This window comes from Aotus nancymaae, unplaced genomic scaffold (assembly GCF_030222135.1).
Source record: "Aotus nancymaae isolate 86718 unplaced genomic scaffold, 86718_ANA_hifiasm-v0.15.2.pri h1tg000011l, whole genome shotgun sequence".
Taxonomy (NCBI): Eukaryota; Metazoa; Chordata; class Mammalia; order Primates; family Aotidae; genus Aotus; species Aotus nancymaae.
Window position 1 is genome coordinate 85,308,073 of NW_026988422.1, and position 116,601 is coordinate 85,424,673.

The following is a 116,601-nucleotide window of genomic DNA, read 5'->3' on the forward strand; positions in this document are numbered from 1 at the left end:
TCACTAACATCTTCCCCGTGGGCAGTGGGGTGTGGACTGGCATTTTCCTTCTGGTCATTGTCATTACTTGTTCTGTGACCTTGGACAAGCAATCCAGGTGACCTTGGGAAGGTGAGCCTGCTGGCGTCACCAGGATGGATGGGCAGCAGGATGGGGAGGGGGCCCCCTGTAAGCAGAAAAAAATTCCATGTGATGTGTCCTCCTCTGCCACTAGACGGCGACAAGAGACCGTTCTGTTCTCACCATGCGCTTCAAACGCTAACCTGCTGGGGTCAAAGCCTCCAGGAACCGGATCTGGCTGCAGCCTCACCCTGAGGCTCACCTGACAAAGCATCAAGACAGAAAGGGGGTGGGTCCTGGAACGAGCTGCATCAGAAAGCGTCCTGTAGCCTTTCCAACCCTGTGAAGTCCAGCCCTGCCCTCCAGCAGCACCCTGACAGCTCCAGAGATGGGGCCAAGAAGGTCCTGGTCCACGGCGCACCCCAAGTCCCCACAGCCACCGCAGCGCCCCTTCCTTGGGGTAAGGCACTGGTTTCACTCCCTCCAACCAAGCCCGTGCTTTGGTCCAGGCCCTGCTGGTACCGAGAATCCCGACAAGCTTTGACCTCCGTGCTCTCATAAGTGGGGATGAATGAATGAATGAATGAATGAACCCAAGATGGAAGTTCTTTTATTGTTACTATTATTATTAGAGACGGGGTCTCTCTCTGTCGCCCAGGTGAGAGCGCAGTAGCAAGACCACAGCTCGCTGCAGCCTCGACGTCCACCTCAGCCGTTTGAGTAGCTGGGACCAAGGGTGTGCACCACCACACCTGGCCCAGTGTGGAATTTCCAGGGAGCGGGCAGTGGGGGGGGTCCTGGGCACAGAGCCCGAAAGGGCTGGGCCAGCAGGGGTGCCTCTGAGGGGCTGGTGCTGCCTGGGGGCTGGGAGACGGAGGGGAAGGATGGTATGAGACTGGGCATCCAGCTTGGGACGTGGACTTGAGGAGACCCTGTGTATGGTATTTTTAAGGGAAGCGTGGGAATGGACAGGATCTCATCCATGAGACAGTACGTCACGGATTTCCCATAGGATTCGAGTGCCCTACCAGCCACTATCATCCCACATCAACCCAGAACGAATTCTCTCTCCAGCTTGCCCTGCGCCCTGCCCTGCCCAGAGTCTGTCCAAGCAGATTCTACCACAAACAGGAAAAAGCTGAGGCACCAGAACAAGAGGTGGGAGAGACCAGGTTTGGGTGAGCGGCCCTACCCCCACCAGGGTAGGCTGGGAGTGTGAAAGGGCACCTCGAAAGAAGCTCCCCTCACCCTTCAGCCCCGGTGCAGCCCAGCCAGCCACCCAGGTAATGCACTTAAAGCACTCCGCACCCAGTCAGTGGTGACCGCTCTTCTCATTATATATTAAATACAACAAACATCTTTCCAGAACAAAAAGCTAGCACATTTGGTCCATTTACAAATCCTTATGCACTGATCGTTCAGGTTCCTTCAGTTCCCATCCACTAAGAAATAACGAACTTGTTTCATTTTGAGCCTATCCTACAGGGCCACATATCCGGAGCCTGCAGTTTGTTCTCTTGGCCTGGGGCCAGGTTGCAGATGTTTGAGTCCCTTGGATCCCCGAGTGGCTGCGACTCCCAGCCTGGTGCTGACTCACGGTGCAGTCGGCATGCATCCTGCCCATCAGCCAGATCCCTGCAGGTTTCTGAGTCTCAGCTGGTACATGACCTATTCAGAGTTCTGACCTGCACCTAACAGAATTTCCTCTTTGTCCCTCTTTCTATCCTTAAAGGACATGTGAGGGAAACCCTCTACATGGTACCTTGCACGCCATGAGCACTCAGCGTTCGCTGTCAGTGGTGTGTTACTATTTTTCATTACTATTAGGATCATTGCACAAACTCATCGCAGTTGCTTTATTCTTTTTCTGGGAAGATTATTCAGAACTGCTTGGGCACATCATACCAGGGTGGACTGATGGAGGGCAGGAAGATGGGGTATTAATCTGTCCCCTCTTCCACATGCTCCTTAAAGACAAGAATCATCTGATTAGTCTCCATGTCCCAGCAACCCCCTGGGACTCAGCAACCGGTAATTAGGCAAGGAATAAGCTTATTGCATGTTCACAGTTTTTCAAAGATGATTTGGGAGAATCAAATCATACCATCACCATTCCACCAATCAGGACTCAGCACTCTGACAGTGCACTTTGATGTTAAAAAAAAGAAAAGCCATTGGCTTCCCTCTCTTCACCCAATTTAAGAAAGAAGTTATGAATGTGAACTTTCAAAGGCTAATTACTACCCCTTAGAAGAACCTACCACCTCTAAACTACAAATATGAGCAGCCTGAATTCTATTTCTTTTATTATTTTACAAAATTTAAAATTTTTAAATATACACAGAGATGGAGTCTCTCTTATTGCTGACCAGACTGGTCTTGAACTTCTGGCCTCAAGCAATCCTTCTATCTCAGCCTCCCAAAATGCTAGGATTACAGGCGTGAGCCACTGCACCCAGCTGGGCAGCCTGGATTCTGGCCCTTATGCAGTCCTGGTGTAGGGGAGGAGGTTGTGGTGGGTCAGATCTAGGGGGAAACTTGGTGGGCAGGACACTCAGCCCCTGCCTTGTACGGACCCAGATACTGAGGCTCACAGAATGACAGTGCCAGCTCTGGGAGGCTGGAGGAGCACCACTGCTGCCCTCAGTAGGTCTCCCTCTTGGTACCCTCAGCGTCCTTGGAGACAGTGATTTTTGTCATTAGGAACCAGATCTCATCACAGCTTGACTTTACCTACAGTGAAGGTGTCTGTCATTCCTGGCTTAACCTTCTACTGCCCTGAAGGTCCCCTCCCCACCTGTCCCTTTCCAGCCTGGCAAGGGACCCACTGAGCACGCCCGTCATCTCCTCCCCCTCTGGAAAGCATCCTCAATTCCCCTGTCTATATCTAATAACACATCTGTCGTGCCTGTATTTTGGTACCTGATATGTATCATTCATTCATTCAACGAGAACATTCAATGAGAGGTTAAGAGCTTAGAACGACGCCGGGCGCAGGCTAAGCGCTCACTAAACCTTAGCTCTCGCCCAAAACATCACTTATTCACTATAAAGTTTCTCGGGCTGTGTGCTATTCGCTGTCTCCACAGCAGTGAAGAAGACAGACGCGGCCCCGGACCACCCGCGCCGAGCCCGGGAGCAGAGCAAGGACGCCGCCCACCCAAGTCCGCATCTTGAGCACTAGCAGGGCGGAGGCTGCGGGCCCCGCCCAGCGCCGAGACTACAAGTCCCAGAAGGCCGCGCGACGGCGTTGCCGAGGCCGCTCACACGCACGCGCGCCTCCGTGACGTCGAGGCCGCGAGCGGGCGCGGGTGGCTGCGGCTGCAGCTGCGGATTCGGCCGCGGGCAGGGCGGGGCGGGGCGGGCCGGGAGGGGGCGGGGCCGGCGGGCGGTGACTGACTTTAGGGCGGAGTCCGCTCCCGCTCTCAGTCGGCGGTGGGCTAGCGGACCGTCCAGCTTCCGGCGTCCGTTTCTGTCGCTGGCTCGCTTCTCGCGGAGTCGCGGTCGCCTTCTCATCGCTCCTGGAGGGTCCCGAGCGCGGCGCCATGTCGGAGCCCGGGGGCGGCGGCGGCGAGGACGGCTCGGCCGGCCTGGAGGTGTCGGCGGTGCAGAACGTGGCGGACGTGTCGGTGCTGCAGAAGCACCTGCGCAAGCTGGTGCCGCTGCTGCTGGAGGATGGCGGCGAGGCGCCGGCCGCGCTGGAGGCAGCGCTGGAGGAGAAGAGCGCCCTGGAGCAGATGCGCAAGTTCCTCTCCGACCCGCAGGTCCACACGGTGCTGGTGGAGCGCTCCACCCTCAAAGGTGCGGGGCCGCGAGGGCGGGGTCGGAGGGTCCTCCGGGGCCGCAGATGTCCCCGGGATGGGAGGAGCCCGGCGGCTGCAGATGACCACGGGGTAGGCAGAGCCCGGCGGCCGCAGACGTCCCGCCGGCCAGGTCCCCTGGGCCGCAGACGCCCCGCGGAGGCCGGCGCGGCGCCCGGGGCTCGCCCTCGCCACACCCACTGGCCGGCCCGGAGCCCCCATGGCGCCCCCCTCCTAGTCTCGGGGAGAGCAGAGGGGGCCCCGTCTGCCGTCACCCAAAACAATGGGGTCGCTTTGTCTGCTCGGGCCTCTCAAGATGGCCGAGTTGGGTGGAGACAGCGTCTCCCTGGGCTGAGCGCGGGCGAGGCCGCATCCCGGCCTCCAGTGTCACATGAGCTTTTCGGTTTCGATTTGTGTCCAGGCCAAGCGGACTTCGGGAGGGATGTGTCGGGGGCAGACCCGCGGAGCCGGGGGCAGCCTGGGTTCTGGCTCGGGAGGGGGTCTGGCGTGTCGGAGGGGGCCCGAGCGGACCGGCGTCCCCGTCCTGCCTTGTGAGGACCCGGAGACCGAGGCCCACAGAGCGACGGTGCCAGTCCTGGGCCTACGAGCATCACTGTTGTAGGTAGATGCTTGCTGAACGGGTGTATCCCGATTTTACACGTGAGGAACCTGAGGCTCAGGTTAAGTGATTCACCCAAGGTCACTAGCTAATCCTAGTCCTGAGACTACACTGTATGTATCTCAGTTCCCCGTCCACTGCATGTTTTCACTGATCATACCTTATATTTGTTTAATGCTTCGATAATCCTGATGATAACCCTATTTGAGTCTAATTTTACAGATTAAAAAAAAAAGAAGGATACGGGTTAGACACCTGGTTGTGAGGGGAAGAGGCAAGAGTTAGCATATTCCAACTGTCTCTTCAAATAATAACCGCCCAGCAGCAAGGCTACATTCAACTAAGTCTGGGGCTTCCCTGCAGGCAGGCTTTCTCACTGATTGATTGATTACAACCAAGTTGTAGCCCATTACAATCACTTTGGGTGTGGCATGTCCATCTAAGAACCCAAGGATGATGTCCAAGTAAATGTTAAGGTTAGCCTCTAGGGTTTGGAGATTGTCTGAAAAATTTGCCAGCAAGCTTCTTATAATTTCAAAAAACTGTCTGGTTCTGTCAGTAAGAGAACCGCTACTGTCTGCCCCATCCTTAACAAACTGTGTTTCTGATAGTTTGTTTCTCTCAAAGGCTATTCTTATCAGAAGATGCTTCTCTGTAGCCTTGGTGTCTGCCAGAGATTAGCAGAGTGTAAAAGAATTTTTTTTCTCTTACATCCACATGGAATGTTGAAGGCAAATAAACCATCTGAGCCTATTTAGAGTACTAATGTTGTTGAAGGCTGTTTACTGTGATGTTTGGGGTTATTTATTCCTGAATGGAAGCCACAAGAGTTAAAAAAAAATTAACTCATCTACTCTTTTTTTCCCCAAAAAACAGATGTAGTCATTGTAGAAAATGCAGTATACAGCTGAAGTAAAAGTCACTGGGAATTCTTTGACCCAGATATAATCACTGTCAGCATTTTGGTCTATGTCTTTCTGGTCATTTTTCAATGCATATTCATTTTATTAAAATACATTTTGATCTGCATTTTTAAAGTTACTGTATTTTGGGTAGCTTGACCATGGCTAATCCTTGACATTTTTATTGTATAGTTTATATATTGGGGTCAGGTGTTTTTTTTTTTTAACCTTGGGTCACCGTTTCTTTTTATGGAAAAAAAAAATTAAGTTTTATATTTTGCTTCTAGAGTGATCACCAGTAATTCGCTTTGTCCAGGCATCTTATAATTGAATATTGCTAAAATTATTAGGGTGGGGGGACTGTATTTATGTGGCACACTGTCTAGTATAAATTATCTCTGTATTTTTTTATGGGAACCTTTTTTCCTTTCAGCAAAACAAATATGCAGGTATCCAAATCTTGGCTCCATAATGACTTGCACTTTTGAAACTTGACTGAGGAATGAGACCATGTAAAATTCAGATCCTACCTCATTCCTGTATTTATAAAAATCCTTGAAGTAGTTCTACCAATTCAACCTGTCTGTAATTTATTTTTCACTTACAGAAATCTAAGGAAGGATTTTTAAATTAATGCAATCCTATGATATATGGCCTGTTTGTCTTATTAGCAGCCTGGCTGCCCGGGGACACCTTGGGTGTAAGTGCAGACCCAGGACTTTTGGTAGGAGGGCCTTCTAATCAGTGGCTTTTATGAGTTAGCATTGGCATTTGTACGTTTAATCAAATGTGTGTCTCCAGTAGTTAATTACAGTGAAAGGTAGGCTTGCATTAATATAGAAAACATTTATTTAATAGACAGTAGTGCTTTTATTTATTTTATTTCTTCCCACTCCCCCCCCCCTTTTTTTTAATGGAAGGAGGTATCCAAACACTTGTAATTGAATATAGAAACTTTTTTCTTTTTTTTTTTGAGACAAGATTTGTCGCCCAGGCTAGAATATAGTGGCGCGATCTCGGCTCATTGCCACCTCGACTTTCTGGGCTCCAAGTTCATTTTCTAATTTTTTTAATTTTTAATTTTTTTTTTTTAAGAATGAAAAAGGGTCCCCCCTGCTTTTTTTTTGAGATGGACTCTTGTTCTGTTTCCCAGGCTAGAGTGCAGTGGCACCATCTCAGCTCACTGCAACCTCCGCCCCCCAGATTCTGAGTTCAAGCAATTCTGCTCCTGCCTCCCAAGTAGCTGGGATTACAGGCTCCTGCCACCACGCCTGGCTAGTTTTTGTATTTTTAGTAGACACAAGGTTTCACCATGTTAGCCAGGCTGGTCTCAAACTCCTGACATCAGATGATCTGTCCCCCTCATCCTCCCAAAGTGCTGGGATTACAGGCCTGAGCCACCATGCCTGGACTTTTAGTGTTTTTTTTTTTTGAGACTGAGTTTCGCTCTTGTTGCCCAGACTGGAGTTTGTGATCTCAGCTCACCACAACCTCTGCCTCCCGGGTTCAAGCGATTCTCCTGCCTCAGCCTCCTGGGTAGCTAGAATTACAGGCGCGTGTCACCACACCCGGCTAATTTTTTGTACTTTTAGTAGAGACAGGGTTTCGCCATGTTGGTCAGGCTGGTGATCTGCCCACCTCGGCCTCCCAAAGTGCTGGCATTACAGATGTGAGGCACCATGTCCAGCCAAATATAGAAACATTTTTATGTGAAGCTATCTATATTTTTTGTTTGCTTTAGCTACCCCAGCTAGCTGTAAGCTTTTGTTGTTAAAGTGTAGCATTGAGCTAGGTGCAGTGGCTCACACCTGTAATCCCAGCACTTCGGGAGGCCAAGGCAGGAGGATCACTTGAGGCTAGGAGTTTAAGACCAGCCTGGGCAACATAGCAAGACCCTATCCACAGAAAATTTAAAAATAAGCCAGGCATAGTGTTACATGCCTGTAGTGCCAGCTCCTTGAGAAGATTGCATGAGCCCAGGAGTTTGACACTATGGTGAACTAGGATCACACCACTTTGCCCCAGCCTGGGCAACAGAGGGAGACCTATCTCTAAAATAAATAAAGTACAGCATTACTCAAATTATAGAATAAATATTGTGAATTTAACAACTTACCTTGATAGGAATTGGAGAGTCTGTGGGAAAGAGAATGTTAACTTATAGCTTCTCATTTTAAAAAGAGAAATCTTTCTGAAGTTCCTGGCCTGTAGGAAATTATCTTCCTCATAGTATACTTAGAGTATGGTGACAAAACAGGTGCTCGTTACTTAACTAGCCATTTTATGTTAGCGACGTTTTTGTAGAATCTTTTACTTCAGGTACCATTTGTTGGTTGTATGTTACCCCTGTTGGGTGGGGTATGCTTCAGTTCGCAGCTGATGGAACTGCTGGCTCCGTGACTTGTCTGTGCTGTCCAGCTTGTTAATGACCTGCCTGGAATCAGGTGCTAGGTTGGTTGGTCTGTATGAGCGTGTGTGGTTTTGGTGGGTTTTTTTTTTTTTTTTTGGTCGGGAGAGGGTTTGGTTTTGTTTTTTTGAGACACGGTCTCACTCTGTCGCCCAGGCAGGGGTGCAGTGGTGCAATCAGGGCTCATTGCCACCTCGACCTCCTGGGCTCCCAGTTCATATTCTAAATTTTTTTTTATTGAGATGGAATATCTCTCTGTCACCAGGCTGGAGTGCAGTGGCATGATCTCAGCTCACTGTAACCTCCGACCCTGGGTTCAAGCAATTCTTCTGCCTCAGCTTCTTAAGTAGCTAGGACTACAGGTGCTCGCCACCATGTCCAGCTAATTTTGTATTTTTAGTAGAGACAGGGTTTCACCATGTTGGCCAGAATGGTCTTGATCTCTGACTTTGCAATCTGTCTGCCTTGGCCTCCCAAAGTGCTGGGATTACAGGTGTGAGCCACCATGCCCTGCCGTATGTGTGTGTGTGTGTGTGTGTGTGTATGTGTGTGTGTGTGTGTGTGTGTGTTTAACAGTCCAGTGTTTGAGACTTGGAATTTTTTTTTTCCTGAGACAGGGTCTCACTGTTGCCCAGGTTGGAGTGCAGTGGCATGATCTTGGCTCACCGCATCCTCAACTTCCTGGACTCAAGTGATACACCCATCTCAGCCTCCCAAGTATCTGGGACTACAGGCATATACCACCATGCCTGGCTCAGTTTTGTATTTTTTGTAGAGGCAGGGTTTCCACATGGTGCCCAGGCTGGTCTTGAACTCTTAGACTCAGTGATCCTGCTACCTCAGCCTCCCAGAGTGCTGGGATTGCAGGCATGAGCCATCACATTCAGCCTGAGGATTTAATTCTAAAGGATGAAGAAATGTAGTTTCATCAATGTGATCTCTAACACAACATATCAACATGATTTCATGCATTTCGAGGAGAAGTATTTCCTAGTTAAGTGGAAAATTGTGCTAATGGTTTCTGGAAGACCTTCTTTCTAAAGCAGCTTTATAGTGAAACATTTTATTTAGAAATCTGGACCTTCTTTCTTCAGTTTACTGTAATCCACATTCACTGAATAGAACTTGTATTGATCCCTGTGACCTAGTTTGTTCTAGGGCTCTCAGTTACTCTTTCTGTCCCAAGTAAGATCTGGATTGAACAATGCCGGATGCAGGCCATACAGTACCTCCAGCTCCAGCAGACACAAAGCAGGGGATCAGTTCAGCTGCTTCTTGGCCTGACCGAAGATCTGGCAGCGCTTGTTTGCAGCAGGGGCCTCCAGTTCTAAAGGAGAGGACAAACCTAGCTACCAGGCTCTGGACTCGGTGGTATTCGCACATCAGCGAGGTTCTTACTGCGCATGCTGTCACACTGTGGGTGGGGCCTACACCCTTGATAGGATATACCGTCTGCAGCAAGATAAATTTGAATGTGCAGTGTAGCGTAGTAAACGAAGTTTATGTACAGCACAGGGAAAACAGTTACCACTTCTTTTTAAAAAGTAAACATGAATGGAAATTGCGTGTCAGCATCAGAGAATGTCAGGTTGGGAGCAGCGGGAGGGGTTTAGTCCAGCCCTCACATTTCATGAATGAGGAAACCAGAACCCTAGGATTTTAAGACGCAGTTGGGAAAAGGATGTTCTAAGGAGGATTCTGAAACCTAAAAATTCATCTATGCATTGCCTTGGTGTCCATTAAAACGGGAGTGTTTGTTTTTGTCTATTTCATATCAGTTATTTCTTTTGAATTAGTAGTAACTTAAAAAGTACCAAGTCTTAAGCTCCTTAGGTGTTAATAACTTACCAGGTTTTTTTTTTTTAAATTCTTTTTCTTTTCTTTTCTGGAAATACCAAAATGATCCAGTTACATTAAATACGTATAATATGGGGTCTCGTGCTCCCTGCATGCTCCTAATGATGTTACAATGGAAGGCTTCAGGTAGAGAATGCCCAGACTTTCTCATCTTCTGAGCCTTGTTTCAGAGCAGGGAGTGGTTATGGCAAAGAAGTCATGGCTCCTCAGAAGAGGGATGAAAAGGGTGGATGTCAAGGTGACAAGGAAAGCACCAGAGACAAGAAAGGGGGAAAACTAAAGCAGGAAAATAATGGGAGGACGTGTATGATAGTGATTGACCAAAATAATGTGGTATTAGTATGTTTCGGATTTTTTTTTTTTTTTTTTTTTCCTTGAGACGGAGTCTTGCTCTGTCACCCAAGCTGGACACCATCTTGGCTCACTGCAACCTCTGCCTCCTGGGTTCAAGCGATTCTCCTGTCTCAGCCTCCCGAGTAGCTGGGATTACAGGCGCCCGCCACCATGCCTGGCTATAATTTTTGTATTTTTAGTAGAGATGGGGTTTCACCATGTTGGCCAAGCTGGTTTCAAACTCCTGACCTCAGGTGATCCACCCACCTCAGCCTCTCAAAGTGCTGGGATTACAGGCATGAGCCACCGTGCCTGGCCCATGTTTGGGATTTTAAAAGGGAAAGAAGACAAAAGATAAAGAGAACCCCAGGAACATTTAACCTGTAATTTGGTAGTATGTGTGGGCCAAAGGAAATGAATGGCTTCGAGACCAAGGAGAGACTTGCTCTGTGGCTGGGAGAAAGTTGGGAGGGAAGAGTACACGAGGGAATGAGCAAGGGTGCAGGAGTCGGGCAGCCTTGCCTGGCACTTTACCAGTGTGCTTTGTCCCTTTTCCAACTGCCCATTCACCAGCTTTGAGAGAGCATGCCCTATTTACTCAGGAGAGGGCCATATCCTTTTTTTTTTTTTTTGAGACAGGATCTTGCTCTGTCACCCAGGTTGGAGTGCAGTGGTGTGATCTTGGCTCACTGTAGCCTCAATCTCCTGTGCTCACATGCCCTAATTTTTGTATTTTTTGTAGAGATTGGATTTCACCATCTTGCCCAGAGTGATCTCAAAACTCCTGAGCTCAAGTGATCCACCCACCTTGGCCCCTCAAAGTACTGGGATTACAGGCTTGAGCCCCTGCGCCCAGCTGAGGGTGGTATAATTCTTAAGGTAATTGAAATTGCATAGTTTTTATATTTCATTAAAGAAGACATAATGCTGGCCAAGTGCAGTGGCTCATGCCTGTAATCCCAGCACTTTGGGAGGCTGAGGCAGGTGGATCACTTGAGCTCAGGAGTTCAAGACCAGCCTGGGCAACATGGAGAAACCCTGTCTCTACAAAAAATGCAAAAGTTAGCCAGGTGTGGTAACACACATTTGTAGTCCCATCTCCTCAGGAGGCTGAGGTAGTATTATCACTTGAGCCCAGAGGGGTCAAGGCTGCAATGAGCTGTGATTGCACCACTGCACTCCAGCCTGGGGGACAGAGAGAGACCCTGTCTCAAAAAAAAAAAGACGTAATGTAATGCTTACCTAATACACAGTTTAATGATACAAGTTACTAGTAGTTTGAAATACATTAAACTAGTTTTTCAATGAAGGTATACGCAGGTTAGTGCTCAATGCCATTTTGAACATCTCTAGAAATTCAGTAAACTCTCAGAAGTTAACCAAAGAAGTGTTGACAAATTGTTGTAATGTGTATCAGTGTAGCTTGCAGGGAAGGGACTCATGCAGCAGGCCCAGTACTTTGATTCTTTGACTATATGGACGGATAGTACAGTATTGGTCTGTTACATATTAACAGTAACTTTGTATAACTAGTAACTTTATCAAGCATCAGGAAATGGATTCAAATTTTACTGTAAGTGATATTACCTAATAAGCATTCAGATTATGTTTGTATGTAAACTTCTAAATATAACGGTTAATAGCCTCTGTTATTAAAAATTAATAATCAAGTGTCTTTCCTCCTCTGGACAATTTTTTTTAAGTTTCTACAGAAGTAGAATGTCAGATTATTATTTGACGGCAGTTTTTGAAACAGTGTCCTAAATTGTGTGTCTGTAAATGGGAGTCAGACATACTCACGGGTTTGATCTGTCTTTATGGGGAATATGCGCAAAAATACTAGTCCAGGATGTTTTCTATGACTGATTCGTAGTGACTTCCATAAGTTATTATCAAGAGAAGTTGGAACTTAACAAAGCAGCAGGGAATGTCTGTTTGCATTATCGCTGTCTGAGGATTATGTCACTGGGTGTGCCTTCCTGAGCCGAAGCAGCCTTCTACTGCATTGCAGTATTCCCAGTGCAGAGCTGGAGCGCTGGCCACACAGCGGTGACTCATCTCTTGGAATGGTGCCTAGTTCCCTTAACCCGGTTTGCTTTAGGAAGTACAGGCCATGTGCTTAGATGCTGTGTCCGGACTGTGCAATTTCTGCATAATTTTATTTGTATTAATGACGAGTCTTTATCGGGGGGGAAGAAATGATTCAGAGTTAAGAAGCCATATTTTTAGTTGCATCAATGATTTCCTTTGATCATGATAGAATGTTAATTTTATTTTCTATATATTGTTTTGGTGTTATTTTGATGGCATATTTAATGGAGGGAGAAAATCATCCCACTACTTTGACAGCTGCTTCAGTTTGGAGATATTTCTTTATTCTCTGTCTGTATGCTTGCATTTTACAGGTTGTAATCATGTGTGGCTGATTTCAGGCAGTATGATTTCTCTTGTGATCTAGCTACATTTGAGTAGTTAGAAAAATGTTGATTTCGCCGGGCGCGGTGGCTCACGCCTGTAATCCCAACACTTTGGAAGGCCGAGGCGGGTGGATCGCGAGGTCAAGAGATCGAGACCATCCTGGTCAACACGGTGAAACCCTGTCTCTACTAAAAATACAAAAAATTAGCTGGGCATGGTGGCAGGTGCCTGTAATCCCAGCTACTCAGGAGGCTGAGGCAGGAGAACTGCCTGAACCCAGGAGGCGGAGGTTGTGGTGAGCCGAGATCGTGCCATTGCACTCCAGCCTGGGTAACAAGAGCGAAACTCCATCTCAAAAAAAAAAGAAAAATGTTGATTTCTTTAGTCTTCTAAATAGTCATTTTTTAAAATAGCTTAGGAAGTATCTGGCATACTAGAATGTTCTGCCACCTACTCCTTCCTCTTCCTAAAATTATACCCAAAACAGTAATTTGGAAGAATAAATGTTCTCTTGATAGATACTCTATTTATTTATTTATTTATTATTTATTTATAATTATTATTTTTGAGACAGAGTCTCGCTTTGTCACCAGGTGCCAGGCTGGAGTGCAGTGGCACAATCTCAGCTCACTGCAATTTCCACCTCCCAGGTTCAAGCAATTCTGCTGCCTCAGCCTCCCAAGTAGCTGGGACTACAGGTGCGCACCACCACCCCTAGCTAGTTTTTGTATTTTTTAGTAGAGACGGGGTTTCACCATGTTGGCCAAGATGGTCTCGATCTCCTGACCTTGTGATCTGCCCGCCTCAGCCTCCCAAAGTGCTGGGATTACAGGCATGAGCCACCGCGCCCAACCTATTTTTATTATTTTTTGTTTTTATTTTTTTGAGACGAATCTCAGCTCACTGCAACCTGCACTTCCAGGTTCTCTCTCCCCAGCCTCCCAAATAGCTGGGATTACAGGCACCCACCACCACGCCCGGCTAATTTTTGAATTTTTAGTAGATACAGCGTTTCACCATGTTGGCCAGGCTGGTACTGAACTCCTGACTTCAAGTGATCTGCCTGCCTTGACTTCCCAAAGTGCTGGGATTACAGACATGAGCCACCACTCCCAGCCAGTTAGACTAATGTTTTATACTCCTTGGTGTGAATTTTGTATTTGTCTTATCTTAAAACTAAGGAAGCAAGGGCTGAGCACAATGACTTATGCCTGTAATGCCAGGCCGAGGCAGGAGGATTTCTTGAGCCCCAGGAGTTTGACACCAGCCTGAGCAACATAGAGACACCCTGTCTCTAAAAAATGTTTTAAAAATTCATTGGAGGTGGTGGCGTGAGGCCGTGGTCCCAGCTATTTGGGAGGTTAAGGGAGGAGGATCTCTTGAACCCAGAAGATCAAGGCTGCAAGTGAGCTGTGATCAAGCCACTGCATTCCAGCCTGAGCAACAGAACAAGACATTGTCTCTAAATTAATGAAGTTAAATAAATAAAATGCTTACAGAAGTAGCAAGATTTAAAATAACAACAACTAAGGAAGCAAATAGCTTTTGGTCAGACCTTATACAACCAGGCTTCATGTTTTTAGAGCTGAATGAACCCTTACAGACCACCTAACTCAGTATTCTACTGCCTGCTCCGCCGACCATTTTACACCTGACAAATTCGAAGCCCAGAGAAAGAAAAATGACTTTCTCAAGTTCACATATCTTCTAAGCAATAGAACTTGATCTGTTAAAGCTGCTGCTCTAGTAAATCATGACTTTTTTTTTTTTTTTTTTTTTTTGAGACAGAGCCTTGCTCTGTCGCCAGGCTGGAGTGCAGTGGCGTGATCTGAGCTCACTGCAACCTCCGCCTCCCAGGTTCAAGCGATTTTCCTGCCTCAGCCTCCCAAGTGGCTGGGGCTACAGGTGCATGCCACCACAGATGGTTAATTTTTTTGTATTTTTAGTAGAGATGGGGTTTCACTGTGTTAGTGAGGATGGTCTTGATTTCCTGACCTCGTGATCCGCCCACCTTGGCCTCCCAAAAGGCTGGGATTACAGGCATGAGGGATGGTGCCTGGCCAATTATTTTCTATTGTTATACTTTTTTTAGTTTTTCAATCTTGATTTTTAATTATTTAGAAATTTGGTTCACATGCTTCTTGAGGCTGTCTTACTGTTAATTTCCAGTAAGCTTTTTTAAATTTAAATTTTATTATTAAAAAATTGAGACATGACCTCACCGTGTTGGCCAGACCTAGACTTGTACTCCTGAGTTCAAGTGATCCACCGACCTCGGCCTCCCAAAGTGCTGGGATTACAGACAGAAGTAAGCCACCACGCCCAGCTCCAGTAAGCTTTTGAAAATTACTACTGTGTGTGTGTTCTACTGTGTGGAATCTAGCGTGGTCTCTGCCTTCCAAGAGCTCACAGTTGGGAAGGAAGATGCATTCATAAGTCAAACCCTGAGCAGACTCAGATAAGTGCTGTGGTGCAGCAAAGGGAAAGGCTGGACGAATGCTTCTCGGTGACTCTGGGGACGTTTCTTGATAGTTTTCTTGATTGGGGTTTGCCCTGGGCCTGGCCTTGATGAAAACCGGCCATGCTACATCCTGGTGAGGAGCCTAGACTTTGGAATCACAAACTTCTGAATCCTCACATTGTTGCTTCCCAGCCAAGTGCCTGTGGGCAAGTTACTGATACTCTTTACCAAGAAAACAAGGATAATAATAGTCACACCAACCCCATAGGGTTAAATGTATGATAGCTGTAAGGTGCTTAGTAAAATGCCCATCACCCAGTGGTGCTGAGTTAACAGCTGAGCAGAATATACTTGAGAGCAGGGGTGGAAAGTGACTTCTGTGTTTGAAGCACAATGGATGAGCTACTGGGGTGGGATGCTGAGAACTTGGCCACAGCCAGCACCGGCTAGCACTGCCCACGGCCAGGCCCAGTTCCAGTGCTTTCTTGCGTCAACTCAGTTATCCTTGCAGAAGCCCTGGGATGCCCACACTACTGCGCTTTACAGACAAGAAAGTCAGGAATTTAACCACCTTGCCCAAAGTCACATAGCAAAGTCAGGAATCAGGAAAAACATGGGTAGGAAGAGAAAAATAGTGCCAAGTCATATAGGTGTTTATATGTCAGGTTGGGAGTGGGGAGAGGATAGTCATTGTCTAAGCAGTTGATTAATAAGAAATTGGAAATGTTCATATTAATTTGATACATTTGTTATGATTTGTAGAGGACGTTGGTGATGAAGGAGAAGAAGAAAAAGAATTCATTTCCTATAACATCAATATAGACATTCATTATGGGGTTAAATCCAATAGGTGAGTAGTATGACTATACCATTATCTCAGATTATAAATTTGTGAGAATTAATATGAATCTTTTTTCTTTTCAAACTCAGAAATTCTTACTAAGAGAATTAATATACATCTTAACACATTAAGAAAACACTCAAAGTTTTCTGGTCTTTAAATTCAGTGTCTTTGATTTCATGTCTTCAAATTAAGAGGATTTCCAAAACAGTATAAATTCTAAAATATTGTCCTTTTAATTGACATATGGCCTCTATCTTTTGTTTGAGCTATAATATATCTAACAAGCCTGATAATACTCAGAATACAGTTGGCCCTCCACATCTGTGGTTCCGCATCTGCAGAGTCAACCAACCACAGATAGAAAACATTTGAGGGGAAAAGCAATACATACAATATAAAAATAAAAAAGCAAGTAAAAAACAGTATAACAACTATTGATGTAGTGTTTACACTGTGTTAGGGATTATAAGTAATCTAGAGATGATTTAAAGCATACAGGAAGATGTGCATAGGTTATATGCAAATACTGTGCATCTTATATAACCGACTTAACATTTGCAGGTTTTGGTGTCCCGGGGAGTCCCATGTATACCAAGGGACAGCTTGATACCTGATTTTTCATTATTACAAATAACTAGTATACATTCTATGTACAGGTTTGATTCTTTTTTTTTTTTTTTTTTTTTTTTTTTTTTGAGACGGAGTTTCGCTCTTGATACCCAGGCTGGAGCGCAATGGCGCGATCTCGGCTCACCGCAATCTCCGCCTCCTGGGTTCAGGCAATTCTCCTGCCTCAGCCTCCTGGTTTGATTCTTTTTAGGATAAATCCTAAAGGCAGCATTACTAGTTCACATATAAAACATCGTTAAAATTTTTAATGCATGTTACCAGATTTTCCACCCTTCAGAAAGATTGTGCTAATTTATACTCTAGTAGACATATCCACATTTAAATATGTAAATGTCATAATGGATTCTGATTAGTTTTTTTAAACTTGTTTTGAGTATCTCAGGGTACAGAAGAGTTGTGTGAATACTATATAGAACTCCCAGATATCAGTTGTTAATGTTTGCCACTCTTGGATTATCACTTTTCTCCTGAATCATTTGACAGTTGCTTATAGACAGTATGCGCCTTTATCCCTAAATACTTGTGTGTATTTTCTGAGAACAAGGACATTCTCATTCATAGCCTCAGTACAATGACCAAATGCAAGAAGTGTAAGATTGCTGCAGTATTCTCTAATTATGGTACATGTTCAGATTGTCTCAATAATATCCCTTATAGTAAATTTCCCCTGTTTCCGAGTCCAGTCCAGGATCACACTTCAGTTTCTTGTCGCTCTAATTTCCTTTAATCTGGAGTAGTACTTCAGCCTTTGTGTACCTTTTATGACACTGACGTGTTTGACATTTGCAAACCAATACCTCATGGAACATTCCTCAGTTGGGTTTGCCTGATGTTTAGATTCAGGTTATACGATTTTGTCAGAAATGCTATTGTGACTTTGTTCTTTCTCAGTATGTTACGTCAGAAAGTTCCATTGACTTTACAGTTATATAAAGTTATTTTGGGTTGTTTGTTTGTTTGTATTTTGAGAGGGAGTCTCACTCTGTCACCAGGCTGGAGTGTAATGGCACAATCTTGGCTCTCTGCAACCTCCACCTCCCTGGTTCATACAATTCTCCTGCCTCTGCCTCCCGAGTAGCTGGGACTGTAGGCACCTGCCACCACACCTGCCTAATCTTTGTATTGTTTTAATAGAGGCAGGATTTCACCATGTTGGCCAGGATGCTCTTGATCTCCTGACCTTGTGATCCACCCGCCTCGGCCTGCCAAAGTGCAGGATTACAGGCATGAGCCACCAGTGCCTGGCCTGTTTGTTTGATTTGAGACAGTCTCACTCTGTCGCCCAGGCTGGAGTGCAGTTGGGCAATCTTGGCTCACTGCAGCCTCTTCCTCCCAGGCTCAAGCAGTCCTCCTGCTTCAGCTCCTGAATACCTGGGATTATAGGCACCCACCACCACACCCAGCTAACTTTTTAAAAATTTGTTATTTTTTTTGAGACGAAGTCTCGCTTTGTCGTCCAGCCTGGAGTGCAATGGTGCGATCTCAGCTCACTGCAACCTCTGCCTCCCAGGTTCAAGTGATTCTCCTGCATCAGCCTCCTGAGTAATTGGGATTACAGGCATGCACCACCATGCCCAACTAATTCTTGTATTTTTAGTAGAGTCAGTGTTTCAAAGTTTTCGAATAACTTCTTAAAGTTATCCGCCTGCCTCAGCCTCCCAGAGTGCTGGGATTACAGGTGTGAGCCACTGCGCCTGGCCTGATTTTTGTATTTTTGGTAGAGCTAGGGTTTCGCCATGTCGGCCAGGCTGGTCTCAAACTCCTGACCTCAGGGAATCTGCCTGCCTTAGCCTCCCAAAGTGCGAGGATTACAGGCGTGAATCACCAAGCCAAATCTATGAAGTATTGTATATAAAGTATTCACAAGGGAATTAGAAAATTCAAATTTTATTAATGATCTTCAAGGCATTAATTTGACCAACATTGAGTGCCTGTTGTGTGCAAGGTATGGCAGTAGGTACAGAGTAACATACAAAGAAATAAAACCTGCTTTCTGTTCCCAAGAAGCTTGTCTTTGGGAGAAAGATTGCCAGATACATAACTAATTGTAATACTTGTCAGAATACAATGGAAACACGAAGACTGGAGAAACTGCTTCTGATTAGCGAAGCCCACAGGAGGTCACACTGGAATCGAATTTGAGAGTTAGAATTTCAGCAGATGAATATAGATTTCTTAAGCAAAGACACAAAGCACATCATATGTTTTCTGGTCTAAGTGGTGTCTCAGGGTGGAGAAGAGGATGCATAGCAGGAGGTGAAACAGGAAGAGTTGAGTAGGACCAGACTAAGGGGAGCCTGGAATGGCCTCTTGTCACCTTAACCAGTGAGCAACTTTTGTTTACTTAGTACAGTAAATAAATGTTACAAATTAGTATAAGATCAAATTTAAGTATTTCTTGGCTTATAACTTGTATTTCTAGGGCAAGTTAGTTTTAGGCCAATATTGTGAATTCAACCCATAAATGAGACAAGTTAACTTTGCCTGGTTTCCTGTTTGTTCACATTCTATAACCATAACCTTGATTCAGTAGCTCTCATGTACTAAAGAAAGACAAGCAGTACATTTCACTATTAGAAAAGCAACACTTCGGTGTGTTCTTACTATGATTTTTAAAGTAAGACACCTAATTAGGAAAGTAACTTTTCTAATTTCTTCTTTTGCTTTTCTTTTCAGCTTGGCATTCATTAAACGTACTCCTGTGATTGATGCGGATAAACCTGTATCTTCTCAGCTCCGAGTCCTTACACTCAGTGAAGACTCGCCCTACGAAACCTTGCATTCTTTCATTAGCAATGCAGTGGCTCCTTTTTTTAAGTCCTATATTAGAGAGTCTGGCAAGGCAGACAGGTAAAAACCATTTTCCTTCTGTGGTTTGAATGTTATATTTCACTTAATATTCACGAGATAGTATAGAACATGGTGTAAAACTTGGGCATTTGGAGGGAAAACCAGTGAACCAAGGGGGTATAAACTCTGTGCATTTATAAATGTGTGTGTCATTACTGTTCGACAGACCTGAAATGATAGAATCTCTTTGGAGACCAATAGCACACTAAATTTTGAGGTATTTCATCTCTTTTTAGGGATGGTGATAAAATGGCTCCTTCAGTTGAAAAGAAGATTGCAGAACTTGAAATGGGACTCCTTCACTTGCAGCAAAATATTGAAATTCCTGAGATCAGCCTGCCAATTCATCCCATTATCACAAATGTGGCAAAACAGTGTTATGAGCGTGGAGAAAAGCCAAAGGTTACAGACTTTGGAGATAAGGTCGAAGACCCAACATTTCTTAATCAGTTACAATCTGGGGTTAACCGCTGGATCCGAGAAATTCAAAAAGTAAGAGCCCAGGATTGAAAGTTATGTAAGCTATGTTACTCTTTAGTATCTTTGGGAAAATGGATCTGGATTTTGCCAGTGAGGTAAATTCTGTGATAACTTGTTAGTGGTGCCTCCTCCTGGTCCTGGGGCTGTTCAGTAGAGGACTGGCCTTGGTCTGGGTGGAATGGTCAGGGGACAGTGTGAGATTGCTTAAATAGTCACCCTAATAGAGCATTAATCTCAGCAGTCTCATACCTTTGATTTCAAATCAGACCACTTTTGATTTACAGGGAAGGAAATCTACTTGAAATTTCAAAACTAATTTGTAATGCATGTGTTTAGTTAATGATACTTTTTCTACCTTTGTTTAAATAGTGAATACCCTCGGATGTTATTTTATCTTCAAAGGTGACCAAACTGGATCGAGATCCTGCATCAGGAACTGCCTTACAGGAAATTAGTTTTTGGCTGAACTTGGAGCGTGCGTTATACCGCATCCAGGAGAAACGGGAGAGCCCGGAAGTTCTCTTGACTCTGGATATCTTGAAGCATGGCAAACGCTTCCATGCCACTGTTAGCTTTGACACTGACACAGGTAACAACTAGAACTAATAATCTGATTAGTAAGTTATTGATCTGGCTTTTGTGAGATCTTATTTGATAATTTAGAAAACTATAGTTTACTTTTTTTTTTTTTTTTTTTTTTTTTGAGACGAAGTCTGGCTCTGTTGCCCAGACTGGAGTGCAGTGGCACAATCTCGGCTCACCACAACCTCCCCCTCCTGGGTTCAAGCAATTCTCCTGCCTCGGCCTCCCAAATAGCTGGGACTACAGGCACGTGCCACCACACCTGGCTAATTTTTTTGTATTTTTAGTAGAGATGGGGTTTCACCATGTTAGCCAGGATGGTCCCCGTCTCCTGACCTCGTGATCTGCCCACCTTGGCCTCCTAGAGTGCTGGGATTGCAGGCGTGAGCCACCACACCTGGCCGAAAACTATAGTTTTCACTGATGTACTGTTGTTTTTTACAATTTCCTCTCTTTCATCACATCTCATCTTTCCCTCAGTTCCAAGTAATGAAAATCATTCTCCTACATACCTACCTTTCCCCTTTTCCTTCAGGGGTTTTAAGAACACGAAACAGTCTCTAGATATAGCACGGATTCCCTCCTCCAGATTCCCTCCTGTTTCCCCACTACCAGGCTCCATGAGTCATCTCATGGAACTAATAGTTGGCTGTACTATTAGCACAAAGTCAAGTGTGCTTTTCACAGGCCAGGCAAGAAGGTGGTTTAAGTAAAGCAGAAGTTGCTTGCCCGGAGGATTGTGGCAGAAGAGCTGGTCAGTACCACTTTCTCTTCTTCTTTTTACTTGCCTCTTTCTCTTCTTTGTCTTCCTCCCTATTCTGATAAGTAGCCAAAATGAACTTCGTTTTCTGAGTGGAGAACAGTGCCAGTGATGTTGTTTTTTTTTTTTTTCCTTTTAAAAATTTTTTTTTTTAAGAGATGGGGGGGTCTCACTTTTTATTGCCCAGGCTGGTGCACAGTGGCATGATCATGGCTCACTGCTGCCTGGAGTTCCCAGGCTCAAGCAATCCTCCCACCTCAGCCTCCCAAGTAACTGGGACTACAGGGATGCACCACCATGTCCAACTAATTTTTAAATTTTTGTAGAAATGTGGCCTTGCCATGTTGCCCATGCTGGTATCAAACTCCTAGTCTCAAGCAATCTTCCCACCTTGGCCTCCCAAAGTGCTAGGATTACAGATGTGAGCCACCGCTCGCAGTCATTATTATAATTATTTTTAAGTTATTTTAAAAACTTTAAAACTTTACTGAACTGCGTTAGCATGTACTAAGTACACAGTGTTTGAATACGAGGCATTATTAGGCATCTCTGTTCAACTCTATGCTCACAAAAAACATGTTAGAACAAGTAATTAAGACACCAGTAGTTGTCATATTCTTACTTCCCCCCAAAAAGATGTGATATCCACAATTTAAATGTTAGAGGAAATTGCAAGTAGAAACCTTCTAGTTACTTAGATCACATTGCACACGTTACCTGGGCACTCACTATGCCAAAATGTATAATTTTTTTTTTTTTTAATACCTCTGCAACCTTTGTTTTTTTTCCTGATGCTTTTTTTGATCTTATGTCAAAGGAAGTCAATAAATAGATTAGGACTGAAGTGCTTTCGTGATTCTGTGTCCATAGTTAGTAATACATTCACCTAACTTAAGCCATAAATGTAAAACTTAAATTTTAATGTTCTCAAGGATAAAATTTTAGTTTTTCTAAACTTGTTACTGATAGGACATTAAAATAATATAGAACGGGGTTCCCCAACCCCCAGGCCTACAGACTGGTACTGGTCTGGTCCGTGGCCTGTTAGGACCCAGGCCGCACAGCAGGAGGTGAGCGGTGGTGAGTGAGCATTACCGCCTGAGCTCCGCCTTCTGTCAGATCAGTGGCAGCATTAGATTCTCATAGGAGCGCAAACCCTGTTGTGAACTGCGCACGCGCAGCATATAGATGGTGCACTTCTTATGAGAATCTAATGCTTGATGATGTCACTATCTCCCATCATGTCACCTCCAGATAGGGCCGTCTAGTTGCAGGAAAACCAGCTCAGGGCTTCCACTGATTCTACGTTATGATGAGTATGTAATGATAATAATAGAAATAAGTGCACAAAGGCCGGGCGCGGTGGCTCAAGCCTGTAATCCCAGCACTTTGGGAGGCCGAGGCGGGTGGATCATGAGGTCAACAGATTGAGACCATCCTGGTCAACATGGTGAAACCCCGTCTCTATTAATACAAAAAAATTAGCTGGGCACCGTGGCGCGTGCCTGTAATCCCAGCTACTCAGGAGGCTGAGGCAGGAGAATTGCCTGAACCCAGGAGGCGGAGGTTGCGGTGAGCCGAGATCGCGCCATTGCACTCCAGCCTGGGTAACAAGAGCGAGACTCCGTCTCAAAAAAAAAAAAAAAAAAAGGAATAAGTGCACAATAAATGTAATGTGCTTGAATCACCCGGAAACCACCCCCCCACACCATCTATGGAAAAATCGTCTTCCACGAAACTGGTCCCTGTTACCAAAAAGGGTGGGGACCACTGATACAGGAAACAAAGCAAAAAAGGCAAATTCTCTGAGACTGCCACCTTCTGCCTTTAGAGTACGTATGAGATGACTCTTAAGTAAGCAAAAATGGAACAACACTGGGGTTATCCTGTTAATAACATGTTTTTTCAAATCTGAACAGTTGTCTCGCTAGATCTTTTGCAACATCAAAATGTTCTGTCATAATGGCATATTTTAGTTTACTTAGTTTTGTTACTTTATATGAAAACCATTAACTCTTTCTCTGCTAATATAGGCTTAAAACAGGCTTTGGAAACCGTGAATGACTATAATCCTCTGATGAAAGACTTCCCTCTGAATGATTTGCTGTCTGCCACGGAGCTGGACAAAATAAGACAGGCACTTGTTGCCATTTTCACCCATTTGCGAAAGATCCGAAACACAAAATATCCTATTCAGAGGGCACTGCGTTTGGTGGAGGCAATTTCAAGAGACTTGAGTTCTCAATTACTCAAAGTATTGGGCACTAGAAAATTGATGCATGTTGCTTATGAAGAATTTGAAAAAGTAAGTTTTAATATATAAGAAAACCAACCTCAAGACATAGAGATGAAAATATGTCTTACTAATAAGCTTCACTTTTGACATTATATCCTAGGTTATGGTAGCATGCTTTGAAGTTTTTCAGACTTGGGATGATGAGTATGAGAAACTTCAGGTATTGTTGAGAGACATCGTCAAAAGAAAAAGGGAAGAGAATCTGAAGATGGTGTGGCGTATCAACCCTGCCCACAGGAAGCTGCAGGCTCGCCTTGACCAGATGAGAAAATTTAGACGCCAGCATGAACAGCTGAGAGCTGTTATCGTCAGGGTCCTGAGGCCACAGGTATGATTTGCATTCTAAAAGTTAGTGTTTTGTTTTTGTTTCTGTTTTTTGAGACAGTCTCATTTTGTTGGCTAGGCTAGAGTACAGTGGAGTGATCTTGGCTCACTGCAGCCTCGGCTCCTGGGCTCAAGCGATCGTCCCATCTCAGCTTCCTGAGTAGCTGGGACTACAGGTGCACCACCATGCACAACTGATTTTTTTTGTGGGGGGTGGGGTTTTTTTGTAGAGACGGGGTCTCACCATGTTGCCCAGGCTAGTCTCAAACTCCTGAGCTCAAGTGATCCACCCACCTCAGCCTCCCAAAGTGCTGGTGTTACAGGTATGAGCCATCACGCCCTTCCCATATGAATTGTTTTAATGTGTTTTTTGAAAAATTAACACTTCCTGTTTTGCACCGTTAAGTACTTTTGTTCCATTTGTTTTGTCACTGCTGTCTTTAAGATCTAGTGAGAGAGAGAGAGAGAGATAGAGAGAGAGAGAGAGAGAGAGAGTGTGTGTGTGTGTGTGTGTGTGTGTGTGTGTGTGAGAGACTGGGTCTCACTCTGTCACCCAGGCTAGAGTGCAGTGGCGCAATCTTGGCATAACCTCTGCCTCTGGGGTTCAAGCAATTCTGCCTCAGCCTCCTGAGTAGCTAGGATTACAGGTGCCCACCACCACGCCCGGCTAACTTTTGCATTTTTAGTAAAGACGGGGTTTCACTGTGTTGGCCAGGCTGGTCTCAAACTCCTCATCTCAAGTGATCCACCCACCTCGGCCTCCCAAAGTGCTGGGATTACAGGCGTGAGCCACCATGCCTGGCCCATCCAAATCTTCAGTGTTCTCCATCTATTTATCTCTTCCCCCATCTTGCAAGGACCCTACAGTCAGACTTCCCAGGTTTTAAATCCTTATTCCACCATTTTTTAGTTCTGTAATGGGAACACTTTATTTAATCTCTTTTTCTGAGAATACTCTTCTGTAAAACATGGAGAGTAATTACATATGCCTGAGATTTATCAAAGTAATTATTAATTTTTTATACATTTTTTCTCTTCAGAATTTATCTTTCATTCTTCTTTAAAAAAATCTAGTCCAACAAAACCACATTGTCTGAAAAACCTTTGTAGTACAGAGCGAAAATATACTCTATAGTATTTTACATGGCTTTGCTAAGTTGTGATTATAAAATGTTTGGCTCAAAGTTTAAAAATCTGTATTCCCAATTGGTAGGCTTTTGTGTGGTGTGTACAATAAAATTTAAAAAGTCTTCCAGGTACAGTGGCTCACACTTGTAATTCTAGCACTGTGGGAGACTGAGGTGGGAGGATTGCTTGAGCTTAGCAGTTAGAGGCTGCACAGAGCGAGCCTCTTAAAAAATAAAGTTTATTTTATTTACTTATTTTGAGACAGAGTCTCACTCTGTTGCCTAGGCTGGAGTGTAGTGGTGCATCTCTGCTCTCTGCAACTTCCACCTCCTGGGTTCAAGTAATTCTCCTGCTCAACCACCTTAGTAGCTGGGATTACAGGCGTGCACCACCACGCCCAGCTAATTTTTGTATTTTTAGTAGAGATGGGGTTTCGCCATGTTGGCCAGGCTGGTCTCGAACTCCTGACCTCAGGTGTTCCGCCTGCCTCAGCCTCCCAAAGTGCTGGAATTACAGGTATGAGTCCCTGCACCTGGCTTAAAATAAATTTTAAAACCTTCATTTGGTCAACATTTCTTGATTGCTTATCTTTTTTCTTTAGGTCACAGCAGTTGCCCAACAGAATCAAGGAGAAGTCCCCGAACCCCAAGATATGAAAGTGGCTGAGGTTCTCTTTGATGCTGCAGATGCGAATGCTATTGAGGAAGTAAACCTTGCTTACGAGAACGTCAAGGAAGTGGATGGACTGGATGTTTCCAAAGAGGGCACAGAAGCCTGGGAGGCTGCGATGAAGAGGTACGACGAGAGGATCGACAGAGTGGAGACCCGGATCACGGCTCGCCTTCGGGATCAGCTTGGCACAGCCAAGAATGCCAATGAGATGTTCAGGATTTTCTCCAGGTTCAATGCGCTGTTTGTCCGGCCTCACATCCGTGGGGCCATTCGCGAGTACCAGACCCAGCTGATCCAGCGTGTGAAAGATGACATTGAGTCTCTTCACGACAAGTTCAAGGTCCAGTACCCACAGAGTCAGGCTTGTAAGATGAGTCATGTTCGTGACTTGCCGCCCGTGTCGGGGTCTATCATCTGGGCTAAACAGATCGACAGGCAGCTGACAGCCTACATGAAGCGGGTGGAAGATGTCCTCGGCAAGGGCTGGGAAAACCACGTGGAGGGGCAGAAGCTGAAGCAGGACGGAGACAGCTTCCGCATGAAGCTCAACACACAGGAGATCTTTGATGACTGGGCGAGGAAGGTGCAGCAGCGCAACCTCGGTGTCTCGGGGCGCATTTTCACCATCGAAAGTACTCGGGTTCGGGGCCGAACTGGAAATGTGCTTAAGCTGAAAGTTAACTTTCTTCCTGAGATTATCACGCTTTCCAAAGAAGTCCGGAACCTCAAATGGCTTGGTTTCCGAGTCCCACTGGCGATTGTGAACAAAGCCCATCAAGCAAACCAGCTTTACCCGTTTGCCATCTCGCTGATCGAGAGCGTTCGTACTTATGAACGGACCTGCGAGAAGGTGGAGGAGCGGAACACCATTTCGCTTTTAGTGGCTGGCTTGAAAAAGGAAGTGCAGGCCCTGATCGCAGAAGGCATTGCATTGGTGTGGGAGTCCTACAAACTTGACCCTTATGTACAGCGCTTGGCAGAGACGGTCTTCAACTTCCAGGAAAAGGTATGCTGTAATGTAATCCTCAGGTGTCCTGGTAATGAATGAAACACTAATAGTGAACTTAGTTAAAACACTGGTTCTCCCATAGAAGGCATGCATGATTGATGCAGCATAAGGCCATGTGAGCTGCAAAGGAGGGGGAGCCTTTGTACTCACCAGGCTGTTTAATGGTGAGGGGGCCTTAGGGAGGCCATTAAGTAACAAGCTGAGTTTAGAAACAGGTGGAGAGCTAAAGGACACAGGAGTCTGAGAGTAGAATGCAGCTTTATTGCTGTTACAGCTGAATGTGGAGCAGGCTCTAGGTCTGCAGCCACAAAGGCTGCTAATGATCCACCCAGAGACTGCAGCTGCCAGCAAACCAGATGCATACAGCAGCGAGGCTGGCTCCCGTGGTGCAGGAGGAGCTGAGCAGAGCACATTCATTTCCTTCTCCCAGATTTGCCAATCAGTGGCCACCCCTCCTGTGAACTGGAGTAAGGGAAGAGAAGAGAAGCTAGTGAGGTTCCATGCATTTCCTGGGGATTAGTGTTCTCACCCCAGCAGCTAGGATTAGCTACTTATGGAAGAACTGCACCTGGAGCATTTGTTAATTTATTGTACTTGAGAAGAACGTATGTGAGAATGAAGGAACAGAGTGAGTGGGTGTTTTAAATATTAAGTATTTCTTCCTTCCAGGTGGATGATCTGCTGATCATAGAAGAAAAAATAGACCTAGAAGTCCGTTCCTTGGAAACTTGTATGTATGACCATAAGACCTTCTCCGAGATCCTGAACAGAGTCCAGAAAGCAGTGGATGACTTAAATCTTCACTCCTATTCCAATTTACCCATCTGGGTCAACAAGCTTGACATGGAGGTAAGGGATAGAATTTGCTAGTGTGTTCCTCATTTTTCTTCTGCTGACCCTCCAGTGAGCTTATTAGTTTGTCATTAAAAAGCATTTTTCCTTGGGAATTAACTGTGATAGTTCAGTTCCCCTCCAAAATCTTATTTAATTAATGATAGAACTGAATTGTGGCCAGGCACAGTGGCTCATGCCTGTAATCCTAGCAGTTTGAGAGGCCGAGGCAGGCAGATCGCTTGAGCCCAGGAGTTCAAGACCAGCCAGGGCAATATAGCAAGACCCTGTCTCTACTAAAAATACAAAAACTAGCTAGGTGTGGTGACAAGCATCTGTAGTCCCAGCTACTCAGGAGGCTGAGGCAGGAAGATCACTTGAGCCCAGGAGGCAGAGGTTGCAATGAGCCGGGATGGCACTACTGCACTCCAGCCTGTGTGACAGAGTGAGACCCTGTCACAAAAAAAAAAGGAAAAGGAACCGAATGCTACATGTCAATACTCACATCAAGTCTAAGTTGGAAGCAGGAAGATAAGAGGCAGAAGAAAGTGTTCTCTTTATTTGCTGGATATTTGATAACTTCCTATTTGCCCTTCCTTGCTTTTCTTATGATTCAGGTTACCTTTCCTAGCCCTCCAGGCATCCTCTTCTGATGACCCTGCCCCTCCCCAACACCCAGTTTAGAAATCCCAGTCACATTCTGCCCCGGTCAATACCCCAGTAGGCGAGTGGGGACGGGGTAGAAGGTATGGTAGTGTGCGTAAAGCAAGCTTACCAATCCATGCCTTTTCTCATCGGGGGACTTCGGAGAGCACGTCATTGGAGATGTGGAGAGGAGGATATTTTATAGCAGAGGTTACACATTGTGAAGGATTGGTGATTCAGTATCAAAGATGGAGAACACAGCCTAACAAGTCATCTGTGGCTGGGAGAAAGTGACAAAGTGAGATTCTGAGAAGAGAGATACGAAGGCATGTAGTTAGGAACTGTGTCTTTGATTTGAAACACCTACCACTTTGTAATTAACTTGCTTTGTGAGCTGACTTTTAAAAGAAACACTGTTCTCTGATATAACATTGTCTGTAGATTGAAAGAATATTGGGCGTCCGTCTGCAAGCTGGCCTAAGAGCGTGGACCCAGGTTCTTCTTGGACAAGCTGAAGATAAAGCAGAAGTTGACATGGACACGGATGCTCCACAAGTTAGTCACAAGCCTGGTGGAGAGCCGAAGATCAAAGTGAGTGCTTCTGTGGCATTCTATGTGCCAATAAGTAAAATAACACGTACTCCCATTAAAAGTACCTATGAAAAGGTCAGTGTGGACACCTGGCAGATGCCACCTTAACCACGTGATGAAGGTCAGCGTCACCAGTGGCGAGTGCAGGTGCCATGTGCCCTCTGACATGATGTGACAGGAAGGGCAGTTCACCTCTGCACTCTTTCTCCAAAGTCTCTCACCCTCATGCAAGATGTTAACATTAAAGAAAGCTGGTAGAGGCTATGTGGAAACTCTTTGTGCTTCCTTTGCAACTCTCCTATGAGTCTAAAATAATTATTTTAACTCTTAAAAAATGAAAAATGAAATTTTAGGGAAAAAAACTACACTGTGGGAAAAAACTTGTTACCAAACATTCATGCAATAAATTGTTTCAAGAACTGCATGTAATCTGCCAGAGGTAAATGTTCAGACCATGACACTAAAACATATTTCACTGTTTTAACAAAAGTCTTAAGTCCACATCCTCTGGAGGAAGGTGGCAGCACAGTGGTCACCACACAGAGTGGTAGTCTTTGTCGCCCAAGCCATCTGTTTCCCATTTGTGTGGAGCTTAGTAAGCTTTCTAGATAGTTCAGTAATTCTTTTTTTTTCTTTTTTTTTTTTTCTCCCGAGACGGAGTTTCGCTCTTGTTACCCAGGCTGGAGTGCAATGGCGCGATCTTGGCTCACTGCAACCTCCGCCTCCTGGGTTCAGGCAATTCTCCCGCCTCAGCCTCCTGAGTAGCTGGGATTACAGGCACGCGCCACCGTGCCCAGCTAATTTTTTTTTTTTTTTTTTTTTTTGAGACGGAGTCTCGCTCTTGTTACCCAGCTGGACTGCAATGGCGCGATCTCGGCTCACCGCAACCTCCACCTCCTGGGTTCAGGCAATTCTCCTGCCTCAGCCTCCTCCTGAGTAGCTGGGACTACAGGCACGCGCCACCGTGCCCAGCTAATTTTTTTGTATTAGTAGAGACGGGGTTTCACAATGTTGACCAGGATGGTCTCGATCTCTCGACCTCGTGATCCACCCGCCTCGGCCTCCCAAAGTGCTGGAATTACAGGCTTGAGCCACCGCGCCCGGCCTAATTTTTTGTATTTTTAGTAGAGACGGGGTTTCACCATGTTGACCAGGATGGTCTCGATCTCTCGACCTCGTGATCCACCCGCCTCGGCCTCCCAAAGTGCTGGGATTACAGGCATGAGCCACCGCGCCAGGCCACGATAGTTCAGTAATTCTGTCAGCCCGGTGCAGTGGCTCACACCTGTAGTCCCAGCACTTTGGGAGGCTGAGGTGGGCGGATCACGAGGTCAAGAATTTGAAACCAGCCTGGCCAATATGGTGAAACCCCGTCTCTACTAAAAATACAAAGATTAACCGGGCGTGGTGGCGGGAACCTGTAGTCCCAGATACTTGGGAGAATTGCTTGAACCCGGGAGGCAGAGGTTTCAGTGAGCTGCGATTGCGCCACTGCACTCCAGCCTGGCAACACAGCAAGACTCTGTCTCAAAAAATAATAATAATTCTGTCAACTACAACTGTGTAAGTAGGCCCTATCTGCTGCTGTTGGTGGTGATATCAAAGGTATCTACCTTACTGTAAGTGTTTGTAGTATTTGTGTTATGTTTACCGATAAAAAGGCCTCACAAAACAGTAAAAACTTTGATCTGGGAGAAATAATTGGCTTTTTTTCCCTGTGTAGACTTTACCTTTTATTTTTTTTCTCACACTTGAAAAATGTTTTCACTTCTGAGTATTTTTATTTTCACTTTTGAATATTACTGTTATTGGATTTTCTTCCCCAGAGCATACTTTTAAAAATACCAAGTCCCGGGTCAGGCGAGGTGACTCATGCCTGTGATCCCAGCACTTTGGGAGGCCTAGGCAGGTGGATCACAATGTCAGGAGTTCAAGACCAGCCTGGCCAAGTTGGTGAAACACCGTCTCTACTAAAAGAAAATATAAAAATTAGCTAGGTGTGGTGGTGGGTGCCTATAATCCCAGCTACTCGGAGGCTGAGGCAGAGAACTGCTTGAACCCTGGAGGAGGAGGTTGCAGTGAGCTGAGATCACTTCACTGCACTCCAGCCTGGGTGACAGAGAGAGACTCCGTCCCAAAAAAAAAAAAATTAAATTAAATTTAAAAAAAAACACAAGTCCCAGAGAAACAAATGAGTTTTTCTAAATTGATACAGTTACAGTCATGCACTGCATAATGACGTTTAGGTCAATGATAGACCACATATACAGTGATGGTCCTGACGATTACTGTATTTTTTTTTTTTAAGACGGAGTTTTGCTCTTGTTGCCCAGGCTGTAGTGCAATGGTGCGGTCTCAGCTCACCACAACCTCCACCTCCCAGGTTCAAGCGATTCTCCTGCCTCAGCCTCCTGATTAGTGGGCATTACAGGCATGCCCCACCACGCCCAGCTAATTTTTTGTATTTTTAGTAGAGACAGGTTTCTCCACGTTGGTCAGGCTGGTCTCGAAATCCTGACCTTATGACCTGCCTGCCTCAGCCTCCCAAAGTGCTGGGATTACAGGCGTGAGCTACTACGCCCGGCTTGATTACTGTATTTTTACTGTACCTTTTATATGTTTAGATAAACAAATACTTACCATTGTATTACAATTGCCTACAGTATTCAGTACAGTAACATGGTATACAGGTTTGTAGCCTAGGAACAATTGGCCATGCCATATAGCCTGGGTGTGTAGTGGGCTCTGCCATCTAGGCTTGTGTAGATACATGCTGTGGAGTTTGCACAATGACAGAATCGCCTAACCGTGCATTTCTCAGAACGTATCCCTGTTGTGAAGCAACACATGACTATCTAGTGGAGACTGAGTTGGAATTCTTGTTTAGCTTAAAGCACTGGCAGGTGGCACAGACTTACCTGACCTTGGTCAACCTAAATCATTGCCTGACAATTGATACCTGATTTGTATCACTGCATCAGTGGTGCTAGTTTCTTGGGTCTCAATTTCGTTATATTGAGAGATCATCCTATACTATGTCAAATCAGATGAAGCTTCATTGAGTACCTGTTGTGTATTCAGTGCCTGTGGACCAGGGACCCAGGAGGAGGAGAAGCAGCACCTGCTGTCTGACTTACATTCTTTTGGAGAAGGCACAGATGACAAACATGGCATATAAGACCACATCTGACAATCTAGTGACAGACTTTGTGGTTCAAACTGAAGTAGTTTAGTAATTTAGAGAGAGAAGATGTTGAGTATCAAAACTATTTTATTGAGGCCAGGCACGGTGGTTCACACCTATAATCGTAGCATTTTGGGAGGTCGAGGTGGGTGGATCACTTGAGCGCTCTGAAGTTCAAGGCTAGCCTGGGCAACATGACGAAACCCCATCTCTATAAAAAAATATACAAAAATTGGCTGGGCATGGTGGTTCACGCCTGTGGTCCCAGCTACCTGGGGGGCTAGAGTCAGGAGGATTGCTTGAGCCCAGGAGGTCAAGTAAGCCATGTCACCACTGCACTCCAACCTGGGTGACAGAGTGAGACCCTGTCTCAAAAAACAAAAACAAACCAAAGGACTGAGCACGATGGCCTGTGCCTGTAATCCCAGCACTTTGGGAGGCTGAGGCAGGTGGATCATCTGAGGTCAGGGGATAAGAGACCAGCCTGCCCAACGTGGTGAAACCCCATCTCTACTAAAAATATAAAATTAGCTGGGCGTGGTGCCACATGCCTATAATCCCGGGTACTTGGGAGGCTTAGACAGGAGAATCTCTTGAACCCAGGAGGCAGAAGTTGTTGCAGTGAGCTGAGATTGTGCCATTGTACTCCAGCCTGGGCAATAAGAACATAACTGTCTCAAAAAACAACAACAACAACAACAACAACTTTTATTGAAATAGATTGCTGAGGAAATAATGAAACCTTTCTTTCACAGAATGTCGTTCATGAGCTAAGAATAACCAATCAGGTAATCTACTTGAATCCACCAATTGAAGAGTGCAGATATAAGCTGTATCAGGAAATGTTTGCCTGGAAGATGGTTGTACTGTCTCTCCCAAGGATTCAGAGTCAGAGGTACCAGGTAAGCCTTCGGCGACTTGGAGCACCTGACCAGGCCTCTCATGGGGCTCTGTGATACCACTTCTCCATGGTGCCTCTTTAAATAAGCTCTTGGTGTGTCTTTACAAACTCCAGACACCCAGGGGAAAGCTAGGGAGGCTTTGTGTGCCCTGACCATTTTTTCCGACTCATTACTTGGCATTTGTAGCGTGTTCACAGTAATCTCTTAGAACTCCTGTCCATGAGCTTCTTTGGGAATCCCAATTCCTGCTTCTCCCTCTCCCTCCCACCCCCCACTTTTCATTAGGGGAATTTTAAAACATACACAAAAGTTGAAGGAATCAAGAGCCCCCACGACACACCTTTACCAATATGTGGCCATTGATATTTATATTTTCTTCCCTACCTCTCCACCCTCACCAGATTATCTTAAAGCAGATCTCAGATATAATATACTCTTAGTATACTTTTAGAGCAAGAGGAAAGCTCAAAAGCCCAGTTAGTCCCCAGCCTCAACCCAGTGTTACTTCTAAATAAGACCAGTGGCTTTCAAACAAAAAGATGGCACAGCTTCTGCTATTGCAGACTCTTTCAGAATTTAGTGATCTTGTCAAGACATTATCCCTTGTCTTACCTTTGAACATAAACTCAGTTATCTTTTAGGGTTTTTTTGAGGTAGTTAATTGTCTATGACTAAAATCATGGTAATGTTTCACCTAATGCTGGGCACTGTCCAGCTAATCAGAACCAAGCTGTGAATATTGGTTTCTGCCCTTCAAGGAGTCTATATACAGTCCTCAGCATCTTTTTTATCATGTGTCTTCTGTTGTTAACCAGCCGTGTTTTTGTTTACATTGTTCTCTTGCTTATCTCCAAATTTAACAAACTAAAGCCAGCCCTCTCCTTGTGCCCTAGAACCCATCTCCTCGCTCTTGCTCAGCTGTTCTTGGGTCTTCTTTCAGTACCTAAACGGGACCCGATGTCCCCTGCAGTCTTCGTAAGGAAGCTCCTTTCTCAGGTGTTCATCCAGCCTCCTCCATCACTGCTCTGTGTGATCACCAGCGGTCCCACCCTGCTGACTAGTGGGCTTCTCTGTCCTTGTCTCACCTCTTAACTGCAGGATTTGATGGAGGCTTCCTCCTGCATGATGCACTGGACTCTTCAGAACACCATGCCTCCTGGTTTTCCTCCCACCTCAGTGGCTAGTCTCCTTTATTGGTTCCTCTTTTGCCTTCCCCTTAAATGCCCTCCAAATGTTCCGTTCCCTCTCCACTCCCAAGCACTCTCTTGTGATCTCATCTAGTCTTGTTGACTTTAAATGCCACCCACACGCTGACAGCTCTGTTCTCGTGTCTCCAGCTGACCCTTCTCCCGACTCCAGGCTTGTCTGCCCAGCTACCAGCATGGCATCTCCACTTGGCTGTCTGGGAGGCATGCCACACTGAGCATCTCTCCAGCCCTGCCTTCCCTGATCTTCCCTCAGTCTTTCACTTCCCATCCTTCAGTTATTCAGGCCCAAAATGGTGGTATCGTCCCATTGTGTGTCTCTTGAAAATGAATGCTGAGCTGTTTCACTGGCACCACCCTGTGCAAGGTACCATCACCTCTCATTTGGATTATTAATGTTCCCTCCTATCTGTTCTCTCTGCCTTTACCTCCCTAAAATCTGTTTTCAACACAGCAACCAAAGCAAGTCTTAGATTCTAAGTCAATCCTGAAACTCTTTTGGAGCCCTTTAATGACTTCCTATCTCACTCATCACGAAGCCAGAGCCCCACAGTGGCTTACTGGGCCAAGGCAATGCTTATTGTTTCTCTGACTTCGGCTCCTGCTGCTTCTCCCTTCACTGGCTGTGCCCCATCACAGTGGAGTCTTGCTGGTCCTCAAACATGCTGGTAGACTCTTGCCCCTGGGCCTTCTCAACTCAGAGGCCTTGGTGGCAAATATTCACAACTTACCCCTCCCCTCCTAGTTTCTCACAGCTGTTCCCTTCTCAGTGAGGCCTTTCCTGACCTTGCTGTTTGAAATGCAGCCTTCCCCATGTTGCGCCCACACTCCCTCTCTTCTCGCTCTTGCTCCGTAGTTACCTCTCACCACCTGACATTCTGTGTGTTTGATTTATTCCCTAATCACGTCTCTCCTCCCATAGAGTGTAAGTCCCTGTGAGTAGGGGTTTTTATCTGCTTGTTGTACCTAGAATAGTGCCTGGTACATAACAGGCACTCAAATAGTTAAAATGAGCAACTGGCTTTGTGCTCTCTCTAGCTGTTTTTGCATTGTGCCATTAGTGATGCCACATTTCTCTCTGTTGTGATTAATCTAATGTTTCTTTTATTGGTTGGATGAGTTAAATATAAGTAGGCTTTCTGGTTACTTGTGGCCAGGGTAAGTGGGTATTATCCCATAAATGCCATTTTGGTCATGAGCTTTTCTTGCAGTTCATTTTAATTAAGTAAGAGGTGACACTGAGATTAGCATTTTCATTTATACTACTTGCATTGATTTTGGCTTTGGTTGGCTAGGTGGGTGTACATTACGAATTGACTGAGGAAGAGAAGTTCTATCGAAATGCTTTAACACGGATGCCTGATGGCCCTGTGGCCCTGGAAGAGTCGTATTCTGCTGTCATGGGCATTGTAACTGAAGTTGAACAATATGTCAAGGTAAGACATTCCTCATTTCATTCAAATATGCATATAATCTATTCTAGATGCTTAAGAGTACAAGATATAGGCCCGGTGCAGTGGCTCACACCTGTAATCCCAGCACTTTGGGAGGCCAAGGTGGGCAGATCACCTGAGGTCGAGAGTTCAATACCAGCCTGACTAACATGGAGAAACCCTGTCTCTACTAAAAATACAAAAAATTAGCTGGGCGTGGTGGTGCATGCCTGTAATCCCAGCTATTTGGGAGGCTGAGGCAGGAGAATCAGTTGAACCTGGGAGGTGGAGATCTCAGTGAGCCAAGACCACACCATTGCATTCTAGCCTTGGCAACAAGATCGAAATTCTGTCTCAAAAAAAAAAAAGTACGAGATATAACGAACATGGAGCTAAAAGGTCTTGACTATGTGTATGGTTCACTAGATACTATTTGCTAATTTAAAGCCAAGAGTAAATGATAGGTTACATCTTTTGGAGTTTTAACCATGACATTTGAGAATAGTAAATTTTATTCTTTTTTGATAGGAAAATTCTGAGAATCTGAAGTGAGAATTTCTCTAATAGTGGTGAAAGACATGAACTTTCTTAATGGAATGTGAACGTAAGAGGGCTAGTATTCTACAAAATGAAAAATCAAAGTATTATTTAACTATTTAACTGTTTTTCATTTGCAGGTTTGGCTTCAGTATCAGTGTTTATGGGATATGCAAGCTGAAAACATCTATAACAGACTTGGAGAAGATCTCAACAAATGGCAGGCTCTCCTGGTCCAAATAAGGAAGGCCAGAGGAACCTTTGACAATGCAGAAACCAAGAAAGAGTTTGGACCAGTAGTTATAGATTATGGCAAGGTGAACTCTGCTGTCTAATTGAAAGGTGTCAGGGTAGCTGTAAAAGCAACATTTCTGTTAGACTAAAATTCATTTGAAGGATAAACACACCAGCAGGAAAGAGCTGATGATGTGTTGTGTGCTATTTCACCCTCAGGTACAATCTAAGGTGAACTTGAAGTATGACTCTTGGCATAAGGAGGTTCTTAGCAAATTTGGGCAGATGCTAGGATCAAACATGACAGAATTCCATTCCCAGATCTCAAAGGTGAGGACATAGGATTCTGCCTCTGTAAGCAGTCTATTGGTAAACCCTGGCTTTGTGATGAAATACTCCCCTCTTTCTCAACAGTCTCGCCAAGAGTTGGAGCAGCACTCAGTAGACACGGCCAGCACCTCCGATGCAGTGACTTTCATCACCTATGTGCAGTCTTTGAAACGGAAGATCAAGCAATTTGAGAAACAAGTTGAGGTGAGCTCTGTGAACATTTAAAAATTTGGCTTCTATAGTGTTTTGAATTCTGAGAGAATGTCCTCACTCAACCCTTAAGGCACTCTTTTCTTAGTATGGCCCACAGATCACCTCTATTATAACAGCCTGATTGTTAAGTCTGATTGTGATTGTAAAAACTCAGTGTAGGCCGGGTGCAGTTGCTCGCACCTGTAATCCCAACACTTTGGGAGTCCAAGGTGAGAGGACCACCTGAAGTCAGGAGTTTGAGACCAGCCTGGCCAACACAGTGAAACCCCATCTCTACTAAAAATATGCAAAAAATTAGCTGGGTGTGGTGGCACGTGCCTGTAGTCCCTCAACCTGGGCAACAGAGCAAGACTTCATCTCAAAAAACTAAATAAATAATTAAAACTCAATGCAGATGCTGGACATCTACTTGTGTTTTTTTTTTTTTTTTTTTTTTTTGAGACGGAGTCTTGCTCTGTCGACTGGGATGGGGTGCAGTGGCACAGTCTCGGCCCACTGCAACCTCTGCCTCTCAGGTTCAAACGATTCTTTTGCCTCAGCCTCCCCAGTAGCTGGGATTGCAGGCGCCCACCACAACACCAAGCTAATTTTTGTATTTTTAGTAGAGACAGATAGGGTTTCTCCATGTTGGCAAGGGTGGTCTTGAACTCCTGACCTCAGGTGATCTGCTTGCCTTGTCCTTCCAAAGTGCTGGGATTACAGGCGTGAGCCACCGTGCCTGGCCAGCATCTATGCTTCTTAAAGCTCTGCAGGTGATTCTTAGGCACAGCAAGGTTTGAGAACCACTGTTTTTGTCTTTTTAAAATCTTTTACTTTAATTGTTCTGAAGTCATCAAATTTGAGTATCCTTTTTTTTTTTTTTTTTGAGATGGAGTGTCTTGCTTTGTCACCCAGGCTGGGCTGGAGTGCAGTGGTGCATTCTCAGCTCACTGCAACCTCCGCCTCTCAGGTTCAAGTGATTTTCCTGCCTCAGCCTCCCGAGTAGGTGGGATTACAGGTGCATGCCACCACACCTGGCTAATTTTTTTTGTATTTTTAGTAGAGACAGGGTTTCACCATGTTGGCCAGGCTGGTCTTGATCTCCTGAGTTCCTGAACCACCACGCCTGGGGCCCAGCAAACCACTGTGGGGCTCTGGCTTCATGATGTTTTATAACTATAAAGTGCCTTCTCTTTCATGGGGCTCTGACAATAATTTCTATCATTGTCATAGAAGAAAAATTTGGCTTATTTTTTAACTCTCAAAGCTCTACCGCAATGGCCAACGCTTACTGGAAAAGCAAAGGTTCCAGTTCCCACCGTCGTGGCTTTATATTGACAACATCGAGGGAGAGTGGGGAGCCTTCAATGACATCATGCGGCGGAAGGACTCTGCCATTCAGCAGCAGGTGGCAAACCTGCAAATGAAGATTGTCCAGGAGGATCGGGCTGTGGAAAGCCGCACCACTGACCTGCTGACCGACTGGGAGAAGACCAAGCCTGTCACGGTGAGTCCCACCAGGTGGTGACCCAGGAGACTCCTAATCTATTGAGCACCAACTGTGTTCCAGGCGTTGTGCTAGGTAGTGGAGATAGAGCAGTGAGTGGAAAGGACAAGAGCCCCTACCCTCATGGAATCACTGAGCTCAGTGAGGGAGAGAGATAAAAATGGGCAAGAAGAGACAGGCGAGTCAGGTGGTGATGCTGCTGCAGACAGGCAGATGAGAGCGCTGGCTCGGTGGCCGCTGCTGTGCCTGAGGGTGGCGTGGAAGGTGTGGAAGGGGGCTGGCAGCTTGTGCTGATAGCAGAAGCGATAGTAGATAACAGTGTATTTGGTTTACTGGGAGTGGAATTCAAAATTCTATTTATCTTATTTTTTGCTCCCTTTGTTAATTTTGTTATTTCCTAAGGGTATGTGGAATTATCTGGAGAGCATATAAATACAAATGCCTGGACCTTTATTCCCTCTATAAATGCTGATCCACTTGGATTATGGTGGGTCCCAGGCAATTGGTTTGTTTTCTTTTTAATTTTCAAGTTTTTATTTATTTAGGAAATATAAGCATAGAAAAGACAAATGGAAAAGATGTGAACATATTTTGAATATTAATCTGGTTTTTTGGTTTGGGGATGTAAGTTTCCCACAATAGGCCTAATGACAGATTTAGCCTTCCACAAAGATCTGCTGGGTAATTGGCCCATTAATGGTTACGTAATGGTAACGGTTACGGTCCTGCCTGTAACCATTTCCGTGCCTCTGGGCCCCTGCAGGTTCTGCTCTGTGCTTACTTTTGGTTTGATGGTCTCTGCTTTTGCCAGTGCTACTGGTACTGCTAGGTTATGAGTGCTTGCTCCATCAGAGGAGTTGAGTATTAATCAATAGCAAGATTCTGGTCACCAAAATTTCAATATTTCTTATCACCTCACCTTGGTGCCAGTATTGTGTTAGAGTTAAACAAAAAAATATTTTTGAGGCGGAGTCTCACTGTGTCACTTAGGTTGGAGTGCAGTGATGTGGTCAAAGCTCACTGAAGCCTCAGTTTCCTGGGATCAAGCATTGTAGCTGGGACTATAGGCATGCCCTATAATCTCAGCTAATTGTTTATTTTTAGTAGAGATGAAGTCCCAGGCTGGTCTCAAACTCCTGAACTCAAGCAGTCTCCCCACCTTAGCCTCCCAAAGTGCTAGGATTACAGGCATGAGCCACCAAGTCCACCCTAATTAAAATATTTTTTTGATATTTTGCCTTAGTAGAAAACAGGAATATTTAAGCACCTCTCAAAAGTTATTAAAATGAAAAGTAAATATGCAAATAGTAGTGTTGATGCAAAATAGAATCTGTTTCCGGTGATTTCCCATCATTCTTCTCTTGGCTGAGTAGCTGATGTAACAGCTGTGTTCTCTGGGGAAGATGTGGCTGGCAGGCCCTGGAGGTTTGTCCTCTTTTATCACTGGGGATGTGCACTTGAGGCCGAGTCTGCTGCCTCTTCTCCCACCTCCCAGGGTACTGGATAAGAGAATGGCTAAATCAAGAGATGCTCCACCATACTATTTTTTTATTTATGTAAAATATTGATGTAAAAATAAAATTCACTACTGTACACACATCCAAAATGGACATCTTGTTGAATGTTTCCATATGAAGATGTGTGCAAAGAATCAGAAATGTCCAGAAGCCCTGCAGGCCCCGTGCATCATTTTAAAGCCTAAATGCTCATCTCCCCTGAGACTGTGCTCTGATTCTCTGTGCTCTGACTGCTTTCAGGGCAACCTTCGCCCAGAAGAGGCGCTTCAGGCTCTCACCATATATGAAGGGAAGTTTGGCAGGCTGAAGGACGACAGAGAAAAGTGTGCAAAGGCCAAGGAGGCACTGGAATTGACAGATACTGGGCTTCTCAGTGGCAGTGAAGAGCGTGTGCAGGTATAAACCGCCGGGAAGGGGTGGAGAATCCTGCTCCCCACCATTGACGTTGTTCATCTCCAGGGCCCTGCCAGATTCTGGGGTGATTTCTATTTCCAAAGTCAACTGCTTTGCTATTCTCAATCACAGGTGGCCTTAGAAGAATTACAGGACCTAAAAGGCGTTTGGTCAGAACTTTCTAAGGTTTGGGAGCAAATTGATCAGATGAAGGAGCAACCATGGGTTTCAGTACAGCCTCGAAAGGTATACCTCATGAAAATCGGTGTTTGTGTACGTCTGTTTTAACAGTTACAGACCTCATTCAGGAACTTGACAAACCAAGTTTATGTATTTGTATTGTGAGTTCATCAGATGTCACTTCATGTCCTGTATGTCATTTACATTATTCATCCAGAATATTGTAAAATTTATTTTGAAACCATTTTTTAAGGAAATATTTCACCATTTAAAGAAATGTTGGCAAGCTAAATACCATCTTGTGTTTCTCTCAACAGCTTCGACAAAATTTGGATGCCCTCTTGAACCAGCTGAAAAACTTCCCTGCCCGATTGCGACAGTATGCGTCCTATGAGTTTGTTCAAAGGCTTCTGAAAGGCTACATGAAGGTGGGTGGCCAGTGTCGCACGGTGATGAGTGTACGTTAGAAATGCACCTGCACAGATGACTTTGTGTACTTTCTCCGCAGATAAACATGCTGGTGATTGAACTGAAATCCGAAGCACTTAAAGACCGCCATTGGAAGCAGCTCATGAAAAGGCTTCATGTTAATTGGGTTGTTTCTGAGCTAACCCTTGGCCAAATCTGGGATGTCGACTTGCAGAAAAATGAAGCTATTGTCAAGGATGTACTGCTTGTGGCACAAGGGGAGATGGCTTTGGAAGAATTTTTGAAGCAGGCAAGTAATAGGACTGAACAGCTGCTTTTACATCGTGTTTCAGGCTGTTGTATAGATCTGAGCTATGTAAAAATAGAGCCTTGTCATCTGTAGTCTTTCTGTTTTCATAATACTTGGTCCCTTGTGCAACTGGTAAATGCCCACATAGTAATAACGCGCATCTTTCTGGTTTGAATTCAGATAAGAGAAGTGTGGAATACTTATGAACTAGACTTGGTTAACTATCAGAACAAGTGCCGCTTGATCCGCGGCTGGGATGACCTCTTCAACAAGGTCAAAGAGCACATCAACAGCGTCTCGGCCATGAAGCTTTCTCCGTATTACAAGGTGCTGTTGCTGGGAAAGCTTTCCCTCCCCACCAGTGGTCTTCCACACTTTCACTATGATATGTTTTCACTGACAGTTTCTAGTTACCTGTTTTTTATTTTATTTTACTTTTTGAGACAGAGTCTTACTCTGTCACCCATGCTGGAGTGCAGTGGTGTGATCACAGCTTGGTGCAGCTGTGACTTTCTGGGCTTAAGCGATCCTCCCACCTAGCCTCCAAGTAGCTGGGACCACAGGCACGTGCCACCTTGCTGGGCTAACTTTTTATGTTTTGTAGAGACGAAATCTCACTGTATTGCCCAGGTTGGTCTTCTGGTCTTGAACTCCTGGACTTAAGCAGTCCTTCTGCATTGGCCTCCCAAAGTTCTGGGATCACAGGCATGAGTCACCACAGCCAGCCAATTCTTGTGTTTTTCTTGTTTGTGGGTTTTTTTTTTTTTTTTTTTTTTTTTTAAGACAGAGTCCTGCTCTGTCACCCAGGTTGGAGTACAATGGAATGATCTTGGCTCACTGCAACCTCTGCCTCCCAGGTTCAAGCGATTCTCCTGCCTCAGCCTCCTGAGTAACTGGGAGTACAGGCATGTGCCACCATGCCCAGCTAATTTTTGTAATTTTAGTAGAGATGGAGTTTCACCATGTTGACCAGGCTGGTCTCGAACTCTTGACCTCAAGTGATCTACCTGCCTTGGCCTTCCAAAGTGCTGGGATTACAGGTGTGAGCCATTGCGCCTGGCCTACTTGTTTCTTAAAATGTGAATCATATTACTTCTTGATATCCTAATCTGGATTTTTTTCAATGAGTTTTGGCATATCTGTGAGTAAAAAGGTTAGCAGTTCACCTCTGCCCCCTTGTCTATCCACCAGGTTTTTGAAGAGGATGCACTCAGCTGGGAAGACAAGCTAAACAGGATCATGGCTCTGTTTGATGTGTGGATTGATGTGCAGAGGCGGTGGGTCTACCTGGAAGGCATCTTCACAGGCAGTGCAGATATCAAGCACCTGCTGCCAGTGGAAACCCAGAGGTTCCAGAGGTATGGGCTCCAGCCAGAGAGCCAGATATTGCCAGTGACTGGTAACTACTCAACAAAGGCTGACGTATGTTTTAATTTCATTTGTAGCATCAGCACTGAGTTTTTGGCTCTAATGAAAAAAGTGTCCAAGTCTCCCCTTGTTATGGATGTTCTGAACATCCAGGGGGTACAGAGGTCTCTGGAAAGATTGGCAGACCTGCTAGGAAAGATCCAAAAAGCATTGGGAGAATACCTGGAAAGAGAGCGGTCGTCTTTCCCCAGGTAAGATCCTCGCTTTGACTTGGCCTGGAGTCAAATTGAGTTTCAGTTGTGCATTTTTCCAGCCACCTTCTTTCCCTTCTGGGCCTGTGTTTGTTAGTTTTGACATCAAGGATTTTGTTAGCCAATAATACATATAATGATTACCATTCCCTTCCCTTTCATGCAGTGATTACTAATTGTACCTACCTTGAATTTATTAAATTGTCCTACTTTGGATTTCTTAAATCCTCAATTTAACTATCATCCACCCTCCAGGGCAGCTTGCATTGCATCTCTTCAGTGTTTACCTCTGACAGTTTTCTTTTTTTTTGAGATGGAATCTTGCTCTGTAGCCCAGGCTGGAATGTAGTGATATGATCTCAGCTCACTGCAACCTCCACCTCCCAGGTTCCAGTGATTCTCCTCCCTCAGCCTCCTGAGTAGCTGGGATTACAGGCACGCGCCACCACACATCCAGCTAATTTTTGTCTTTTTAGTAGAGGTGGGGTTTCACCATGTTGGCCAGGCTGATCTTGAACTCCTGACCTCAGGCAATTTGCTCGCCTTGGCCTCCCAAAGTGCTGGGATTGCAGACATGAGCCACTGCACCCAGCCTCTGACAGTCTTCTAAGTGGCATCTTTTCTTTTCTAAATAATTTGCTTAGGATGAATTGGACAGGTTTTTTAAAAAAAAAAAATAATAGGCCGGGTGTCGTGGCTCACACCTGTAATCCCAGCACTTTGGGAGGCCAAGGTGAGCAAATCGCCTGAGGTCAGGAGTTCAAGATCAGCCTGGCCAACATGGTGAAATCCTGTCTCTACAAAAATTAGCCAGGCATGATGGCGGTTGCCTGTAATCCCAGCTATTCGGGAGGCTAAGGCAGGAAAATTGCTTGAACCCAGGAGGTGGAGGTTGTAGTGAGCTGAGATCACGCCACTGCACTCCAGCCTGGGCGACAGAGCAAGACTCCATCTCAAAAACAAAAAGAGTTAGTAAAGTAACTCACTAAAGCAAATGACATGAAATTCTTTTTTCTTTCTTTCTTTTATTTTTTTTTATTTATTTATTTTTTTGAGATGGAGTTTCACTCTTGATACCCAGGCTGGAGTGCAATGGCGCAATCTCGGCTCACCACAACCTCTGCCTCCTGGGTTCAGGCAATTCTCCTGCCTCAGCCTCCTGAGTAGCTGGGATTACAGGCACACGCCACCATGCCCAGCTAATTTTTTGTATTTTTAGTAGAGATGGGGTTTCACCATGTTGACCAGGATGGTCTCGATCTCTTGACCTCGTGATCCACCCGCCTCAGCCTCCCAAAGTGCTGGGATTACAGGCGTGAGTCACTGCACCTGGTCGTCTTTCTTTTTTTTTTTTTTTTTTTTTTGAGATGGAGTTTCACTCTTGTTGCCCAGGCTGGAGTGCAATGGTGCAAACTCGGCTCACCGCAACCTCTGCCTCCTGGGTTCAAACGATTCTCCTACCTCAGCCTCCCGAATAGCTGGGATTACAGGCATTCAGCAACACGCCCAGCTAATTTTGTGTATTTAGTAGAGACAGGGGTTTCCTGCATGTTGGTCAGGCTGGTCTTGAACTCCTGGCCTCGGGTGATCCATCTGCCTTAGCCTCCCAAAGTGCCAGATTACAGGTGTGAGCCACTGCACCCTGCCTGAAATTCTTTGCATTCATTGAATTCCTCTTACTTCAAGATTTTATTAGGTAAGTGTGTATCTTTTGCCAAGGGCTGGAAGAAATTTGGATGTGATCTGAATTTGGGCTGGAGATTGCCACTACCCGCCACATCTTCTTTCCTTTCCTGCAGTTTGAAATTTTGCCTTGATTCACCTTACACGTGTATATAATATTTTAGCAACTTGAGTGCTGTTTTAATTTTAGGTTCTATTTTGTGGGTGATGAAGATTTGCTTGAAATCATTGGAAACAGCAAGAATGTTGCTAAATTGCAGAAACACTTCAAGAAGATGTTTGCTGGAGTTTCAAGCATCATCCTGAACGAGGATAACTCTGTTGTTTTGGGTATTTCATCTCGGGAAGGAGAAGAGGTAAATTTATATTGTAACTTCTAAAACTTCTCTTGTATTTTTGCACACCTCATTTCTTAAAATTGTATTTATTTCAGGTTATGTTTAAAACTCCTGTGTCAATTACTGAACATCCCAAAATCAACGAGTGGCTGACACTGGTAGAAAAGGAGATGAGAGTCACCCTGGCCAAACTCCTCGCTGAGTCTGTCACGGAAGTCGAGATTTTTGGTAAAGCAACTTCAATTGACCCAAATACCTACATCACTTGGATTGATAAATACCAGGTAATCTATAGTAGGAGTGAGTGGGCTCACAACGAAAACACTGAGCAATCTTTAAAATCATCGTTTGGGATCTTGTTTCTGTGTCTTTCAGGCCCAGCTTGTGGTTTTGTCAGCCCAGATAGCCTGGTCTGAGAACGTGGAGACTGCACTGAGCAGCATGGGCGGAGGTGGCGATGCCGCGCCCTTGCACTCCGTGCTAAGCAATGTGGAGGTCACCCTCAATGTGTTAGCGGACTCTGTCCTCATGGAGCAGCCCCCACTCCGAAGGCGGAAGCTGGAACACTTGGTTAGTCTCACACCTGACTCCTTCCTTACCAGTTAGACTCTTACACCCTCAACCATGCAATTAAATGGAAATCATGCTTGAAAAAGGTTTTAGTATCAAGAACAGTGGATGGTGTATGGATATCCTCTGAGGGTGGGCATTTGGCTCTCTGTCCTTATTGAAAGGTAATCTCAGGGGTATGCAGGGGTTACACGACATCACAGTAGAGAGGAAGGGATCGACCTCGGTCAGGGTCTCCCGCTCTTTCCGTCTTCTCCCCAGAGAGGGGCCACAGCAGTGCTAAGCTGCACAGTGTGGGCCGTGCCTGCTCCAAGCCCCATGGTGGCGCATGGCAAGACTCTTGGGACAGACATCAGAAAGCTAACCTTCCATCGTGTTTTAGGATAGTTGCAGAATTTGAAAATACTTAAAGCCAGGTGCTTCTGTTTCTTTGTTTTTGCTGCAGCTCTGGGTTCTGTGTAATACCATTGCATGAGTAACATTTCTCTCATCTCTGAAAGTGAATTTGCCTTTTGGAACATTTACTGAAAGCCACTGTAACTGGACCTAGAACCTCAATTTAAGTTTACCAGTTCACAAACCCAGAGAATGCACTGTATTGCTTTAGTGCAGACGAACTTTTAAAGTGACTCTCTTTCTTCAGATTACAGAGTTGGTTCACCAGAGAGACGTTACAAGGTCCTTGATCAAAAGCAAGATTGACAACGCCAAATCTTTTGAATGGCTCAGCCAGATGCGATTTTACTTTGACCCTAAGCAAACTGATGTGTTACAGCAATTGTCAATTCAAATGGCAAATGCCAAATTTAACTATGGCTTTGAGTACCTCGGTGTTCAGGACAAACTGGTCCAGACCCCCCTCACTGACCGCTGCTATTTGACAATGACACAAGCCTTGGAGGCCAGGCTGGGGGGTTCCCCATTTGGTAAGTTCTTCCACAGATCTGGACAGATGGAATCATATAATGAAGTGTTTAAAGATTAATGATTTGAATGTTGAATGTACCTCTTAATTACGTTGTGTATACATTCTAAAATCTTAAATTTGTTTGCATTTATTACTACTTTGATTTTTTTTTTTATTTTTTTTGGATACGGAGTCTTGCTCTGTTGCCCAGGCTGGAGTGCACTGGTGCAATCTTGGCTCACTGCAACCTCTGCTTCCCGGGTTCAAGTGATATCCTGCCTCAGCCTCCCAAGAAGCTGGGACTACAGGCGCATGCCTGTATTTTTGTATTTTTAATAGAGACACAGTTTCACCATGTTAGCCAGGCTGGTCTCAAACTCCTGAGCTCAGGCAATCTGCCCACCTCAGCCTCCCAAAGTGCTGGGATTACGGGTGTAAGCCACCACACCTGGACACTACTTTGATTTTTTTAATGAGTTGCTTTTTATAGTTCTTTTAAAGCTAAGATATGTTTTCTGTTAGGTAATGGACTCAAGCACTCTATTGCTTTTCTTTAAACAGGACCTGCTGGAACTGGGAAAACAGAGTCTGTCAAAGCTCTTGGCCATCAGCTTGGACGGTTTGTTTTAGTTTTCAACTGTGATGAAACCTTTGATTTCCAGGTGAGCTTTATGGGATCCACCTAAAACCTAATGTCCTGCGGGGATCATTTGGGGAATATCAAGCTCATACCTCTCAAAGCCACTGGCCATACCATACAGCTCAGCATGGTTTATATGGCCTCCTGAGCCCTGTGGCAGGGTTGGTGTTATTTTGAAGTGTTTAAGGTGTCCGGCATACATGCTTTGAAGTTGACTTTAGTTTCATGTTTTCAAAGCTAGATCTTTAGTGTAATATATTATTTTTCTAAAATGTCAGTTTTTCGAAGACATTTTTAGGCCTGTATCTTGGAATAAGCACATGTTATGGAAGAGGTTTTTCTTTAATCATATAAAGTGATAGAATAAAAACAATAGCTTTGTCATTGAGATTTTATTAGCACAGGAGGAAGGAAGGTATTATATTTCACGTCTGTCGTGATAATGGCTGTTGTTCCTGAAGTGACTGCTGTATGTAGGCACTGGGTCCCTCACCTGAGGTGTGACTCTGATGTATCCTTCATAACCAGCGTGGGAGGTAGGTAGTAGTATTCCCATTTCAAAGATGAGGAGATGTGCATTTCAAAAAGATGTGACTTGCCCAAGGCCAAACAGATTGTCAGAGTCATCGTTTGAAGCCAGCACTGAGGCAGGTGGTATGGTGGTCTGCTCAAGCCGCCGTATCCAAGCAGCAAGGGCTGTGTGGCTTAATGATAGACATGTGTTTCCTCCCAGTTCCAGAGGCTGGGGAGTCCAAGATCAAGATGCCAGCAGGGTTCGGTTCCCAGTGAGGGTCCTCTTGCTAGCTTGCAGATGGTTATTTTGTCTTTACAAGGCCTTTCCTCAGAAATGCATGGAGAGCACTCTGGTTCCTCTTCCTCTTCTTGTAAGGGGACCAGTCTTATGGATCGGGGGTCCCAGCCCTTCGGACCTAATTTAACCTTAATTACATCCTTATATGCCCTTTCTCTAAAGACAAACCCACCATGGTTAGGGCATCCACATACTAATTTGTGACAAGGGGGAGGGGAACACAGTTTGGGCCACAGCAGGTGGTGTTAGCTTTTCTTTCTCTCCTTTCCAGGCAATGGGCCGGATATTTGTGGGCCTTTGCCAGGTGGGTGCCTGGGGCTGCTTTGACGAGTTCAACCGCCTGGAGGAGCGAATGCTGTCAGCTGTGTCCCAGCAGGTGCAGTGCATACAGGAAGCACTGCGTGAACATTCCAACCCCAACTATGACAAGAGTAAGACCTCTTCAAAAAATTACTTAGAGAATGTAGAGGGAAATTTCATTGTGAACTAATTTTCTACCTCTTGGATTAGAAATAAGCAAGAATTTAGCTCACAGGAACTATTTCAGGCAGTATAGTGAGTTGTGGTTAAAGATGGATGGTAAGAAACCCAGGCCAGGCATGGTGGCTCAAGCGTGTAACCCAGCACTTTGGGAGGCAAAGGCGGGCGGATCACTTGAGGTCAGGAGTTTGAGACCAGCCTGGCCAACATGGTGAAACCCTGTCTCTACTAGAAATATAAAAATTAGCCTGGCGTGGTGATGCATGCCTGTAATCCTAGCTATTCAGCAGGCTGAGGCAGGGAGAATCCCTTGAACCCAGAAGGCAGAGGTTGCAGTGAGCTGAGATTGCCTCACTGCACTCCAGCCTGAGCCACAGAGCAAAACTCTGACTCAAAAAATAAAAAATAAACCCACAACTGTACTGCATCTGTAGTCCTCATTCTAGGGCAGCAGCATAGAGGTTGCTATGCCCTAGGACAGCCAAAAACCTGAGCAGTCCTTCCTCAGCCAGACAGATGCCCCCGTGCTCCCTTAGAGCTTGTATGTTCCCTCCGTGGCCTTTGCCACGGAATGACTGTGTCCACTGATGCGGGCCCTCAGTGCCCCCTCTTCCCTCCCACATCATCAGAGAGCCAGCCTCCCCAGCCACCTGTCTGGCCATCATTCTGCCATCTGTCTTTGGAAACGAGCCCTTTATCACGATTGGAGCAGCTGTCAGAGAGGCCCCAGGGACTGCTTCCCTTCCCTGTTCAACACGAAGTATCAGCATGCGGGGTCAGGGAGGGTGGATGCTGAAAGAAGCAAACGTGGGGATTGGGTAGGTGTGAAGTTCTGTCTTATGTGCACAGTGTAACTTTTACTCTTTCCTTCGATTGCATAATAACAACTTGCCTTGTGGAGAATTCCCCAGACCTCCAAAATAAAATAAAAGAAGTGTCGAAGAAAGCAACACTTGCATTTGGGATCAGTATTCTCTTAAGGAAAGAATACACTTTGTCCCAAAGTAGCTCAGAGGGGCTTGGAGATTTTGGAGGTTTTTTATTTTGATGATCCTAGGAAAAAGAACAGGTTTTCCTAACATTTCTAGTTTTAACACCGTCATCTCGTTCTTAGCCTCTGCCCCCATTACTTGTGAGCTGCTGAACAAACAAGTCAAGGTGAGCCCCGACATGGCCATCTTCATCACCATGAACCCTGGCTACGCAGGCCGGTCAAACCTTCCTGACAACTTGAAGAAGCTGTTCCGGAGCTTGGCCATGACCAAGCCCGACCGACAGTTAATCGCCCAGGTCATGCTGTACTCACAGGGCTTCCGCACTGCTGAAGTGCTTGCCAACAAAATTGTCCCGTTTTTTAAGTGAGTAGCCTGGAATTCTTCATGATTGTGTTTCTTGCATATGTTCAATGTGCCCATTTAACCTTAAAATTATGTGTAATGATTGCACATCTTTCAAAATACTAATCTCTGATTTCTTGACGCCTGACCCTATTGTTGCTTAAAGTATACTGTTTTTAAAGAAAGCCTTTTTTTTCCTTTCTAGACTTTGTGATGAGCAGCTCTCTTCTCAGAGCCATTACGACTTTGGTCTCCGGGCTTTGAAGAGTGTACTGGTGAGCGCAGGCAATGTGAAAAGAGAGAGAATCCAGAAGATAAAGAGGGAGAAAGAGGAGCGAGGGGAAGCTGTTGACGAAGGAGAAATTGCTGAAAATCTCCCTGAACAAGAGGTGCGTTACAAACCTTTTGATCATTCAAACCTTACACGTTATTTAAATTTACCTTTTCAACATTTAAGCCATGACTTGTGAGTTCTTCTTGTGGTTCACATGTGTTGGGACGACTGGAGTCAACTGTCATGTTTACCCAGTGAGTTGAGTGCACGAATGTGGGCGAGTGGTGGTCGCACCCTTTGTTCACCAGCAGTTACTGATCACGCAGCTCCTGGGGATGCAGCGGACGGCACTCGAGCCGTGCTCCGCTCTCACGGCCCATTCCTCTCCCCGTAGATTCTGATACAGAGCGTCTGTGAGACGATGGTGCCGAAGCTGGTGGCGGAGGACATCCCGCTGCTCTTCAGCCTCCTGTCAGATGTGTTCCCTGGAGTCCAGTATCACAGGGGTGAGATGACTGCCCTTCGAGAAGAGCTGAAGAAAGTGTGTCAGGAGATGTATTTGACATACGGAGATGGAGAAGAAGTTGGTGGAATGTGGGTTGAAAAGGTAACCCAGATTGTTCCATTGGCCAACTGCCCTCACAGACCCTGCTGGCTTTAGTGTCCAGTAATGACGGCCGTGGGCCCTTTGGTGAAACTGTCCGTGAATATTTGCCCAAGGCCTATTTGAATGTTTTTGTTGTTGTTTAAATGAAGAGGTAGCAAAACTTAACCTGAAAATTTTACTTACATGATATAGTTCAATTTCTTTCTTTCTTTTTTTTTTGAGACGGAGTCTCGCTCTGTCACCCCAGGCTGGATTCAGTGGCATGATCTTGGCTCACCGCAACATCTGCTTCCCAGGTTAAAGCAATTCTCCTGCCTCAGTCTCCTGAGTAGCTGGGATTACAGGCACGTGCCACCATGCCTGGCTAATTTTTGTATTTTTAGTAGAGACAGGGTTTCACCATGTTTGCCATGCTAGTCTCGAACTCCTGACCTCATGATCCTCCCATCTAGGCCTTCCAAAGTGCTAGGATTACAGGCGTGAGCCTCCATGCCCGGCCCGTATAGTTCAATTTCTGAAAATGCTAAGGGCATGATTATATTGGAAATTTGTTTATGCTGGTAAAAACTGCTTACAAGACTTGTACCATAGATGAACAACTGAAATCGCTGATCAATAGGTAGTTTACATTCTATATTGGCTTCTTTCCTTCCTCTATGTGATTTATTTAAGAAAAAGTTTACTGTTTACACGAGCTGTATGTGTTTAGCCTGAGAGACTCTGTACTGGATTGAACACATGGCTCATCCATTCGGTCTCTTATTGTCCTGGCAGGGTCTGATATGTCCTTGTTGAGGCTGCTCATTGGTATCTCCTGTCCCACTGGCTCCAGCTTTCCTGACTTAGTAAAGAACTCTCCACAGTTTGGAAATGTTGTAGATGTGGCCTGTGTAATATCTCTACAGTTAGAGAGTTCCAGTACTTGACTTTAAGAATCCATAGATAGGCGCTTGTAATCCTAGCTACACAGGAGAATCGCTTGAACCTGGGAGGTGGAGCTTGCAGTGAGCCGAGGTCATGCCACTGCACTCCAACCTGGGAGACAGAGAGAGACTCCATTTCAAAAAAAGAAAAATCCATAGATCATGTTTCTTGCTCACTTTCACAAGAGGTGGCTCAGTGAGGAGCTGTCCCCATTCCTCCTCTGGGATGGTCACCGTGCTGGTCTATTGGGCCCTGCAGGTTCTCCAGCTCTATCAGATCACCCAGATCAATCATGGCCTGATGATGGTGGGGCCCTCAGGAAGTGGGAAGAGCATGGCCTGGCGTGTCCTGCTGAAGGCGTTGGAGAGACTCGAGGGTGTGGAAGGCGTGGCCCATATCATTGACCCCAAGGCCATCAGTAAAGACCACCTCTACGGAACCCTGGATCCCAACACCAGGGAATGGACTGATGGGCTCTTCACACATGTGCTGAGAAAGTACGTCCTCTTTGATCTTTGTGTTCTGCTGGATATGGGGCCCAAGTACTTTGTTCTTACAACGGCAGAGTATACATTATTTTCAACCAAAGTCAGTAAATTAAAGACCACTTCAGAAACCGTCATAGGTAAACATGCCTAATCGTAAAATCCTGATTTTGTCAGCAGCTGTTTTAAAATCCTTCCCAACCAGGATCATAGACAGTGTGAGAGGCGAGCTGCAGAAGCGCCAGTGGATCGTCTTCGATGGCGATGTGGATCCAGAGTGGGTTGAGAACTTGAACTCAGTGCTGGATGACAACAAGCTCCTTACTCTGCCCAATGGAGAGCGCCTCAGCCTTCCACCCAATGTAAGTAGCCTTTTGTCTGTCGTAAACTGAATCATTCTGTTCGGCCAACTAAAATCCACGTGCCAGCTAAGTGCAGCTCCGGAGTCATGGACCCAGATTTGTAAGTAATTTTCAAAGGTAGAATCTCAACTGCTAGATTTGTTTCCATTTCCATGGCTAGTGAGAAACATTTTAGTAGATTTTATTAATGGTGTTCTATCATTTATTGAGTAATACACACACTCCATAATTATCAGTTAACCTTGTACGGTGGGGTGGTCATTAGGATTTCTTTTTTTTTTTTGAGATGGAGTCTCACTCTGTCACCAGGCTGAAGTGCAGTGGTGCAATATCAGCTCACTGCAACGTCTGCCTCTCAGGTTCAAGCAATTCCCCTGCCTCAGCCTCCTGAGTAGCTGGGACTATAGGCGCATGCCACCAAACCTGGCTAATTTTTTACATTTTAGTAGAGACGAGGTTTTGCTATGTTGGTCAGGATGGCTCAATATCAGCTCACTGCAGCCACCACCTTTCAGGTTCACGTGATTCTCCTGCCTCCACCCGCTGCCTCCGTCTCCCGAGTAGCAGAGACTATAGGTGTTCGCCACCATGCCCAGCTAAGTTTTGTATTTTCAGTAGAGACAGGGTTCCACCATATTGGCCAGGATGGTCTCAATCTCTTGACCTCATGATCCACCCGCCTCGGCCTCCCAAAGTGCTGGGATTAAAGGCATGAGCCACTATGCCCAGCATCATTAGGGTTTCTCAAGCTGTTACACATCTAGGAGTTGGAAAATGAGAAACTTAGAATGGGGCTTTCTGGGCTGTCCCTTGGGAAATGAGTGGGTGATGCAGGTGCCTGACAGAGCGCCTACTGATCAGTAAACACGCCGGGCCCGGTGTGGATGTGCACTGAGTCAGAGCCTGTTACAAATGCTGAAAATACAGCAGTAAGAAAGCAAGAAGACAAAGCTCTTGCTCACGTGTGATGCGGAAGATGGACATGAGTAGCAATTGGTGCAAAGAAGAAAAAAAGAAATTGAAAGCAAGCTGTCAGGTGTGGGTGGGGGTTTGAGGTTAAAATGTGAAGCCTTCCCTGAGAATGTGGTTTGAGCAGTGACTGAGGGGAGTGAGGGAGTAGGTCCCAAGGCACCCAAGTATTCTGGGCAAAGGAGCAAACAGCAGGAGTAGCAGGTCTGGGACAGGGGGCCGGTGTGTGTGAGGACAGCAAGGGGCAGTTGGCTAAAGTGGAGAGGACTGGGGATGACAAGTCAGGGCTGAGACCAGAGAGGAAACAAGCCAGGTCAGGGGCCCTGGAGGTCCTTGTGAGGGTGTGAGTGTGTACCTTGGGCAAGCTGGGATCCTAGGAGAAGGTGGACAGGAGCGATACACCCTGACGTATGTCCGCAAAGGTCTGTCTGGCTGCTGTTTGGAGAAGGAAGAGGGCAGGGTGAAAGCCAGGCCAGTTGGAGGCTGCCTCCTTCCTCCAGGCACCAGGGGCAGGGGGCGAGTCTGCAGCAGTGAAGGTGCTGAGAAGTGGCTGACTGTGGCTGGAGTTTAAAAGCATGCGTGGGATTTGCTGATGGACTAGATGCGGGTGTGAGGGAAAGGATTCAAGGATGATGCGAGGTTTCTGGCCTCAGCAGCTTATGAACCTTTAACAGCAAGACTTTGGATTGGTATTTATCACAGCTTCAGGAGCCAGCCATGGATTCTCAGTGCTGTCTGAAAGGGTGCCCTTACTCAAACTCCTCAAGTTCTACTCTGACAACTGATCCAGTAGAGTCTAACTATTGACAGAGGAGATTGATCTCCTGGTGAGGAAATTACCAGCTCCAAGGTTAATAAGGCTCTGGAGTCCAACCACCTGGACCCTAGCAAGTCACCTGCGCCATCTTTAAACTGAAGTTGACAGTATGCCTGCCTGGTCAGGTTGCGTGAGACTAGAGGGATCCAGGCCCGGTGCGCACCCAGGACACAGTAGCTGCTGACATCACCCTGGGAGGGGCTGTTGCTTCCACACCCTCAAGAGCCTTCTGGTGGCAGGAAACCTTAAACACGGTGGTCTGCCCTGCTCTTCTCCCTGCCACACGCAGCTGTCCTGTGTCCTGCCCAGATTCTTACAGAGAGAACAGTGAATACTGTAGTGATGTGAGCTGTAGATGGTTTTTGTGTTTATTTTTTAAATAAGTGCAGAAAAATTAAGTTTGGGTTGTTTGTTTCGGGGGGTTTTTTGAGACATGTTTTCACCATCACCCAGGCTGGAGTGCAGTGGCATGATCTTGGCTCACTGCAACCTCCATCTCCTGGGCTCAAGTGATTCTCCTGCCTCAGCCTCCCAAGTAGCTGCAATTACAGGCACCTACCACCATGCCCGGCTACTTTCTGTATAGAAAAATTAAATTTTGGGCCGGGCGCGGTGGCTCACGCCTATAATCCCAGCACTTTGGGAGGCCGAGGCGGGTGGATCACGAGGTCAAGAGATTGAGACCATCCTAGTCAACAAGGTGAAACCCCGTCTCTACTAAAAAATACAAAAATTAGCTGGGCATGGTGGCGCACGCCTGTAGTCCCAGCTCCTCGGGAAGCTGAGGCAGGAGAATTGCTTGAACCCAGGAGGCAGAGGTTGCGGTGAGCCGAGATCGCGCCATTGCACTCCAGCCTGGGTAACAGGAGCGAAACTCTGTCTCAAAAAAAAAAAAAAAAAAGAAAAGGAAAAATTAAGTTTTAAGTCACCCTTTCAGTGTGTATATAGGTAAAATAATTTTAATGTCTAGGTTTCTACCCAACCTATGTCATTAAATCTGCTTAATGTTTTCTTTCAAGGTGAGAATAATGTTTGAGGTACAGGACCTGAAATATGCGACCCTGGCCACGGTGTCGCGCTGTGGCATGGTCTGGTTCAGTGAGGACGTGCTGAGCACCGACATGATCTTCAACAACTTCCTGGCCAGGCTGCGCAGCATCCCGCTGGATGAAGGGGAGGACGAGGCACAGCGGCGGCGCAAGGGCAAAGAGGACGAAGGGGAGGAGGCTGCTTCCCCCATGCTGCAGGTACTCCCAGGAGGGACCCACATGTCATGGTGTGAGGGTGCTGGGATGTTCAGATGTGGTCTTGCTGTGCTGCCCAGGCTGGTCTTGAACTCCTTGGGCTCAAGCAATCCACCTGCCTTGGGCACTCAGAGTGCTGGGATTCTAGGTGTGAGCCACTGTGCCCAGCCAAGTTTTGTGTAATCAGTGTTGTCTTCTGCCAGCTTGCAAGGAAGCCCAGCTGTCGCAGCTACAAATGTTGGAAGTCATGTATGGAAAAGTTAAAGAATTATTTTCGTTATCTTACTTTTCTCTATAAATTGATGAAAGAGTGCCCTTTTCCATGGGAAAACCAAAGTTCCTGGGAAGCAGGGTTTTTGAGAACCACCAGGATGAAGGAATGAGGATTGGTCATTGAAGCTTCATCCAGAATTAGTTTTCCAAGGTCATGTGACTTTCTCCTGGGCCCAGGTTAGAATCGATGAAACTCGCCTGCCTTTTGAAAGATGGTTAAATATCACTCATTCCACCTTCTAGATCCAAAGAGATGCAGCCACGATCATGCAGCCATACTTCACATCCAACGGCCTGGTCACCAAGGCACTAGAACATGCCTTCCAGCTGGAGCACATCATGGACCTGACACGCCTGCGCTGCCTGGGCTCACTCTTCTCCATGCTGCACCAGGCCTGCCGCAACGTGGCGCAGTATAACGCCAACCACCCCGACTTCCCCATGCAGATCGAGCAGCTGGAGCGCTACATTCAGGTCAGCGGGCATCAGGGGCTTTACAGAGCTCCCCACTGTGCCGGTCCACAGATCTGAGGACCTCTGAAATGCTGCACCTGTGTGGATGTATGCTCCTGGGCGAGGGCAGAGCCTTTGTTGAGGGGCTAGGACAGGTGCAGAGGGTGTCTGTGATGCTAGAAGACTGGGAACCACTGTCTTCAGGTTAACTTTGCTCTAAGTGTCTCTCTTTTGTTGTTGAAATTTTATAAAAATCAAAGTTTAATTCCTCTTTTAATAGCGATATCTGGTTTATGCCATACTCTGGTCCCTGTCTGGAGACAGCCGGCTAAAAATGAGAGCAGAGCTGGGTGAATACATCAGAAGAATCACGACCGTGCCTCTGCCCACTGCGCCCAACATACCCATCATCGATTACGAGGTAAGCATGCAGTTACAGCCCGTGTTCTGATTCTCACCTTGTTGATCTAACTCATCCTGGAACAACCTGACCATGGGACCTGGACGTCGTCTTTTCATTTTATTCCATTTCATAGAAGGACTTTATCCTTTTAATTTCGTGTGTTAGCAAAGAGTGCAGATTAACCTGACCAATTCCTCCTTATGCTGAAAGTTCCAGTTTGTGTTCAGGCAAGCAAATCTCGTGAGGCGGCACCTTGACTCTAGCCTGACTCACACCTCCGTCTCTGTGTGTAGGTGTCCATCAGCGGAGAGTGGTCTCCGTGGCAGGCCAAGGTGCCTCAGATTGAAGTGGAGACGCACAAGGTGGCAGCCCCTGACGTCGTCGTGCCAACACTGGACACGGTCCGCCATGAAGCCCTCTTGTACACTTGGCTGGCCGAGCACAAGCCCCTGGTCTTGTGTGGCCCTCCCGGGTCTGGCAAGACCATGACGCTCTTCAGCGCCCTCCGGGCCTTGCCTGACATGGAGGTACAGAGGCTGGGAGGTGGGCAGCAGGCCTTTGGCTGGTGAGCGTGGGGTTGGTCTTACAGTGTGGTTTTGTGTCTTCCCTCCGCAGGTGGTGGGTCTCAACTTCTCCAGTGCTACTACTCCAGAGCTGCTTCTGAAGACTTTTGACCACTACTGCGAGTATAGGCGCACGCCTAACGGGGTCGTTTTGGCTCCTGTTCAACTTGGAAAGTGGCTGGTGTTGTTCTGTGATGAAATCAACTTGCCAGATATGGATAAATATGGGACCCAGAGGGTCATATCCTTCATCAGACAGGTTTGTTTCTATCCACAAGGCCCTTCCTGCCCCACAATGTTTCTTGTTCACGTTTTGCTCCTAATGTGGTACCTGTCTGTTCCTGCAGATGGTGGAGCATGGAGGCTTTTACCGTACCTCAGATCAAACATGGGTGAAGCTGGAGAGAATCCAGTTTGTTGGGGCTTGTAATCCCCCCACGGACCCCGGAAGAAAGCCCCTCTCACACAGGTAAAACCACTGGGTAGACTGCCCTGCTTCACACACGCGCGGCTTCAGGATTGCTGTAAGCACAGTGCCACAGAAACCTGGTTTTGATAATAAAGATAGGAATACTGCTTATCATGGGGTTCCTCCTAGGTTACTTCTCTGAGCTGTAATGCCAGGAAAGCATGTTAAAAATAAAATCATTGATCTCTTGGTAGTTATCAACTGCCCCAGACTCATCTGTTGGTCCAAGATGAGGCTGAAATAAGCCTGGGTTATTTTCTCATCTTTGCTGGGTTCTTTTCCAAGTGTTTTCTATCCACTGTCGTGTGTCAGATCCCAAGCCTGAGCAGTATGTGTGAGATCTCAGCTAACACTGATGTCAAGTCTGCATAGCTGGGTTAGAAAGCAGCCTCCAGTCAGGGCCCTGGACAGGGCAGCTCCACTGGCACACTGCCCCTTCCCTGGAGCCGCTGTCAGGGAGGGGGACTGAGCTGGGCCATCTGTGCACAGGTTCCTGCGTCACGTGCCTGTCGTGTACGTGGATTACCCAGGACCCGCCTCCCTGACGCAGATCTACGGCACCTTCAACCGCGCCATGCTGAGGCTCATTCCGTCCCTACGGACGTATGCGGAGCCGCTCACTGCTGCCATGGTGGAGTTCTATACCATGTCTCAGGTACGCAGAGTTTCTTTGCTCCTCCAGAAATTGTTTTCCTCTCATAATTAAAGAACTCTATTGGCTAGGTGTGATGGCTCACGCCTGTAATCCCAGCATTTTGGGAGGCCAAGGTGGGTGGATCCTTTGAGCCCAGGAATTTGAGCCCAGTCTGGACAACATGCCAAAACCATGTCCCTACAAAAAATACAAAAATTAGGTGGATGTGGTGGTGCATGCTTGTAGTCTCGGCTGCCCAGGAGGCTGAGGTGGGAGAGTTGCTTGAATCTGGAGGCAGAGCTTACAGTGAGCCATGACTGTGCCTCTGCACCAGCCTGGGTGACAAAGTGAGACCCTATCTCAAAAAAAAAAAAAAAAAAAATGAGAGAACTCTATTAAAAGACTGGACTTTATTCAGAGATGTTGAGCCAAGAGACTTGCTCCAGGGTCTGTCATCAAAGTCACTTTTCTATGCAGGTACTAAGATTGCTGACATTTCCATGCTGAATCATTATCCTATATGTGTGTGTATATGATGAGAAGTATGCGTTTCTAAATGTATATAAAGGCTGCATATCTGCCAGATTGCTCTCAAGGTGGTTGGACCAGCTGGGCTCCCACCAGCAGCACCCCTTTCCCTTTACTCTCCAACGTTTAAAAACTAGTTGTTAACAAAAGCGTCTTTGCCCATTTGGTGAGACGTGACTCTCAGGTGGGGTTTGCATTTCTCTGTTTAGCCTCCCGTGGAGCCCTCCAGTGCGGGGGATGAGTGGGAGCTGCCGATTGCCCTGCTGTGTCTCTCGCTCTTCATGCTGTGGGACAGCTTACTTGTCATAGGTGACAGATGCTTTTTCCCAGCATTTAGTTTGTTTTTAAGTATTTTCAGAAGGATTTTTTGTAGTTTCGTTGTTTAAAGATTTAAATTGTTAAATATAATTTATTTCAACATAAAGTGAGCAGCTTGACTCTAACTTTGTTCTGGATGGTTAGCCAATTGTTCCAACATTGTTTACTCATTTGGAGATGGAGTCTTGCTCTGTTGCCCAGGCTGGAGTGCAGTGGCGCGGTCTCGGCTCACTGCAACCTCCACCTCCTAGGTTCAAGTGATTCTCCTGCCTCAGCCTCTCTAGTAGCTGAGACTACAGGTGCCCACCACCATGTCCAGCTATCTTCTTAAATATTTCAGGGGCTAGTTTCTTTATCTTTAATGTAAACACGTTTTGCAGCGTTTACCTTTTGACCACTTCTGTGTCTTAAGATATTTACGTGTAACTTTCATTTTTCTCATTCCCATAGGAGAGATTCACTCAGGATACACAACCTCACTATATCTATTCACCCCGTGAAATGACTAGGTGGGTGAGAGGCATCTTTGAAGCGCTGAGACCTCTGGAGACCCTGCCTGTTGAAGGCCTCATTCGGATTTGGGCACATGAAGCGCTGCGTCTCTTCCAAGATAGGTAAGGGAAGCCAAGGAACCAGTTGGTCCCATGCTCCCCTGCTCTGAGTTCTTTCAACTGTCAGAGTTGGGATGTTTGCAGGGGTGGCCTAAGTTAGAGTCAGGTGGTGCCAGTGGTGGGAGGAGCAGAGTCAGCGAGGGCAGCCTCCCATCTGGACACTGGTCACAGCCACCTTAGGGTAACAAAGTCACAGTGCACTGAGGGCACCAGGCTGGCCTACCACTGTCTGCTTACACAAGGCACTTTCATAAACCTTGTAACTTTGAACACGGCACTTTTTTAAAAAAAGATACACCGTAGAAGTCAAAAAGGGGGCACTTTAATAAACCTCTTTAACTGTCAGTTGGGACCACACAAGGTAGCAGCTGCCTGTGATAACCTTACCAGAGCACAGGTTCACTGCTGAGTTAAAAGATCTCCCAGCAACTGCCTAATGCGCAGGCTCCATAACCACCCCTCCTCTTCCTGATTCCCAGTCTGTGTTCACATCAAAGGCTTTGCAGCTGGATCTCTGGGCCACTGGTTTTCTCTTTTGCCTGTTGCCCACTTGGATCAATTCTTGTCTTGCAAGTTTTGAGTTTTTCTAGTTAAGTGACCAACACTTAAGGGAAAAAGTTGCTAATGGCTGATGGATCAGCATCAATTGTGGAAGGTTTTTGTTTGAATTGCAGTAAGAGGACTTGGCAGATGGTTCTCTCCAGACTGAGAAATGCTTAAGCGTTTGGCAGTTGAGCCTCTGGACCAGGTATCATCCTGCAGCTTTTCCTATCACTGCTGTACGAGGAGTCTCAGAATACTGCATAGTTGTAGATCACTGACTTTCAAACCCGACTCCTTGGGATTCTTGGGTAACACCAGGTACATTACTGAGAGCCACTAAGAGGTGAGCAGGCAGGGCAGAGTGCGGAGCGTGTTGGCCATGGCAGCCCTGTTTCTATTTCTTATTGGAGTTCTGCTGCTTTTTAAACGGTGTTTTGTTGTTGTCTCTATGTCAGCTACCTTCACTCTCCCTTTTTCAATTAAAAAAAAGTTAATCAGGCATTATGGTTCACATCTATAATCCCAGCACTTTGGGAAGCTGAGGTAGGAGGATCATTGAGCCCAGGAGTTCAAGGCCAGCCTGGTCAACATAGTGAGACATTCATCTCTACAAAAAATAGAAAACTTAGCCAGGTGTGGTGGCATGTACCTATAGTCCCAGCTACTCGGGAGGCTGAGACAGGAAGATTGATTGAGCCTGGGAGGCTGCAGCTACAGTGATCCATGATCGTGCCACTGGATTCCAGCCTGAGTGACAGAGCAAGACCTTGTCTCCCACAATATAATTTTCACAGATTTCTAATAACACAGAGAATTTTGTTTAAATTCAAATGTAGCAATATCAATTGTGCTTACAGATTCAGATTGGCTTCAGTAAGTATGTATCTGCCTTCACTAGACCCTCACCTGGTAGCCTGCAGAAGCTCTTACAATCAGCTTCTCAAAAGGTCCTTACACAGCAAGGCAGTCTCACCTGTTTGCCTTGTGCTAAGTAAGTCTTATGCCTCTAAAACTACATGCATCACAGTTCCCATTTCTTTTTTTTTTTTGAGATGGAGTTTCACTCTTGTTGCCCAGGCTGGAGTGCAATGGCATGATCTCGGCTCACCACAATCTCCACCTCCTGGGTTCAAGTGATTCTCCTGCCTCAGCCTCTCAAGCAGCTGGGATTACAGGCATGCGCCACCACACCCAGCTAATTTTGGGGTTTCTCCATGTTGGTCAGGCTGGCCTTGAACTCCCAACCTCAGGTGATCCACCTGCCTCGGCCTCCCAAAGTGCTGGGATTACAGGTGTAAGCCACTGCACCCAGCTTTTTTTTTTTTTTTTTTTTTTTGAGACAGAGTCTCACTCTGTTGCCCAGGCTAGAGTGCAGTGGCATGATCTCGGCTCACTGCAACCTCCATCTCCTGGGTTCAAAGCAATTCTTGTGCCTCAGCCCCCTGAGTAGCTGGACTTACAGACATGTACCACCATGCCCAGCTGATTTTTGTATTTTTAGTAGAGACAGCGTTTCACCACATTGGCCAGGCTAGTCTCAAACTCCTGACTTAAAGTGATCTACCTGCCTCGGCCTCCCAGAGTGCTGGGATTACAGTTCAAGACCAGCATGGTGAAACCCCATCTCTACTAAAAATACAAAAATAAGCTGGGCGTGGTGGCACGCGCCTGTAATTCCAGCTATTCAGGAGGCTGAGGCAGGAGAATTGTTTGAACCTGGGAGGCAGAGGTTGCAGTGAGCCGAGATCACACCACTGACTCTAGCCGGGGCAACAGAGCAAGGCTCTGTCTCAAAAAAACAAAAGCTGCTAGGCGAGGTAGCTCACGCCTGTAATCCCAGCACTTTGGGAGGCTGAGGCAGGCGGATTACCTGAGGTCAGGAGTTCAAGACCAGCCTGGCCATCATGGCGAAACCCCGTCTCTACTAAAAATACAAAAATTAGCTGGTCATGGTGTCAGGCACCTGTATTCCCAGCTACTCGGGAGGCTGAGGCAGGAGAATCGCTTGAACCCGGGAGGTGGAGGTTGCAGTGAGCTGAGATCACACCACTGCACTCCAGCCTGGGCAACAAGAGCAAAACTCCATCTGAAAAAAAAAAAAAAAAGGCTAAAATTTCAGATTGCCTAAGCTGTCATGAGTTCAGCTTCTTTGGTTCATCCATGCATAGTAAAGGAAACTGTGTGATAAAGACTGCATCCCTGGGAGGAACCCATGGCACCCACAAACATGGTGCTTCTTCACCGTGACCTTTAGTTACCCAAATGCACGTGCTGCTCTCCCCACAGACTCGTAGAGGATGAGGAGAGGCGCTGGACTGACGAGAACATCGACACGGTTGCTCTGAAGCACTTCCCTAACATTGACAGAGAGAAGGCAATGAGCCGGCCCATCCTGTACAGCAACTGGCTGTCAAAGGTAGCAAACTGTGTCATTTCAGACACGCTTCCTTTTCTGCCATCCCTTTCTAACTAACAAGTTCTAACAAATTATCTTCTACTCAAAAATATCTTCGGGCAGGGTATGGTGTCCTAACACCGGTAATTCCAGCACTTTGGGAGGCTGAGGCAAGAGGATCACTTGATCCCAGGAGTTCGAGACCAGCCTGGGCAACATAGCAAGACCCCATCTCTACAAAAAATTTTAAAAATTTAGCCAGGCAAAGTAGCTCACGCCTGTGGTTCCAGCAATTTGGGAGGCTGAGGTGGGAGGATTGCTTGAGCCCAGGTGTGATCACACCACCATACTGCAGGCTGGGTAAAAGAGCAAAACTCTGTCTCAAAAAATACTTTAAAGATACAGCCAGGCACAGGGGTCACGCCTGTAATCCCACCACTTTGGGAGGCTGAGGCAGTCAGATCACTTGAGTTCAGGAGTTGAAGACTAGCCTGGACAACATACTGAATCTCTATCTCTACTAAAAATACAAAATTTAGCCGGGCGTGGTGGCACATGGCTGTAGTTGGGAGGCTGAGGCATGAGAATTGCTTGAACCCAGGAGGTAGAGGCTGCTGTGAGCCAAGATTGCACCATTGCACTCCAGCCTGGGCAACAAGAGTGAAACTCTATCTCAAAAAATAAAAAAGAATTAAAAAAAGAGCCCAGCTTGGGTGAACAAACTGAGATCCTACCTTTAAAAAAACAAGAGGCCGGGCGCGGTGGCTCATGCCTGTAATCCCAGCACTTTGGGAGGCCGAGGTGGGTGAATCACCTGAGGTCAGGAGTTCAAGACCAGCCTGGCCATGATGGTGAAACCCCATCTTGAAAAACAAAATGAAAGAAAGAGGAAAATCTGTGTGTCCGGAAGTGTACTATAAATGCTGCGGTTACAGCGATGAGGCGCTATGGGTTTGCAGTCACTGATGCTTTAGGGCAGGAAATCCAGGAGTGCGGCTGGCTGGCCGCTGTGGGGGTTCTGACTTCTGTGTGAGGTCGAGCCTTTGGATTTCCAGCCAGTAGAAGGTGTTGCTTCAATAGGTTTGCAGTGAAAAGACATATTTGCTTCACAAATTGGTTTTCACATTCCTCACACTGAAAATAGGACAATTGTGAATAACTTGTGTGGAAATGTTCCATATGCTGAAATGCTAGATGGAGTTCATGTCTCCAGAATAGCTGTGAGTGATCCTTTTTCTCTGAAAAGGATGAGGACATTTTACTGAGTTACAGTATTGACATAAATTTCATTCAGCGGCCCCAGGTGATAGACATGAGTAAGAGCTTCTGTTAGGGAGCTCCCACTCCAATGGAGGAAACAGCAAGACAGAGGGAAATAACTCAGACTGGGAGAGAGTTCTGGTAGAGTGATCCTTGTATTGGGTCTTCATGTGTTTAGGTTCAGTGGCTTTCAGTAAAGTCCAGTTTTCTCTGTAAAGGTTTACCACGTCAGGGAGGGCATACCAGGCAGAGGGCCCCACGGGAGCTGGGAGTAGAGAGGTGGGTTTGTTCAATATTGATAGAATTTACTGTATATTTTAAGACTCTAGATACCCATTCTTTTTCATTTATAGAAAACATCACCCCGTGGCTTCTCTTTTTTTACTGTTTATAAGATCTTTTGAAGAAAAAACATTCTTAAAGATGTATCTTTCAGGCTGGGAACAGTAGCTCATGACTGTAATCCCAGCACTTTGGGAGGCCAAGGTGGACAGATCACCTGAGGTCAGGAGTTCAAGACCAGCCTCCCCAACATGGTGAAGCCCCATCTCTACTAAAAATACAAAAATTTGCCGAGCATGGTGGCACATGCCTGTAATCCCAGCTACTTGGGAGGCTGATATGAGAATCGCTTGAACCTGGGAGGTGGAGGTTGCAGTGAGCCAGGATCAGGCCACTGCACTCCAGCCTGGATGACAGAGTGAGACCCTGCCTCAAGAAAAAAAAAAAAAAGATGTATCTCTGAAACCTTTAATCTGTCTCTAATTGAGTTTATGTATAGAGTGAGCTGTGGGTCTGTTTTCAGTTCTTTCCTTGTAGATGTCCATTATCCCATCAAAGTTTATTAAATAATTCTTTACTCTGCAGTGTCAATCTGTCATCATAGGTTTCCCTGTGCGCATAGGTCTGTTTCAGGGTTCTGTCCTCTTCTGTTGATCTATTTGTTGTTCTCTGTGCTAAAACCATACGGTACTGATTATGGTAATAAGTCTGTTCAATAGGGCAGGCCCAGGCTGGGCATGGTGGCTCATGCCTGTATCCCAGCACTTTAGGAGACTGAGGCGGCCGGATCACGAGGTCAAGAGATCCAGACCATCCAGGCCAACATGGTGAACCCCCATCTCTACTAAAAATACAAAAATTAGCTGGGCGTGATGGCACACACCTGTAGTCCCAGCTACTTGGGAGGCTGAGGCAGGAGAATCGATTGAACCCAGGAGCCCAAGGTTGCAGTGAGCCAAGATCACACCACTGCACTCCAGCCTGGCAACAGAGCAAGACTCCATCTCAAAAAAAAAAAAAAAAAAAAAAAAGGCGGGCCCTCACACCTGGTTTTGTTTTTTTTTTCCCCCGCCTCCAGAGTTTCGCTCTTGTTGCCCAAGCTGGAGTGCAGTAGCTTGATCTCAGCTCACTGCAACCTCTGCCTCCCCGGTTCAACGATTTTCCTGCCTCAGCCTCCGAGTAGCTGGGATTACACGCACATGCCACTATGCCCAGCTAATTTTTTGTATTTTTTTTAGAGATGGGGTTTCACCATGTTATCCAGACTGGTCTCGAGCTCCTGACCTCAGATGATCCGCCCGCCTCAGCCTCCCAAAGTGCTGGGATTACAGGCGTGACCCACTGCACCCAGCCACACCTCGTTCTTTTTTAGAGGGATCTGTTCCAAATGAAATACAGAATTGGCTTGTCAGGCAGGTTACACCAAGACAATAAGCACCTCTCAGCACTGAGGCTTTGATTGGGATTACATTGAACTAACGGATGAGTTTGGATGGAACTGACATTTTGATAGTAGAGTGTTGTCCATCCGTGATCATGGTATGTCTCATGTATTGAGGTCATCTTCATTGTCTCTTGTTTTCTGTATGAAAGTTTTTCATGTTTTTAGATGAATTTATATTTTTTTGCTATGTTGTAAGTGACACCTTTTTTGTTGCATTTTTCAACAGTTTCTTCATGGTATGTGGAAATACAGTTGACTTCGGTCTGATCACTAACATTTTTTTCTAAGTCATTGGGTATTACCATTTTTCCTATAGGATTACATCCCAGTAGACCAAGAAGAGTTAAGAGATTATGTCAAAGCTAGGCTGAAGGTCTTTTATGAAGAAGAACTTGATGTTCCACTGGTCCTGTTCAATGAAGTCCTCGACCACGTGCTGAGGATTGACAGGTGGGCTTTTTATTGTTACAGCCCCACCTCCACCTAAGCTGCTCTTGAGTTAGTGTGCACTGGGACACGCCAGGCCTCATGCTGTCCTATCAGCTCCACCTCAGGCTTCTCTGCTAAGCAGCTTCCTCCTCATCTTCTTTCTGAATCCAGCTTAACCATCCTCAGTTTATCCTAAGCAGAACTTCACTCTTCCTCCCCTCCGTACTGCATACCTGCCATGATTATGGCCGTTTGACCACCAGCTAGAACTGCATTAGTCTCTCGTGTCAGTCTGGAGAACAGGACCGTGCCTTACGGGTCTTTGCATTCCTGCTGGACCTCACAAATAACAGTAGCTCAGCACATGTTTAATGTACAAGTTCAAGTTAAAACATGTTCAAAATACGATAGACACTAGACATGAGTCAAAACGGGAATGAGGCATTATAAGCCTTAACACTGATCGGTTCTGATAATGTTTCAGAATATTCCGTCAACCTCAAGGCCACTTGCTTCTGATTGGTGTTAGTGGAGCAGGAAAAACTACCCTGTCGCGTTTCGTCGCCTGGATGAACGGTTTGAGTGTATACCAGATTAAGGTGCGTCTGGTCGGTGGCCTCTTAATCCCAGCAACAGATTGTTGCTGTGTGTGCAGAGCTCAGTGAGTAGGAATGGACCTAACTTGCCTCTGCTTCTGTAGGTCCATAGGAAGTACACAGGGGAAGACTTTGATGAAGATCTGCGGACAGTGTTGAGACGTTCTGGCTGTAAAAATGAAAAGATAGCATTCATAATGGATGAATCTAATGTATTAGATTCTGGCTTCCTGGAGCGAATGAATACCCTTCTGGCCAATGGAGAGGTAATTAGGTGATGTGTTGTATTGTGTTACGTGTTACCGGGGGACCAGTAAATCAGCACTGTGCTGTTTCCCAGGTACCTGGTCTCTTTGAAGGAGACGAGTATGCCACCTTGATGACACAGTGCAAAGAGGGGGCGCAGAAGGAAGGCCTGATGCTGGACTCGCATGAGGAGCTCTACAAGTGGTTCACCAGCCAGGTTATCCGCAACCTCCACGTCGTGTTCACCATGAACCCGTCCTCAGAGGGACTCAAGGACCGGGCAGCCACATCGCCAGCACTTTTCAACAGGTATGAGGACCTTTACTTGGCTCTGGGTCAGAATAGTCGGTGTCCTTCCAAGCGGCAAAGCCTGCCCTTCATAGCTGTTTTGGAACATGGGCCTCTTTCTCAGGTGTGTGTTGAATTGGTTTGGAGACTGGTCCACCGAAGCACTGTATCAGGTTGGCAAAGAATTCACAAGTAAAATGGACCTGGAGAAGCCAAATTACATCGTGCCTGATTACATGCCGGTTGTATATGATAAACTGCCTCAGCCACCATCCCATCGGGAAGCCATTGTAAACAGCTGTGTGTTTGTTCATCAGACTCTTCACCAGGTGGGTTCAGTTTTGAAATCAACATATAAAACACAAAACTAACTGTCATGCTAACATAAAACTAAATTGCTATAAAAATAGACCTTAAGGCCAGGTGCAGTGACTCATGCCTGTAATCCCAGAACTTTGGGAGGCCAAGGCGGGAGGACTGCCTGAATCCAGGGGTTCAAGACCAGCCTGGGCAATATGGCAAGACCTCATCTCTACAAAAAAAATAAAAATAAAATTAGCCAGGCATGTTGGCGCGCACCTGTAGTCCCAGCTACTCAGGAGGCTGAGGTGGGAGGATCACTTAAGCCCAGGAGGTGGAGGTTACAGTGAGCTGAGATCATGTCACGCAATCCAGCCTGGGCACCAGAGTGAGACCCAGACTCAAAAAAAACAAAAAATAGACCTTAGGGCACTTCATATTTGATATTGTACTATTACTTATAAAGGAAGTACCTGTTTCTTACCTCTTTAACAACATCTCATTCTTGTCACTAGGCTGTAAATTCTGGGGCCATCTAATACTTTAGTGCCCCCCGCTCACGCTGCCTCTAATAAAGTGATCTTCTCTGCCTTTTTCTCCCACCGCTGCTGTATGTTCAGGCCCTTACTCTCTCCTCTAGACCAGGCATTAGCACGCTTTCTCTTCTAAAGAGCCAGATCATAAATGTTTTAGGCTTTGCAGGTGGTGTGGTCTCTGGCACAGCTACTCTGCTGCCATTGCAGGGCAAGAGCCTCCAAAGACCATATATCAGTGAATGGGTGTGGGTGTGGCCAGTAAAACCTCATTACCGAAAAATGCGGGATTTGGCCTGCTAGGCATATTTTACTAACCCTTGCTGTAGATTCTCTGTCATAGAAGAGTCCAGTCTACTCCTCTCTCCCAGAAGAGCTTTGTGAAACCCACTCTGAGCTTGGGGTGTCCTGCTGCCCAGGCCCTGCAGGCCGTCTCCATTGCCCTTGGAATGTCACCCAGCCCTGGCTTCCCCTGCTAGTCTGATCATCTTGCTGCGCTTCAGAAATCAAGGGACCAGAGCAGCTTCTCACGTCAGGCCTGCCTTGCCCCTCTTGCCTGTGTCATTTCTTACGAATAGAAAGTGGAAGCAGGCTAGCTAACACTTCCACAGTAACTGATATTTGTGACGCCTTTTCACATAAAGTACACCTCTGAGGTTAGCATCATCACCAGCGTCGGTTTAGAGAAGTTAAAGTGCTTAGAGAAGTTTGGAAGTGTAAGGGGCCTCTCGAAAGCTCTAAGTGGCTAAGCAGAGGCCCGATTCGAGTATTCTGGCCCCCAAGGACTGAGCTCCTTCTACCATGTCACACTGGCCTGCCAAGGCCAAAATTGTTTCCTGAGGTTAACTCAGAGAGTTTCCTGAAGAGTGAAAAGATGTAACTGTTTTCTGAAAGGCGAATGCTCGGCTAGCAAAGCGAGGTGGCAGAACGATGGCCATCACCCCTCGCCACTACCTGGACTTCATCAATCACTACGCCAACCTGTTCCATGAGAAGCGGAGCGAGCTGGAGGAGCAGCAGATGCACTTGAACGTGGGACTCAGGAAGATCAAGGAGACAGTCGACCAGGTGTGTCACAGGCACACATTCTCACGGGAGTGAGCCGCAGTGAGGACCCCTTTCCGTGTGATTTCTGCATGTTTCTCGTCTCCGAGTGTGGGCTTTGCTCTTTAGGTAGAGGAACTGCGTCGTGACTTGAGGATAAAGAGCCAAGAACTGGAGGTGAAGAATGCAGCAGCCAATGACAAGCTGAAGAAGATGGTGAAAGACCAGCAGGAGGCTGAAAAGAAGAAGGTACTTGCCTTGGTGTCAGGGAACTCTGGCTTGTAAGGACTGGGCATTCTCAGTCTCCAGTGAGAGAGTAGGAAATGTTCAAAATGGGTCTCAGAGAGAGAGAGAGACAGAGTATGTGTGTTGGCAGAGTGAAGAATGTTGTTTAGAATTTACTCAGCAAGTTAACCATTGCTTAACCCATACCTAAGCCATTCCTTCTTTCTAGGTTATGAGCCAAGAAATCCAGGAACAGCTGCATAAGCAGCAGGAGGTAATCGCGGACAAACAAATGAGTGTGAAAGAAGATCTTGATAAGGTGGAACCGGCCGTCATTGAGGCCCAGAATGGTATGTAAAGTCTGTCAGAGCTTTGATATCTAGAAAGTGTGCTCTCCATCAACATTACTGTGGAGTTCAGGTCACGGAACATTGCACACACGCTTCCCTCAAAGGTTTTGGTGATGTACATTTCCAGAAATATTAGTAACCATCTGAAGCTTTCTCTGAATGCTTCATTGTCTTCATGTCCTAAAGCAAAGTTCCTATAAAGCTAGATTGTATTTACCATAGTGAAACCCTTCTCATTAAAGAAACTTCACAATATAAGCTTTATGTCAATACACATTTTTTAGAGATCTGTTGATAATTACATAAATATGCTATTTGTCAATCCCTGACTTGGATTTCACCAAGAAATATAAAATATTCAATGTAGGCCGGGCACAGTGGCTCACGCCTGTAATCCCAGAACTTTCAGAGGCCGAGGTGGGTGCATCACCTGAGGTCAGTAGTTCAAGACCAGCCTGGCCACGTGGTGAAACCCTGTCTCTACTAAAAATACAAAAATAATCTGGGTGTGGTGCTGGGCGCCTGTAGTCCCAGCTACTCGGGAGGCTGAGGCAGCAGAATTGCTTGAACCCAGAAGGCGGAGGTTGTAGTGAGCTGGGATCGCGCCACTACACTCCAGCCTGGGCGACAGAGCAAGACTCCATCTTAAGAAAAAAAGAAAATCAGTGTAACTGTCTTATAATTATTTCTGATTGTTTTGGCTCTGTCCCAATTGCTAATTTAAGTATTGATAGCGGTCACTTCTCTTTCCATTCTTTACATGCCTGTAAGATGCTATAGAAATAGGGCAATAACAGGCCACCCTATTTTAGTTTGTAGTTTATGCAGTGATTACGACTGCTCTCAGCCAGGTGAGGTGGCTCACACCTGTAATCCCAGCATTTTCAGAGGCCGAGGCAGAAGGATCATTTGAGGCAGGAGGATCATTTGAACTTAGGAATTTGTGACCATCCTGGGCAACATAGCAAGACCCCATCTCTATTTTAAAATAAATAAATAAATGAAAAGGAAAGGAAAGAGTGCTCTCTTCCTGCCCACTAGTATTTAACCTGCTTCAAATAACCCAATTAACTGTAGTTTTTACATTACACAACAAGATGAATTCAAATGTACCACCCAAGCTATAGGTTTTCATTTACAGTTGGATTTGGATGAGAGTTTAACGTAGTTCTCACCTTCTAATAATTACTTAAAATTGTTTTACAAAAATTCCAGTGTGGAAAACTATTTCAGTGTATAGAAGTCATTGGCCATTATTTTTGTTTTGCTTTTTTTGAGACAGGGTCTCACTTTGCCCCCAGGCTGGAGTGTAGTGGTGCAATTGTGGCTCACTGTAGCCTCAGCCTGCCCTGTTTCAGATGATCCTTGCACCTGAGCTCCCGAGCAGCCGGGACTATCCGTGCGCACCACCACACCCAGCTAATTTTTGTATTTTTTGTGGAGTCAGGGTTTTGCCATGTTGCCCAGGCTGGTCTCAAACTCCTGGGCTCAAGCGATCTACCTGCCTCAGCCTCCAAAAGTACTAAGATTACATGTGTGAGCCACTGTGCCCAGCAGCCATTGTTTTAGGACTGTGAACTCCACATCTTTACTCCTTCCGTCAGACAGCTTCTAAATTGTAGCAAATTGAAAATGTCTGTTGAAATTGTATAAAATGCATAATTACACTTAAAAAAACTTTTGGCCGGGTGCAGTGGCTCAAGCCTGTAATCCCAACACTTTGGGAAGCCAAGGCAGGTGGATCACCTGAGGTCAGGAGTTCAAGACCAGCCTGGCCAACATGGCAAAACCCCATCTCTACTTAAAAAAATACAAAAAATTATCCAGGCTTGGTTTGCAGGCACCTGTAATCCCAGCTACTCAAGAGGCTGAGGCAGGAGAATCACTGGAACTTGGGAGGCGGAGGTTGTAGTGAGCCAAGATCGTGCCACTGCACTCCAGCCTCAGCAACAGAGTGAGATTCCACCTCAAAAGAAATAAATTAATAATATATTCTTAATCTTTATAGAGATAAAGGAATTAGTGAGGACTCGTGAGACATTATAAAGGTAATATCCTGCTTTTTAATGAATGCTTGCATTTTGTAAGATCTTCATAATCATTTAAGAGATCAGCTACTTACCCTATTCCAGAGGGTTTAATATAGAAAAACTCATTTCTTAGCTCTTCTGAGCAGCTAGCTGTCCTTTCTCTCTTTGGAGTTGGAGCTCCTGGCTGTTTGGTTCATTCTCACCATGTTTGCTCTGTCTTCTCCCACCCTTCGGCCCTCATCCACTCCTGCTGCCACTCAGCTGTGAAGTCGATCAAGAAGCAGCACCTGGTGGAGGTGAGGTCCATGGCCAACCCTCCCGCTGCTGTGAAGCTGGCGCTCGAGTCCATCTGCCTGCTGCTGGGGGAGAGCACCACGGACTGGAAGCAGATCCGCTCCATCATCATGCGGGAGAACTTCATCCCGACCATTGTCAACTTCTCTGCAGAGGAGATCAGGTGAGAAAGTGGAAATGCCAAGGTATTGTTGGAAATTGAAATCAGTTGTTCATGCTGGGCACAGTGCCTCACGCCTCTAATCCCAGAACTTTGGGAGGCCGAGGCAGCTGAAGTGCTTGAGCCTAGGAGTTGGAAACCAACCTGGGCTACATGGCGGCATTCTGCCTCTACAAAAAAAATACAAAAATTAGCTGGGCGGGGTGGCATGTGCCTATAGTCCCAGGTACTTGGGAGGCTGAGGTGGGAGGATTGCTTGAACCCAGGAATTGAGGCTTCAGTGAACCTAGATCACGCCACCGCACTCCAGCCTGGGTGGCGGAGCAAGACCCTGTCTCATTAAAAAAAAAAAAAAATTGGAAATTGTTCAAGTGTTGAGAGCACATTTTCAGCTTTCGCCTGAGAACCAAGTGTCAGTGTAGCTCATCCCCAGTGGTCAGTCGTTGGGGCAGTGAGATGGGAGCTGGCTCTAATCTTTTCCATTTTAATTTTATGAAAACTCTTTCTTGCTTTTGTCCTGCATGTGCTTAGAAAGATTCCTCTTTTTCAGTGACGCCATAAGGGAGAAGATGAAGAAAAACTACATGTCCAATCCGAGTTACAATTATGAAATTGTCAATCGGGCTTCCCTAGCTTGCGGCCCTATGGTGAAATGGGCAATTGCACAGGTGAGTAGCACAGCCTAGAGCTCCCATGTGAAAGGTGACCTCTTTTCCCATCGCTTAAATAACAGGTATCAGTTGGTTCTTCCCAGCTTAACTATGCAGACATGTTAAAGAGAGTGGAGCCTCTACGCAATGAGCTGCAGAAGCTGGAAGATGACGCCAAGGACAACCAGCAGAAGGCCAATGAGGTGGAGCAGATGATCCGAGACCTGGAAGCCAGCATCGCCCGCTACAAGGAGGAATACGCCGTCCTGATCTCAGAGGCCCAGGCCATCAAGGCCGACCTGGCAGCTGTCGAGGCAAAAGTAAGATCATCATCATTCATCCACAGTCTTCCTGATGTGGAGGCAGAGATGAACACACTTTAACTTGAGCTGCACAGACCATGTTGGTCTCAGTAGCTCTTTAACATCTGCCCTGAGGACTTAATACACACCGAGTATTTACTAAGTGTTGTTAATGAGGATAGATTGATACAAACTGGACAGTTTGCAGCCAGTGAATCCCCCACCACTAGCTCCAGACCTGTTTGCTCTGCTGCCCGAGGCCCTCAGTGGTGGCGTCTCTGGTCTGCCTGCGGTCCCTTCCCTGCTGTCAGGGTCGCTGCCTCCTGCACTGCTCCACAGAATCCTCAGCATAGGCTCTCTCATCTGCTGCCATCAGTGTCTCTCCCTTAAGTCCTCCCACAGCCGTTCTGCCGCATAGGCCCTTTCTACTCCCATCTCTCTGCCCACTGACAGGTCCCAAGGCTGAAAGTTCTCCGTACCCAGCTTCAGCCCTGCTGAGGCTCTGAGTCATGTGTGGTCATTAGTTATATATGATCTGGGTCTCATCCCCTTTGGGATTGTGAACAACTTGGGCACGTTTCTGAGCCACCCGAAACGCTGCACTTAATGTGGATGGACCGATTTGCAGGATTCAGTATAAATCCTGAAAGGCCCGATCCCAAAACATCTTGTATGGTTTTCCTTTTAGGTAAACCGGAGCACAGCTCTTCTGAAGAGCTTGTCTGCTGAACGGGAACGATGGGAAAAAACAAGTGAAACTTTCAAAAACCAGATGTCCACTATTGCTGGGGACTGTCTCTTGTCGGCTGCGTTCATTGCCTATGCGGGTTACTTTGACCAGCAGATGCGTCAGAACCTGTTCACTACCTGGTCCCATCACCTGCAGCAAGCCAACATCCAGGTGAGAATTGCGGGGAATTCAGAAAGGATGAAGGATGTACAGGCAGTGTGAGGCAAGCTGGTGCCGATTGCACAGTTGCAGAGTCTTCCCTTGAGAACAGTCCCATCTGTGGCTTTGAAGAGGAGGAAAGGTAACAGCCTTGCCTTTCAGTTCCGTACAGATATTGCCAGGACAGAATACCTTTCCAATGCCGACGAGCGTCTTCGCTGGCAGGCCAGCTCCTTGCCTGCAGATGACCTGTGCACAGAAAATGCCATCATGCTGAAACGGTTCAATAGGTACGAGCTCGGGTACCGAGGAGGAGAGGCGTGGGAGGAATGTGGGTGGTGACCTTGAATTTTTTTCAAAACAAACCCTTGTTTGAAGAGAGGAATAGAAAATGGGGCGTGGGTATACAGTGCTGGCAGCTTGGTGCTTCTCTGATGGTGGGGCATGTGCTGTTCTCTTTACTGTCAAGTGTCTGAGTTATTCTGCAGTGAATGCTTCTTGTAACCTTCTAAAATTGACTGGTAGGGGCCAGGCGCAGGTGGATCACCTGAGGTCAGGAGTTCGAGACCAACCTGGCCAATGCGGTGAAACCCCACCTCTACTAAAAATACAAAAAAATAGCCGGGCATGGTGGTATATGCCTGTAATCCCAGCTACTCAGGAGACTGAGGCAGGAGAATCATTTGAACCCAGGAGGCGGAGGTTGTGGTGAGCTGAGATTCTGCCACTGCACTCCAGCCTGGGCAACAGAGCGAGACTCCATCTCAAAAAAAACATAAAAATGTGTGATAGAATATTGTTTGCTAGGAAGAATGAAAAATAATAAAAATGAAACTGATTAGCAGCATTGTGTTTAGGGGTGGACATTCAAACAGTCCTCCTGTGTTACAAGTACTAAAAATACCTAGCTAGGTAAAGGGGAAGTGCTACCTGTTTTTCTGTTTAGGAAGGACAGAATAAGAAGTGGGATGTAACTGCAACGAAGATGGGCTGGGTGCTGAGAGGGCTCCACGTCTCACCAGGTGGTGCCGACAAGAATGTGGATCACTCAGTATAGTCTGTGTACAGGGCTGAATTTATCTACATTTGTAGACATTTGTCTAAATGACCCTTTGACCTAGGAGTTCCACTTCTAGGTGTTCATTCAACAGTAGCCTGCCATGTGTAAAAAACAGCAAATCTAAAACCAAGTGTGTACCAGCTGGAGACTGGAGATAACTCAGATGGCCCTCCTGAGGGCCCGGTGAGAGACTGTCTCCACGCTGCAGTGCTGGGGATAACTCGGGTGGCCCTCCTGAGGACTCGGTGAGAGACTGTCTCCACGCTGCAGTGCTGGGTAGTCTTACAGACACAGGACATTCAAATACAGGCTGCACAGGTGCAGAGCAGAGGATAGAGGCCTCCCCCAAGGCCACAGCACCCATTCTGACACATGTGTCTGTAAATTCCTAGACCTTCTCTATAAAGACAGACGAGAAACTGGTGAAAGCCATCACTTGGGGAAGGGACTTTAATGACCAAAGAATAGGGTCAGAAAGGCAGGGCAGCGTGGTTCTTCTCACCATGTGCCCTTTTATAGTTTGAGTTTTGTAGAAGCTTGTGTATACATTACAAGTGGGGTTTTTTTTTAATGTTTTAACTGGCTAGACTCTAGATAGGTTCATATTAGCTTATTTGTGCCTTTCCTTCCTCAGTTGTAGAATGGATTTGATAATAGTATCTGCCTCACAGGGCTGTTGTGAGGGTTATGTGAGGTAATGTGTAATTTGACACGGTCCCTGGCAATTTAAATTCTGTGTGATGTTATCCCTTGATGCTGCTGCACCCCATTGGTGTTGATACCTGCTATCTAGAAGGGTTGTAAACGTGAAAAAGCTATTCTAACAGTGCAGGATGCTGAGAGAGGATGATTGTCCCAGAAGGAAAAGGATGTTCAGCTGTGCCCCTCCTGGTATGTGATTCAAGCTACCTCCTCATTCTAGTAGTTCTTCAAAAGGATGATGTGATGTTAGCATTAAGCACGTGAGCTTTATTGGTAAACCTGAAAACATCTCTGGAAAGCACTCTCGGGTGGCCGTGACAGCCTGTCCCTCTCATCAGGGACTTGGCTAACCGTGATCCTGTGCTTTTCCCATTTGGTGTTTCAACCTCCTCCTCTGTGGCCTCATCCGCAGGTATCCGCTGATCATTGACCCCTCTGGACAGGCCACCGAATTCATTATGAATGAATATAAGGATCGTAAGATCACACGGACCAGCTTCTTGGATGACGCCTTCAGAAAGAACTTAGAGAGTGCACTGAGATTCGGTAACCCGCTTCTGGTCCAGGTTGGTGTTTGCCTTTGAATTCTTGAAACACTGCATTCAAGAGTAAATTCGTTTTTGGGGGCTACATTTAGTTTTCAACTTTGTAAGACTTCATTTTGTATCAGAAGGATAAAGCTTTGAGTTGGTTCTATAACAGATAAATTCAACAGAATCATTATTTACATTTAAAATTCTATTCAGTGGTCGGGCACAGTGGCTCATGCCTTAATCTCAGCACTTTGGGAGGCCAAGGTACGTGGATCATCTGAGGTCAGGAGTTCAAGAAAAGCCTGGCCAAGATGGTGAAACCTCATCTCTACAAAAAATACAAAAATTAGCCAGGTGAGGTGGCAGGCACCTGTAATCCCAGCTACTTGGGAGGCTGAGGCAACAAAATTGCTTGAACCCGAGAGGTGGAGGTTGCAGTGAGCCAAGATCACGCCACTACACTCCAGCCTGGGAGACAGAATGAAACTGTTTCAAAAAAAAAAAAAAAAAGTTGGGGCCGGGCGCAGTGGCTCACGCCTGTAATCCCAGCACTTTGGGAGACCGAGGCGGGTGGATCACGAGGTCAAGAGATCGAGACCATCCTGGTCAACATGGTGAAACTCCGTCTCTACTAAAAATACAAAAAATTAGCTGGGCATAGTGGCGCGTGCCTGTAATCCCAGCTACTCAGGAGGCTGAGGCAGGAGAATTGCCTGAACCCAGGAGGCGGAGGTTGCGGTGAGCCGAGATCGCGCCATTGCACTCCAGCCTGGGTAACAAGAGTGAAACTCCATCTTAAAAAAAAAAAAAAGTTATATTCAGTACAGCCATAAAAAGGAATAAGAAACATGTTCTAGAAACAAGAACAAGGAACATGACCTTTGCAGCACCATGGATACATGGATGGAGCTGGAGGCCCTTATCCTCAGCAAACTAATGCAAGAGCGGAAAACCAGTACTGAATGTTCTCACTTACAAGTGGGAGCTAAGTGATGACGGCACATGGACACACAGAGGAGAATAGCACACACTAGGGCCTTCCAGAGTGTGGAGGGTGGGAGGAGGGAGAGGGTCAGGAAAAATAACTAATGGGCACTAGGCTTATAATCTGGGTGATAAAATAATTTATAAAATAAACTCCCATGACACAAGTTTACCTGTGTAACAAACTGCACTTGTATTCCTGAACTTAAAAGTTGGAAAAAAATTTTTTTAAATAAAGCATGTAAGGTCACTAGGAAGCATCAGATTTGCAATGAAACGAATTCATTATGCAAATGGAAAAAAACCTTTTAAATGAAATAAAATGCCATTCCGAGAGTGTATGTGAGCACTGTCCCCCAGAGCTTTCTGCAGGGTGGGAGTACCTTTTGGTCCACACTGTCCAGTGTGGTAGCCACTAGCCTCAGGTGGCTACTGAGTACTTCCCATGGCTAGTGTGACTAGGCACTGAGTGTTTAATTTTTTTTTTTTTTTCTTTGTGGGGGGATGGAGTCTTGCTCTGTTTCCCAGTCTGAACCTCCCAGGTTCAAGTAATTTTCCTGCCTCAGCCTCCCAAGTAGCTGGGATTATAAGTGTGCACCACCATGCCCAGCTAATTTTTGTATTTTTAGTAGAGATGGGGTTTCAGCATGTTTGCCAGGCTGGTCTCAAGCCTGACCTCAAGTGATCTGCCTGCCTCGGCCTCCCAAAGTGCTAGAATTAAACAGTGTGAGGCACCATGCCTGGCCAAGTTTTTAATTTTAGTTAATTTAAGTCTAAGTAGCACACATAGCTAGTGGCCGCCATACGCAAGTGGCAGGTGGCTTCTGGGAAGGCATGCTTATCTGGAGCAGGACGTCGACACAGCATTTGGGTGAAGGTAAAGTTGCAGAGCCCTGACCGTCAAGTTCCACCGTGTGCTCTGCAGGATGTGGAAAGCTACGATCCAGTTTTGAACCCGGTGCTGAACCGTGAAGTGCGGCGAACAGGTGGGAGAGTGCTGATCACCCTCGGGGACCAGGACATAGACCTGTCGCCTTCGTTTGTCATCTTCCTGTCCACCCGGGATCCAACCGTAAGGAATGAGACCCTTCCCCAGAGAAGTCTGGCAGGATTTGGTTTTGCAGCAGAGTTAACAAAACAGACTATTCTGTTACCTATTTTGGCAGGTTGAGTTCCCACCGGATCTCTGTTCCCGGGTTACTTTTGTAAACTTCACAGTCACCCGTAGCAGTTTACAAAGCCAGTGTCTAAATGAAGTACTTAAAGCAGAAAGACCTGATGTGGACGAGAAACGATCGGATCTTCTTAAACTTCAAGGTAGGATCTGGACCTGTGGCTTTTAGATGGTTGGTGCAGGTGAAGCAGCTGAACTTCTAAGTGACTAGGATGTTCCACGTTTGTGGTAAACACTTGAGACAGCGTTCCTTTCGAAGTATTATTGCAAACTCTGGATGTTTTACTCATTTAAGGGGAATTTCAGCTCCGTTTGCGTCAGCTGGAAAAATCTCTGCTACAAGCTCTGAACGAGGTGAAAGGGCGCATTTTGGATGACGACACAATCATAACCACTCTGGAGAACCTGAAGAGAGAGGCTGCAGAGGTCACCAGGAAAGTCGAGGAGACGGACATCGTCATGCAGGAGGTGGAGACCGTGTCCCAGCAGTACCTCCCGCTCTCCACCGCCTGCAGCAGCATCTACTTCACCATGGAGTCCCTCAAGCAGGTGGGTGCCTTGGCCGTGCAGAAGCTGGCGGGCCCCCGCACAGAAGCTCCTTGGCGTGCAGAAGTTCAGCTGCTCACGGCCGCCCACTGCTTCCTTTCAGATACACTTCTTATACCAGTACTCCCTCCAGTTTTTCCTGGACATTTATCACAACGTCTTATACGAGAACCCGAACCTGAAGGGCGCCACCGACCACACACAGCGCCTGTCCGTTATCACGAAGGACCTCTTCCAGGTAGAGAGTGAGGTCTTCAGCCGCCCCCGGCGGGGGGAAGCACAGCACCGCCTCTCTTATGGAACAACATTGACTCCTGCTCTTGTCCCAGGTGGCGTTTAACCGAGTGGCTCGAGGCATGCTGCATCAGGACCACATCACCTTCGCCATGCTGCTGGCCAGAATCAAACTGAAGGGCACCGTGGGGTAAGAGCAGCCGCCTGCACTCACACCCGCAGGAGGATGGCGTCCGTGCTGGTTGCCCACAAGGGTTTCATGATCTGATACGTGCTTTTATTTTTTCTTTTATTTCTTGAGATGGAGTCTTCCTCTGTTGCCTAGGCAACAGAGCTGTGGTGCAACGTCAGCTTCCCAGGTTCAAGCAGTTCTCCTGCTTCAGTCTCCTGAGTAGCTGGGACTACAGGCATAAGCCACCATGCCCAGCTAATTATTTCTCTTTTTTTTTTTTGAGACAGGGTTTCTCCATGTTGGTCAGGCTAGTCTCAAACTCCTGACCTCAGGTAATTCACCCACTTCGGCCTCCCAGAGTGCTGGGATTACAGGTGTGAGCCACCGTACCCAGCCTTTTCCCTTTTTTTTTTTTTTAATTTTTGTATTTTTAGTAGAGATAGGGTTTCACCATGTTGGCCAGGCTGGTCTCAAACTCCTGACCTCAAGTGATCTGCCCACCTCGGCCTCCCAGAGTGCTGGGATTACAGGCATGAGCCACTGTGCCCGGCCTGTTTTTTCTTTTAAATCATAACTGTTATTTTAGTGACGGTGGGAATGACTGTGAGAGACTCTAGCTAATCTGTCACACCCTTCGCAGGGAGCCCACCTACGATGCGGAATTCCAGCACTTCTTGAGAGGAAAGGAGATTGTTCTGAGTGCTGGCTCCACCCCCAGGATCCAGGGTCTGACTGTGGAGCAGGCAGAGGCAGTGGTGAGGCTGAGCTGCCTTCCTGCGTTTAAGGACTTGATTGCAAAGGTTCAGGCGGACGAGGTGATTGTTCTTTTAAATGTTCCCAGTGAAAAATGTTGGCTTTTTCCCGGGAATTGTAAGGAATCGCATGTTGTATAAAACCCAGAATGTTGTGTCAGACTCTCACGTTAGACGTGAGTTGAGTTGCTGTCCCCAGAGGCCAGCCCTGTTCCATGGGTGCTTCCACTGTTGTCTCCACAGCAATTTGGCATCTGGCTGGACAGCAGCTCCCCAGAGCAGACCGTGCCCTACCTCTGGAACGAAGAAACACCTGCAAGTAAGTCCCGCGGTGGTTTTCTTTCCGGACCTGAATGTACAGTTGGGTTTTGCTGCTTAAAGGGATGCTTTCAAAAAATAAAAAGTTACTAGCCTGGGCAACATCTCTACAAAAAATAAAACCTTAGCCAGGCATGGCGGGGCACACCTGTAGTCCCATCTCCTCAGGAAGGCTAAAGCAGGAAGGTCACTTGAGCCTGGGAGGTTGAGGTTGCATGAGCTGTGATTACACCACTGCGCTCCAGCCTGGGCAACAGACAGAGACCCTGTCTCTGAATGAATGAATGGTCACTGATTCCCAAGATAAGTATTTCAATGTCAAAACCTTTTAAGGGTCGGGCACAGTGGCTCACGCCTGTAATCCCAGCACTTTGGGAGGCCAAGGTGGTGGATCACCTGAGGTCAGGGGTTCAATACCAGCCTGGTCAATATGGCAATAACCCATCTCAAAAAAAAAACAAACTTTTTTTAGGAAACCACTTAAGGAGATGGCTTCTAGGTAGGTGTTGGCTTAGAAGTAGATCAAAAATTTCTTAAAGTCTGATGTTCAGGGGCAAAAAAATAAAAACAGAAGTAGATCAAAAATTTCTAATTCCTATTCATCTCTTGCTTAAAGACCACAAGAGGATGAGACAAGGAGCTCTTGGTAAGGAGTTAGTTGGCTGTATTCATGCTGCAGACAGGAATGGAATGCCATAAGCCATTTTTGAGTGTGTTAGGCCAGACCCTGGGCTAGCCCAGCTGAGAGGAAGTGTCAGACCGTGGAGGGCAGAGCATGGAGCCCCCTTCCTCAGTACCTTCAGGTGTTCTCAGGAGATGAGCAGATCAGCAAACAGCACCTTGTCCTATGGATACAACCAGGTGGTAAGGTGTTCTCATACACATGTCCAGAGGACTCGTGGAAGGCACAGGAGGTGTGGCTGATTTTTCTGATTTGAGCTGATCCTGAAATGCTGAGTGTTTGCTTAGCAGGTGCTTTGGGAAGAACAGTCCAGGCAGGGGAGGGTGTCCCGAAGTCCATGCTTCCACCCAGCACCCACCCCATGTACCTGTTTCAGCACCCATTGGCCAGGCCATCCACCGCCTCCTCCTGATCCAGGCTTTCCGGCCCGATCGCCTGTTGGCCATGGCCCACATGTTTGTTTCAACAAACCTCGGGGAGTCGTTCATGTCCATCATGGAGCAGCCGCTCGACCTGACCCACATTGTGGGCACAGAGGTAATGTCCTGGTACAGCCTGGGCTTCCCAAGAGACTCCATGCACCTCCCCAACCACAGCTAGCAGCAGCCCTGGCATCTGCTCTCACTTTGGGCTACAGTCTCCTCCTAAGACCAAGAACTCGCTGCAGATTCTGAACTACTAGCTCCATGGTGCCCACACCTCTGTGCCCAGAAAGAACATCTTCCCAGACCCCTCACTCAGGGCTGTCCCTTCCCTTGACAGGTACATACCACTGGCTGGCACCAAAGTAACTTTCTGCTGTGTTTGCAGGTGAAGCCCAACACTCCTGTCTTAATGTGCTCTGTGCCTGGTTATGATGCCAGTGGGCATGTCGAGGACCTTGCAGCTGAGCAGAACACACAGATCACTTCAATTGCCATCGGTAAGGGTGGTGGATGGGTTTCATGGGCGGGAGCCCTGCAGGATTCGTGGTGGGCCTTGATGTCCGAGGCAGCCACTGCTAACACTGTTTCCCTGCACCAGGCTCTGCAGAAGGCTTTAACCAAGCAGATAAGGCCATAAACACCGCTGTGAAGTCAGGCAGGTAGGCCTGTTCTCTTTTGCTGAAGAAAGCCTTAGTCCCCAGGCACTCAGGCAGGCAGCCTGGCGTATTGTGTGACTCTCACTTTGTGTGTGCAGGTGGGTGATGCTGAAGAATGTGCATCTGGCCCCAGGGTGGCTGATGCAGCTGGAGAAGAAGCTGCATTCCCTGCAGCCGCATGCCTGCTTCCGACTCTTCCTCACCATGGAGATCAACCCCAAGGTGGGTGGTGGAAGGGGTGGAGATGTTGCAGGCTGGTGTGGCACTGTCCTGTCGGCCCGTGTGTGGTAGAGATGAGCAGGCGCTGATGTCCACACCTGAGCCCTAATGGGAACCACGATCTCCCTTAGGTGCCCGTGAATCTGCTCCGCGCCGGTCGCATCTTCGTGTTTGAGCCACCACCAGGGGTGAAGGCCAACATGCTGAGGACGTTCAGCAGCATTCCTGTCTCACGGATATGCAAGGTAAGTACCTCGTCCTCCTGGTACGCTTTCTCCATAGAAGTCAAAGCCCAGTCCCATCACCAGATGCAGAGGTGGGTCCCTGGGCCTCCCAGAAGTGCCATGTGATGAATTGCACAGGTGCTTTTGCTTTCAGCTGTAGGTAAAATTTCCTTCCTGGCCGGCACTGTGGCTCACACTGGTAATCCTAGCACTTTGGAAGGTCGAGGCAAGAGGATCAGCTGAGCCCAGGAGTTCAAGATATGTCTGGGCAGGCTGAGTGTGGTGACTCACACCTGTAATCCCAGCACTTTGGGAGGCCAAGGTGGGCAGATCACTTGAGGTCAGGAGTTTGAGACCAGCCTGGCCAACATGGTGAAACCCCATCTCTACGAAAAATACGAAACATTAGCCGGGCATGGTGGTGGGTGCCTGTAATCCCAGCTACTGGGGAGGCTGAGACAGGACACTTGCTTGAACCTGGGAGGCGGAGGTTGCAGCGAGCTGAGATTGCACCACTGCACTCCAGCCTGGGTGACAGAGCAAAACACCATCTCAGAAAAAAAAAAAAAAAGACCTGTCCGGGCAAGATAGTGAGACCCCGTCTCTCTATGTAAAATTTCCTTCCGTGAGCAGGTTGAAAAGTAAAAGCAATGTTTGGTTATGGGGTGTGATTAGGTCCTAGAGGAGCGGAGATGCCCACGGAGAAGCTAAGACTCAGTTGTGTCCCCAGGTAGTGGGCGACCTCCTGTCCCCCAGCACAGGTCACCTGAAACCAAGCAGAGCCCTCCTGGGCACCAAGTGTAGCTGGGGTTACAAACCAAGACTCTTGGGCAAGAGGAAGGGGGTGGTGGCAGGGGTTTTGCATCAATTCTGTCAATTCTGTTTCATACTGTTCTGTTTTGTGCCATATCCACCTTTTCTTTTTTTCTTTTTATTTTTTGAGACAGAGTTTCACTCTTGTTGCCTAGGCTGGAGTGTAATGGCATGATCTCGGCTCACTGCAACCTCTGCCTCCCGGGTTCAAGCCAGTCTCCTCCCTCAGCCTCCTGAGTAGCTGGGATTACAGGCACGTGCCACCACGCCCAGCTAATTTTGTATTTTTAGTAGAGACAGGGTTTCACCATGTTGGTCAGGCTGGTCTCAAACTCCCAACCTTAGGTGATCCACCCCACTCGGCCTCCCAAAGTACTGGGATTACAGGTGTGAGCCACCACGCCTGGCCCATATCCACCTTTTCTGACATTCTTAGAAACTCTGTCTTCTGTATATTTCTTAATGGCCGAGTGAATTATCTGATGGTCTCACTGGATGACACCTCTATTAATAGAAAAGTTGGCATACTTTTCTCCTAGCAACAGTGCTCATGTGAATTTGCTGCCGTTGTCAGGATGTGGAGAGCTCTTGGTAAAGCTTTGGCTCTGACCTGGCATCTGCGCAGCTCTTGGAGAAGTGCTGCTTTTTTTTGAGACGGAGGCTCGCTCTGTCGCCAGGCTGGAGTGCGGTGCTATGAACTTGGCTCACTGCAACCCCTGCCTCCTAGGTTCAAGTGATTCTCCTGCCTTAGCCTCCTGAGTAGCTGGCATTACAGGCATGCGCCACCACACCCAGCTAATTTTTGTATTTTTAGTAGAGACGGGGTTTCACCACGTTGGCCAGGATGGTCTCGATCTCCTCACCTCATGATTTGCCCACCTTGGCCTCCCAAAGTGCTGGGATTAGAGGCATGAGCCACCAGGTCTGGCGAGAAGTGCTGCTTTCTAATGACCCTGTGCTTGGTCACTTTCCTCACCCAGTCTCCCAACGAGCGCGCCCGCTTGTACTTCCTGCTGGCCTGGTTCCATGCTATCATCCAAGAACGCTTACGATATGCACCGCTGGGGTGGTCAAAGAAGTATGAATTTGGAGAGTCTGACCTGCGGTCAGCATGCGATACGGTGGACACGTGGCTGGACGACACGGCCAAGGCAAGTGCGGGCTGTGCCAGGACAGGCGGCGGGCGTGGGCCTTGGAAGGACGCCGCAGGGCGTGGTGCTGAGGGGCCCGACTCAGCCTGGAGGATCGAGGTGACCCCTCAGGACGGCCTCAGCCTAGCAGGCGATGGGGAGTGAGGAGGACAGCTGTGCCCCTCGAAAGGGAGCCCCAGGCCTCCCTGCCTCCGACCACACACACGAAGCCTGCCTTTCTTCCCCCAGGGCAGGCAGAACATCTCACCAGATAAGATCCCGTGGTCTGCACTGAAGACCTTGATGGCCCAGTCCATTTATGGTGGGCGTGTGGACAACGAGTTTGACCAGCGTCTGCTCAACACCTTCCTGGAGCGCCTGTTCACAACCAGGAGTTTCGACAGTGAGTTTAAGCTGGCGTGCAAAGTCGACGGGCATAAAGACATTCAAATGCCTGACGGCATCAGGTATGCTGCTGCCTACTGGGATGGAGACAGTTGTGACATCAGGGTGTCTGGTGTCACTCAGAGGTAGCCCCTAACATCATTTCCAATCACACTGGTTTTCTAGGCGAGAGGAGTTTGTGCAGTGGGTGGAGCTGCTCCCTGACACCCAGACGCCCTCCTGGCTGGGCCTGCCCAACAATGCCGAGAAAGTCCTTCTTACTACGCAGGGTAGGTAGCGAGGGCCCTCACACGCGGGTAGGGGGAATGCTGCTATCCCACAGCCCTCCCTGCCTGTGCTGGGTGTGGCTCTGTCAGCCTCGGCCTCCCTGCCAGTCTCCACCTGCTCCTTACTCCACTCCAAGGGGACGCAGAGGAAGGAACTAGCTCTAACAGGTAACTTTTCTGCATCATCAACTCAGTTCTAGAGAAGAGGCTTGATATTTTTGTAAATGAGCCTAGAAATAGCATTTAGATTTTCATCTCATATTGAAAAGCAATTACTGGCCAGGCACAGTGGCTCACCCCTGTTATCCCAGCACTTTGGGAGGCCAAGGTGGGCAGATCACTTGAGGTCAGGAGTTCCAGACCAGCCTGGCCAACAGGGAAAAACCCTGTCTCTACTGAAAATACAAAAAGTAGCTGGGTCTGGTGTAATCCCAGCTACTCAGGAGGCTAAGGCAGGAGAATCACTTGATCCCGGGAGGTGGAGGTTGCAGTGAGCCAAGATCTCACCATTGCACTCCAGCCTGGGTGACAGAATGAGACTCTGTCTCAAAAACAAACAAAAATGGCCGAGTACAGTGGCTCACACCTATAATCCCAGCTCTTTGGGAGGCCGAGGTGGGTGGATCACCTGAGGTCAGAAATTTTAGACCAGCCTGGCCAACATGGTGAAATCCCATCTCTACAGAAAATATAAAAATTAGCCAGGTATGATGGCAGACACCTGTAATCCCAGCTACTCTGGAGGCTGAGGCAGGAGAATCAATCACTTAAACCCAGGAGGCAGAGGTTGCAGTGAGCCAAGATCATGCCATTGCACTCCAGCCTGGGCGACAGAGCGAGACTCCGTCTCTTAAAAAAAGAAAATCAGTTACTTTTTTTTTCTTTCAAGAGTTGAAAAGTACCTAATATTAAGTGATATTTTATTTAAAAATTTTTTTAATTTTTTTTTTTTTAAACGGGGTTTCACCATGTTGGTCAGGCTGGTCTACTCCCGACCTCAGGTGATCCACCCGCCTTGGCCTCCAAAGTGCTTGGATTACAGGCGTGAGCCACCACACCCAGCCTAAGTGATATTTTAAAACCATTCATCTTCCCTAGAATATACTTTTTAGCAGTCTTTTTTCTTTTCACTTACAAGATGTTTTTTTCAAGACTATTCAAGCGATATGAGCAAGAAGGGAGCTAAGACATTCTCTAACCCCGTGACTCTCTCAGTGTGGCTCCCAGGCCCACAGCAGCAGCCTCCCCAGAACTTCTTAGAAATGCAGGTTCCCAGGCCCTGCTCAGATGCACTCCATCACTGTGGACCGGCCTGGCAATTGGCTTTCACAAAGCCTCCAGGCACTGCACACAGGATTGACGGCAGCTGATCAAATCTCAACGTTTCCGTTATGGGAAAAAGTCACAAAAAGAAAAGGGGTGTGCTGAAGCTCACAGCTGGTTAGCAGAATCAGGCCGCTCCTTTCAGGCTTCGTCTTCAGTCCTGTAGGCAGAACGTGCCGTTATGGAGCTTACCTTTCAGCCGAGGCCACCCTGCAGGGCACCTGTGCCTCCTGCATAGCAGCCTTCTCCCACGGAGGACACGCTTGTAGACCAGCTTCGGGCCGCAAACTCAGCTGCCTGTTCAGAATGAAAACAGGATGGTTGGCAGCTGAGTCATTGGGGATCTGGCGAGGAAGCCCAGGATAATTGGAGCCCTGGGCGCCAAGCACGTTTCCAAGGGTAAGGTAGGAGCACTGGCTCTGCAGAGGCTTATGCTTAGTACTGGGGGTCACATGCTGGAGCCCCAGTGTGGCCCTGCACAACTGGGTCCCTGTGAAGGACCCCTCAGGCCTATCAGGACTGCTCTTTGAGCCCCATGCTGTGCCAGCACTGTGCTGGGGACAGCACACCCGTCACCTCGCACAGTCCCACTTAGAGCATAGCAGCAAGGCCCAGGCCCTGCCTGCCTACGGTGCAGCCTCCCAGGAGCCTGACGTGTTCAGCATTCTGTGTCAGAGGCAGGAAAAGGGAACTCCCCTAACCCAGAGATCCAGCTGCCCCGCGTCATCACCAGTCACATCCCAAAGAAGGCAGATAAGCCAGGGGGCCTGGGCGGGTCTGGAAGAAAAGCCAGGTGGGACCAGAACACACTGGAGGTACCACGAGGCTCAGGGTAGTCCCAGCCACACAGTGGCAGTCACAAGCTAACCATGCAGGTTCCCAGGCCCTGCCCAGATGCACTCCATCACTGCGGACAGGCCTGGCAATTGGCCTTCACAAAACTGGACACCGTGGTGACCAGTTTTCTGAGTCTTAACTCAGGGCAGGTGGCACCCCCTCCTGGACCCCCTTGAGCATGCAGTCATTTGGGCTGCGGCTTGGCCCAGGTCTTACTGTGAACCCAGGATTTTGAGGAGCCTTCCTTGAGTCTTTGGACTCAGGCTGCTGGTTCAGTTGTTTTGTTTTGCTTTGAAACCGAGTCTTGCTCTGTCACTCAGACTAGAGTGCAGTGGTGCAATCACAGCTCACCGCAGCCTCAGCCTCCTGGGCTCAAGCAATCCTCCCACCTCAGCCTCCCAAGTAGCTGGGACCACAGGTGCCACCACCACATCTGGCTTTCTCATTTTTTGTAGAGATGAGGTCTCACTATGTTGCCCAGGTCAGTCTTGAACCCCTGAGCTCAAGAAATGCTCCGGCTTCGGCCTCCCACAGTGCTGGGACTGTGGGCGTCAGCCACTTAGTCTGTCTTGCTGGGTCAGTTTTAACAGTCATGTACTTGACCTGGTAAAAATTTTTCTGCTGTGGCCGGGCGCGGTGGCTCACGCCTGTAATCCCAGCACTTTGGGAGGCCAAGGCGGGTGGATCACAAGGTCAAGAGATCGGGAACATCCTGGTCAACATGGTGAAACCCCGTCTATACTAAAAATACAGAAAATTAGCTGGGCATGGTGGTGCGTGCCTATAATCCCAGCTGCTCAGGAGGCTGAGGCAGGAGAATTGCCTGAACCCAGGAGGCGGAGGTTGTGGTGAGCCGAGATCGCGCCATTGCACTCCAGCCTGGGTAACAAGAGCGAAACTCCGTCTCAAAAAAAAAAAAAATTTTTTTTTCTGCTGTATTTGTCTCCTTAGCTTTCTGGCCAGGCCATTTTCTGTTCTTTAAAAGCATATACAGCCGGGCACGGTGGCTCACACCTGTAATCCTAGCACTTTGGGAGGCTGAGGCGGGTGGATCACCTGAGGTCAGGAGTTCGAGAACAGCCTGACCAACTTGGTGAAACCCCATCTCTTTTAAAAAAAAAAAAAAGCGTATACAGCTGAGCACCGTTCAGACTGCTGCAGCTCCCGGTGCAGACTCACCTGTGGCCTTTACATTCAAGACCTTTTTTCCTCCAATTTCTTGCCTGTCCTCTCCCTCCCTCCTGCTGCGACTGTGGGACTGTGGCCCAGGTGTGGACATGATCAGTAAGATGCTGAAGATGCAGATGCTGGAGGACGAGGACGACCTGGCCTACGCTGAGACCGAGAAGAAGGCGAGGACAGACTCCACGTCCGATGGGCGCCCCGCCTGGATGCGGACGCTGCACACCACCGCATCCAACTGGCTCCACCTCATCCCCCAGACGCTGAGCCACCTCAAGCGCACCGTGGAGAACATCAAGGTAGCTGGGAGGGCGGCGAGCCAGCCAGGTCTCAGGGTCCCGGGTGCTGGAGATGGTCGTGGACTGTCCTTCCGTGGACCATTGGTTCCGTCGTGCTGGACGGAACACACTCGCGCCCACTGTCGCCTCAGAGCGGGTGTCCAGGCATTGGACAAGATGAGTTGACCCTTTTGAAATGGACTGAAAACGCTCCTGGAGATTGTCTGCCTTTCTTCCACGAGATAGATAGGCAGACAGCTTCCAAAGCGAGCAGCCGCAGCCCTTCCTCCCTAGAGAGCCGCGGCTCAGGCAGGAGCCTCGGTGGGTTTCTGAGCAGCCGCAGCCTCACAGGAGCTCAGTTCCAGGTCAGGCTCTGCCAAAACTGTCCATGACCCTGGGCAGGTCAGGAGCTCTGGGGCTGTCCCGGAGGTGAGTTACTTCTGCTTGATCTTTCTGCCTGGGAAAGGACGTCTTCCTCACTTCTCTTCGCCCTGGCCTTCTCTTTGAACGATTTTAGGATCCTTTGTTCAGGTTCTTTGAGAGAGAAGTGAAGATGGGCGCGAAGCTGCTTCAGGACGTTCGCCAGGACCTCGCGGATGTCGTCCAGGTGTGCGAAGGAAAGAAGAAGCAGACCAACTACCTGCGCACGCTGATCAACGAGCTGGTGAAAGGTGCGTGGGATGCCAGCCTGCGGGCACCCGAAGCCCAGCGCCTTAGCGGCCAGGTTGTCTCCCGGGGGCCTTGGCCTGGGGCCACGACCCAGCCCAGCCACACAGCACCTCGCGCTGATGGCCAGGCCTGCTGGAGTTTCCCTCTGAGAGCAGCTCCGTGCCTTTTTCCCTCCAGGTGGGCGGGGTGGGGGAGCTTAGAAATGCCCAAGAATTTGTCTTCTTGCTGGTTCACTGAATGTTGGCCAAAATCTTTATGCAACTTTAACAGTTGTTTAGGGTCTTGCAAGGCAGTGAATAGGGGACAGGGTGGCCCAGGCCAGTGAGCACCTGTGAAGAATGGGTGTCCTCTAGGACAGTGGAAAAGCAAGCAGGGGCAGCTGGGCCTGGGGGGCTCGTCCATAGTTGTGAGGAGCCCCCAGCATCCTCCTGTCTGCCCGAAGAGCCCTAATCACCAGGAACAGTGAGCTGCTTGTTTGAAGTGAGTTTTTAGCTGCAGTTTTACTTGGGTGTGATTATAGTCTTCCAGACAGACACACCCAGACTAACTTGGCCCTCGAAATTGCACGGTTCTGAGACATGCTCTGGACCAGCCTGAGCTAGAGCAGATGCAGCGGTGAGGGCGGCGCCAGGGGCATAAAGCACAGCCCGGAAAGGCAGCAGGTGGAGGCGCCAGCCACCTGTGTGGGCGGCCGGGACATGGGCACACTGGCGGATTTGTCCCATCTGTGCTGGGGGAGCTGTGAGAGCTGACACCACCCCGGCTCTGTGTGCCTTGGCTGCAGGAATCCTGCCTCGGAGCTGGTCCCACTACACGGTGCCTGCCGGCATGACTGTCATCCAGTGGGTGTCGGACTTCAGCGAGAGGATCAAACAGCTGCAGAACATCTCACTGGCGGCTGCGTCCGGTGGCGCCAAGGAACTAAAGGTGAAGGCGCTCCTGATGAGTCGGGTGGGCAGCAGCTGTCCTGGGCTGGGCTGGGGCAGCAGCAGCTCTGAGGACAAGCAAGGCCCAGGTCTGACCTGAGCTCCTTTCCCGGGGCTGCTGCTTCCCACAGAACATCCACGTGTGCCTGGGTGGCCTGTTCGTGCCTGAGGCGTACATCACGGCCACCAGGCAGTACGTGGCCCAGGCCAACAGCTGGTCCCTGGAGGAGCTCTGCCTGGAAGTCAACGTCACCACCTCACAGAGTGCCACTCTTGATGCCTGCAGCTTTGGGGTCACAGGTGAGTGGAATCTCACAGAAAATACGGGCTCATCTCTGCAGGTGACCTTCCCTGCACCTGGCCTCGAGCTTGGCCAGCCTGCCTACCTGCAGGTGACCAGCTGTTGGTGGGGTGGAGCCATCGTGTTTGTCAGCCTGTGACCGGGGTTGGCGTAGCTGTCGTGTTCACCTCAGGCTGGGTTTTGGCTTCCGCCTCACAGGTTTGAAACTTCAAGGGGCCACATGCAACAACAACAAGCTGTCCCTGTCCAATGCCATCTCAACCGCGCTGCCCCTGACACAGCTGCGCTGGGTGAAGCAGACCAATGCTGAGAAGAAGGCCAGCGTGGTGAGTACGCGCCGCCTTTCCCATGCGCTCTGCAGGGCCCCTTCAGTAGCACGGGCAGAGGCGTGTCCTCGTCTAGGCCTGGGTTCTGCTTGGGACCTGGGAATGGAGTTTGTAGAGGAAGACCGTTTCACACGTGTCTAAGCCCCTCCTGCGGGGGCCTGTCAGCTGTTTTCTTCCCTTTCCCTCCAGCCACCAGTAAACCCCTCTGCTTCTCCTGTAGGTGACCCTGCCCGTCTACCTGAACTTCACCCGTGCGGACCTTATCTTCACCGTTGACTTTGAAATTGCTACAAAGGAAGATCCTCGCAGCTTCTACGAGCGGGGTGTTGCAGTCTTGTGCACAGAGTAGGACTAACTTTTCTAGCTCCCCTTTCTGTAATAGCGAAAGCTGCTATTTAACCTGTGTTATTAAAATGTTTGGAAGGTCTGAGCTTGTGAAAACGAAGTGGTTGGTCTGAGGCTGGAGGAAGCTGAACGGAATCTGACGGTTGGGAGTAGTGTGAGTTGGAAGGATACTAGGAGGTGTTTGTTTGGGAGGCCAGTGGCATGGCTCCTTTGAGGAAATAAAACACTAAGCATGAGCCGGCTCCGCCTCTTGTCTCAGCTTTCGTCTCAGGACACGGAGCCTTGCGTTCCCATGCAGCCCAGGGAGGGCAGCCGCACCCCCACCTTCCCCGCTGTCATCATGAGTTCGCTCCAGAGTGGCCACAGCACGCAGGAATTAAGACCCTGGGACCCCATCACAGACACAGACACAGACACGGGCGGATGTGGCTCCAAAAGCCCAGGCCCAGGCCCAGTGGTTCACGCCTGTAATCCCAGCACTTAGGGAGTGTGGGGGTTAAAGACCAGCCTGGGCAACATAGACCCCATCATCTCCACAAGAAATTAAACCAGGTGTGGCGGTGCGTGCCTGTAGTCCCAGCTACTTGAGGGCTGAGGTGGGAGGATCATCCGAGCCCAAGAAGTTGAGGCTACAGTGAGCTGTGATCACACCACTACACTCCAGCCTGGGCGACAGAGCAAGATTCTATCTTAAAAAATAAAGAAGGCCAAGGGCTCTAGCTCATGCCTGTAATCCCAGCACTTTGGGAGGCCGAGGCAGGCAGATCACAAGATCAGGAGTTCAAGACCAGCCTGGCCAACATGGTGAAACCCTGTCTCGACTAAAAATACAAAAATGAGCCTGGCATGGTGGCACACGTCTGTAATCCCAGCTACTCAGGAGGCTGTGGCAGGAGAATCCCTTGAACCCAGGAGGCGGAGGTTGCAGTGAGCCGAGATCATGCCACTGGACTCTAGCCTGGGCAACAGAACAAGACTCTGTCTCAAAAAAAAAAAAAAAAAAAAAGGTAGGTGCAGCATCTTGAATAAAAAGAAAGAAGAAAAAAACCCAGCAGCTTGTGTTCTTGGCCAGGGCCCTGGGACTCAGCTCAGCTCCTCGGGGCTGTTTTCAGCTCCAGACAAAGGAATTACCCATCGCAGCCCTAGCACATCCATTCCCACACAGCCCTCCAGTGCGGATGACAGCGGCCCATACAGCTGACTGTTTCCTTCTCACGTCACAGTGGGGGTGGTGGGGGTGGTCCACTCGTGGAAACAGGCTTCTGGCTTCTCAATGTCTATTTTTTTTGAGATGGAGTTTCGCTCTTTTCGCCCAGTCTGGAGTGCAGTGACACGATCTCAGATCACCGCAACTTCCACCTCCTGGAGTCAAGCGATTCTCATGCCTCAGCCTCCCAAGTAGCTGGGATTACAGGCGTCCGCCACTATGCCCGGCTAATTTTTATATTTTTAGTAGAGATGGGGTTTTGCCATGTTGGCCAGGCTGCTGTCAAACTCCTGACCTCAGGTGATCTGCCCGCCTGGGCCTCCCAACTCAATGTCTTTTGAGAGTGCCTGGGGTGGAGTGGGGATAGACTCCGGGCTTGGCACAGGCCTCAAAGGGCTGCCCACACCCTGTTGCTGCGTGACCCTGACTCCATCTCAACCGCAGATGGTTTCCGTGGAGCTGCCAGGCCTGAGTCAGTGCCTCCTCCCCCCCCCCAGTTCTGGAACTTTCCACTGGAGATCCTTGGTGGCTTGATTGCAGTTCTTAACTGTATTTGATTGAAAATGGGGGGCCCCACATGGCTGGGCGCAGTGACTCACGCCTGTAATCCTAACACTTTGGGAGGCCAAGGTGGTAGGTGGATCATTTGAGGTCAGGAGTTGGAGACCGCCTGGCCAACATGGTGGAACCCTGTCTCTACTAAAAAAATATATAAATTGGGCCGGGCACGGTGGCTCACGCCTATAATCCCAGCACTTTGGGAGGTGAGGTGGGTGGATCACGAAGTCAAGAGATCGAGACCATCCTGGTCAACAAGGTGAAACCCCGTCTCTACTAAAAATACAAAAATTAGGCTGGGCATGGTGGCTCACGCCTGTAATCCAAGCACTTTGGGAAGCTGAGGCAGGCGGATCACGAGGTCAGGAGTTCAAGACCAGCCTGACCAACAAGGTGAAACCCCATCTCTACTAAAAATACAAAAATTAGCCAGGTGTGGTGGCACATACCTGTAATCTCAGCTACTCAGGAGGCTGAGGCAAGAGAATCGCTTGAACCCAGGAGGCGGAGGTTGCAGCGAGCGGAGATCACGCTACTGTACTCTAGCCTGGGCAACAGAGTGAGACTGCCTCAAAAAAAAAAACAAACAAACAAACATTAGCCAGGCGAGGCCAGGTGTGTGGCTTACATCTGTAATCCCAGCACTTTGGGAGGCCAAGGTGGGCAGATCACCTAAGGTCAGGAGTTCAAGACCAGCCTGGCCAAAAACCCAGTCTTAAAAAAAAAAAAAAGTTTTAAAAAAACTTCCCAGGCATGGTGATAGGCACCTATAATCTTAGCTATTCAGGAGGCTGAGGCATGAGAATCACCTGAACCCGGGAGGCGGAGGTTGCAGTGAGCCAAGATCACACCTCTGCACTCCAGCCTGGGCAATAGAGACTCAGTCTCAAAAAAAAAAAAAAACAAAAGAAAATTGGGGCCCTTTTAAAATGTTTTTCTCTGACCAATACATAAGGATTCTTGGGTTTTTTTTGGTGTGGGGGATGGAGTTTTGCTGTTGTTGCTCAGGCTGGAGTGCAGTGGTGCGATCTCGGCTCACTGCAACCTCCTCCTCCCAGATTCAAGCGATTCTCCTGACTCAACCTCCCAAGTAGCTGAGACTACAAATGTGCGCCATCATGCCCAGTTAATTTTGTATTTTTAGTAGAGATGAGGTTTCTCCATATTGGCCAGGCTGGTCTCGAACTCCCGACCTTGTCATCTGCTGGCCTCCGTCTCCCAAAGTGCTGGGATTCCAGGCGTGAGCCACCACACTCCACCAACCCTTGGCATTTCTACACAGATTGATGTCGCAGGCTGTCGCCTGTGAATAGCTGCAACTGTGCCTCTGTAGCAGCCAGGAGTCTGCAAAAGATCCCACCATTCAAGCATGTTCTTGCCTGAGCCTTAGGTGGCCACGCCCTTTACAGGTGAGGGTGCCGAGGCACAGAGGCTAAACTGGCAGAAGAGGGACTCCGGAGCGCAGAGGAGAAGGGCTGCCATCCTGTTACCCGCCCCTCCGAGGCCCTGGGCAAGCTCCTGAGATGAGGGAGCTGACTGCAGCCCAGAGGTCAGTGAGCAGCAGCCTCCCTGGCCACCAGACACCACCGAGGGACATGTGGGGGAGGGAACAAGTCGCCCGGGTCTAGGACTGAGCCGTCCCCAAGGTTGAAGGCTTCCCTGTGGACCCCACCAGGGGCACCTGATGCCCTTCCTCGCTGCCTCCCAACTTAATTCATCCCCCACACGATGGTACCCGGGTCCCAGGTCATGCAGCTCTCCCATGGCAGGGTACAGGGTACAGGGCACCCACCTGCACAGCAGGACCTCTGCCTCTGGAGCTTCCACCAGCCCTACCCCATCCTCACTCAGCAGAGCTAGCAATAGCGTCTCGGCAGAGAGGGCCTGCAGGGCTCCCACCACAAGCGAGGAGTCTTCAGAACACCTGCCGAGGGGCCACTTCCACCACCACCTGGCGGCACCACCACCCCACCTCTGCAAAGATGACAAGCGGCTGCCTGCAGTGACATCGATTTTCTGACACTCAGGAGCAATGTGGTCCTGGGGACTGGCCAAGGGTGCCAGACTTGGAGAGGAGGACACGGAATACCCATGTCAGCACCCAGCATGCGAGGGGGTCTCGTCTGCTAGGAAGTACTTTAAAGCTTAGTGAACGAACCCACAGTGACGGGACAGAGCAGAAGCGACACCACCCACTAATCTCAGGCATGCCTGCGCCCGAACGAGCAGCTCAGAGGAGCCTTGTAAGTAGCATCGATGAGGAACAGAAATAGAAGTAGAGGCTTGACCGGCGGTGGCTCACACCTGGAATCCCAGCACTTTGGGAAGCTGAGGCAGGTGGATCATCTGAGGTCAGGGGTTCAAGACCAGCCTGGCCAACATGAGGAAACCGTGTCTCTACTAAGAATACAAAAATTAGCCTGGCGTGGTGGCAGGCACCTGTAATCGCAGCTACTTGGGAGGCTGAAGTGGAAGAATCGCTTGAACCTGGGAGGTGGAGGTTGTAGCAAGCCAAGATCGCACCACTGCCCTCCAGCCTGGACTACAGAGTGAGATTCCATCTCAAAAAAAAAAAAAAAACAAGGAGAAACTTCTTAGCACGCTGAGGAGCAGAACCCATGGGTGTTCATGTGGAAATGAAATAAAAGCCTGTTTGCACTCACACGCCAGCCCTTCTGTGGCCTTGCCTGCATCTTAGCATCAGCTCAGCTACTGTCTAAAAAAAATAAATACGCTGGGCTCAGTGGCTCATGCCTGTAATCCCAGCACTTTAGGAGGCCAAGGTAAGTGGATTACCTGAGGTCAGGAGTTCCAGACTAGCCTGGCCAACATGGTGAAATTCTGTCTCTACTAAAAATACAAAAATTAGCTGGGCTTGGTGGCTCATGCCTATAATCCCACCTACTCAGGTGACTGAGGCAGGTGAATCGCTTGAACCCGGGAGGCAGAGGCTGCAGTAAGCCAAGATCACACCACTGTACTCCAGCCTAGGGGACAGAGCGAGACTCCATCTCAAAAAATAATAATAAATATGGCCGGGTGTGGTGGCTCACACTTGTAATCCCAGCACTTTGGGAGGCTGAGGCAGGAGGATCACGAGCAGGCGTTCAAGACCAGCCTGGCCAACATGGTGAAACCCCATCTCTACTAAAAAATATAAAAATTAGCTGGGCGTGGTGGCACGCGCCTATAGCCCCAGCTACTTGGGAGGCTGAAGCAGGAGAATTGCTTGAATCCAGGAGGCAGAGGTTGCAGTGAGCCGAGATCGCGCCATTGCACTCCAGCCTGGTGCCTGGCAACAGAGTGAGACTCTGTCTCAAAAAGAAAAATAATAATAATAAATGAATAAAGAGTAGATACAAAGGTCATGGCAAAGATTCAAGTAAGCTGGAGAACAACAGACCCCATGGGTCAAGATTCCAAAAAAAATCACTAACTTTAAGGATACATAAACAGTAAACGTAGGCCGGGTGCGGTGACTCAAGCCTGTAATCCCAGCACTTTGGGAGGCCGAGGCGGGTGGATCACGAGGTCAAGAGACCGAGACCATCCTGGTCAACATGGTGAAACCCCGTCTCTACTAACACAAACAATTAGCTGGACACGGTGGCACGTGCCTGTAATCCCAGCTACTCAGGAGGCTGAGGCAGGAGAATTGCCTGAACCCAGGAGGCGGAGGTTGCGGTGAGCCGAGATCGCGCCATTGCACTCCAGCCTGGGTAACGAGCGAAACTCCGTCTCAAAAAAAAAAAAAAAAAAAAAAAAAAAACAGTAAACGTAAAGAAATTCTCTGGGATTCAAGGAAGGTGGGGTCCGTGAGGGCCACAGGGCCTTCCCTGAACTGGAAACCCATTTCCAGGCTAGGTGGTAGTCATCTGATGATCACTGAAGACATATAAAAAGAGTCACATGTTGCATCAAAAACTTTTTTTTTTGAAACAGGGTCTTGCTCTGTCACCCAGGCGCGAGTGCACTGGTACAGTCACAGCTCACTACAGCCTCAACCTCCCAGGCTCAAGTGATCCTCCAGCCTCAGCCTCCCAGGTAGCTGGGACTATGGGCACACCACCATGCCCAGCTCACATGTGTGTTGTTATTGTCATTTGAAACAGTCTCACTCCGTCACCCAGGCTGGAGTGCAATGGCACAATCTCCGCTCACTGCGACCTCCACCTGTGGGTTCAAGTGATTCTCCTGCCTCAGCCTCTCAAGTAGCTGGGATTACAGGCATGTGCCACTATGCCCAGCTAATTAGTGTATTTTTAGTAGAGATGGAGTTTCACCATGTTGGCCAGGCCAGTCTCAAACTCCTGGCCTCAAGTGATCGGCCCACCTCAGCCTCCCAAAGTACTGGGATTACAGACATGAGCCACTGCACCTGGCCAAATGTTTGTATTTTTTGTAGAGATGGCATCTCGCTATTTTGTGCAGGCTGTTCTCAGACTCCTGGCATTAAGGGCTCCTCCCACCTCAGCCTCCCAAAGTGCTGGGATTATAGGCATCAGCCACTGAGTTCAGACCCTAAAAACATATTTTTTTCCTTTTAGAGACAGGGTCTCACTCTGTTGCTCAGGCTGGAGTGCAGTGGCATGATCATGGCTCACTGCAGCCTCAACCTCCTGGGCTCAAGGGATCCTCCCACCTCAGCCTTCGGAGCAGCTAGGACCACAGACATGCACCACCACATCCGCTAATTTTTGTATTTTTTGTAGAGAGGAGGTTTCACCATGCTGCCCGGGCTGGTCCCAAACTCCTGAGCTGAAGTGATCCTCCCACCTTGGCCTCCCAAAGTGCTGGGATTACAGGCGTGAGCCATCGCACCCAGGCTGCAGAGCGTTCCGAATGACGACTAACCACCCTCCTCACTCCAGTTCCGTGATTCTCTCTTACCCTTCCTTTTTCCACCTTCCTGTGTCTGTTTTTGGTTATTGTTGCTGTTGTTTTTAATTTGAGCCAGGCGTGGTGGCTCACACCTGTAATCCCAGCACTTTTGGAGGCTGAGGTGGGCAGATTGCTTCAACTCAGGAAGTTAAGGCCATAGTGAGCTACGATTGTGCCACTGCACTCCAGCCTGGGCAACAGAGCCAGATCCTGTCTCAGAAAAAAAATTGAGACAGAGTTTTGCCCTGTTGCCCAGGCTGGTCTGGAACTCCAGGGCTCCAGGCATGTGGCCAGGAGGCAGACAGCAGCCAGACGCACCACTGTCACCCGAGGAAGAGGCGGGAAGGGCGCCCATATTAGCTATGTGGCACTTGTCCTGGACCCAAACCCAGAAGACTGTGTAAGGTGCCGGATGCTCCTTCCCAACCCCCTCCACAGATGCCACAGCTGAGGCCCAGGGAGGGCCAGCCTCGCTCAGGGTCCCTCGGAAGAACCCAGGTAGGGTGTCCAACATTCTAGAACCCTCTTGCTAAACCCAGGCTGCTGAGGAAAACAACTGTTTGTTTTGTTTTCTCTTTTTTTTTTTTTTGAGACACAGTCTTGCTCTGTCACCCAGGCTAGAGTTCAGTGGCACGATCTCAGCTCAAGGCAACCACCACTTCCTGGGTTCAAGTGATTCTCCTGCCTCAGCCTCCCAAGTAGCTTGGATTACAGGCGTGTGCCACCATGCCCAGCTAATTTTTGTATTTTTAGAAGAGACGGGGTTTCACCATATTGGTCAGGCTAGTCTTGAACTCCCAACCTCAAGAGATGCACTGGCCTCGGCCTCCCAAAGTGCTGGGATTACAGGCGTGAGCCGCCAAGCCTGGCCTTGTTTTCTATTAATCAAAAGAAAGACTCTCAAAACACTGGGATTTGAACATCTCTAGATTTTGGAAGAGAAAAAAGATCTTTACAAATGAACCAGAACCCACTGAAATTAATATTCTCAGGGGGAATCCGGGCCTAGGGCAGGGTTCCGCCCTTTCCAACCCTCTCAACTTGCTCCCCAGTCCACGGAGAGGGAAGGGTGGCAGGCAGGAGAGCACCTTGAAGCACTTGTGTGCATTTCTCCGCCACCTCCGGAGGGCAGCACTGGGTGCAGTTAGGTGGGCCGGGCCTCAGACGGGTCATGGCTCGGGCCGGGTGCAGACCTTGCACTTGACCAAGTGCATGGGGCGCAAAGCACGGATCAGTAGGAGCAGGGGCTGGGGCTGGCCTCAGCAGGGCGGGAGGGAAAGGTCTAGGGCTGTCCTCTTGGTGCCGGCGGTGGTGGGACAGGACGTGTTTGTGCAAACTCAGAGCTGTGTGCCACAAGGTGTGGGCTTCACTGTAACTAAGTTGACCTCAGTCAGGCCAATCGAGGGAGTTTTCAAATAAATTCTCTAGCCCGGGGTGGCTCACTGCTGTGATCCCAGCACTTTGGGAGGCCGAGGAGGGCAGATCATGAGGTCAGGAGATCGAGAGCATCCTGGCCAAACACAGTGAAACCCCATCTGTACTTGAGATAACCTGCTTTTTGTCAGCTAAAACTGACTCTTTCTCAGACTGAGAGCTGTTCAGGCTTCGTGTTAGCTTCTTGAGCCGGACAGACTCCATCCTAGCGTCTTCATTTTAGTTATTTTCCCACCATTAAGTATGTAACTACAGTATGCAGCTGGGGCGGGCTGACACCGGGCACCTCCAGGAATGCGTTTGCTGATAAGAGGCTGAGTTAAGTGGCACCAGCAGCGCCTGGGAACGCGGGTGCCGTCGAGCGCCCAGAGCCCCCATTGTCTAAGTCGTGTGTCTTCATGATGGCTTTCCCCCGGCACCTGGCACTGTTTTATTCTCATGTACCAGTTTGTCTTTTAACTTTTTGCTTACTCTGCTTCTGTGAAAATTGGCTTCAGCTGGGCTCCCCCTCCCTTTTAAAACTTGGGTATAAAAGACCTCCTAACTTTTTCTTAGGGGCCGAGAGAATTTTGGACATTAGCCGCCTCTCGGTCGCCGGCATAATAAAGGACTCATAATTCAATCTCAGAGTGTGGCGCATTCCTTGACTCGCTCGGATACAACATACTAAAAATACAAAGGATTAGCCGGGTATGGTGGGCGCGCCTGTAGTCCCAGCTACTCAGGAGGCTGAGGCAGGAGAATTGCTTGAACCCGGAAGGCAAAGGTTGCAGTGAGCCAAGATTGCACCACTGCACTCCAGCTTGGGCGACAGAGCAAGACTCTGTCTCAAAAAAAAAAAGGGAAATGAAAACTCACAGGCAACTGGGGGCACTGGCGTGCAGCAGAGGAGTCACTGCAGCAGTGTGGGGAAAGCCTGGCCTTCTTACCTCCTATAGAGACAGCTCTTGGAAAACATCACAAAAATTTGTCAATTCATCAACAAAGTGCTGGAACATCAGAGCTGGGAGGGGACTTGTTCAGCTCCCACCAACCCCCTCCTTTTCTTGTCTTTTAACAGATGAAGAAATGTAAGTCCAGACCGGGGACTGGCTTGCCCAAGATGACACGAAAACTCAGAGAACTCTTCCTAAGAACTGTGAGGTCCTTAAGAACAAAACAAAATCTGCAAAAACCTACACACCCAAAGAACAAAGAACAGCCATTCTAGGCTGGCCACACAGTGGCCCATGCTTGTAATCCTAGCACTTTGGGAGGCCAAGGTGGGAGGATTCACTTGAGCCCGGGAGTTCGAGACCAGCCTGGGCAGCATAGTGAGACTCTGTCTCTATTTTTATAAAATTAAAAAAAAAGAATAGCCACTCTAATCACATTAGAACGAAGAGATCCTGAGACTACAAACTACCTCAGCATTTCATGTCACTGGCTTTCTTCAAGAGCCCTTGCAAGGAATCACCACTGAGCCCTGTGGGAAACAGTGCGTGTGACAGACACGTGCCCACAGCTGCCGCCTGTGCACGCTCACCCCGAAAAGCTTGGGCTTTTCCAAACTGTGCTCCCTGGAACCCAGTCATGGGGCCGATCAAACAAAAGTTGGAGGCCGGGCTTGGTGGCTCACACCTGTAATCCCAACACTTTGGGAGGTGAAGGCGGGCATATCGCCTGAGGTCAGGAGTTCGAGATCAGCCTGAACACCATGGAGAAACTCCATCTCTACTAAAAACACAAAATTAGCTGGGCATGGTGGTGCATGCCTGTAACCCCAGCTACTCAGAAGGCTGAGGCAGGAGAATCACTTGAACCTGGGAGGTGGAGGTTGCAGTGAGCGAAATGCTGTTCCACTCCAGCCTGAGCAACAAGAGCAAAACTCCATCTCAAAAAAAAAAAAAAAGAAAAAGAAAAACTTGAGGCAGGAAATGCCTCAGACCAGCCCTCCAGCGTCATTGGCAATACACATAATACATTGGCATTGTAATGGCTAGAAAGGTTCCCAGTAAAAAACCAGAAATCTTTTTTTTTTTCCTTTTTGTGGAGAATGGGGTCTCACTATATCACCCAGGCAGGTCTCGAACTCCTGGGCTCAAGCTATCCTCCCGCCTCAGCCTCCCTAAGAGTTGGGACTACAGGCATGAGCCACAGCGCCCGGCAGAAATCTACTTTTCAAATAATTTTTTAGTATTCACAGAAGCACATACTTTATATTCAGATTTCATTGGTTCTCACCCAATGTCTTTCTGTCCCAGGATCCCACCCAGGACCCCGCGGTGCACTGAGCCGGCAGGTCTGCTTAGGCCCTTCTTGGCTGTGACAGTTTCTCAGACTCTATCTTAAGAGTTTTGAGGGGTCCTGGCTGGGTATTTTATAAGCTGTCCCTCCACTGGGATTCGTCTGATGTTTTTCTCCTGAGTAAACTGGGGAAGAAGATCAGAGGTAAAACACCACCCTCTCTTTTTTTTTTTGGCAGGGGAAGGGGAGTGGGAGGATGGAGTCTCGTTCTATCACCCAGGCTGGAGTGCAGTGGTGCAATCTCTGCTCACTGCAACCTCCGCCTCCCAGGTTCAAGAGTTTCTCCTGCCTCAGCCTCCCAAACAGCTGGGACTATAGGCGCCCACCACCAAGCTCAGCTAATTGTTGTATTTTAGTAGAGACAGGATTTCATCATGTTGGCCAGGATGGTCTTGAACTCCTGATCTCGTGGTCCACCTGTGAGGTCTGATCGCGCCATGAATGGCATGGTAATCTCTGTGACGTGCGTGCACACGCCAGATGAGTTCCTGGAAGAAAAAACCAACCCCTGCGCCTCACTAACCCGAGACATCCTGCTAAGGTTTCTTATTCCAGCCTCAACTGACAAGGCCTTTGGACTTTGTGACCAACCTTGCCCGACCCCGTGACTCCACAATCTACGACCCCCTCCCACCTTGCAAAAAACCGCCAACTATAACTTCTATAACTTTCCACTGTTTACCCCAAACCTATAAAACCAATTCCTAATCCCTCTGCCCTTCGCTGACGCGATTTTCAACCTCAGCCCGCCTGCACCCGGGTGAATAAACAGCTGTTGCTCACACAAAGCCTGTTTGGGAGTCTCTTCATTCAGAGCGTGCGTTTTCCACCACCCAACTCGGCCTCCCAAAGTGCTGGGATTACAGGCATGAGCCACCACCCTGGCCCTCTTGTATTTTTCTTGTAGAAATGGGGTTTTGCCACATTGGCCAGGCTGGTCTCCTGGGCTCAGGTGATCCTCCCACCTTGGCCGCCCAAAGTGCTAAGATTACTGGCCTGAGCCACGGTGCCCAGCCCAACCTTATTATTGAAGTCACCTGTTCCACACAAACCTCCGCAATTCCCCGTGGCCACACTTTCTGGATTGTCTTTCCTAGCCAAGTCAAAGCGGGCCTTGGGGAGGACCCTGGAGGAGAAGCCCCCCTCTTCACTCCCACCCTCTCTTCCACCCCCGAAGTCGGCTTTCTGACCTTAGAAGCCCAGCTGTCCTCTGAACTCAGGCGACACGTCACCTAAGTGACAGATCCAGCGTGCACCTCATGACCACCACCACTCCTCCTGCAGCGGCCCCACCCCCCAGAGCTGGGGGCAGCTAGAGGGAGGCTGCACGGCTGTGTCTACGGAGGCCTCCGCTTTGAGGGAGACACGCGGGGCGAGGGTGGGGCAATGAGACAGGACGGACCCGGCCTTGGCCATCTCTGGAGCGGGGAGAATACCACCCATGCTCCTCTGTCTGTCGGAGTCACCGCCTCTGTGCCAACAGCCGCCAAACCTCCACCTCCAATTAAGCTCCACCCCCGTGTCCCCACTGCCCACAGGACATCTGTCCAGGCCCCCCTTCAACCTGGCCAAGGCTCCACACCCCGCCCTGGTTTCCCTCTCTGCCCAGCCCCCGCTGAGGTCTCTAATGGGTCCTTCCGATTCCACCCATCCAAGGTAAACCCTGAAGTCGTCCCAGCTCAGTGGAAATAGCCCCAGTTATCTGATGGCTCCGGCTGGAATGCTTCCCAAGGCCCGGGCTCCTCCTCCCTCCAAACCCCACAGGAGGCTGATTAGCAAACGCCGACGCCACTCTCCAAACTGTCCAGAATCCAGCCGCATCTCCCCACTTCCCTGCCTGGCCCTGGGACCCGCTATTCCCACTCCATCTCTGCCCTAGCTCCCTGCTCCAGCCCCAAGCCCAGCTCTCAGACCAGAGCAATGCTTGTGATCCCCGAAAATCTGAGACAGGTCTCAGTTAATTTAGGAAGTTTCTTTTGCCAAGGATGAAGACACAGGCCATGACAGCCTCAGGAGACCCTGACAACGTGTCCAAGGTGCTCAGGGCCCGGTTTGCTTTTCTACATTTTAGGGGGACAGGAGACATCCATTACCTTAGTAAGATGGACAAAGGTTCGGCTTCCAGGTCTTAGGCAGGTAAGAGACAAATGGTCACACTCCTTTGAGTTTCTGATTAGCCCCTCAAGGAGGCAGTCAAATATCCATTTATCTCAGGGAGCAGAGGGAGGACTTTGAACAGAATGCGGGGCAGGTTTGCCCTAAGCAGTTCCCAGCTCGACTTTTCCCTTTAGCTTAGTGATTTTGGGGCCCCAAGATTTTTCTCACTAGCTGCTAAATCCCGCCACGCCGCACCCCAGAGAGCCTGAACCCTTGCCACAGCTCAGACCACCCGTACCCCTCCCACCTGGCCATCCCCGCCTTCCAGCCAGTCTTTAGGGTGACCCTTCCCTGAGGCTTCCTGGAGCCCCTTTCTCGTATTTCAACACCCCCACGCACAGATGCACACACATGCACGTGTGTGCACACGCGCCTGCACACACACACGCCTGCACACATGCACACACGTGCCTGCACACACACGCACCCTGCACACACACGCACCCTACACACACGCACACACACCCTGCACACACGCACACACACCCTGCACACACGCACACAGGCGCGCCTGCGCACACACGCACACACGCGCGCGCACACACACGCGCCTGCACACACACGCGCACACCCTGCACACACACGCGCACACGCGCCTGCACACACACACGCACACACACGTGCCTGCACACACGCGCCTGCACACACACGCGCCTGCACACACACATACCCTGCATTTCTCTTAGTCCTTGTGGTCTGTAGTGTGATCACATCTTCCTCCTCTACCATGGTTAGGATCAGGGTCACTCCCTCCAAAACTGACCTGTGCTCCAGGGCCTGGGGCCCGGAGGCTTTGTCCACAGCTGTGTCCCCGGAAGCCAAGCCCCTGGCTCTGAGCAGGCAGCGGTGGTCAGTAGGTATTTGCCGGATGAATGAACACACACATTCCAGAGGCCACTCACCTAACATGTCCCAAACCAAATGCCTTTCCCCCAAAACGTGCCTCCGTCTACTGTGTTCCTTGAGTGCCCCAAAATCACTAAAGAGAAAAGTCAAGCTGGGAACGGCTTAGGGCAAACCTGCCTCCCAGCATCTTCTGAGACTCCCGAGCCAGAAGCACAAAGCTTCCTTCCACTGGAGGCTGAATAGCTGATGGGTCTAGAACTAGACTCCCTGGGTGAAACCGCCTTTGCAAAGCTATGCCAGTGAGGGAAATCTGATGTGGCCGACTCCATCTTGCTTGCAGCCCACAGGCTGGCTGTCTTCACTCATTCCTGGGCGTAGGCCAAACTAACTTTGGGAGAAATTTAGTTCGGAGTTTAAAGGATAATAGCCCTTCCCCAAACTAAACCGCCCTTGTAAACTAATAAAAGGCCACCAGATTAGGAAGATGAGAGGGCCCTGAATTCCACTATTCATGTTTGGTTAAAATGATTACCAGCTCTGACACAATCCTTTGGCTGGACACGGTGGCTCACGCCTGTAATCCCAGTAATTTTGGAGGCTGAGGTGGGCAGATCATGAGGTCAGGAGTTTGAGACTAGCCTGGCCAATATAGTAAAACCCCATCTCTACTAAAAATACAAAAATTAGCTGGGCATGATGGCTCACGCCTGTAGTCCCAGCTACTCGGGAGGCTGAGGCTGGAGAATCTCTTGAATCCGGGAGTTGGAGGTTGCAGTGAGCCGAGATAGCGCCACTACACTCCAGCCTGGGTGACAAAGTCTGGAAAAGGCAGGAAGACTTAAGGGGAGGGGCTTCAGGTCACAGATGAGTTAGACTTCATCTCAATTAAAAAAAAAAAAAAAAAAAAAAAGGATTACCAGCCATTGTTCCGGAGGTCATGGGAATTGCAACCTCCCCCGTCTCTCCCACAGTGAAGCTAAGATTGGTCTTTTGAGATGTCGTTAGGATTTTGCATTTCTGACAACAGATGGCCCCAGGCAGAGCATGACTCAACCAGTTCCTGCAGGGCATGAGGACCATTTTCCATCCCCAACCTGGCAGCATCTCGCATACCCAAGCCCCCCACCCGCCACACTTGCTTTGAAAAACCCATAAGCTCTGAGCCTTTGTTGATTTGAGTAATAACTCCGTCTCCCCTGTGGCATAGCCAGCTTCCTGTCAACTTTTTTTTGAGATAGAGTCTCATTCAGTCACCCAGGCTGGAGTGCAGTGGCTCCATCTCAACTCACCACAACCTCCGCCTCCCAAGTTCAAGCGATTCTCCTGGGATGACAAGCATGCACCACCACACCTAGCTAATTTTCGTATTTTTTAGTAGAGATGGGGTTTCACCATGTTCGTCAGGCTGGTCTTGAACTCCTGACATCAGGTGATCCACTTGCCTCGGCCTCCCAAAGTGCTGAGATTACAGGTGTGAACCATCAAGCCCAGCCTCCTAACCTCTTTCTTTAGTGCAATGCACTAAAGTGGATTCATTTTGTCTGTGCAGCAGCAGGAAGAACCCATTGGGCAGTGATATGAGTTCCAAAAACTAGATCTGCCACCAACCCAGCTGTGTGACGTTAGATATCTAAAGTGGCCTCTCCTAGCCTGTTTTCCCATCAGTAAATCGGGACAAGCAGGTGAGGAGTCCCCGCTGTTACAGGAGAGGAGGCTTTCCATTTCACTGGCTACCCCGAGGTAAACATTCCCTTCCACATCCCACTCCCACAAACACCGCTGCCCATAGGAATCCCAAGGCTCAAAGGACATCCAGCCACTGGAAAATGGCATTTTAAATAAAAGCATCACCTGTCACCCAGAGCAATGGAAGTCTGCATGCCACACACAGTGTCTTTTTTTTTTTTTTTCTGAGATGGAGTCTTGCTGCGTAGCCCAGGCTGAAGTGCAGTGGTGCGATCTCGGCTCACTGCAACCTCCAACTCCTGGGTCTGGGTTCAAGCAAGTCTCCTGCCTCAGCCTCCAGAGTAGCTGGGATTACAGGCACTCACCACCATGCTCAGCCAATTTTTGTATTTTTAGTAGAGACAGGGTTTCACCATGTTGGCCAGGCTGGTCTTGAACTCCTGACCTCGTGAACTGCCCACCTTGGCCTCCTAAAGTGCTGGGATTACAGGCGTGAGCCACCATGCCCTTTTTATTTTTATTTTTATTTTTTTTTGAGAAGGAGTCTCACTCTGTTGCCCAGGCTGGAATGCAATGGCACAAACCCGGCTCACTGTAACATCCACCTCCTGGGGTCAAGAGACTATCCTGCCTCAGCCTCCTGAGTAGCTGGGATTATAGGCACATACCACCATGCCCAACTAATATATTTGTATTTTTAGTAGGGTTTGTATTTTTGTATTTTTAGTAGGGGTTTCACCAAGTTGGTCAGGCTGTTCTCAAACTCCTAACTTCAAGTGATCCACCCACCTTGGCCTCCCAAAGTGCTAAGATTACAGGCATGAGCCACTGCATCTGGCTTTTTTTTTTTTTTTTTTTTAAATAAAGACAGGGTTTCACCATGTTGGTCAGGCTGGTCTTGAACTCCCAACCTCAGGTGATCCACCCACCTTGGCCTCCAAAGTGCTTGGATTAAAGGCATGAGCCACCATGCCTGGGCTTTTTAAGACAATTTCTTTTTTTTTTTTTTGATACAGGGTCTTGCTGTGTTGCCCAGGCTGGTCTCAAACTCCTCCCACCTCAGCTCCCAAAGTGCTGGGGCTAAGAGCATGAGCCACCGTGCCCAGCCCCATGTCTTCTTTAAAGGGAGGGTCTTGTTTAAAATGCTCTCTGGAGGCCCGTGTTGAATGGTGACCCCCCGAAAAACACATCTCTACATTGGAACTCCTGGAGCCTGCAAATGTGACCTTATGTGGAAATGGAATCTTTGCAGAAATTATTAAGTATCTCAAGATGAGATCATCCTGGATTTAGGACAGAACCTAAATCCAATGACAGGTGTCCTTAGAAAGGCAACAGGAGATTTGAAACACACACACACACACGTTCGCGTGCAAAAGTGGTGCCGGGGGAGAGGTGTCCCCCAGTCAAGGAGTGCCCGGGGCTGCCAGGAGCCAAGGGAAGCCAAAGGCAGGCCGTGCAGCAGACCCTCCGACCGACAGCCAGCAAAGGAAACCCGCCTGGCAGATGCACCCTGTCAGACTTCAGAACCTCCAGTACCACCAGGGAAAGCAGGAAGCCTTAGAGGGCCATTTCCAGTTCTGTGGAAGAATAGATTTCTGGGTACCGTGGTGCGTGCCTGTAATCCCCACGACTCTGCAGGCTGATGCAGTAGCACCCCTTAAGCCCAGAGTTTGAGACCAACCTGGGCAACATAGTGAGACCCCCACCTCAAAAAACAAACAACAGTCATTTTCTGTTGTTTGAAGCCACCAGTTCGTGGCCACAGGAAACTCCTACACTCTGTGAGGTGTAAGAACGAGCTGGGTACTCTGAGAAAAATGACGTTATGAGGCTGGGTGCAGTGGCTCACGCCTGTAATCCCAGAACTTTGGGAGGCAGAGACGGGCAGGTCACAAGGTCAGGAGATGAAGACCATCCTGGCCAACATGGTGAACCCTGTCTCTACTAAAAATAGAAAAAAAGTTAGTCAGGTGTGGTGGTGTGCACCTGTAAAATCCCAGCTACACGGGAGTCTGAGGCAGGATAATCGCTTGAACCTGGGAGGCAGAGGTTGCAGTGGGCCGAGATTGTGCCATTGCCCTCCAGCCTGGGCAACAAGAACGAAACTCTGGGGCTGGGGTCGGGGGTCGCGGGGCGGAGAAAGCAACTCTGACTAGCCTTCGGTTCTGCCATTGCCCATGCAGGCCCCACCCCTGGCTGTCCGGGCCCCACCCCTGGCCCCTCCTGGCCCCGCCCTTGTGTCCACACCAGCTCCCAACTTCACAACCTGTGATGGTTAAGTAGGATGGAAAACCCAACAGCAAAACACAAATAGGACACCAGAGGGTGCATTTGTCACTGGCGTCTTCTGGGGTCTTTTGCCGGTGGCACATACCACTGCCATCTAGATGGCAAAGGATCAGGACAGGTTTGCTTATGATGCTTTTAAAATTTTACTTTGTAAACGCAGTTATGCATTAGCAAAACACTGGATCATAGCAAAATACTAAAAATAAGTAAATGTCTGTCAATCAGGCAGGAAGAGGACAGAGGACCGGCCAGGGCTCTCCCCAGACAGCCCAAAGCCCCAGGCGCGATGGTGGCATCCCTCCCTGAGACTGGGCTGACCGGATTCCCAGGGCGCCAGAGCCGTCACCCTGCCCCTGCAGCCACACCCAGGGGAGCGGCCGCCAGCCCAGGAACGCCTCCGAGCGCTCCTTCTGGGATCCGGGAGGCGCACTGCAGTCTGGGGAGCCAGCCCCGGAGAGAAGAGCTGGGGAGAGTGGGATCCCAGCCAATGCTAAATGGCCCTTCCACAAAGAGGGGCTTAGCAAATGTACTCTCCAGACCTGGAAAAAGGACTCAAAAGATCACCGGCCTCCCTGCCCCCACCCTCCACACCATCAAAGAGCAAAGAGAATCTTCCAGGGCCCCACCCCAGGCGTGGTGGATGCGTCAGGATTCAGAACAGATGAACTCTGCCTTGACCTCTAGGCTGCCCTCACGTTCAGACCAGGGCTTAACTCAATGCTGCATTTCTGCTTTAAAGGAAGCACGTGGAGAGAGATCCAAGATGGCTGATGATTAGCAGCTCGGGCACGTACCTCCCAGTGAAAGCGCAAAGAACGAGAGGACGCCACACTTTCAGACGAATATTAGTTGCTCACGGACCAGTAGATTCCCAGTGGAGGAGCCCCACGGGTCGCCAGGGCGACTCTTGTGGCCGGCGTGGCGGTTTTGCTGGTGCCTTAGCACGCCAGTTCTTGGTGCAGAGTCCGGAGATTCCCGGGCAGAAAAGCACCATCAATCTTAACACCGCTATTTTGGCCGGCTCAGTGGATTACTCAGATCTCGGCGCAGGGAATCAACAAGTTGGACGTCAGAGACCCAGTTAGAAAGCCGGTAATTATAAAGACGACAGACGGACAAATATATAATGAAGGGAAGAAACCAGCGTAAAAAGGTAGAGAATACTCAAAATCAGAATGCCTCTCCCTCTACAGGGGATTGCAATTCCTCATCAGTAACGGAACAAGGCTTAATAGATTACACGTGTGTTCCAATAACAGAAGCAGGTTTCAAAACGTGGGTGATAAGAAACTTCTGTGAATTAAAAGAACTTGTTCTAACCCAATGCAAAGAAACTAAGAACCTTGAAAAAAGGTTTGACGAACTGTTAACGAGAATGGACAATTTAGAGAAGAATATAAGTGAATTGATGGAGCTGAAAAACACAACACGAGAACTTCGTGAAGCATGCACAAGTTTAAACAGTCGAATTGATCAAGCAGAAGGAAGGATATCAGAAGTCGAGGACCAGCTCAGTGAAATGAAACGAGAAGACAAGAATGCAGAAAAAAGGATGAAAAGGAATGAGCAAAGTCTCCAGGAAATATGGGACTATGTGAAAAGACCTAATTTACGTTTGATAGGTGTACCTGAATGTGATGAAGAGAATGAATCCAAGTTGGAAAATACTCTTCAGGATATCATTCAGGAAAATTTTCCCAACCTGGCAAGGCAGGGTAATATTCAACTCCAGGTAATACAGAGAACACCACAAAGATATTCTTCAAGAAGACCAACCCCAAGGCACATAATCGCCAGATTTATTAGGGTTGAAATGAAGGAGAAAATACTAAGGGCAGCCAGAGAGAAAGGTCAGGTTACCCATAAAGGGAAACCTATCAGACTTACAGCAGATCTCTCAGCAGAAACCCTACAAGCCAGAAAAGAGTGGGGACCAATATTTAACATCCTTAAAGAAAAGAACTTTCAACCCAGAATTTCCTATCCAGCCAAACTAAACTTTATGAGCGAAGGAAAAATTAAATCTTTTGCGAACAAACAAGTACTTAGAGAGCTCACCACCACCAGGCCTGCTTTACAAGAGCTTCTGAAAGAAGCACTATACATATAAAGGAACAACCAATATCAGCCTTTCCAAAAATATATCAAAAAGCAAAGAACTTTAACACAATAAAAAATTTACATCAACTAATGGGCAAAACAGCCAGCTAGCATCAAACGCCGGTATTAAACCTATATATATTTTAATTGGATAAAAAGCCAAAACCCATCGGTATGCTGCATCCGGGCCCATCTTACATGCAACAATACACAAAGACTCAGAGAGAAGGAGGAAGATTTACCAATCAAACGAGAGTAAAAATAAACTAATAAACAAAAAGCAGGAGATGCAATTCTCGCCTCTGATAAACTAGACTTTAAAGCAACAAAGATCAAAAGAGGCGAGGAATGACATTACATAATGGCAAAAGGATCAATGCAACAAGAAGAGCTAACGATTCTATAGATCAACGAGATAGAAAATTAACAAGGATATTCAGAACTTGAACTCAGACCCGGAACAAGTAATCTTAATAAACATTTATAGAACTCTCCACTTCAAATACATAAAACATACATTACCACCTCACACCTATTCCAAAGGTGACTATATAATTGGAAGTAAATCACTCCTCAGTAATCGCATAGCATTTCATAGGTTTAAATTAAATATTGGTTGGCTGTTTGTTTGTTATCTTCTTCCCTTATTCCTTCCTGACTACATCATTAAGTATAATTATCAGTATAAAAGAGCTTTTCAATACCCATTACTAAATTGCATTCTAGCCTGGGCAAGAAAGCAATACTCCCATTCTCTCTCCCTCTTTCTTTTCCTTTTCCCTCCTCCCCATTCTCTCTCTCTCTTTCTCTTCCTTTTTCCTCCTTCCTATTCTCTCTAAAAAAAAAAAAAAAAAAAAAGGAAGCACGTGATTCAGAAGTTCCCACTTAACAATACTCAACAATTCACCGACAGCTTTAGTTCAAAACCAGGCGTCCTTTCCTTGCAAGGTGTTGGAAAGATTTCTCAAGCTCCTTCTCCCCGGCACAGTTTCTAAGAGGCTTAGCGTGAGCCGACACTCAGACCCCTTCATTCCCAGGAAATGCTGAAATGCTCTGGGTTGACAGGGTGCTGTGTCTTTCTGCTCCTCCACACACTGGCAACGATGATCTGGTTTAGGCTTTCAGTGTCCGAGTTCCTTTTCTGGATCAGGCACCAGGGAAAGCAGGGAGCCTAGAGGGCCGTTTTCCCACGATGAATACACACATTTTTTTTTGTTTTTTTGGAGTCTCACTCCATTGCCCAGGGTGGAGTACAATGGCATAATCTTGACTCACTGCAACCTCCACCTCCTGGGTTCAAGCAATTCTCCTGCCTTAGCCTCCTGAGTAGCTGAGATTATAGGCACCTGTCACCATGCCCAGCTAATTTTTGTTTTGTTGGGGTCGCCTAGGCTGGAGTACAGTGGCGCGATCTCAGCTCAGCGCAACCTCCTTCTCCCACGTTCAAGTGGTTTTTCTGCCTCAGCCTCCTGAGCAGCTGGGACTACAGGTGTGCACCATCATGCCCGACTAATTTTTGTATTTTTAGTAGAGATGGGGTTTCACCATGTTGGCTAGGCTGGTCTCAAACTCCCGACCTCATGATCCACCCACCTCAGCCTCCCAAAGTGCTGGGATTACAGGTGTGAGCCACCTCGCCCTGCCTAATTTTTGTATTTTCACTTGAGACAAGGTTTCAGCCTATTGGCCAGCCTGGTCTCAAACTCCTGACCTCAAATGATTCATCCACCTCAGCCTCCCAAAGTGCTGAGACTACAGGCCAGAGCCACCGTGTCCGGCCGAACACACACACCTCTAACAAGAGGGGCCCCTGTCTGGGAATACCTTCCAGGGAGGACTTCATCTCCAGACCCCCAGCGAGGGTCGGTGCTCAAGAAATATTTATTCAAGTATAATAGTCTAAGAAGTCAGGAAACTGATTATCCTAAATGCAGGTAGAGAACGGACCACTCCACAAGGTGGGAGGATCGCTTGAGCCCAGGAGTTCTCGGCCAGCCTGGGCAACACAGCAAGACCTGTGTGTCTACAAAAAACATTTTAAAAGAAAAAAAAATGCACCACTCCAAATAAATATGTCCTACCTGCTATGTGGTGAGGGCCTTCAGAGGGGACTCAAGGTTCTGTATTTTGATGTCCAAATCACGAGTCTGTTTTTGAGAGTCTTGCTATTTAGCCCAGGCTGGGGTGCGGTGGCTCGATCTCAACTCACTGCAACCTCCACCTCCCAGGTTCAAGTGATTCTCGTGCCTCAGTCTCCCAAGTAGCTGGGATTACAGGTGCCCACACCTGGCAAATTTTTTTTTTTTGTATTGAGTAGAAAAATTCTTGACCTCAAGTGATCTGCCCATCTGAGCCTCCCAAAGTGCTGGGATTACAGGTGTGAGCCACCATGCCTGGCCTGCAAGTCAAGAAACATTTTCTTTTTTTATTCCCTAGCATTTATTTATTCATTTATTTTTTGAGACAGGGTCTCCCTCTGTCACTAGGCTGGAGTTCAGTGGTTCGATCACAGCTCACTGCAGCCTTGACTTCCCTGGTTCTAGCAATCCTCCCTGCTCAGCCTCTCAAGTAGCTGAGATTATAGGTGCATGTCAGTATGTCCAGCTAATTTTTGTATTTTTTGTAGAGACGGGAATTTGCCGTGTTGCCGAGGCTGGTCTTGAACTCCTCACCTCAGGAGATCTGTGCCCCTCAGTCCACAAACTGCTGGGATTATAGGCGTGAGCCACTGCATCCAGCCTAATTTTTAAAAGACTGGCACCTTCATACCATACTTAGTATTATACTGAACACACACTTTTTTTTTTTTTTTGAGATGGAGTCTCGAACTGTTGCCAGGCTGGGATGGAGTACAGTGGTGCGATCTCAGCTCACTGTAACCTCCGCCTCCCATATTCAAGCAGTTCTCCTGCCTCAGCCTCCTGAGTAGCTGGGACTACCGGCATGCGCCACCACACCCGGCTAGCTTTTTGTATTTTTAGTGGAGACAGGGTTTCACTATATTGGCCAGGATGGTCTCAATCTCTTAACCTCATGATCTGCCTACCTCAGTCTCCCAAAGTGCTGGGATTGCAGGATTGCAGGCATGAGCCACTGCATCCTGCCCAGCACACCCATTTTCATGGTATTCTAAGATGTGAAATAGCAGTGGATTTTTCTTTTCTGCTGGAGTGCAGTGGTGCCATCATGGCTGACTGCATGACAGCCTCAACCACCTGGGCTCAAGTGATCATCCTGCTTCAACCTCCTGAGTAGCTGGGACCACAGGCCCACACCACAAGGGCCGGCTATTTTTTTAAATATTTATTTATTTTTTATTTGAGAAGGAGTCTTGCTCTGTCGCCCAAGCTGGAGTGCAATGGCACAATCTCAGCTTACTGCAACCTCTACCTCCCGGGTTCAAGCGATTCTCCTGCCTCACCTTCCCGAGCAGCTGGGACTACAGGCATGTGCCACCATGCCCAGCTAATTTTTGTATTTTTAGTAGAGACAGGGTTTCACAACGTTGGCCAGGATGGTCTCAATCTCAATCTGGTGATCCGCCCACCCTGGCCTCCCAAAGTGCTGGAATTACAGGCATGAGCCACTGCACCTGGCCTTTATTTTTATTTTCTTTGTACAGATGGGGTCGCCCCCATGTTGCCCGGGCATGGATTATTTTGCAATTTCCTGTCCCTGATGCCACTTGAAAAAAAGGTCAAAACTTATAACTCAAGGTCAGGATGTTGACCAAAGGGACAAACAAATTTCAAACGTGGTCACTGAAAGCCTGTTCACCTTAGAGAAGGTCATATTGGCCCGGTGCGGTGCCTCACACCTGTAATCCCAGCAATTTGGGAGGCCAAGGCTGGCAGATCATGAGGTCAGGAGTTCAAGACCAGCCTGGCCAATATGGTGAAACCCTGTTGCTACTAAAAATACAAAAATTAGCCAGGCACAGTGGCTCACACCTGTAATCCTAGCACTTTGGGAGGCTGAGGCAGGCAGATCACCTGAGTTCGGGAGTTCGAGACATGGAGAACCCTATTAAAAATACAAAAATTAGCTGGGCATGGTGGTGCACGCCTGTAATTTCAGCTACTTGGGAGGCTGAGGCATGAGAAGCACTTGAACCTGAAAGGTGGAGGTTGCAGCCGAGATCACACCACTGCACTTCAGCTCCAGCCTGGGCAACAGAGCAGGACTCTGTCTCAAAAAAAAAAAAAATAGCAAGAATGTCATTTTACCTTGTATTTGTGAGCTGACCCCAAAGAGCCTAGGGTCTTTATCAGAATCCATCCAATCACAACATTCTACAACCAACAACAACAGCTCAGGGCTGGGACAAGTGGGATTTGGTTTCTTATTTAAATCAGTTGGCGCCAGTGGAAACGACTTCAGGTGAAAACAATATCTTACTTTGGAAGTGACTCTGCAGCTTTGCAGGGAGGCGCTGGTTAGCACCAGGTTAATTTCACAGGTGTCCTAGAATTCTGTGGGTTTGGAGGGGAGGGGAGGGGAGGTGTCCACACTCCCCAGCTGGGGCTCCCTGCTGTCAGAGGGCAGAGCAGGCTCACCCTGGCAGAGCCACTCTGGCCACCTCACATGGTGGTGACGCTTCCCAAGCCCTCACACTTTACACCTGGGAGAAATTGAGCGTCCCCTCATCAACCCTCACCCCACACCAAGGTCCCCCCACCCTGCAGGACTGCATGTGAAATGGCCTATTTATTCCCTGACCAGACCCCCGATCCTCTTTAAGACAGGGTCTCTACTATTAGAAATAGAGTCAAAAAAAAAAAAAAAAAAGTTTCGCTCTGTTGCCCAGGCTGGGGTGCAGTGGCATGATCAGAGCTCACAGCAGTCTGACCTCCCAGGCTCGATCAATCCTCCCACCTCAGCCTCCAGAACAGCTAGGATCACAGGTACACACCACCATGTTCTACTAATATTTTTTTTGGTAGACACAGGGTCTTGCTATGTTGCCCAGGCTGGTCTTGAATTTCTGGGCTCAACCAATCCTCTGGCCTTGGCCTCCCAAAGTGCTGGGATTCCAGGGGTGAGCCACTGGGACTGGCCTCCCTACACTCTGGAGGAGTCACGTCCTCCCTCCCATGGGGCGGGGACCACCCCCATCCTCTATGTGAGAGGAAGAGTCCCGGCTTCCCCGGGTGGCCAGGCTGCCTAGGGCCTCTGTTGGTGCTGGGACCTCTTTTTGAAGGTGGCAGCCACCTGGCTGGGGGCAACTGAGCACACTCATGCCCAGCATATCGTTACCCAGCAGCACCCAGACCCAGGCTGGGCCACAGTTTCCTCTGTTCCCCAAAAAACAGCCCCACATTCAGCCTGGTGTGGCAAAGAATTGGTCCATGATCACCGACTATGAGCAGAGCACGTTGTTACTCAAGCTGGGGCCATTGGGAATCCGGGCTCAGATCAGTTTGGCCCTGGATGCGACACTGATTTAAAGTCTTTGAGGACGAGGCTCCAGGGCCGTCAGAGGGGACAGGACTGACACTCTGCACTTACCTCCTGGATGGGATGTCCATTTTGTTCCAAGAATGATCGATCACCCAGGAGTTAAGAGGGGCGGAGAGCTCACCGTCCAGCCCGGGTGATGCTGCTGCCTCCATAACGACCCGTGCAGAAGGGCTGCTACCGAGTCAGCTCGGCTGGAGAGATCCCCACCCAGGCGGCGCTGAAGGCACTAAGAAGCAGACACCCAGATAGCACAGCAAAGTGGGACTATCGGGCCCAACAACCTTCGGAGCTGAGAGCCTCAGGGGCCGACAGGTTTACGAGCTGAGGGCCTCGAGCAGACGCTGACCCACGCATTTATTCTCTCTGAACAGGTGCTTACTATTAACAAACAGGTGTTCTGTGCTTTCTCATAGAACCAAGATAAACTAGGTAGGCAGCTGGTGCCTGCTTACCACTGATCAAGGACAAACCAGAAACTATTCTCCATGAGGAAGCCACGGGGGCAGGGTCACGTATCCCGTGCTTAAAGAATTGTTGGCCCGGCGCGGTGGCTCAAGCCTGTAATCCCAGCACTTTGGGAGGCCGAGGCAGGAGAATTGCTTGAACCCGGGAGGCAGAGGTTGCAGTGAGCTGAGATTGTGCCACTGCACTCCAGCCTGGGCCTGGCGACAGAGTGAGACTCTGTCTCAAAAAAAATTATTTTATTTGTTCTTTTTTTTTGAGACAGAGTTTCACTCTGTTGCCCAGGCTGGAGTGTGTTGGCACAGTCTCGGCTCACTGCAACCTCTGCCTCCTGGGTTCA

At 48.1% G+C, this 116,601-nt stretch overlaps 1 protein-coding gene across 1 annotated transcript; it reads left to right on the plus strand.

Annotated features, from left to right (window-relative positions):
- Positions 1 to 3,605: 3,605 nt before the first annotated feature.
- DYNC1H1 (dynein cytoplasmic 1 heavy chain 1) lies at positions 3,606 to 91,128 on the plus strand. Its single transcript, XM_064375221.1, has 78 exons — positions 3,606 to 3,861; positions 15,620 to 15,707; positions 19,008 to 19,181; positions 19,418 to 19,673; positions 20,064 to 20,250; positions 23,037 to 23,308; positions 23,400 to 23,627; positions 25,353 to 26,429; positions 27,102 to 27,281; positions 28,350 to 28,499; positions 32,439 to 32,585; positions 35,086 to 35,226; positions 35,901 to 36,077; positions 36,214 to 36,324; positions 36,409 to 36,528; positions 37,784 to 38,023; positions 39,781 to 39,936; positions 40,066 to 40,179; positions 40,431 to 40,541; positions 40,622 to 40,831; positions 41,012 to 41,158; positions 42,023 to 42,189; positions 42,277 to 42,450; positions 44,324 to 44,489; positions 44,567 to 44,755; positions 44,847 to 45,041; positions 45,685 to 45,967; positions 46,510 to 46,610; positions 47,671 to 47,830; positions 48,994 to 49,237; positions 49,422 to 49,605; positions 49,885 to 50,097; positions 51,280 to 51,518; positions 51,712 to 51,868; positions 54,674 to 54,901; positions 55,415 to 55,645; positions 55,905 to 56,045; positions 56,321 to 56,554; positions 56,643 to 56,849; positions 56,938 to 57,059; positions 57,549 to 57,714; positions 58,990 to 59,153; positions 61,980 to 62,109; positions 65,391 to 65,524; positions 65,988 to 66,102; positions 66,204 to 66,365; positions 66,440 to 66,654; positions 66,758 to 66,962; positions 68,361 to 68,534; positions 68,640 to 68,759; positions 68,965 to 69,085; positions 71,377 to 71,572; positions 72,120 to 72,237; positions 72,324 to 72,539; positions 73,210 to 73,422; positions 73,573 to 73,700; positions 75,585 to 75,738; positions 77,615 to 77,761; positions 77,856 to 78,006; positions 78,159 to 78,412; positions 78,513 to 78,647; positions 78,739 to 78,833; positions 79,456 to 79,630; positions 79,811 to 79,886; positions 80,944 to 81,104; positions 81,378 to 81,489; positions 81,591 to 81,651; positions 81,747 to 81,870; positions 81,999 to 82,112; positions 83,885 to 84,055; positions 84,284 to 84,501; positions 84,605 to 84,708; positions 88,135 to 88,346; positions 88,843 to 88,996; positions 89,779 to 89,921; positions 90,052 to 90,220; positions 90,420 to 90,547; positions 90,768 to 91,128. The coding sequence occupies exons 1-78, from the start codon at positions 3,606 to 3,608 to the stop codon at positions 90,894 to 90,896; spliced, it is 13,941 nt and encodes a 4,646-aa protein (XP_064231291.1). The 3' UTR covers positions 90,897 to 91,128.
- Positions 91,129 to 116,601: the final 25,473 nt, after the last annotated feature.

What these genes read in the sequence shown, in the direction of transcription:
- DYNC1H1 (XM_064375221.1), top strand. Translation starts at nt 3,606, where the DNA reads ATGTCGGAGCCCGGGGGCGGCGGCGGCGAGGACGGCTCGGCCGGCCTG. An exon ending in TCAAGGAGACAGTCGACCAG is followed by an intron (nt 68,535 to 68,639) that starts GTGTGTCACAGG and finishes TTTGCTCTTTAG; the next exon opens with GTAGAGGAACTGCGTCGTGA. An exon ending in CAAATGCCTGACGGCATCAG is followed by an intron (nt 84,502 to 84,604) that starts GTATGCTGCTGC and finishes CTGGTTTTCTAG; the next exon opens with GCGAGAGGAGTTTGTGCAGT.